Genomic DNA, 144,179 nt, shown 5'->3' with positions numbered 1-144,179 from the left:
TATCATAACTGTCATGCACATTTCTCAAACTTTTCCTCTTTGTCTTACCTCAATTAATGTGTATCTAAATGATTATTAAATGAGCATTCATTTTAAGGTACATTCATGTGAACATTCTTAGTTTTCCAAATTGGCTACTGGAATATGAATCTATCATATATTGGATCTTAAAAATCTGTTGTCATGTTTCATTGTTGCCCATGAATCAAAATTAACTTGTTTCTTGTTAGGAAATTCAACTAGCATTATACACAGATCATTGTCCTGCACCACTGTAATTGGTTTGAATAGATTATATTTGATTGAATATTTTACTAAACAGCTTTGCAGCTCTCTCTTCATGGACATCATTATATGATTGCTCACAAGTAAAGACTGTAATTCTCAACTTGAAATTAATTTATTATCTAATAAATGAGTGATATATGTGTAGTCAGACACATGAGGCTGACCTTATTCACTCCGGTGTACACTGGGCTTTGAGGCACACACAGTACTGCATCCGCCAGGATCAGCAGAATCCATACCACACCTGAGTCACACACTCCTGATTTGCTCCAGAGAAAGATAATCAATATTCTCTTGCAAAGATGCAGAATACTAGATTGCTTTGTAGGTGCTCAGATTGAGGTACTCATTTATTCCCAGTCGATGCGATAAAGCTGCAGAATGCAATGGAAATGCACCAAGAGGGAGTACTGTTTACAGAAACGGTCAAACTGGAACACACTGCCCAAACAACAGTTTGATGACACACATATCTTGTCAATGAAATCAGACTTCACAGGTTTTTACTCAATGATTTTTTGGCTGCTGCTTGATAACCTCCTCGGGAACCAGTGGGCTGAGAGAGCAGTATTGCTTGGCTCCGCTGACAAAATGACGTGTGACTGAAACAGCTAAGCCCCAGCTTTGGAGGAGATGTGTAGATTTTCGATAAAAACAAGAGTAATTGGCCAGCTGACACGGCTCATCAATTTAGCTTCTCCATCTTAGTTGGCAGCGTCTGTCAATCATCAACATCTTTTACGCACAAGCAATCTCTTCCAGCTTCACTCGCTTGCCCCCCCCCCCCCCCCCCCCCCTTAACTTTATACCATCTCCAGTAGTACCCCCTTACCTTTATACCATCTCCAGTAGTACCCCCTTACCTTTATACCATCTCCAGTAGTACATGTGCTAGACTCCTCTGGCCCAGATCTGGCAGGTTCAAGTCTAGACACAGTAATTCACTGACCTTGACTGTGGTGTCTTTTTCAGCCAGCATGTGCAGTAGTCAGGGAACTGAAAATGGCTCCTGTCAACTCAAAAGCAGCGCACCACAGACATGGACAAAGGCAAGGATGATACAGTTCCCTCACTCAAAAAAACATAGCTAAAAGATGACAGCACACATTTATACATCCATTTTTATTTCTCTGCATCATTGTCATGAAATACCATAATAGGGATTGAAGAGAGGTTTGTTTGCTGTATCGGATCCTACTTACTTGCACCACAGATTGATTGGTTGATGGATGTGGCAGGGAACCCTGAGCAGGGCAGACTCTAATAAACTAGATAACTGCCTCATCAGGCAGGAACTTAGAATAGATCCGTGCACGAAAGGCTCTCTGTGCGCTGGTTTGTTTCTGTTGGAGCCAGTTGTGTTTGAACCTGCTGCTGTTGTTAATGTAATTAGCGTCTACAGGGACTCGGTTGGGAGTTGTTGTAGATAATCAGCATGTTAAGATAAAGAAGGATTTATGCGTGTGTTAACATTTTTATTATTGGGTAAACAGGATATTCAGTTTCGGAGTGAAGATGTGAGGAGCAGAATATAACAGAAGACGCCGTTACAACACAGTTAACGCTCCACCGGAAACATGAGCATACAGGAAAAGCCTCTCGCGCACGTAGTCTATTGACTGCACATCTGACATTCACATGTAACCATCTGCCAGCCCTTCCTTAAAAAAGGTATACTTAAAGTTAATTTTATTAAGTAAACTGAAGTGTAGTTGAAGTATAATTCCCAAGTTTACTTTAGTTAGTAAGTTTATTAGTATAAATGCACTTGTAAACTTGTACATGTACTATGTTTATACTTCTTTGGACTAAATTGGCCCACTTTCAGTTTATAATAGTAAACTTGTAAGTACTGAGAACCATACTGTAAGTAAACTAGTGAAGATACTAGTTATACTATATGCTGCATTTATATCGATTATTTATATGTACTGCATTTATATTACACACATCAATTGCATCGGCTGCCATGTAGGATGCCAACTGGCACATCGGGAGCAGGAGGAGCTGGGCTTGAACCTGCAACTTTGCAGTTCCTGGACAACTCTTTACCTCCTGAGCCACTGCTGCCAACAGCTGATATGTATTTCTAGCCCAATTTGTCATGTTCATGATAGTATACTTAAAGTATATATAAGTATAAAAAATATAAGTTTACCAAAAGGGTAGTATTACAATCAGCTAAGAGAACTACATGGAACATCATTTGTATGATGCACACATTTTGGGTGTTTGGAATCCACCTGAAACTAACCCACAGTGTGTCTATGCATGTTGAAGCATTCTGGACATAGCAAACTTATCAGCAGTCAACTCATGTTGTTTATGGCAGATAAAATCTAAATGGTGGAACTGGAGGCGTTTCACAAGCCAGAAAATAAGCCTTGGGCTGGCCTCAGGCACGTGTCAGGAAAGGCTTTGAGACAGGCTCACAGTGGGGCATTTCTTCATATTGATGGTCGAGAAATGACTGAAGGTGCTGCAGTTTATGTTGAGACCAATATAAATGTATAGGTGCTAGGCACTTGGTAGATCAGATTTCACCCTTACAGTAGATTTCTCCCTTACAGTAGACTTCCCGATAAAGGCAATCATGGGGGAAACACGCCAATTAGGGACCGTTCGTTATTTATAAATGGGATCACCGGAGGAATTTAGAGTGCTTCGATCAATAGTAGCATGACCCTCCCCGGTCTACTATGTAATTTCCAACGACCCTCCAGCAGCATTTTTCAAAAATGACATAACCCTTTCTGGCTAATTGTCGATGTCTTCCGCCCACGCTCTTACGCGCATTGCAATCACATCAACTTATGCTACCGCCCTTAAATCAACCTCTGCTTTCTGATCTTACACATCACACTTCACCAAGATGGTGGCCATTTCAGTAGATTTACTCACTTTGTTGTGGAAACACAATAAGCATGGAAACTAAATGCACACTTCCTGCAACTACATTAGCCTAACGAGAAAAGTTACTCCTCTAGTAAGGTTACTCCTCTAGTAAGTATTCACATGAAATAAAACAATAAAGCATTGAGACCATTCAACAAAGCACACTGGGTAATAACAAATTCAACACATGAACTTGTTGCTATGGACTCTAGGCTTCCTCAGTCATTAATAAAGCTGCGAAGCTGAACATTATCCAAAACTCAATTTCTCAGACGAAGTCAATTTGGGAGCTTACACTCCTTCCTTCTCAAATGACTTGAAAAGGCCGTTTGCATTATTTCACAAATAATCACAGGGACCGAAAAATACCTAACATGCCAACTTTTTCCGGGTTTATCATTTTAACGTTTCCCCGTTGTCTTGCAGTTTTAATATTTTCCCGTAGAATATCCCATATTACTGTAATACTCAACATTAGTCCTGCATTCTGGCCCGTCTCTGTGTTGTCCTGTTGTTACCCTTGCCCTTCCAGTGAAACAGATGTATTCAAATCATCGTTTTGCTTGCTTGAATCTTGAACTTCGGTGTGATGTTAACCTAGGCCTATTTAAGTTAACGGCGTGGTTGTCGTGAGAACCGCGATTCATTAGCTTGCAGTGTTGGCCGTAGGCTATGCCTACGTCGCACCTGCCAGGCTACTCAGCTAGACAAAGAATCGTATATTCACTCCAAGTTGGCCTACCATAACTTACCAACTACACTGTAAACCATAAACTGGCTATTTATATGACCAAATGTATTTGTTCAACTTTATGAAGCAGAATTACGCAATGCTACTTGGAACGTAACACATTTGTGTTGGCAGGAGAGAGAATGACAGCGATTAACAAATTGCACTTGTTGCTGGTTACCAATGAATAGGCCTACTATATATTTTTTTTTGCAAACAACAAAAACAGAAAGGATGGAGACAGCAAAGCTAGAGATGGGCAGGAACGAGGTCAATTGGTATTAGAAATGCTTGTCAAAACGTTAGGAGCTGGATGTGTGGATGAATGAAGCACAAGTATGTTAAGCATGCACACTGTTTAAAGTTAGGCTACACGGTAAACTACAAGTAAACTAAAGTTAAATTTAGCTTTTTAGGGCTGGATAAAGTTGACCAAATGGATATAGGCTGTTAGGCGTGAATAAAGTAGGCTACTCCAACCCTTCCAACGTTAATGGGGACGAATGTTGACATTTTCCGTATTTTGCGTGAAAAACCCGGGAAATCTCCCTTATTTTCATTGTTCAATGTTGACGTTATATGGCGACAGAAATCAACAATCAAACAAGCCACGTGATTTTTTGTTACCTGGTTTAGGAGTAAATTCCTTTTTCTCCTTTTTGTCCACAATCCACTTGAAGAGTTTGATGACTTTGTGGATAACTGTGGATCTTTAGTATAACATAATAGGGCCAATTATCTGGCCTTATGCTGGCCTAACACCAAACAATTTTAAAGCAATTTCAGTCGGAGACTTCATTTACAAAGTTGTGGTTGTTTTACTGGATTTGCATCACACTCCAATCAACTCTATCATATAGTGTACGGTGGCATTTCGAGGAAATTACCAGTGCATGAAAATATAAACATACTGTATATTAAAGGGAAACTTGGCAACTATTTCAACTTAATAAACCCGTTTAGAAATCATTTGGATGGTTAAATGACCTGTTCCGGTGAAAATGGTGACTTTCCCGCTCAGCCTAAGCGTCCCCAGGCGGAAAACCAACCTTGCAACATTGAGACTACCGTCCCGGAAAGAGAAGTGAGAAACAAGAAACTCGTTTTAAATCGTGTTTCTTACCTTGTAACATCCACATAGTTCTGCCAAACTTATGCTAACAGTTCACTAGCTTGTAAACAAATCCATGTGCTTTATCATTACCTTTTCACACAGTTTGAAATAGCATAATGTGCAATTTCTCCAGCAGAGGGGGAAATCCTGCCAAGTTCCCTTTAACATAAAATGCCAAACAAACTTTTATTTGGAAACAGTTGGCAGGAGTCATAGTTGATAACAACTGACAGTTGAAATGGCTGAACAGTTAAATACTTGAGTTTAAATAGTTAAATTATTTAATAGTGAATTATTGTAGTGAGGACATTTATTCTGAAACAGTTGTGGGCAGAGGAAATAGTAGTCTTAAGAGAGCCAGATTGTATGCCTGAGACAGAGTATATAGTTTAAAAGTTGAATGTAGATAGTGTAATGGATGTTGATAGACAGAAAGTTGAATGGATGTTGATAGGCAGATTGTTTAATGGATGTTGATGGATAGTTTAATGGGTGGATGAGTGAATGGTTTGAAGAGGATGAATGGATAGAAAGTTGGATGAAATGTGCCTGATATCCTTGTAGAATGGAGAGACACAGAGAGAGTTGGCCTAGTTCAACAGAAAGCAGTTGATACAGGTGCAATCAGTTGAACTGATTCTTTGATGGGGCCTAGATGAGCAGCTGGAAGTTGATACAGGTGCAAATCAAGTTAATACAAGGAAGTATGCATAATTAGTCCATTGTGATGTCATCAGCCTAATGTTAAGGCTATGGGGATTTTTTAAAAGTTAATAATTAATAGTTTAAAAAGTATAAAAGTTACAAAGATGAAAAATACAAAGCAAAGCCTACATGTCCTAAATAAGACCAACACAACATAGTTTAAATGAAGTTTCTACGTTAAATGGTTGAAGCTGCATTAACTGCGTTAGAAGAAGACGAATAATAAGAACTAGAAAACGCAATTCCAGGGAATTACTAGTGCATGAAAATGCAAAACATATGGTGTGAAATATAGTGTTAAAACAGATGATGTGCTAATTGGCAACCAACATGATGAGGTTTAATATAGTTGAAATGACTGAACAGATAGGTGGATAGTTTAAAAGGTTAAATTATTTGCTAGGTAGACGAGGTTTAATATAGTTGGAATGACTGGACAGTTAAATAGGTGGATAGTTTAAATGGTTAAATTATTTGCTAGGTAGATGAGATTTAATATAGTTGGAATGACTGAACTACGTGGATGAGGTTTAATATAGTTGGAATGACTGAACAGTTAAATAGGTGGATAGTGTAAAAGGTTAAATTATTTGCTAGGTAGATGAGGTTTAATAGTTGGAATGACTGAACTATGTAGATGAGGTTTAATATAGCCTGGCCACCTGGCCTAGGATTCTAATTGCTTAACGGCAGTCTTAATATAGCCATACTGTATGCTTAAAGCCTGAGACAGAGTATATAGTTTTAAAAAATGTAGATAGTGTAATGGATGTTGATAGACAGAAAGTTGAATGGATGTTGATAGGCAGATTGTTTAATGGATGTTGATGGATAGTTTAATGGGTGGATGAATGAATGGTTTGAAGAGGATGAATAGATAGAAAGTTGGATGAAATGTGCCTTATTTCCTTGTAGAATGGAGAGACACAAAGAGAGTTGGCCTAGTTCAACAGAAAGCAGTTGATACAGGTGCAATCAGTTGAAGTGATTCTTTGATGGGGTCTAGATGAGCAGCTGGAAGTTGCTAATCAAGTTAATTAGTCCATTGTGATGTCATCAGCCTAATGTTAAAGGAGAATTCTGGTGTGATATTGAGCTAAAGTGTATTGAATGAAACATGATACCGAGTGTGAACGTATGTCTCATAGCCCATCTCGGCTTGTCCCCTGCACTCCAAAATCTGGCGCTAGTTAGCCGATGCTACCAACAGCTTTTTCAATAGTGGTGCTTCGGCATCGGGCTAGCCATGCAAATAAATCACTGTTTTACACCCATTTACGAGGCTCAATGTATCTCCACACTTCATTGGTAGACTTCTGAGGGCCCTGACATTTAAAACGAGACATTGAGAACTTTGAAAAAGCACTGGTAGTTTACTTACAAGACGTAAGTAAGTACAAGACTTATTTATACAGACAGTATCTTCACGAAGTTTAGCGTTTGCAGCCATCTTGAATTTAGTCACAATAAGTCGAGCAACGAGTAAGAATGAACAGGTATGATAAGGGATCAGATTCCAAAAATAATTCAGTGGAAATGCATGGATTCCAGTTGCTGCTACGGGAAGAAACTGGAATCCATGCATTTCCACTGAATAACAAATAACTTTGAGATAACAGTAACAAGTAATGAATAATGTATTACGCTTTTGAAGTAACTTGCCCAACACTGCTATTGAATGCTTCTCAGTAAATAGTAAATATGGCCCAATGATTCTTATTAGACAGCCAATATATCATATGATTAAATTAAACTTAAATTGTATATTTAAGTCATGTGACATTACCATCGTCCTCAAAAACCTATGAATCAGATTCAATTTCCTGAATAATATTCACTGAGAGTCTCATTTTAGTTCCATGTCTTCTTCAGGTTTCACATGTGTTACATTCTCTCTCTCTCTCTATTGTTTCAGTTTGCTTTGCAGTGTGGAAAAATCATCACATGCGCACAGTAACCAACTGTTTCATTGTGAACCTCTCCTTTGCCGACATCCTCGTCACCGTCATCTGTCTACCGGCAAGTCTTGTTGTGGACATCACCGAGACCTGGTTCTTTGGGAGCACCCTTTGTAAAGTGGTTCCGTATTTACAGGTAAAGGCTTTGCAATAGGCTATTTTTGAAACCTTTTCTTGTATTATTTCAAGTTCTTTACACTCAAACACTCAACAAATTACAATGTTCCTGGTTAAAAAATAATAGAAACTGTAGAATAAAAATTGGGTTAATCATCTCACAATAAAAGAAAACAGCAATTACATTTAATTTAAATAAATGGACATTATCGGTATACATTCACCTTCAGAATACTTTGCAGCTCGTAAAAACTTTTTGTGGCTTCTCTATCATTTGAAGCGACTGGCAACTTTCCCACAGTCTATACAGGCTAGATAGCGCTTAGGGATCAGTAATGCCATGCCTCTCTCCACGGAAATCAATGGAACATTAATTTGTGTCTGCCAGTGATGTGTTTTAAGTGCCCTGGTCTTTTGCAGTCCATGGACAAATGGTTTTATCCCTCTTCAGAATCAATTAGATTAATTGTTTTGTCGTTTTAGATTTCTCTGTTGTATCATCATCTTATCAGTGATTGATAAGAAGTTCCTGGAAATGTCAGTTCTCCCTTTTAATGCAAGTTCACAGACAGATCTATCAACAGTCAAGTCAAGTCACTATATTTATATTTAGAAAAAAACAACCATTGACCCAAAGTGCTTCACAGGTAAGGCTATCTTACAAAAAAAGCAAAGGAAGGAGATTGACAAATAAAATAAAATAAAAAAGGGGGGATATATAGTCAAGGCATTAAGATGACAATAACACAAGACACAAGACACAAGCCAGGTATAAAGGTTACAATGCTCATAAAACTAGAGATAAAACATAGAATAAATGAATAAATAAATAGACAAATAAATACACAAAGGGCTATTAAAAAATCCAAAATAAGATAATACTAAAATCAAGAAAAAAAAACAAAAAACAAATAAAATAAAATACAATAGGACCAGTAAGGATAAGAAAACCAGAGAGTTATTTAGACAGAGCTAATAGCAAGGGTAAAAAGGTGGATTTTTAAACCAGACTTAAAACTGGAGATAGTTTGGCAAGATTTGGCATGGGGAGGGAGGCTATTCTAAGGTTAAGGGGCTGTAACTGAGAAAGTCCTATCTCCTTTGGTTTTAAGACATGTGTGTGGGACTGTGAGGAGTTGCTGAGAGGATGACCTGAGTGACCTTGTGGCAGAGTAGGGAAAAGCTCTTTTTTTTATTTAAAATCAATTCTGTATTTGATAGGAAGCCAATGCAGGTGAACCAGGACAGGTGTGATGTGCTCCCTTTTCTTAGTTCCTGTTAAAAGTCTAGCTGCAGCATTTTGGACCAATTAAAGCTTTGAAATGTTGGCCTGGGTCAGACCACTGTATATGAGTTACAGTAATCAAGGCAGGATGTGATAAAAGCATGAATAATGGTGTCCAGATCATTGTGAGATAAAAACAAGGTTTAAGCTTAGCTATAGTTCTTAGATGATAAAAGCTACCCTTCACCACACTGTTCACTTGTTTATTAAAATTCAGAGAACTATCAACTATCATGCTTGACTCTCTCTGTTGACGATGTTGTTTATTGATTCACACCCACACATATTTTAGTGCATTATAGGACCTGTGTCATAATCTTCATATTTTTGTGTTTTAGATTGTGTTGTATTTGTGTAATTGTTTATGATGCAATGTGGTATTATCAGTGGGATGTAAGATAAGATAAGATAAACTTTATTGTCCCTCAAGGGGAAATTTGTCTTGGGCTGTAAAGTGCATTCACTGTGAACAACAATCACATACATGCAGGACAACAGTCACATACATGCAGGACAACAGTCACATACATGCAGGACATGACCCTGATAAAGGGAGAAAATAGCCCTTAAAATGTGTAGGAAGGCATGAATAGATAAATTGTGTAGTGGAGCCACTTGGTTTATAAAAAAAAGGGATAAATAGATTTCTAAAATTCATGTTTCCTTCCTTCCCTTGTTTTATTAGAGCCACCGATGTAAGAAGGAAGGACTGCTTAAAACGGTTGCTCTTATAGCTAATGGCCCTAAACCGCTTCCCTGATGGCAGTAGCTCGTATTCAGTATGGAGAATATGAGTTGAGTCATCAAGAATTTTATGTGCCTGATTTACCATCACCTTTTCAAAAATGGATTGAAGGGATGGGTAATCCCCTCTATTCATTACCTTCATCGCTGTTTTTACTAAAATCTCTCCACCTTAGATTTAAGCTGTACTGTGAGAGGGTCAAACCAGGCAGCCATACCATATCTGATTAAACTTTCCAATGCAACATTGTAGAATAGTATCATAATGTTGGTACAGTACTTACACCAAACAGTCTCCACCTGCGTAGGAAGTGTAGTCTCTGGCCCAGCTTGGCACAGAGACACTCTACCTGCACATTCCATTTTAGTTGATTGTCAATATGGATTCCTACTGTAGGTACTTATAGGACGCTACTTGCTCAATCTTTATGTCTCCTATAACTACAGGGTTGTTGGATTCCACTTTCTTAGGGTCAAAGACCATTTCCTTGGTTTTAGCTGTGTTTAGATGATTTCTCTCACATCAGTCCCGAAAGGAGCTGATTTCATTAAAATATGTTAGGAGACTGTCACCCGCTTTTGATAAACTAAGAATGATTGTATCATCCGAATATTTGATTATATGATTATTTTCTTCTCTGCTCCTGCAATCATTAGTATAGAGCGTGAACAGGATGGGTGAACTCACTGCCCCTTGTGGTGTCCCTATGCTGCAGGGTTTTGCATCAGAAAGCGTGCTGTTTACTGTATTCTAACTTGTTGTGATCTATTTATTAGGAATGAATGGAACCACCTTATAATGGTTGGGCTAACTTCTAGCTTTATCAGTTTCTGTAAATTGAATTATCGGTTGGGATACTCATCAACTCTAAAAACACACAAACAAACAATAGACAAATAAGCAACAGTCAGTCAGATGTATACGCAGGTCATATAGGTGTGTACACTTAAAACACATGATCATCAGTATGATGCAGTTATCTATTTGAGTGGTCATCAGTGGTGAAACAGACACACACACACACACACACACACACACACACACACACACACACACACACACACACACACACACACACACACACAGATATATCTATCGATCTACATGTATAGTACCTCTCTCTCTCTCTCTCTCTCTCTCTACATTCTTCTTCCTGTTTATGGCATCTATTTGCTTCCTTCCATCCTTTCCTCCTTCCTTCTTTCCTTTCTTGCTCCATCCATTCATTTTGGCACTTTCTTTTCTCGTTAACGCTGTGTTCCCTCTTCCTGGTAGACCATCTCTGTGTCCGTGTCCGTACTGACCCTCAGCTGCATCGCTCAGGACCGGTGGTATGCAATCTGCCACCCGCTCATGTTCAAGAGCACGGCCAAGCGGGCACGCAAGTCCATCCTCCTCATCTGGGTGGTGTCCTGCATCATAATGATCCCCCAGGTCGTCGTCATGGAGTGCAGTCAGTTCCCAGAACTCACCAACAAGACCAGCCTCTTCACCGTGTGTGATGAGCATTGGAGTGGTAAGAGACCTGGCTGAAGCCTCTGCAGCTGAGGTTGCACAGCGCACTACACCGTACCGTCTGGTTCCGTGTGGCTTCACTGAAACCACAGAGGTTTATCAGCTGTGCACTTATCTGCAGGGGAATCTGAAGTGGTTCTAAAAACACTCACCACCAATAAGCCCCTCTTTTCAAAAACACCTGAGATGGGACATTGTTTAGATGTGCACTTGAAGTGGTAAACAGTGAAAAGGCAAGATGCCAGCATAAACATCATCCAGGTGTCCACTATCGATGCTCTGCCGTTCTGTGTCGCTCAGATTAACTGTGAAGTCAGGGGCCATTGGCTCTATTGGAAGATGTCAAAATTAAGCTGGGCACACAGAGAACCTCATTAAAATAAAGTAGTCTTCGAAAGATATCATAGACACAGATGGACTCCACATTCCAAAAAATAGTCAGTCAGTAACACCTTTGAGATTACTGAGCAGATCAAAGAGAACCTCACTAACACCCCATTCCTCTTTTACAACATCTTTGCCAGTAGCAATATGTTCATTCAGGTTATCACTTGAAAGGCAAGCTTGCCTTGCTGTAGTTATTGGCTTGTATGGCATCCATCAACACATTGCTGTCCTGAAGAGACAGGCCCCATAGTTGGTAGGCATTTTCCTTCATTTCTATTGATACGAAAGATTGATTATCCAAATACAGAAGCTGCAATGTCTTGGTGACACGTTATTTCAATGTCAGCCGCTGACAGTTGGCACAAAAAGTGATTCTATTGCCTGTCATATTGGTGAGAGAATGCTGAATTGATTCAACCTGTGACAATGACATTGGCACAAAAAACACAGAAGAAGCTTTTATGATAACAGCCTTTAGACAATGTGCCGTGTCAATTGCTAGTTAGCCAATAAAAGCCACATAAAAACAATTTATTTTTCAGTTAAACCATCTCAAAAGCCTTTTCTGACAGTTATGAAATTAACTTCAAACATTGGTACCAGACAGTGATGGCTCTGCTAAATGCTAAAATGTGTCAAAAGCTTAAGTCTTTTCTGCCTTTCTCTGCCTGTTGGACACACTCTGTGAAGGCCTTTTTAAGTGTTGATGGTCTTAGCAATAAGAAATTAGCCAGCAGATTACCTATCCTCTGAAGTCAGAATATTTTAAATGTTGCTTGTTGCATGTTGCAGACTATTTTCAGAAAAAATACTATAATGATTATAATGACAAGCATCAACTAGGAAGACAATAAAAACAGGAGCCTCAGTGTTGTTATTTAGAGTGATATATTTCCTAGTTGATGTATTTATTCTCATTCTCTCTGTCACAGATGAAATCTACCCCAAGGTCTACCACACCTGTTTTTTCATCTTCACATACTTTGCTCCACTGTGCCTCATGGTCCTGGCATACATCCAAATTTGTCACAAGCTTTGGTGTCAGCAGGTATGTTTTTTGAGATCTAAAAGCTCTGGGAGTGTTCAAGTGTTCCTGTAGAAAAGAAACACAGCGCACTTCAAAGCATGCCCTCACCTCTTTCTTTTCTCAACAGATTCCAGGAACATCATCAGGAGTGCAGAGAAAGTGGCACTCACTGCAGTGTGCCACCTTGGCATCGGGCACCGGTCCATCTGTCAAGGTGAAAACCAGCGCAGTGACGGCAGAGGTCAAGCAGGTGAAAGCCCGGCGGAAGACGGCTCGCATGCTGATCGTGGTCCTCTTTGTGTTCGCACTATGCTACCTGCCGATCAGTGTCCTCAATGTGATGAAGAGGTTGGTTGATGGTTTGGTTGGTTGGTTGGCTGGTTGATGAAGTAGTATTGTGTCTGCAAGGCCAAGATGCAGGTAGATGTTGAGTAAACATAGAAGTGTTTGCTTTATTCCTTAAAGTGCTTTGTAACCTTAAAATATCATTCCTGCCTCAACTCCATGTCCCAGTCAGCAGTGAAGTCGTTTTCACAGCTTGATTAAATGTTTGCGATTCATTTGGGTAATTGACAGATTATGTTTTAAAATATATTGAGAGGGTAAAAAAAATCACTTCTTTTTCTGTTTTTTGTTTGAATAATAATTTTCAGGGTGTTTGGGACATTTCAATATATAAACAACAGAGAGACGGTGTATGCCTGGTTTACCATCTCCCACTGGCTGATATATGCGAACAGTGCAGCAAATCCCATCATTTATAATTTCCTCAGTGGTGAGTAAGCTGTGCCCTTCATTTACCCCATCTACTGGACACAACAGGTCATCACAGGCCAAACAGTTCCCTAGACTCACAACTTGTCATAATGAATGAAGTTGAGGCTTAGAAAGAAGAAAAATAAGACTTCAAAGCCTCATTAGCGCTATTCAGAACAGTTTCCTTTGTAAATTTTTTTGTATTTCCTTTACTCCATCTTAAATATCTCATAGACTTTTGAGCTCTGCCTTTGCTTTTAAAGGACCATGCTAATAATGGAAGGTCTGGGTTTAAAGCTGGACAGAATAGGACAGTCATATTAAACTCAAAGGGAGCAGCTTTTTGTGATTCAAAGAGTATCTCAGCCTTTCTTTCTCCTCATTTATTCCTGCAGGTAAGTTTCGTGAGGAGTTCAAAGCAGCATTCTCCTGCCACTGCTATGGTCGCCAGGAGACCGGCGAGAAACAGCGTGTGAGAACAAGAACCAGCACAGAGAGCCGGAAATCCCTCTCCACCCAGATGAGCAACCTCGACAGCGTCTCCCGCATTTATGACCATGTGCTGTAGGCCAGTGAGAATTCTAAAAGAGATTCAACCATACACAATCATTCTCAGATGTGAGAAGACTTTAAATGTTATCATGGCTGTGGAATGAGCAGGGAAGTCAATGAGCAAAGAGGGGTATGCATTTCCAATAACTAAATGAAACAAATATCATACAATTTTGTTCTCTGCACCCTTTAGAGGATAGACCACTGATTTGCTCATGACATCAAATACAACAGGATATTGATAAACATTGGGGTGTGGTTAAAAGCATTTGTATAGGACTGTATTGCTCTTCAAGATAAAAAATGTATTTTGTCACCCTTCTCTAGTGCATACCTCATACACAGGGAACAGTGAGAGAATGGGGAGTGAAATGTAGTTGGGGTGTGGTTAAAAAAAAGTATTTGTATAGTTTTTGGAGAAACTCTGGAAACTCTAGGGAAGTTTTAGGATAGATGCTGCACAGACAAAAATCATAACATAAAAACATTAATTTATTAATCTTCATTTGTGATTTCTGCTTTGTGTCAACGTTTATTTGCTGAGACATGATATGAATGTTGTAATTTATTTTCGCTGTATACTTGTTGGAAGTTGTCATGTGATATGATCATCATGATCATTAGTATAATCATCAGTATATTGCAACAGGACATGTACTTAGTAAGGGTATTTATTTTTGAAGGGTTATAATAATTTCATATGAGCATTATATGTTGTAGTTGGCTACACAAGACCATGTCATGGGTAAAACTGCAGTGTGTCTTTGATTGTTGGGAGTATAATGATGACAAATATCAGGTTTTGATATTTTGTTAATTTATAAAACCTGTTGAAAATTACTGTATTGCTCTTCAAGATAAAAAAAAAATATTTTGTCACCTTCCTCGAGTGCATACCTCACACACAGGGAACAGTGTTTTTTATATATAGTTTATCTCTAAAATAAAACTGCATATGGTTACTCACAAGTGCTCCTGAATGAATGGTGCTTCCTAATTAGTTCTTGTTGCTGTCATTGTAGTCACTCAAGCATTCCTATTAAGAAATATAAATCCAAAAATATATACTGGGAGGGTTCCATTAATGCCATTCGCCAAAGGGATGCTTAAATCTATGACTCAGCACACCACAGTTATCTCTGCAATTATCAGGTTGGAATATTTGCATGTTTCATATAAATATTTACATGATGCTTGATGGCCCTTGTTCACTGATGGTTGACAGTGCCTGAAATTCAATCTGAGGAAAACAAATATGTCACTCACCCAGGCAACCAGCGCTTTTATACTGGGAAGCACATCTATGTCAAAGGCTCAAAATGCTCTCCCATACGATTTTTGTTTTTTGCTACATTTTGCAACATTTTGTCTGTGAATACAGACAAATACAATCGAAGTCAACACTTTCATGTTTTCATTGGCTCTCCAGGCTGTGTGCATGTGAATTATTTTACTATGTGTAAACTAACACATTGTATTTACATGTAAACTTTCTTTACTGTATTTTGACATTTGAACTAGTCAGTGATGTGACCTGTTGCTAAAAATTTGAATCAATTTAGGACATACATACATATACATACATTTAGGACACAATACGTAAAAGACTAGAGCAGGCTATAGTCTTCCTGGCTCTCTAAGTATCCTGTTGATAAAAAACACTTTGCAACAGCTGCGTGTCTGATAAATAGCACATAGATGTAAAAAAAAAAGCCACACAATGGATTTCTTTTTGTCATAAAATACACATGCAAAACAGTAGCCTACAGCACCTGCGGAATTTCGGTGAATGTTATTTCTTTTCTTATTTTTACTGTCCATATGGTTATTGTCGCTTGACGTCATCCCGCATCATGTGCCATATGCCAAATAGACAGCCATCCCCGCGGTGCTGCGACAGAACTTTGTCAGTATGTCGCGAGCATCAGTGATACCATCAGTACTGGTCATGGGTAAGTTAACCAACGAAAGTATAATACTTTGTATTAAGAAAATAATGAGTTTAAAATATGAATAAGGCTATGTTTTACCTTAATCTTCAGCTGTTTTTACACAGTGTCATGATACATGATGCAACCTGTTGAAGTTGTCAGAGTTGCAGAGTCAAACAGGTGGTTGAATCGTCTAGTGGACTATATAGACAAGGCGTTTATCTTCCGGATTTACATTAACATGTAGGCTACTGTAACTAACCTACAGAATTGTTCCTGTGCTTTAAAAAAGAGAAAAATCTTTTCATGCAGTAGCCAAGCTTTACTGCTACGTTTTTCTCCGGTTGGAATTATTTAGGTACATGGGTAATTTATTGACTTTATCCAAACAGTAGACTAATATTATCATTGGACCAAAGTGAATGATGAACAACATTCACTATCGTCTCTGCTATAAGGATGTCCTCCTTCTTTCCAACCTTTTTATGAGGAAATGTAAACCTTTTGATTTAACAGAATTTAGATACCCTACGTTCTTTTTCCTGTTTCAGGTGCTCTGGCTGTACATATATCAGGCGTGAAGATTTTCTCTAAACCTAAAGACTGCTCTGTCAATTTAGAAGAATGCATAGCAGAACACAATTTGTGCAAAAGAGAGGGGAGCCTTCTCGAATCCATGTGTGGAATTGAAGGTATAGTATTTACCATATCTCTCACATCTACTTTGGTGCATTTTTGCCCAGATATAAACACATGGTGTAATCAGATAGCAAAGGAAGGAGCCCACATCCAGAGATTAAAGAAATGGGCCAAAGCTTCCCCGGACTGGAGTATTAAATAAAACAGTGCAGTGGCAATGGCCTAAGGGCAAACCAAAGAGCTAAACTACATTTCACTCCCCATTCTCTCTAACAAGGTCACAACACGAATGATTTGGAATGGTGGCAAATTTGGATATATCTGTTCATGTTTCTGTGCTGGGTGAGCATGTGTCACCAGAACCAACTTTTGCCCAGTGGAGGATTGCATTTCAAAGACTTTTTTAAGGCCTTTGTGATAGTGAAACAAAGCACCTGCACTGATTGTGAAACCACCCATTTGTCTGATTTGTGTACAACCCCGAAATGCCATAATCTCATTCACATTTCTCTTTGGGCACGTTTGTGTGCAGGTAGACCCTGCCAACTGGAGGACCCTGCCATCTGTAACATGACCATTCAGTTCATGTTGAGCGGCATTTCCATACGGAGAGGATGCTTCTGCCAGTGGGAGGAAGAGCCATGCACCCTCCTGAACCTGCTTACTGCATCCTGCCAACAGCACAAGGGTACAGTAGTGTGCACAGATGCTCCTATTATAGTGCTCTCTTTCAGGTTTGGTATGTCTGGTCACACACACACACACACACACACACACACGCAAACAGGATCAAGGCAGCTGGAGATCCAGCAGGGCAGGACCACACCAAACTCAACTAATTAGCCGTTTGATTAGCAGTTGATTACGGGAGTGTGTGAGTTCAGGTGTTCGGAGGTTTGGTTGAAGTAAACTGCTGTGACTCTGTTTTGTTTTACACCAGGGGTTTTGTGATGAGATCACCCATACTGTATATGTGTTTACTTAGCTGAACTGGTAATAGCAATTTTATCTTCAGTATCTCCTCTTCCTAGATGCTACGTGCTTAAAGATAAGAAAGTAGAAATTTGCATCAAGCACAGAAATTAAACTTTTTAGCCACTGCGGTCCAGAGATAAAAAGTATTTATGAATGTCTCCAATCTACAGATGATGTGAACTCCTCTGCTAAGACACGTTGGAGATCTCAAGAGCTGTTCCAAAAGTCTGGTCCAGCCCCTGTGAGCTGCACACGTGCGCTTCAGGGCTGCTTGTTCAAATTATGTTGCTGTTGTTGTTGTTTTGGTCGTTCACTTACTGTAATAAGACCAAAGTTGTTGATGAATATTTTGAATATATTTACTCAGTCGTACGTGTTCTGTGTTGATTGGTGACTTTTTTTTGTACATTCCTCTACACAAAAATGCTGCTTCCCCTCCTTATGGCAGTTGGTGTTTAATGTGTTACAGCTGAACAAAAGACGGTTCCCAAGATGAAAAGGCCAGATAGTGGTCTCTCAGGATATGGTAATGTCTCCATTTACTCGAGTTTTCCAGAAGAAAGCAATGACATTTTTTTTTGAGATGCTGGGAATTGCAGTGACTAATAATTGGCTTGAGTAGGTCTTGTTTTTCTTTTCCTTCTCTTATCTGTTCTCTCTCAATTAGTGCCTGGCATGAGCTATTCTTGTAGTGGACAAATGAATATTTGCCTTGAGGATGAAGCCTGCAATAGATGGCTGGTGCCTCTGGTGAAGGCCTGTTCAAGCCCATGCAACCAATCACAGTGTGGCCAGAGAATTCAGCAGTTTTACAAGGGCATGCCACAGACTACTGCGGAGAAGCTGGTCTTCTGCACGTGCGAACCAGAGGACCAGGAGTGTCAGGTGATGAGAGCCAATCTGCATGGTGGCACATGTGAGGACACTGAGGAAGACTGGACTTGTTTGGAGATGTTAGACAGCTGTGTGGAGAGCCTGATGTGCAGGTGAGTGACAGGTAGATTTCCTGCTCTTTAGTGGCAGTGAAGTTAGCAATCGCAGTTGACAGGCTAAACGTTTACATCTTCTTCTGTTCCCCCGTACTGTATCATATAATAAATTGGACTATTGTTCTTCAGTGTGAAGTAATTAGCATATGTAACTAATAACTAATGCATCTGCCGGCTATATGTAATTATCATTATCTACAGAGAACGATTTGGCACCCTCTTGTCAAAATGCCTGGGAATTGAGCCAGTTGGCCCTGACGCCAATTCCTACTCTGAGTGGGTTAATCTCATTGACTCACAGCAGAGTTGGAGCCAAGACAGAGAATGCAAAATGGCACTTGTGGCTTCAATGGGCACTATGCTGCAGCAACCATGCAGCTGTGATGGCCTCCCCATCTACGAGCTCCACAAATGCAACATACTCCATCAGCTTCTACACAACAAGTCCATTTTTAGTGAGTTGGAATATACAAATAATTAATTAATCATCATTGTTTATAATGAAAATGCTAATACAGCAAACCTTATATTCAATCTTCAGTTAGTCATTTGGCTATAACTGGAGCTCCTGATCAGTCATCAGAGGCAAATGAATGGATATCTGCACAATGGCGGTGGAGTGGTAAGTTCCTTAGAATGGTAAATTGAAGTCTAATTCCACCTTTATTCAACTAAATGTAAATAAAATTCAAATATAAGTAAATGCTTACATTGTCAATGACAATGACAATAACTGTAAATTTAACTGTAAAGTTTAGTCAGTAAGAAATCAGACCTACCACCACAGTCTAAATGTCTATATAATATATATATAGATGTCTATATAATATATATATAAATGTCTATATAATATATATATAATATATATATAAATGTCTATATAATATATATATATATAAATGTCTATATAATCATAACATCTGTCTTATTCTTTTTACAGATCATCTGTATATATTTGTGTACAGCCTCTTGGTTGTGGCAATATTAGGTGTCGTTATTATTGTTCTGCACAAATTGGGGTGAGTTATATTTGCATTGAGTCTTCTCCGTGGTTTTAGTTACAGCTTTGTAATGTGCTCAGCTGCAGAACTCTCAGTCATTTGTCTGTTTTTGTTCTAAACGTTTGTGTTTTTATTGATAGGAGGCAGAAAGCGGTTGCAGACCAACTCAGATATGGCACTCCTTCACAAAAGAACAGTGGCACTGATGCTAATAGATGTCAATATTAAAAACATCTCCTACAGTATATGTTTAATTACTCTGTATTTCTTGTAGTTTTAGTGAATTCATTCATTGAGCTAAGATACTGTAAATACATGTTAAATTACTGTGGTATCTACTGGTGATACAAAAAAGTCTGAGCCAATTACAGCATTAAGTAAGAAATAGAAAAACATCTGATCTATTGCAGTCAAATACATGAACTAGTGACCCCGATCTGATAACTGCCACTAATCACTACACAAGATAAAAACAACCCTACCTGTGGTTTGTAGAGAATTCTATCACCATTTTTTTTCAGAAAGTCTTTATTTAGAAAGACCAGGGAACATAAAGTATCAGCTCCGCTGTGTGAATAACTCATGAATATACAGTACCTGGGAATGGGATGTTTGCCAAGCATGCCTTGTTATTGGCAATTGATCATAATCTTTTACACGACATGTTCCGCTACTATCTATATTCATGGGTTTCATCAGGTCCCTTTCCACAAGTGTATTAATCAAGCACCATGCAGTCTGCATTGATAATTAAGGTGCTTGATTTTATACACCTGTGGAAAGGGACCTGATGAAACCCATGAATAAATATCGAAATACTAAAACTTTTTGGCAGTACTTAATGGACTATAGGTCTATATTATACTCGATGTGATGTATGCTTTGATTAGCTATACAATCTTTAAAGAGCTGTATTTGTTCATAGGTGAGTGCCCTTCCACCTATTCTCCACTCTCTCAGGCTGAAATCATCATGCCACTCTCTCCATAAAGAGACGCTTAAATAAATATTTTGACTTCCACACAGATGTCTCCTCTACTTTGCATATTATGTGTTCTGATTACAGTGGACAGCGAATGGCTGGTGTGAACAGCACCCTCTTGGTGTAGAATTAGTGCCAGGATATAGCATTTATATTTTACATGCATAATAAAACTTCAGTTTTGTTTACCCAGAGTGCCCTGGTTATTTTAAGGAAAGTCTTTAAAAATGCTTGACAGTAAGTCAGTAACTGATTATTCAGCTGGCTAGAACTACCAACTATTTTACAGTATGGAACTTTCCCCTTTCCATTTTAGATCAAAAGGTCATGGCCATTATTATAACATTGAATAAAGGTGTTGATGTTTTGCACTGTCCCGTGTTGATGAATCAGTTTTTGGTACAAAGTCTGACTTGCACTCTATAATATATTTTGACATTATTGTACGACTAGGCCTATATTTTATCTGTTTTTTTTTTTTTTTTTATCTCAAAGCTCAGGTCCCTTATTAATCCACATTTAAAGAATTAATCACCAATCACTGAAGTAAAGTATATAGACCACAGATAGACCATTACACAACATGACATTTTAAATTAGCTAGCAAATAAGCAGAGGATCTCAAGTTTCATGTGTCTCTTTACAGGTACATTTCTATCTTTTTGTCCTCCAGCTTCTTTTTCCATTTGCACTTTGTAAACAAAGAGACAATACCTTGTCTCTGTGCCTCAATGCACGCTCTGTATTTCTGTTGACTTTTTCGTCCTGTGCATCTGAAATGAAATCTGGACAGGGCTTGATCAATTGTCCCTCTGAATGGTAGCACACAAAACCAAGATGGAGCGCCTCTCTACTCATCGCAAAAGGTCAATGTGTGCACAAGAGAACCTGATATATAACAAGCATTTTGAGGCTCAATGATTTGTGTCATCAATTAAGGAAGGACAAAACCATCACTTTTTTTACATTACAATGCTTTTATTTCATGATTAAATTGGAGTGGGGTTGATTTACGGTGCAACTGACTTATCTTGGAATAAATTTTCTAAGGCCTTCGTTCTACGTGTTGATGTTACATGACAGAAGCACAGAAAAACAATAATGATTAGCCTTTGGAAATACCACACCCCATGTTTTCAGAGAAGATTTAGGAAATGAGCATATATGATGGGGAGATAATGATCAATGTCTCAGTAGTTTTAAAGCCACTCTGACTTCCAGGACCCAGTGTGCCGCTCTGTCTTAATTACAAACACATTGGGCAGGAAATGAGAAGACAGCCCGGCAAGAACAGACAGAATAACCTTTACTGTATACGTGAGGAATCGACTTCTAAGGGACAATATACAGCATGAATGTTATGGGGAATAAGATGCCAGAATGTTAATTAACATGTTTAGAAAAATAGTTAATATTTGTCAGGAGTTAAAGTGCACACATATTACACATAATTTGTCCCCTTATAATTATAAGCTTCTATCTACGTTCTGAGTAGTTCTGAGATATTGAGCTTCAAAGTCTTAGAATTCCATAGAGTTATACTGATAAGCGGAACAAACCTCTTTAGATATACAGTAATGTCCGAAAATGCATACAACTACAAGAAACACCTCACCTCTCTTTCTTAAGGTGTCACAGAATAAGAATATGTCAATAACTCAATTTTGACAAAAAAATCAAATAGAATCTTATACTAAGGGGACGAATTATCTAAAGTTTGTCAGTTAGTAAATATATTTTAATAACAGAAATATAGTGCAAAGCTATATTCACAGAAAAATAATAATTATTTTAATGGCACATCATAGTATGTATTGTTTATAACATATTATTAAATTATGGAACACAATGGCAAGATTTGGCTTGGGCAACTTTGGAGTTGGTTCTGCGATTTAAGGCTTGACAGATGAATTCACCTGCATTTATGACTTTCGAAAGATTCACCCCCTGGATTGGAAAAAAAGTAAAAAACAGCACATAATTAGTTCAACGAGTTGCACACACATTTCTCGAACAGCAGGGGGTGCAACAGAAAAAGGAACCCATGCCCCAAGATTAAAGGTAAATTGAGCTCTCAAAACTCCTCCAAGCAGTTAAAAGGTTAATGAGGCGACGCAGCTGTAATATGAGTGTACAGCAAGGCTACCGTGATCAATGTGAGGGAAAATTCAGTTTTGGCATGATCGAATGGATTTCTAAAGTGCAAGAGCAAACAGCACAATCAATTGCCTGCCTGAAGCACTTAAAAGTCCTGTTGTTACACAGACTGATGTTCCAGCAAGTCTAGACCCCATTGAAATGTACATTGTAAATGTCCTCGGAATTACGGTTGTCTAGAGGTTTTTCAGGAAACCTTGTGTATCTCTGCTGCATCAGAGGTTCTTTGTCCTTCTCTCTCATTCTATCTCTGTAAGATTCCAACCAAATTATAAGATGAGATACATATTTATCAAACAGATTAATTTATACACTTCCCCCTCTACATCAATTATAAATGCATGATGTGTTTTATCCATGAAAGTCATATGAGACAGGTGTACTCTATGTAGATAGAGTACAAGCATAGATAGATCTATGCTTTTTCTCAGATGGGCTGCACCACCTCCATGAAAAAGAAACAATAGAAGGATTGATTTCTCAGGCAATATAAAGACACGCTTACTGTCTCAATGCCCATGCCATGGAGCATATAGACAACATCTTCGGTTGAAACGTTGCCTGAGGCTCCTGGGGCATATGGGCATCCTCCCAGTCCTGCCACGGAAGAATCCACCACAGAAATCCCCATCTGCGTCAAGCCGAGCACAACAGGAAAGGCTTTCAGTGCCCACAAAAGGTGAGTTGGGTGTAAAGTCCCCCTACAATGCTATCAGTTATCCTTTATTATGATGTTCTGTTCCTGTGTGGTTTTGTTGCCTGAGAATGTGCTGCATAAATCAAGGAGGGGGTTTTCGACGTGGCTTTGTTTATTATCTGGCGTTGAGGGCTCCTTTTTGTAGGAGAATGGAGCACTACACTACCCAGGAGGCCTAATTATCCAAGACAGAACTCCTGCGAACAGCAGCACTGCTTGTATATTGGTGCAGCGTGTCGTTGCAACTATCTTCAAAATTTGGCAGGAAACAAACTGAAACAGAGCAATCTCAGTTTGACGATACCGGCACTGAAGGATCTGAAAATACACTTTCATAACATCCATTCACTGTAATGGCATGATTTGTGAATATGTAAAATTTTTCACAAATAATAAAACATACTTTTTCTTTCTCTCATTCTCAGGTTTTAAGGCCCTTTTCAAGACAACAGACAGAAGAATGACAAGACAGAATAAAACACACACTGTGGTTTTCCCTTCACGGCCATTCCAAAACCAATGTGTATAATACTTCATTGCAAAAAACTGAACACTTCCGCCCAAAGCCATAAAATAACTCAAATTTATTAACACAAAGACCCCATCTTCAATCCGGGAGCACAATACCCTCAGTCTTCTGCTCCTGAATAAATATCATGCCCCCATATGAAATAATAATCACCTGTAAGAAAAGGTCTGCCTTGTCTTTTTGAACTTCCTCAGATTCAATTTGGTTTTCACGGTGCGTATAATCAGTGTAATTGTAGGATTTCTGCACACAGTGGGGAAACTGCGTACGACTGCGCTATATGTGTCTGGTCTCCATATGAGGATTAATGATGCGTTGTAGGCCATTCTAGCACGTCTGAGCTTTCCTTGGATTGCAGAGGTCTTGACTTTTTGTTCTAATCTTACAGCGTACCCTGACAAAACCCCATTTGACATTTTTGTTTTTTTGCTTGCATCAACAATGTTTTCACACGAATGTGTGAAACAAGGTTTTTGGTGTGTTTTTCAACTTTCTAAAATAATACAAAAAATGAACAGATGTAAGATAACACATGGTAAGGTCCATTGTTTTCCAGACCAGCAATGCAGGTGTGCAACTTCACTTGATGCAACCAGGTGGAGGAAACTGTATGACATCTCTCTCCCAGGACCCTGGACTGGGCTTTAAATCCATTAAGCTATTTACAGGAGCTTCTGGACTCCTTTCCATTTGTCACAACAAATTATAAAGCCAGGCCTGCCTATTTTTCAGGACCGTTCGCAGATTAAGATATCAGAATGTTTTCCACATGTCCCTGCGACTGTCTGGAGGATCTTAAAGACGTTTTCCAGCTTCCGAGACCGAGCCAGATGTCGGGAGCATCTCACAGTGAGGTGAAATTAACACACTTATCCTCCCCCTGACCCTACACAGTCGGCGAGACATATCAATGCCGTGGTCCCTTTCACCCTTCAGGCAGTGCAGAGTAAACAAAAAAAGAACAGGAGCCTGTTTTCCCTTTTTTTAAACAATGGTTGTAATCGGTGCCTTTTCTCAGGGACAAGGCCTCATTTCATTGGAGGGCTGTGTGAGCAGGCTGTAATTGCTGTTTGTGTTGGCAGAGGGTGGGAGCGTTCCGTGTCGGTGTGCAAGCGCGATTGAGATTTCCAGACCCTTGGTTTCATTAACGTCAGCGCAGGATATTGTATTGGGCAGACGGTTTTGTTGTGTAAACACGGCACGACGATAATTTACCGTGCCAATCCTCTCGTGTCGAGACGCTAACGACGAGCAACCTGGAGGGTTCCCAGAGCAAGCTTGTTCCCCACTGACGGAGCGGTGCGGCTCGAAAACGGCGGCTAGCCCAAAGTGAAAAAAACACTACCGTTTTCTGTTGCAACGCGCGCAGCCACTTGGGGAACAGCGGTCAGGAACTCAAAATTGCAAGTGTTCAATTAACTTAACACAGTCAAGAAACCAGATGTGGAACTGCTGCTAAAGGGCTTGCATTCAATGAGCTGTAGCCACTGCGAAAAAAAATGCTGAATTCTTGGGAAGGTTATGAAACCTCATTTTCAGTTTTTCTTTCTTCAACCACAGGGTCAGGGTTACCGAGCTCTGTTTGGCAGCTCAGGCCGACTGGTACAATGCTCCACAGGTGAATGAATAAAACTTGAGGGGGAATGCCGCACCGCACTCCTAATGTTTTTGTTTGCTTAGAGTCGTTTAGCAAGTTGTGCTTGTGAACGACTGGTGTAGCCTACTGACTCAGCTTTTGACGTTCTCTGTGTGCAATTGTACTGGAGGCTCATGGCACAATGTGCTGACAACTTTCCGTCTTGGGACAGTTCCTCCCAGCAATAAATAAACACGACTACCTCTATAAAACCACAGCCGTTCATTTTTGGCCGATCAGAAGGTAGACAAAATATAATGAGTTATTTTCAAGAAAAGACGGAAATTATAAGTCAGGATCGGGGCAGGGAAGCATGAATACCCTCTATGATCTGGGAGCATGTGTGCATGCCAAGGTAAAGACCCTACTCCTTACACACAAATGACTCAGTTTAAGCACCTGGGCGGGATACTCTGCGTAAAGCCAGAGATGCACAGTGACATGTTGAGTGAGTAAGTGTGCGAGTGTTTGTGTTACTCTATGTATGTGTGTGTGCGCATGTGTGTGTGTGTGTGCGGCGCATGTGTGTGTGTGTGTGTGTGTGTGTGTGTGTGTGTGTGAGTGTGAGAGAGAGAGAGAAAGAGAGAGAAAACAAATCATAGTGTAGCTGTACTTCAATCCATCTCTTAACTGTCAGTTCAGCAGACATCACTTCATCAAGAGCAAAGCCCTTAATCCCTGTCAAGCAGTGAGATTACAGTTCTCAGTAAATCTCAGTGATAACGCAACCACACCGTACAGCCAGCTACCATTCACAGCCAGCTACTAAAACAAAAACCCCTGAAAGTTTTACACGGTCAGAACCCCTTGTTTTCCCAAGGCAAAAAGAATTTGGTGGGGCTGGCTTCCAGTTCCATAACACGTCCCAGGGCTGTGGCTATTAAACGAGCGTGCCTGAGGGAGAGCTATCCTAATCTCGCCCTCTCATTGAGAGCAATATTTTCCACTGAATGGCCCACTCGCTCATTCCCATGGCAACCAGGGGGAACACACTGCGCCAATCTCAAGAGGGCTAAATCTCCAATAAGGCTCCAATAATTCTTCAGCGGCGGTCATCGGAAGGTTAATTGAGACCTGTAGAACCTTGTTGACCATAGCACATGCTGGATAAAAGGGCTGGAAGTGTTTTTTTATTTTTTTTTATAGACAAATCTGTTAGGTACCTATCATGTTTTGTTTTTGTGAATATATCTGTCAAAAATTACATTATGTAATCATAAGGAGACTGCCATTGGCTATTAGAAATGGCTTTATGCTGTCACAGTGGCCTTCCTACCACTGACCTTTCTCAGGATCACAACATGGGAATCTGTCCCATCTGTGAAAGGGTCACAGTCCATCAGGAGCATCAGAAGAAGCATGAGAAGTCAATCATTCTCAAAGTTACAAGTTCAAGTTCAAGTAGAAACAAAGAAACAGTACTACATCTACACACATACCGGTAAGTCAAAACAACAACACATTACTCTATCATTTTGGTTACATTTTTATATTTTTTTGCAGTCCTATTCTCTCATTGGCAAATCTCTAAAGAGATGCAGGTGCCAGGGCTCCCTACGAAACCCGAGATCCTCAATCCTACAAATCCTCAATCTTATTAGCATCTTGTTCTACCAGCTGAGAGAAAAAATAGTTGTGTGCTCACTTTGGAGTGTATACTTCCGCAATTAGCTTCCACTAGTCGTCTTCTTTTTTTTTTTTTTGCACAGCACTTGCACTCCACGTCAGTTGCGATTTCAGTGTTACCGGGGGGTGTCATCATCATCTGTTGCAACAAGTCTGCTCACATAGTGTTTCATACTTCTTTAACATACTGAGAGAGTGGCTATACATCTACACAGTAGAAGAAGGCATTTTAAGTGAAGGTCCCTAATCTGGAAAAGTTGAGGGAGCCCTGGGCCTTGAGAGTTGCAGCCAACCCTGCAGTCCCCTGGAAGCAAAATCAACATTTGAAGGACTGGAACCAGAGGGGATAAGTGACATTTTGGGCCAAACTGAATGTCATACATCAAACAAACAGGCTTAATGAGATTTTTGTGCATTCAAAGGTCTTCCTCTGGGGAGTCAGATATGTGCTTTTAATGCAGACGATGGAAGTTAATAACTACAGTCAAGTAAATGGGATGGTGGTCCATTTCTTTTTTTTATGCTTCACTTGTGATTTTACCAAAAATCATTTACAATTCATTAGCTCAAACCCATAAACTGTTTAAGCAGGTTAAGAGCATATTTCGATTTTCGGGAGAGCTAAACGGAGCTTGGCTCCTCTAAAAAGGACACAAACTCCCTTGAAAGCCTCGCCTGAGGTGTTTAACTCATTGAATGCCAAGCTGTTTTCGGAAGCTTTGTCCTAGAGTGCCAGCAATCTAGACCATTGTTGAGGATTTTTGTACAGCCACAGCATATTCTGTGTTATAGCTATGAACACATACAATGGTCGTTTGAAAGGTGAGACTTTAAGGTCTCAGTGGGTGCAAACCGTGTATTTCTACACGCCTCTGTTCCTGAGAAATCCCAAGCTAAACAGTGGCTAGTTTTCATCAAAATCCCTGTTTTTTTTCTAGAAATGGAGATATTGCGTCTTTTATGAGTCACTATCCCTCTTGCAAGCGCGACTCGGCCTACCACCCACTCCGCTAGGCCCGGCTCATGGTGGAGGTGGAACTCCCTCCTCAGCACGGTGTTCAGTCACTCCTTGTAATGTTTTTGACCTGTCGTGGTCAGAGTCATCTTGTCTTAGTAGAAAGGTGGACTCATCCAGCATTGTCTGGCGAAAACGCACCTGCTGCAATATCTTTTTCTTAGACTTTTTCATTTCTCCCTTCAGCACCTGAGAAGTGTTGCCTGCAAAATTTCTGGGAAGAGATCTAACGAGACCTGCCACCTAGTGATAAACCCACGAAAATAAATGACCTGATTTTGACCTGGCGTGCATGTCACTGATAGGCTAATCAGTGACTGATTCGAAACAAAGCGGCAACCATCAAAAGCAGAGTTAAGATCAAACGTCCATATAAAATGTCCAGATCTTGCGTTTTCATGAGTTTTCGATAGTCATATATTTCATTTCCATTCATCACAGAGTTCCCAAAATCACATATAAGGTGTGTAAGAGTGTCAAAAAAAAAAAGCTAAAAACGTAATATTACGTTTTTGGCACTTAACGCATTAGCACTCAATGAGTTAAGGGAGCTCTAAGAAATGGTCCATTTATTGTGTTATGGTATATTTTCGCTAGAGTCAGTTATCTGGGACCTCACAGTAGTGCTTAAAGCTCTCACTAATGCTGTCCCTCAAAACTGCACTTTTACTGGTCTTCGATCGAGCGTGTTGGTGGCACTTGATCTGTGGATGTAACATTGACGGTTTGAAGCAGATCATTGCACTTGAACTGTGCATGCTGATGGAAACTTGTTGCGCTTGTTGCGCTCGATTCATACCTACCTCAAATAATAAAAAATGTAAAAAATATGGAGCCCAGGAGGTGTCATTGCAAGATATTTTTGTGTATCAAGGGAATTGTGCACTCATTTTACTAAATTGTGCTCTCAATTTAGTAAAACGTGCGCACAATTTACTAAATTGTGCGCACATTTTATTTTATTGTGTGCACGTTTTACTAAATTGTGCGCTCAATTTACGACAATTAAAATGAGAGCACAATTTAGTAAAATGAGCGCACTATTTAGTAAAACGATGACGATGTATCCACAAGTTTCGTGGGATGCTCACTGGAGACACAATTGTTGATTGATGAAACTTCCGGATATAGCTGGGAGCAGCAGTAAACTTGTGAGCTTAAAGTGGAAATAAAGCAGTGAGAACTGTGACCATTTTTTGGTTGCTTTTTGGTTTCATTTTTGAAGATACATGGATTTTCATTAAACCTGACATTCAAGTAGTTTCACTGGAAAATTAAGAATTTCATTTCATCAGAATGGTTAGCGTTTGTTCGTGGATGTTTTATCCATTAGCGGACGTTCACTTTATTTCAATATGCCTACGCAAATTCTGTTGATGTTTGTTTTTGTGTTTGTACAAGAACAAGGGCCGCTGTAATGTAGCCTGTAGGCCTATCAGAGACAGTACTTAATTAGATTTAACTTCAGTCGCAATAATGTGTTTGGATGTTCTCGCACAACTTGTGGATTACCGCAACCTGAAAATGCAGTTGCATCGTTGATGAATTGGTGAATAAACTTGGGGGAGCGAACTTCTCATGTGTGAGTAAGAGGTTTCTTTTTGTGATTGAGTAGTATCGATGATTGCATTTGTTTCGCTCAAGTAGTAATGGAAACTATTTGCAGAGACATGCGAACCTACTGAGAACCTGTTGTGGGTACGCTAGCCTACGTCTGACTTGTGTAGGCTACTCTGTAGTAGCCTAGCCTAGGTCTGTGATTGTGACAGGCATGGTTTTGTAGGTAGACGTTGTTTATGGACTGTAAGGCGTCTGAGTTTTTATTTGTTTATGTAAGCTAACATAAAATAACATGCTGTTCACTTTAAGTAAATAAATGCACGGATGTGCCGCTTGTAGCAACCATAGATTTTTAGGGTTCATGCTATGCTAGTTACAGTATGTGCTTGTTATGTTATGCTATGCTAGTACTGTTTCGCAGCTTCTACCATGATAATACATTGCAGAACAACTGAGTATGGGTGTAAAAATTAGTGTAGTCTCAGGTGATCAATGTAGTCCCCTAGCCTACCCCCTCTGCACAACCTATCAAGAGTGTGTTAGTTGGTTAACTGCTGTTTATTGGGCGTTCCAGTGTTTCGGCTCGGATGTCCCTCAGCGACCGCATTGCAACCTCCAACATCTCGCTTTAATGACAGCATTTGGCACGTAGGATTGGACGTGATATATCTTTTATTTTGGATGAGATGTCCCAGGTTCATTTCCTGGCAGCAGACACTCTCCATCTGTGCCATGTCAGTGAACATAGGGACACAACCCCCACCTAAGCACCACCGATTGTTTTCTGTGCGCTCAGATACACCTCTCTCTCTCTCTCGATCATCTATTTCTCCTCCATAGTCAGGCTCTGGGGGCACTAAAACTCCCACTGCTCTTACTGGCTCAAAAGCATAGGCAATTGGATGCCTGTCCTCATTGGTGGGTCTATCCCATTCGTCCATATCCATTTTGTTGAGGCATAAGCTGTGAGGCTATGGCAGCCGCTATGCAAACAGCATAGAATGTTGTACCAACCATTCTTGTGATGTCATCATTTTCTGAAAACAAAGATGGCGGCGCACAGCTGAAATTAATGCAACTTGTTTGTGCTTTATTCTGAATAACGGGTCATATTTCTGACTTTATTTGTATTTAAGGTATATTTAAATATTTAACTAGTGCTATAGACATCTGTTTTATTTGACTGCTTCATTTCCACTTTAAAGGTGCAGTCAGCGATTTTGCAGGAAGTAATTTGTGTTTATGTTTATATCTAAATTCAATATCAGACGCTTTTGTTCAAAACAACATACATTATTTGAACCAAGGACCAATCGAAACAAGCCAGAGAGGTAGCTCACCCCTACCTTCTGTAAGCCTATTCCCAGGGGCGATTCTAGGGGCGGGGCCACAGGGGCCCGGGCCCCATCTGAAATCTCATTGGCCCCTGACTGGCCCCTGTACCGTCAATCATCAATAAGTGTCAAACTTGTTGAGAACGACGATCAGAGATGCAATTCCATTCCCAAACAACTGGTGGCAGTAATGCACCTATGAAGCTTGAAAGCTAAAGCAAACAGTGAACTGTAAAAGAAACAATACATTTGGCTAACCAGAAATGTCTCTGCTAATGTGAAGAAACGATACATTTGGCTAACGAAAGTATCAGCTAGAATTCTAACGTGAAGAACCGATGGCAGCGTTTCATCCTCCACAGAAGTTTCTTGGTAAGTCACAAATCTCTGTTGGTTATCATCATTATGTGAAAGGGACGTTTATTTGTTGCTGTCACAATATGTGAAGTTTGTCAATTAAATTACGAAGCAGCAGCAAGCTTGCAGTGAACTGTTAACATTAAATTAACGTTAGGTTACTTGAGTTGAGGTTTGATTGTTTGTTAGCATGCTGATAGATTGATTTCATGTATGGAAAGGTAATGTGTGAAGTGTTTGAAATGGTGTTATATGAAATGCAGAGAAATGGACATCCTGTTTGTTTGTTTGGGGTCCGAAATGAATAATATTACATGTGCTAGTGCGCCTTACCAAATGTGAATAACGTTGGATTTTTTTTTCCTTGAGGAAAAAGTTTGGCAGCTGCTAACATGAACATGAGAATACATGCCTAATAGCTAACGCTACGTTTTTGTAGTTAATGGGAGCTATCATTGCAAAGTTATTAACCACTGAGTTTATTTGATTCATGGGCTTCGCATGAATTCTGTCTCAAAGTGTTAGGACAAGGAGAGTTTCATTGAGATAAATTGGTTAAATGTTCTACTCACTCAAGCTTTATATGATTTAAAATAATAATAACTGGTTTTACAGTTGGCAGACGACATGCTAAATACAAGCATGGATTTTGTGAAACACGCATTTGTGTTTCACCTACTGACTGGGATGGCGCAGGAGCTGGTGACTTCAACCCACAGTCTTCAGAACCACCAGTCACCAAGCATAGCTGCTCCTAATGGTATGATGCTATTTCCTATTGCCACTACAGTGAGCATATTTTGTCATTCATTTTAGAAACGCCAGGTTGACAGTGGGTTATGAAAGTTAATAACAATTAAGTTACTCAAACTTGTTTCATTTTCTTCTCTCCAGACATTTCCCATTCTAGAGCAGATGGTTCTGTGCAACCTCTCCTAAACTGGTATTCCGCAAGATGCAGCACGGAAATAGGAAGAGGCCACTCAATGACTTCTGATACAAAGACTTCAAATGGTAGGAATATTCCATCTTTAGTGTTTTGCTACCCCTTCCTTAATTTTCGCTTTTAAATGACCCATCGTCAGTCTTCAAATCAGAATCAGGCTTTTCTAACTGGAAGCAAGACGGTGGCTTCAAAGACCATTCCAAATAAGACCATTGTAAAAATAGTTGTTGAAAAAATTGTGTATATATGATGTAGTGGTTGCTCACATGCTGTGTGTGTGTGTGTGTGTTTGTTTTAATGTACTCAAACTGGCAGGGAAAGTGGTTTCTCTTATCAACAAAAGGGGAAACAGTTAAAGTAAAACTTGTTTAATTGAACGAAAAATGTGTGTATGATGATGTATGATTTCTGTTTAAAATAGCAATGTATTTCCACCGAAGTGTCTATTATATTTTAGCTTTATATTGTGTTTTCAATGCACATTATAAATAAATGGGAAAATTGTTAAGAATTGTATTGGCTTATTTGTTTTTTAGCATTTAGCATTCAAGTATTTGAACAAGGTAAGACTGGTGAAATGTATGCACCTTACTACTGTGGTGTAGTCTAGTTAGCTGTAGTGGGTATACTGTGATCAACCCCAAATATTAATACCTACTGTATCCTTGTCTGTTTTAAGTGGGTATACTGAGATGGTGATGCTTTTTAAGTGGGTATACCAGAGACTTTCTAATGAGGAGACACAGCACTCAAAAAATCCTCCATAGAAATGCATGGGGCTAGTTTGTAACGCCAATATGGCCGTTGTCTACACATATCCCACCCCTTCCTTGGCAAAACGTCAACATGTGAATACATTGAGCCAATCATGTGGTGTGATGTGAATACATTGAGCCAATCATATGGTGTGTTGTGAAGACATCGTGCCAATCATGTGTTGTGAACTCGCTGCTGGAGGAAGATTGGTGTCGTGAAGCCTTGCGCATGCACATTTCTGCCGAATAGGATGCCCGATGAGTGACCAAAAAGCGTTGCAATATGGCCGTCGAGTGGAGGGACTTGCCTAAAAGGACTTTGGGTATACCGCATATAGACCTGCATATCACGTAGACAACGTGCCTCTGCCTTACTGAACAAGGGATTTTCTGTGTATGGATGTTGACCAGTTCTTGGCCCCTCAGTGTATGATGTGGCCCCTTTATGGCCCCTGTCTCAGAAAAATCCTAGAACCACCACTGCCTATTCCTAGAGAAACTCCACGCAAAGTTTCATTGTTCGGGGAACAGGCTGCCCCTACTTTGTTTATTTCCAGTTTTTCGGAGCCTGGGTTACCTACAAAGACTTTTTTTTACAGTGGGCTCACAGAATGGGCAGCCAGTGGTCATGAGGAGATGAGTGCTGAATGTGACAAAAAATGTTGAAATTGCGTAAAATCGCCGTAAAATACCATGGCGAACAGCCAAGGTAACATTATGTGGCGTGATAACTATTAGCTTGTGAGGTTGGCGTTAGCTAGCTAATATAATCTAATACTCCCTAACTAAGGCTAGGGCTAGCAGTTCGCTTTCAAGCTAATAGTCCAGTTCACTATGTTCAAATGTGTTTGTTCAATTTTTGTGGGGGATTAGTCAAACTATATATTTTTGGAAACTTGACAAATAAAAAAAAAACATTTTTTCAGTCAGACTTTTACACTAATAAGCTAATTTTGGTGTTTCTTGCCTTAAAGTTCAAATGAAAGGAAATCTGAATTAAACAATACATTTCTCCTAGTCAGAGACCTTCTCCAAAAGGGAGTTATGGAGTTTCTTGAATAAACTAGATGTACCGTATTCTGGTACAAAATATGACCGCCGCTGATCTGCACATTCTTAAGCAAAAATAAAATTACACTTGCCAAATTTTCTCTACATTCTACTCCATCACCTACTCTTGCAACTCATGTAAGTGAGTGTGTGCATCTTCATGCCTGTGTTTGTGTGCAGTTTATGAATGGGTGTATGGGGCGGTATGTGTGTGGGAGAGGGGTGTGTGTGTGTGTGTGTGTGTGTGTGTGTGTGTGGGGTTGAGGGTTGTACCTGTTGTGTGTGTGTGTGTGTGTGTGTGTGTATGTGTGTGTGGGGGGTATTTTTGTGTGTGCTAGTGTGTCTGCCTGTTACCGCGTTAGTTGGGGGAAAAAATAAACAAACCCCAAGGGATGCCTCGGTAGATAGGCCTACATCTAACTTAGTATTTTATATTTGCTTATTACACGGCTCTTCATAATGTTGCAGAATGCTCCATTCACTTGAATGGGCCTTCCCAACGTTCGGTGGTCTGATATTTCTCGATAACAGACCGTTGCTTGGTATAACAGACCGCTTAGTATAACAGACCGAAGGAAAATGGGTTTTGTGCTTCTAATTCACGTCTTTCATATCACTCCACAATTAGTCCGGTCACTTCTTGCATTGGAACTTCATTCAAAAGTGGAAGCAGACAGTTGATCAGCTGTGTTCTAAAAAATGTTTGATTCAAATTCAGCGTTGCAAACTATTTGTTTCTCAGCAAAAGCAACGATGAAACGGTAACAAATAAATATAGAGTCATATCATGTGGAGTTTATTTTTTTGTTTTGGCAAGTAGCTGTGTAATAAGTTGGATAATGTATAGAACGCCGGTCATTATCAGAAAATAAGTCCCGACAGGACAAACAGGACCCCAACGCGTCAGCGGATGTATATTCTATACATTATCCCTTACATTTTGTTCTCTTGTGTTTGGTAATGTTACAGAGATATATGTTAACCATTCCTGCTTCAGTTTAAAGGAGCATTTTACCGCTGGGAAGATGAATGTGTATTTAAATTGGGTAATTTATGTAGTAGAATTGTGGAGTCATCATTGAAGTCAGTGCCTTCTTTACCGAGAAAAAGGCAAACCTTTATTTTTGAATTCTCTCCCTTTCACTGCTCTTCACTGCCCTACCAAGCCACTCCCTCAGGAAGTAGCCTAGGCCTAAGCTAAGAGTACACAGAGGGACTCATTAATGTAACATTTTGGCTAATAATAATTATTAAGGATTCTAAAATGAAAACGATCGTTGTGTTTATGTTGCATTCATCTACATCTTGCGGCCATATTTCAAAGGTCCTGTTCTTCACATGGAAGCTTTCAAAAAAACGCTATTTTGTGAACGTTACCATCATTAAGCTACTTGTTTGTATCACACATTTTACATATTTCCATGTCAGATGCCCTGCGAATTGACAGCATAGGCTTGAATATCTGACATTTAGCTTAAAATTAATGTTAGTTGTGCAATATTCCCGGCTCACCCGCTCCAGGGAGAAAGTGATCCCCTGAATCGGCTGATATTCTGAACACAGGCAGACAAAACAAGACAATTGCCTTTCCCCAGTCTCTTGCCTTCTGGATCCTGCTGAAATATGTATCCAGGACAGCCCTGTCCATGTGTGTTGCAAAGCTATAGTATTCTACATACTGCTGTTTCCTCAGCCGATTTCGCGAGAGGATTGACACCACCACCAGCTCGAGCTGGCCTGGGCTATTCCTACTAACTAACAGGAAGGTCTTGCTGCAGGCATCTTGTTCCTCAATCAACCTCAACTGTACCTCGCTGTATTGCGCCTCGTACAGGTAATCACAAGCATTTGATTCGCACACCAGATCTTCAAAATCCCCATTTGCCATATCAGTTTCAAAATCACCATCCGCCATTGTCGTTACTTATCAGCTTTCTCTGCAGAGCAAGAGTATAGCCTGTTAGCTTAGTTAAAAAAGATGGCGGACACTATTTCTAAATTCTGGGAGTGAGGTCACACCCCCTATAGACAATAAAAGAAAGCCCACCCCTTATGGGTGGGTTGAAAACATGCAGAACTAGAGGTGTAGTGTCCAGCCTCTGCCCAAAAAATCCTCCGATGACACAAAATTATGATTTTTGCGTCATCGGAGGATTTTTTCCAGACAAAAAAATACAGATATCTCTCGTCTCAGAGGGACATGAGGGAGGGAAGCACGGTCATAAATACTACTGGGTTTCTACTGATACAAAGCTTAATGCTAATCGGTGAAGTGTCCCTTTAAAGGAGAATTCCGGTGTGATATTGACCTAAAGTGTGTTGAAACATGATACCGAATGTGAAAGTATGTCTCATAGCTCATCTCGGCTTGTCCCCTGCACTCCGAAATCTGGCGCTAGTTAGCCGATGCTACCAACAGCTTTTTTGCCGTGCGAAATACCAGTGCTGTTTTCAGCATCTGTTTAGTGCTTCATTGTCATTTTCATTGGATTCTCCCATTTGCGCGTAAATCGCTCAATCGCTCAAACTTTTTTTTTGATCAGTCGTCCCCCTCACTTTTGATAAGGTATAAAGCCTTGTAGGTACGCCAAATAAATAATAACCTATAGGTTTACGCTAGGCTATGTAAAACTCCCCATTAACAGCATCACGTCACTAACCACAGCGACTGCACAATCTCGTATTCACTCTGTTGGATATCTGAAGCCACTTTGTCTACTTAGATACTGTAAATACTCAAATTATGGCCGGGGTCTTAAGACAAAGTACAGGCCTTTAGGGGCAGGATTGTATTCGAGACAGCCCTTTATTTCTTATGCGAGTTTTATTTTGAGACATGCGTTTCTTGGAGCGGCATACTGGTAGGCCTTCAAAAACTAAACCATTTTCGGTTTAGTTTGATATTTAATTTACTTTTGGACTGTTTGATTATATTGTTAAATGTTGGGACTGATGGGCACTGAAATCTGGGGAGGTATTTGATGATCACTATTACGTATGTAGTTGAAAGAGTGTTGAGATTTCAAACAAACCATCCGCTTTCATGCGTTCGTTGAACGTCCGCGGTGCTGTAATGGAAACCTTATTGCGTAGCCAAGTAGCCTATTGAGTTATTTTTAAATTATGCATGATTTACTTTTTATTAATTTTGTAGGCTGGCTTTATTTTGTTATATAGAAGTATCTAAATAACCTGTTAAAATGTACCAGAATTCAGGAAATTGCATCTAGTCCAAAAAAAAATTTCTGGGGGAGGACCCCCATACCCCCCACTGAAATCTCCCACCCACTTTCAGAATGCCTCCGATGCCCATGGTCCTACTAATAGGCTAGATCCCTTTGATACCAATGTTAATTAAGTGTGCTTGCTGAAAGCCTGAACACACAGTGAGGTGAAGCACACACTAATCCCGGCGCAGTGAGCTGCCTGCTTCAACGGCAGCACTCGGGGAGCAGTGAGGGGTTAGGTGCCTTGCTCAAGGGCACTTCAGCCGTGGCCCACTGGTCGGGGCTCGAACCGGCAACCCTCCGGTTACAAGTCCAGAGTGCTAACCAGTGGGCCACGGCTGCCAAAAAAAAAAAAATTGTGTAGTCAAGATTCCCACATTTGAGGAATTCGCAGGGGTCAGCATGACCGGATGTGCAATGGCCGAGCCAAAAGTTTCCAGCATTTGGCAAACCACCCACAGGTATTTGGTAACTGCCAACTTTCACCTTTGCAGTTACACCTCTATCACAATGCCTTCCAAGTATGCACAATGTCTCTGGCCAGCCACAATGTCTCTGGGCAGCCCTGCCCAATCATGAAATCCTTGTTCAGCCATGGGATAGTATGGACTTACGAACTGAAATGGCAAGGAGAACATTAGCTATTTATTGCTGATGTATTGTAGTACAGTTATTTTCACATTGACGGTATTCAAATAAAATGTTTCATTTTTGTTAAATATCATGATGGGAGAGTATTATTAAAAATGTTACAAGTATGCAAATTCATATGTTTACGGGCAATTAGGTTTTACTGTGTTGTTTTGTTGTAAAGACATGCAAGGCATTCTGGGCCATGTAATGAGTGGTGGTTGGCAGCACTCCATAAGTATGAATATGAATAGGTGTTTCTGTAAACCTAGGGACAATAAACAGCTATCTCTGTTACAAAAACGAGCTGGTAATCGCTCATTGAAGAGGGAACTATGATAAAAAGATTGTTTTCCTAAAAGCATGGAGTTGACGAAAGAATACATACAGTCGGCAACTAGTCATAATCGTGGTTACCGCCCCCAGTTGCCGTGGTTACCGTGGCTGAAAAGCCCCTGAGGGGGAAAACATTCGTTTCGATTGCATGTAATCTAATGGAGGTGTACCGGCTTGAGTACAGAAAGCACCTATAAAAATATTAAATCTTTTAGCAAACATCACTAAATGGCACAAACACGTTTCAACTGAGAGTTATCTGTGTGTCAAGGAGGCTAAGGGTAACATTAAGTTCCCTCATTTTGCTAATTCCAGTTAAACGGCCAGAACTGTCTCGAGTGTACTCATTGTAGAACTGCTTTTAATGGCCGGACTGTGTAGCTCGGTTTAGCAAGCTAACTCTTTTGTCTTAACATCACATACTCGTAAGTTGCATCTGAATTTATTCTCACATGAATGCACATTCCCTACAATGGCCGTGGGAATAGTTTTAACAAGTAATGTGTACCAGTATGTTACACTGACGATATAAAGTTAGCCAGTTAGCAACCTAATGATGCTACCATTGAGTAGCTTCCAGAGAAATTTATCGTCAACATTGGGCAATCGAGGGTGAATTAAGTTGTTAGCATACACTGGGCAGTTAAGTAAACACAATTCCTTCAAATTATTGTGTTCAGAAACAAGCAGAACTCCACCTGAATGTAAAACGAATGTATAAAGTCTAACTGTTAGCGAGTTCGCCCATTGACTTCCATTGTGTAATGTTAGCATGCTTTCCCCCTCGTGGGGGGCGGTCACCTTTCCGAACGTCTTAACCGACTGTATGTATAAGCAGGAAATGTCACGTTAATGTTAAATACATCTGAACGCTAGGTGGCATCGCTGTATTACATTTCACTAAATAGGCCTACGGTGTGAGCTTCACAAGTAAGGAAGGTGCCAATATTATGTAATTTATCATGGGAAATTATTGGAAATGTTATTTCTTGTTTATTCTAATTGCAAACCACACACATCCATTCGTAACCACACGTACATTTTTACCCTTAAAGGTGTAGGTTTTTGAACATTCTAAGTTCCGCAACAATTGAAAATTCTATGTTGAATTCAATGAACCCAGATATTCTTTAGAACGTTAATTTCCCAACATTCCCGTCACACCGGTGTGATGGTACTCCTTTAAGGGTTAATAGCCTACCTTGAAAAGACTCTCATTTTGTTTATTTGATGTTGCCTAGCAACGCAGCTTTCAGAGCAAAGATTCTAGAACAGAGCTTCAGAGAGACACGTTTTGAGTTCGTGGCCAAGTAGCCTACCTAAAATATCGGTTTCCATGTGTATGTGCTGGATGGTGTGCGTCCTTTATGAAAGTAAGTGTTTTATAGAGGTACAGACATAATGAGTCATGTTGTAGTGGTCAACATAAATGTGCCCCTTCTGTTCTTAGAATGCTAAGCGGAGAAGCATGCTAAGCAGAGATTTAGTATCATTAATTTCTTGTGTGGCTAATTGGGATTTATGTTGTTTAGCGTAATGGCATGGTCATTACAGTGCATGAAAATGCACTGTACTGTTCTTCCTAGGCTTCTTCTTATTACAGTGCATGAAAATGCACTGTACTGTTCTTCCAACAACATCAACAACTTCTTATTATTATTCCGCTTACCACTTTTTCCGTACGCAATTTCTCTTGAACAGTTTAACTTAGAAACTTTGTTCAAACTTTGTAACGTAGGTCTTCAAACGGACCAAGCTGCTATGTCTTTTCAACTTTTCAACTTTTATACTTTTTAAACTATTAAAGAAAAACTTTTTAAAAATCCCCATAGACTTAACATTGCCGACATCATAATACGGCCGTTAAGCAATTAGAATCCTATGGCAGGTGTTCAGGCCACCTGGATCAACTGCCAGGCTTTAAGCATACAAACTGGCCTTATTAAGACTACACATCCTGTTCAACTGCTTTTAAACTTTTAAACTATCTACATTCAGCTTTTAAACAGTCTACTTTTAAACTATCAACTTTTATTAAGCTATGCAACCACCATGTCTATCCTAGCATCACCGTAGTAACCATCTCTGTATTATCTGTTTTAACTATACATGTTCACAACTTAAGCATTTTCATGCACTGGTAATTCCTTGGTATTGCATTTCTAGTTCTTCTTCTTCTTCTAACGCATTTAATGCAGCTTCAACCGTTTAACGTAGAAACTTCATTCAAACTATGTTACGTAGGTCTTACTTAGGACAAGAGTGCTATGTATTTTTCAGCTTTGTAACTTTTTTACTTTTTAAACTATTAATTAATTATCAACTGCCAGTCTCAGGCTTTAAGCATACAAACTGGCCCTATTAAGACTACACATCCTGTTCAACTGCTTCCTCTGCCAAAAACTGTTTCAAAATAAAAGTCCTCACTACAATATTTCACTGTTAAAAAATGTAACCCTTTAAACTACTGAACTTTTTAACTGTTCAGCTGTTGTAACTGTTACTTGTCATCAACTATGACTCCTACCCACTGTAGCTAGTTAGCATGTTAGCATTGCTAACATTGTTAGCGTTTTTAGCAAAACTGTTAAAAATTATTAGCTAAGTTAGCTAAGTAACATGGTTAGCATAGTTAGCATGGTGGCATAGTTAGCATGCTAGTTAGCATAACTAACTAAAAATGATTAGCTAGGTTAGCTAAGTCACATGGTTAGCATAGTTAACATGTTAGTTAGCATAGTTACTAAAAATGATTACCTAGGTTAGCATGCTGGTTAGCATAGTTAGCATGCTAGTTAGCATAACTACTAAAAATGATAAGCTAAGTTAGCTAAGTCGCGTGGCATAGCATAGTTAGCATGTTAGTTAACATTGTTAACATAGTTATCATTTTTGACAAAACTATTAGTAAACATTAGCTAAGTTAACTAAGTGACATAGTTAGCATGTTAGTTAGCATAGTTAACAATACTGCTAAAAATGATTAGCTAGGTTAGCTAAGTCACATGGTTAGCATAGTTAGCATGTTAACATTGTTAGCATGCTAGTTAGCATAGTAACATGGTTAACATTATTATCTTTGTTAACATAGTTAGCATAACTGCTAGCAAACATTAGAGCAATTCTTATCGTCAACTATCTACCTAAATAATTTAACCATTTAAAGTATCCACCTATTTAACTGTTCAGTCATTCCAACTATATTAAACCTCATCTACTTAGCAACCAATATAGTTTGTTTTTACACTGTATGATATTTTACATCATATTTTTGCATTTTCATGCACTGTATTTCCTTCAGGAAATGCTTTTCTAGTTTGATATGAGATGCTTGCACTCGTAACTTCGTCACTTGTAACTTTAGGACTGCTATTTTTTTTACTAACAGTAATTCACGAAGCACTTTAGCCTTAAAAGTAGCACCTAAGTCTGTGACAGGTTAAAAGAAGTGGCGAGGACTCCTAATGCGATGTTTTGAAATGCGCCTACTATTGTCTACAGGAGCTTCCAATCGTGAGGGAACTTGCATTGTAGGCATAACTAAGGGATGCAATAACACCACCAAAGACCAAAACTAGCCTACTCATTGTCAACATGTACATTAAATGTAACGTTTCATGTGAATCAAATTAAAATGTTTTCTTTGCAAACGTAGGCATAGGCATATGGTGACAGATTCATTTAATAATGCTGTTGTGTGAATCACGGTAAGCGCAAATGAAGTGGCCACTTCTTAATGGGACCCACTGTATGGAAGTGGGCTAAGTACAATAGAGATGTTTCAAATAAGATAAGGTTAATCAGAATTCTACGATATGCCCGCTTGACAACGGCAAAGATAGAACTGGCTTTTGGCCATAGCAACCATCCATTTAGAACGACTGGCCTTCACAGCAACCAAAGATCTGAGCTGTGTTGCAATGTGAGGCAAAGTATAGAAAGGTGATGAAATATACAGAGACAGGTCAAGAAATATAGTGCAATGTAGACAGTTCTGCCCTACAAAGGCTAAGAGCAGTATCTGCACTTTTTCAAAAAAACAAATAAGAAGTACATGATCTGCTCTTCAATCTGTTAAAATTTCATATGGCTACCTAATACATTTCTTAGCTAAATTTACATTTTTAGTTTGCAGTTTGTATAGAAAAGTAGAGTGAAACCAAGGCAAAGTGCAGTATCTGCCCTTACTGCCTTGATTTCACTTGCCATTACTGCATTCTGCCTTTGTTTCACTTGCCCTTACTCTAATAGGGTTTGTGTGTGTGTGTGTGTGTGTGTGTGTGTGTGTGTGTGTGTGTGTGTGTGTGTGTGTGCAGGGACAGACTGGGACTAAAAAAAGGCCCTGGACTTTCTTCTAAAAAGGCACACTACCATTCACACTCACACACACATTAGGTGTCTATCATGATACAGTCTCACAATATTAAATGCCAGTGAAAGTATCATATTCAAAATAGTCGGTCAGATTTTACAAAAAGTAATTAACATGTACTTTGACAAATATAAGCAGCAGTGTGCAAAGGTGTCAAAGGTTAGGTTTTGGTGTGCAGCAATGCAATATTGCTTGACATGAAAGTCTACAAGAATACCCGATTGATTTTGTTCCATTTTTACATAAATGTTTATAAATGACAGAGTTGCCATTGTTAAGGCATCAAGCAGCATATCTTCACTAAAATTGTAGTAAGTACCTCCTCAATTAATTTTAAAACTGAGAGATTATGATCACTTGCTACACTTACTGCAAAATGTTATTGTATGGCCATGTAAGTATAAGCAGTAATGCAAAGGCAAAGCGCAGTATAGCCTATAAAACTACCATATTTTGCCTAAATGTCAAAAAACAAAATGTTTAATATTCACCTCACTTTGATCTATCTAATGATACCCCTTGTTGTTGAATATAATTTGATGCTTATACTTGGTGTAAGAAAAACACAAAAAGTGTAATATGAAGTATTCCTTTATTCTGAGATACATCTGAGATAGGCTAGATCAATAGGCTCTCAAAACAACCCCAGGCTCACAAAACAATCCGAAACAGACATAAGGTCTTTATACAGCAAATCCATATAGATTATTTGTCAAATAAACCAGTAAAACATAATTTGTCGGATGGAATATATAACATTCACACTCATAGCTCATATTTTTTTAAATAAATCAGTGAAAAAGTATCCTGACAAACAAGCAGCTTTTTAATGCCTTGGTCATATTTCATAATTTCAATTCCTCTGTAGGTTACCTGATAGCCCAGTTTGAGAGACGCAAGACGTGTGACATTATTTATTTTTGCAGCCAATTACTGCTGTCATTTTATTTTATTGATTTGATCTCAGTTAGAGAAGCTAAATTCGAAGGCAGGCCAAAGGTAAAATCCAACAAACCGCATTCAACCCGCAAGCCAATAGTTGAATAGCCCTCTCCTAGAGCTTTTGAGATATTGCCACTGCTCCAACACTGAAAGGCACTGTTACAATGTCTGGATCAAGCCAGGTTCAGCATAGCGTATGCCACTGTCTGCTCACGTTGGTGACCGGACCAGGGCATTGCATGGAATCATTGCCTCAATATCAACACATCAGGATGTAGGCTATGAATCTGATTGAATTTAGTATTGGCCATCCCCAAAATGCACCAGAATACAGGAAATCACATCAAACAAATTAAAAAAATTCTGGGGGAGGACCCCCAAACCCCCCTTCCACATATGCGACAATTAGTGGGGAGCCCTTAATACATGTGGGCCCAGGGGCCCAAAAGTTCATAATCCGTCCATGCCTGGTCCCTACACCTGAGAACGACTGATGTATGTTTTTTTTACTGTACGGTATAATGCTGAATGAGCCAAACAAAAATTTCCGCAGCAAAATTTTGGTTGGCCCCACCAAATCTCACTCCAAGGTTTTTTGAAAAGTTGGCAGCTCTGCTGAACATGGGCCGCCTCAATCTTCAGCTTAAAATGATGCATAGTGTTATCGGGGAGTCTCGGTGCACCATGGTGAAAGGTGGGATGGATATTAAGTAAGCTCCATCCACAAACAAGAGCTCTTTTCAGCGAGGTAGATGAACTTATTCATCTGTGTCTTTGCGTGCCTGTTTCAGTGGCCTCCCCTATAGGGATCACGTTTTAATGCAGTTTAGGAAAACAGTGCTTTCATTCCACGCCTAACTGTAACAAGTTCAACTGATGTTACTCTGCCGGATTTTTGTGTTGGCATGTAAATATCCAGTGCAAAACTAACATGGGCAGAATGATTGATGCTGGGCTTGAACCAAAGATCCTTAGATCAAAGCTCGCTCCTCTTACCACTGTGCTACAGCACATCTTGTAGGCCTACTGAAACTGTTCCACAGTTACAAAACGGTTCTACACTTATACAAATCATATTCTCGAAGACAAAACTCTATTACACATGTGAATATCTTTTCACGGGCACACAATCTTTATGGCATTGTTCTGATTCTATACAATTGTTTTTGCTGTAATGTACTTTTATGTATACATGTGACATGCATGTGACTTGGGAAGTCGTGGTGCCCTTTCCGAAAGCCATGGTGTAATTCAAACCCTGGTTAAGAGCATTGAACTAGTTCTAAGCTTTTTTATGCCATTGCATGTAACCTGGTTAACATCTGCACTGGAGTTCAGTATAAAAGGCCAAATAGATACTACACTGATTCATGTTAAAGGTGTCAGGAGGGAATAACAAGGTAGCAGAGGTTTTCCACCGCAAAAACACTGGGGAGAACATCTAGGCTTTACTGTGAGACAAGCAAGAGCATATTGCATCCAGAACTATACTTAATTGTGAACCGGTTTGCAGGCTGTTATACGGTGAATGAACATCAAATGTTGCCTTCATCGACTTTGGCAATAATTTGTCTTTGTTGTAGTCAATCCAGCGGTTTTCAAATTCCAAATGTCTCATTCAATAAAAAATGTCCAGATGCACATTTTGGCATTGGTTTGCTTAATATGATCCACCGCATAGTGCAATTATTGATATGAGTGTTTTACTAGCTCGCAGTGCTGAGTGGATGCGTTTGGGTTATTGAGCCGGAGCACTGGCCCTGTCGGGGGCCAGGGAAGTAGGAATGCTTGCAGACCAGCAAGCCCAGCGAGACCTGTCTGGCCATCCCACTGCCTTTCAGTATGGTCAAAAAAGCCTGCCTCCGCTCACAATGAAAGGCTCCATGAGATTAAACCTTCCCAGGCCAGGCCTGAGAAAGAACACAACATACTTTCCTATTGCTCACACACACACACGCACACACACACACACATGCACACACAAACACACGCACCATAGGAAATAATTGCTTGAAAAGAAAGGTACAAAGAACATGGCATGTCTTTATCATGAACAAAAGCAAGGGTGACTGTGATCTGACAGGGTTAGCTGAATTCATTTCTTGCTCAGTTGGTGGTGAGAGACTCCTGGCATCCAGTAATGAAAAGCCATGATAACATCTTTCATTTCCACTATTTTTTTTTTTTTTTGGGGTGCAAATGGCCAGCTGAACTTCCTTGGCTGTTATTATTTTCTGTGGTTTGTGAGAGGCAGCTGTGCTGAATCAGTCTTAATGCTGATTCACACTCAGGAATTTCACCTTGTCCCTGCTTCTCTTCAACGTTGTCAAAGGTACCCAACATCATAATGTCTGGAACAGAGTTATTTTACACTGCCGCCCCAGCAGCTGAGACAGCTGAAAAAGGCTCTATCGTGCACACAGACGCTTGCTTAGAATAACCCAATCACGTTCAGGAGATATTTCTGTCCTTACAACAACACAGGCCTTCCTGGCGATCGTCAGCTTTTCTTATGAGCTAAAGCTGCTTTCGGGAATCTGTAATTCAGATCATTCACATCCTAATATGTGGGGAAACATGATACAAGGTGGGGGGAGGGGGGGGTATAACACAATTGCTTGTTTGAATTCAAATTAGCTGCTCTCTGTCTCTTTGTAATCTTTTTTTTTTTTTTTTTTGAAATCGGATCCTCAACCATGACACCCAATTCACAACAAAGTGAGGGAAATTCATGGGTAACCTTTGTGAAGTGCCGACACCAGTTAGGGTTACACAGTTACAGCTGGAGAGGCAAGGAAGCAGAGGGATTGGAGGAGCGAGCGTATTACCAGAGCCTGGGGCCCCCTATCCAAACCCCTGCCCGTCCACCATGTGTTTAGTAGTGGGCGATGAAAGGATAATTCCCCCCTTGCCCTTTAAGCAAAGCATTGTCACAGGGTTCAACGGGCTAGCGACAGACGAGCTGAGAGCGCTGCAGGGCCCCGGCGCTCCTCTCCTCCCCTCTCCTCCCTACTCACTCACTCACTCCTCTCCCCTCCTTTCTCTCCTCTCTCCTCTCTTCTGTCCTCTCCTCTCCGGCTCAGGGGCTTTGTCAAGGCCAGAGCCCCTGTCATATGAAACAGACACCTAATAGGTAAGCCTTTGTGTCGACCTCCTGACAGCCGTTGACCCGCCCAGCCCCCGAAGCGCATCCCTGCGCGGCCCGGGGAAGACAAACTGTGAAAGGGAAGCCACAAAGGGCCCCAGAGAACTGATAGTGCCGCACCGCCAAGGGCTCTGGTCTGTGTCTGAAACGCCCCTGGACTGAAGGCTTCTCCCAAACAAAAGCTGGAGAATCATATCAAAGCAGAGTCAGAAAGAGAAAGAAAGAAAGCGAGAGAGAGAGATAGAGAGAGAGAGAGAGAGAGAGGAGAGAGAGAGAAGAGAGAGAGAGAGAGGAAGAGAGAGACTACTCTGATTCCTTGATTATTACTATTCTTTCCTTCCTCCCTTTCCCTTCTTTCATATACAAAGAACTCCCTCAACACGTATGCTTTGGGAGTACAGCATAATTTTATGGTCACGCCAATAAAGCATCTTTTGAATTTGAATTAGAATTTAAGTGTCTGCAAGGTCAAACTTAATGATTTGCTCTGTGGTGTGCATAGGGCACACGTGAATATGCGATTCATGAACAAAAGGTAATAAGCACACCCGCCAGCCGTGTTTTATGTTATTCAGGGGGATTTTGAGGAGACGATTTCTCTTTTGAGGAGTTTTTGTTGCGCTTTTTTTTTTTGCTCCTGTCAGGCATCAGAAGTCCCTGTATCAGGTTCCTTTTTAACCCTCCTCCAAATTGATGTTTTCCTTTTCAATTCTACGCAAGGTCACAGACAAGGTTTGGACACCAAATCCCAGATGAAGTCTGTCTCCCCTCTGCAAATGCAATAACTACTAAAAATAACTTTATGAATGGGTCGTATGCTATTACAATTTGCTCACCTACGCACTGCTACCACGACATAAAACAGAGCCCATTTCAAAGGGAACTTAAGCAATAACCAGGCCCTCACCTGCAAAGCAATGAGGATGTTGGCTAGAGCTTGCCCGTAAGTATCATGGCAGTGCACTGCCAAGGCACTGGAGGGTACCTCCTTCATGACGCTCTGTAGCACCTTGGCCATTGATTTGGGGGTGCCCACGCCAATAGTGTCACCCAGAGAGACCTCATAACAGCCGAGATCGTACAACATCTTTGCTACCTGAGTCAACATAGAAAAGAAAAATAAACATTTGTGGACAGTTTTGTTATATTGACATAATGCCAAACTTGTTAATTTCGACACTGATTGACACTGACAATGTGTGTGTGGATGGGACTAAAGAAGCCTGTTCGTCAACATTATGAATTTTAGAGAAACAGAAGAATGCGGATGGAAGCGGCTCACCTCAGTTACTTTAGCTGGTTCAACATCTCCCTCATAGGGACAACCAAGAGCACATGAGACATACCTGAAGAGAGAGAGAGGAGAGAAATATTTTGGCTCTGCGATGAACACTTATGTGGTTAGTATGATGACAGAAGTGTTAATGGTAACAAAAGACCTTTAAAGGTAGCTAAAATGGTGCCTTTATACCCACTTAGGATGAGCCAACCCTCTTTTGTAAAAGGAAAAAATAAATAGTTCTAGCAGGGCAGAGAGGACACTGTAAAACATTTGCAGTTGGGGAACATAACATTTGGTCGGTGTTGTTCATGTTGCTAAGTAGAGGCCACAATGTTGACCGTGGGAATGAGAAATGAGTCCAGGAAAAAAGAGAAGAAGTAAAACTATATGTGCTTTCCATATGTGTAGGAAACGTTTACTGCTTGACCAGCAGACAAACAAGTGAAAAGCTGAAAATGTTTCTCCTGGGCTCCTGGTTGTTAGACGATACATCAGCTAGCTACCGGAATTTCCATGGAGTCTTGCTACACTCTGGAAGTGGGAGGGGGGTGGTTTGGTGGGGGGGGGGGGGTTACTGCTTCTCAGGCATCTTGAGCAGTGGGCACTCGTTCCCGTTTGCCAAAAGGAGAATATCAAAACTGAAGTGTGGCCTTGGGAAAACAACAAAAAAAGCTCTTTCTTTTTTAAGATTAAAGACTGCTGCCACACAGGTTGACAAGCCATATTTGCTTGGACACATCTGGACTTGTAGTTGTAACTGATACAAAGCTCTAGATTCTGAGACTGCAGGCATCTGGAACTTGACTTATTTCTCCATTAACAAATTAAATAATTTCACACAGTTTGGGTGCCGGATACACCCCCGTCCCTCTTAAAAAAGCCTAAATGAAGTTCTGCTTCATGTATACATGATACATTATGAGAATTAGATTTGATGACATCTCCTGAGGTGAACATTTACAGAAGACTAAAACAGAGACTGAAACATGGTTAAATACTCTAAGGGTACTACCAAGTGTATACATGGGGAGCTACATAAATACATACACAATTAAACATAGCCAACTCCCCACAAACAGTAGCCCAGTGCACAGAATCTGTCAAGCCAAAATGACTCAGTTGGGGGTCAAACTCACCCCCGCACTGGTATGTCTGCCTGCTTGGCGGACGAGATGACCTCTTTAAATCTCAGCATGCTTTCTTCGATGGAGCAGTTGATGTTCTTCTTACTGAACGTCTCCGAGGCCGACCCGAAAACAGCTACTTCAGAAGCCCCCGCCTCAACCTTTCAGATGTGGAGGCCGTTGGAACATGGATATAAATCAGTCAAACTAAACATTTACTGATCGGGGCAAGGCCCTTCTTGGGATGTAAACACCGCCATTCAGCCAAAGGTTAATGGAGGAAGACTCATCTCAAGTCAGGTCATATGCTGTACATGGTGATAAACATTTAAACAAGTCATCAACAATTGTTAATAACTCCAAAAAAAGAATGTTGTGGCATAAATAATAAACATTTTTGCTCACAGCAGCCTGGTAGCCATGTAGGTTAGGTGTTAAAACTGGATATTTGACATGAGGTGACTTGGTTATTCCTTTAAGCACATCAACATGGTCAGCCATCTACAACACAGACAAAGTACTGTATATGGGTTAATGTATTCAGCAGAACACAACTAATTTAATTAGTATGGCACAAAAGACATTATATATGTCTACTCAGTTATAACTTGAACATTTAGGATTAACAGCAAGTTGCTGAAAACTGCAGATTCAAAATATGTCGCAGAGCTATAGTGAAAACATCTGCGCGTTTGATGCATAACTCCAATGCCCATGGTGCAGGTTGTGTTCGGCAGTCTCGCGGAGAACAATGAATGAGCGCATCGTAAATCACTCTGCGCACTCACTGCCCGCACACAAAGACGAGCTATTACCTGTGGTACCCACTTTGAGGACACAAAGCTGGTGGCTTCAATCACGGGCAGGCCCGTCTCAGAGAGCATGTTTATCAGCTGGATTTTGACCCCTGTCGAAACCATTTCCTGTAAAGACAATGACACTGAGCTGGCTTTGAGGATCCAGTTTAGCCGGAGGATCAGAGGTGCCCCGCATCTGTGCAATTCAGCCGCTTTGCGTTTGCAATTGGAATAATTTACAGCATTCAGCTGCTGCATTTATACCTCAAAAGAAGGATTTCTCCAAGTCGCAGCGTGCTGTTATTCAAAAACCTTAACACTGTCATCATGTCCATCTTGAGAGTTACAGCATTACATGGTTGTGGGAATGATAAAGATATAACTTACTCCTAGGCTACTAAACTTATAACATATGAGCCATCTGGTGGGACCATGTCGTGTTTCCTATATATTTCAAGGTCGGTTTGTGTTCATTTCGTAGATATAGTATTTGAAGGAAAAATATGAACCATATGTTTTCAGTAATCATTGAGAAAGATCCATTTTGTCCTATTTCCATGAACCAGCCTACACGAATTGCTCTACAAACCATTCTCTGTCTTTTCCTTAGGGAATAAAGACTCCTTTCTTCAAACCTTGTGTGGTATCCGTAACATGGCTGGTACAGTGGATTTTTCAGATAGTATTAATTATTTTTTCAATTATATTTTTTTTAAAAGCGCACAATCTGAAACACTATTTATAATTAAAATAAGTTTGAGGATATTAGATACCTTTTCATTTTGCAGTCCATCTCTTGGTCCAACCTCAACAATTTTGACCGTTTTGGGAAACTCACAAATGGCACCAAACTGCAAACAACAGAGATTGCACACAATGAACAAAATAACAGGGTAACGAATGTGTTAACTTTGAATTGAAACATTTCATTTCATGGAGAATCTAACAGTCTGTGAAGGATGCATAGCCTACTGTATGCAAAGTTTCCTGTCAAATGATGCATTTTACCGTGTGTGAGTTGTAAGTCAGGAGACTTTCGACATTAGATCGGTTGCCAGGTCATTCATAATTTGCCATGTGTCTGGAACACATATTTCTCCCTTTCAACAGTAACACTTTGTTCAGCTTTGAGCTTTGGAGGTTAGGGTTAGGCAGGAAGCTTCACATGCCTGTTAGTACACTTGGACAGAAAAAACAGGACCTTAAGAGAGAATGAAGTGCCCTGGTGAGATGCTATCTAACGTTAATGTTGCATCTGTTCTAATTCTACTAAATCAAACCGGGGGAAAGAAAGGGAGTTAACGGGGCGTTCACTTCATCCCAGTCGAATGACAGCGGAAAGAGCTTATAGCTTGTGCGGGTGGAAGAGGGGGCCTTACTCTAACTCCAGTATATCAACAGGGTGCATCGTCTGAAAGCCATGTCTGATTCATCAGCGATAACTCATCCATAATTTACGTCCTGGTAATGTCATGCTCGCCTTATTTTAAGTAGCTGCATCACACCGAAAAAGCCTGCCGTTTCCTTCTCCTTACCACGGCATCGAAGCTTTTCCATCCGCAAATAACTGACAGTGTAAACAGCAGGCAACAGACCCAGTCTCATGCGTAATGATGTATTCCGCCCCCACCCCTCTTTCCTCTGAGTCACATGTGTGGTGCATGTGCGGTAGCATGCAAGAGTTCCCCAACCTTCTCCTCTTGTAGCCAGCGGACCAGCCAAGGGTAATCCTGCGCGAGTGTTTCATAGCTCAGACAGTGCTTCACCGCGGAGGGGATGTTACCCATCGGAGAGACTCCCGACAGGTTCTTCTTGATGCGCTGGAGAGAGACCCCTCAATGCCACGGGGACACCTGTGGTGGTGGTGTTTTCTCGGCGCCTTCACATGCGGTATTGAACGTCCCCGCTGTGAGCTCGGTTACGGTTTGAAGAAGCGACGAGAGTCGCAGTCAGGCCTCGCTGGCAAAGGAAATCACATCAGCGAAAAGAGTGACTCAGCGGTTACCATAGCAGCAGCATCAGAGAGAGAAGGGGAGAGGGGGGTTTGTGGGGGAGGGAAGTGTCAGCAGCATGTCATTGGGGAGCTGTGTGCACTTCTGGATAAGATTGACACTGTTATAAACGACTTTCCGATCTATGAGATCCTAGCGGGGATGTTTGAGCTCTATGGGGACTCGGCACCAGGGCGAAACAAAAAAAGACTACCCTGCCCAGCTCACCTAGCTCTCTCTCTTTCGCAGCGGAAATAGAAGGGGTTGAGGGAAACATGCCTTGATTGATCTCCTGTGACTGAAACAGCTGAAGGTTTTCCATTGCCAGGCTTGCCACTGTTGCCAATGTCAACTGTGCAGTGTAATAGAATCCCTCTGTGAGGCTGGGGCACAATTTACTGGTGAAAGAGCCATTCTTCCTTGCCCAGATGTTAACAATAGAGGGGCTTAATGAAGTCCTAGTGCTGAGTCCTCCTATGACAATAACCTGGTGTGCAGGGAGAGATATTTGCATCCCATTCAGGCAAGGGCAAGACTCTGGTATGACCAGGTTTCTTTGTGGAAAAGGCCCAGGTATCTCCCATTCATGGGATGTCACCATTTTACAGTTTAATATCCCCCCTATTGGGAGCACATTCCAGACAATTTCTATGTAAAAGGCCAACGGGGGATAAATGGCAGTAAGGCCAATTTGAAGGCCGTTTGATGTCCCTTGATGTGCCCTGGAAGAAAGAATGAATGAAAGAAAAGCCACTGGTGCTAACAATGACTTAATTCACCAACAATTCTTATTGCATGACATCTGTTTTTTGTTTGTTTGTTTCACTAGGATTTGCAATATATTTACGTTTGGTTTCAATCTACAAATGGAACTGTCCTGGTGCACCAGTCTACACATGGAATTGTCCTGGTGCAAATAGCCAGAGTGAATTATAATTCAGTTAGATAGCTGGTTCTCATTTTTCTGTGATTGATAGAATGGCAAGCAGGCCTGTAGGATTTCTATTGAAGTGTTTATGATGTAGTGCATACTCTCACTATAGCCTCAGATCTCCATACGCTGCTCTTAGTGAATGGTTTTATAGTTTGGTGAAGGAAAATGGCTATATAGTTTTTTCATTCAGGTGTGTTAGCCTTTGGATTTCACATTTCATTTGCCTGAGACAGCTTTGAATGTTTGCATATTAATTCTAAATTCACATATACAGTTGGAAGAAGATCTCATTTAAGCTGTACAACAGATGGTTTGCTTGTATTTACCATGTATAATACAGTATGTACATGCAAGACTGTTTCTGAGAAAAGATGTTATGTTATGGAACATAACAGTGAAGTCAGACTGAATTATTGCACTACCTCTGAAGTGCAATACATAATAACTCAATTAATCATGTGGACTCTAGTCTGGTCATTCTTATTTCTCCCATAAGATGCTAATAAATGTTTGCCTTACCCTTGCTAAAAAGGGAAAGCACGTAGGTATTTTAAATTCCCATGAACTGATACCAATTACAATTGCGCTCAGAAAATGGTAGAACGGGCTTAACTGTTGCTGCCAGATAATAAATTCAATGCTTAAAACTAAAACCGGCCAAATTCAGGGTAAATGACATTAAAATCATAAATCACAGACCTGCCCTTGCCTCCCCCAACCTTCAAGTGCTGATCTAATCAAGACCATTGTGCCAATAAAAGAGTGAGACTCTGCGCTTTTTATCTTTAGGATGAAACAGATGTGAAAAATGCACTTTATATGGAGCAGGTTTCGGCATGGCATCAAAGACGTTTTAAGCCATCAGATAAATACTGAAAACAAAAAGAAACCAGGAAAATGGACTCCAGATTAAATCCATTTTCTGGCCCCATGCGTCTCCAATTCTCAACCTTGTATTGTACATCCTGGGATACTTATCCACATTGCACATCCTTTAACTGAGCTTCTTTTAAATGAACTACAGCAGATAAATTCTAAGGCCTTTCTGAGATTACATGTTGTTTCTGTTTTTTGGTGTCCTGCTATCCAATGACACACTATGCACAATGATCCGTTGATCCAAACCACCATTCCATTTTGTGGGATGGTTAGTGTTCCTGATAAGTAGCTAATGACAGACCAATGCATATCCAAATTGAATATACTGTAGCACACAAGTGCCCACTGATAGAAGTCAGGAATTTCAGAACTGCAACTCTTATGCCTCACTCTCAAATTTAATGGTGTGGTGGAGAGAGAGAAAGAGAGAGTAAAGAGAGAGAGAGAGAGAGAAAGCCCTTGGGGACATGTAATTTTTTTGCAAATGCAAGAACCTTTATAAAAACAGTGGGTCACCTTATATAGTTGTTTCAGGAAGACAGGCAGCTCTGAGCCAATTTTCCACTCTTCTCCTCTGAGACGGCATGTGTATTAAAGATTACTTTTGCGCTAGTTGCCTCGCAGAGCAATCATGGCCCAGCCTTGTAAAAGACGACTGTCCCGTGTGCCAAAGCTACCACGAGGAGCAGGTAGGAAGCCATGAAGACTGAGAATTGTTTACCGTGCATATTGGTTTCCCAGTTCACGCTCATAGTAATCAGAGGGTGTGAGTCGGTATGATTGTGGTTGTGGGATACTATTTGTCATACAGAATTCTGAAGCCCCTATGCATTTCCATTCATGTTACAGCTTTCCATACATATGACTAGGAAGTGCTTATTTAAAGGTATGAATAATAACATGTTCAAAGTGGCATCACATAGTAGTATATGTGGAAATATTCAGAGAACAGCCTGGTTGATAGATTGCATACAAAACACAGTCCTATTAGAATTTGAAATATGTGTGTGGATATTTTAACAAGGGCAAAGATGTATTGTGAAGATGTTTTAATTACACTTAGGGGCATTCCAGATGACACTTTACTTGCTCCACAAGGATTGTAAATTCACAGACCAAAGAGTGTTCCTCTTTTTCTGTTAAAATGAGAATTTCAGCCCAGTATTTCCTAAAGCACCAAACATAAATTAAATAAATTGAATAGCAGAGGCAGATGGCCTTTAAGCATCTGGCACAGCAGGACATTTGCCTCTTCATTAGGAATAATTTATTTAGAATATATTTGAAGTAATTTTCACCGATCTGAGGAAACAGCAACTAATTACTAATTCATACAGCGAGGGGGTAAACATTGAATTAAATCAGCCCTAGGGAATATGAATGGCTGATTGACAGGCAGCAGCAGAGCCAACATTGGTTTCTTAGAGTGTTAGACCGAGATTCTTTGGAAATCTTGGTCTGGCTTTTCCTAAATGATTATAGCTTTGGCCTGTTCTGTTGATACAATGTAATACCTCCAGTCTATACAGAACAAAACACCAAACTGAGCTTGATACACAGTCTCCAACTCATGCAGACACCCTCAGAAATCACTATCAAAAGGCCTAATATTCTGAGGTGGATGTTCTTTTCGTGAATACTTTTCAAGGCATCAACCACCTCACAGAGGGACGCAAGCTATTTGGCAGAGCAAAGCAACGTTGAGAGCTAATCTTAAATTAAGCCTGACAGATCCCAGTTAGCACAGCACCCAGGGAGCCTGCTGGAAAGTCTCCTGTCAACCTCAGGATGGTACATATCATGCGTATGAATAACGGGGGGATACTATTCAGCATTCATTTCACTTTTCTGCCTGTCTGCTAGAAGTTTTGTCTGAGCCGGGAGAAAGAAAAATGCAATTGAATGAATCCAAGAACTGGAGGAATTCAGAATGAATTTCGCTCTGCGTTTTGCGTGGTATTCGCCCGGTGATGTGGGAGAACATCTTCCAGGTCAGCCTTGGGGCTTCGTCCTCGTGTTCCATAACCAGGCAAAACAAATGCACGCGTATGAATGGACGTGTACCTCAACAAGTCATATTTCATTGAGGACACATTCCTTTAATGTTGTGCTGTGGCCTTGTGTTACCAAATAGCATGTAAAACCGAGACCCAGATGGTCCGTTCATGAGGCCGTGATTGAGTTGTAATAGAAGACCTGAGCCCACCCACAGTACCCAAATAGAGAGAACCATATGTGAAAAGATGAAGAAAGTAAACTGCAAAACATTTTTATTAGATACAATTTCACTGGCCTTGTGGACGAACTGCAAGCTGACACTCTGAAAATAAACTGTGAGCTGGGCAAAAAAGAGAGAAAAGAATAGCTGTAGAAAAAAAGATGTAAAAAAATGGAGTTTACCGAGGGATAATGAGGGTGACTTCCACAGAAACGACTGAACCACTAACACAGATGTTATGATGTGAGTGTGTGCATTGGGTGAATGATTCCTTTCAAACAAAGCAGTCATTCATTTGATTATAATCTAATGCACGGCCGATGACTGTTTTTCCCGCACTTGAGAGTATATGGGACCTGGATGCTTAATATATGTTGGTCAATACATTCAGATAGCCGCATTGCAGTAAACGAAGTGATAATATTTACATTGCAGATTTAAGGCTGATATGGTGCATCAGACTATGTCCAAGTCACTTTTATCTGCAGGAATAACTTGTGTTATTTCCATGTTAATTTACCTTCAGTTAAGGTTTGATTAAAATATAATTACTTTAAAAAGCATATCATTTTACCAAGGTTGAATATTTCGGACCTGTGTGAAATTGAATATCATTTTTACCACTTCAGCACTGTCTTCTACACATGTCTGTGTGCATTTTACCGGATCTGGGGAAGCCATGGTCCCACAGTTGGTCCCAAACAGTTTATGCATCTGTTTTCCCTATTAGCAGAGCATAGCTTGGTGTGAGAGCTGGAACTCAAAACTGAAATGTCAGCAGCACTTTAAGAACGGTCCAAAACGGTGAACCGCTTGCTCTACAGTTTAAACCCTCCATGGTCATTGCGTGACCAAGAGTCACTCTCTTGCGTGAGCAAGAGAGTGAGAAAAAAGTAGTCTGTAAAAAAGGGAGTTGGGTTGTGGGGGTGTATATCTCGGTATGTATCCTGTGTTTGGAAGGGGTCAACCAAGCTGTGTAAATAAATATTAATCTTTAAACTAATGCCCATCTGCCAATAATGCTCGGTGCATGTATGAGATAACTCTGTTCGTGAAGTGCAGGAGGCAGTGACACACATAGAGAGAGGCCTTGTTTCCAGGTAAACCATTATTTATGATGGAAGGCCTTAACACTATTTAATTTAGTGGGCAACGTCCTCCCCCTCAGCAGCACTAAAAAGTACTCACGAAAACACAAAATACAAACACTCTCAGAGGACTCTCGGGAGATGGTTTACAGCTGTTTTGAAAACTGCCATTTTGCAGCAGGCGCCAGGGTGGGGATAAGGATGGGGAGGGGGTGGAGGGGACGGATGGGGGTGAGGTGGAGATTGGAGGGGGGGTGTTTCGGGGCTGTTGGCGAGATGAGTGTCAGGGTAGCTCTGACTCATGCCAAGTACGGGGGGCACTCCCAAGGGGCACAGGCTTGCTGTATTAATCCACTCCTCAGTATGGCAAGTGTTAGCCACCACTTTCATGTGGTTGTCAGGTTTACGCTGGAGCAGGCCGGTGTGACTCCCAGAGAATTCCTTAAAATAGGAGCCCATTCATGGCGGCCCCCGGTGTTATAGAAAGGAAGAAATTGAGCAGAATTGGAAAGAGCCCACGATATTAAACAGTGGATGGGCTTGTGAGGTGCCAGCAGTCACCATGCGGAGCAACAGGCCACAGGAATGCAAATCAGGCTCCGTCGCCAGGACTTAAGTTAGCAGGTGGCCTGTGCTATTCATCGGACGTCAACGCTCTTTTTTTGTAGATCAAGCCCGCATAACATCTGGGCAGACCGGTCACTGGTTTTAATTAAGTGAAATACAGTCACTCAATGTTCTGACATGCCAAGGGAGAGAGCAAGAGAGTGAGAAAAAAGTAGTCTGTAAAAAAGGGAGTTGGGTTGTGGGGGTGTATATCTCGGTATGTATCCTGTGTTTGGAAGGGGTCAACCAAGCTGTGTAAATAAATATTAATCTTTAAACTAATGCCCATGTTCACAATGATATCCAAGGCAATTTACAGGTCATGAAAGCAAACGACTTTACATATGTATACTTTCACATTAAGACATAAAGAAGTGATTTGCTATTCAATAGTTATGTTATTCATCGGATGTCCAATTCCAGTTCTGTTTCAACATTATAATTTTATTTTATTAGTAAGTTAAGTAGGTTTGATTTCTAAAACATGAATTTGACCCCCCTTTTAGTAGAACACAATGATTTGAAGAAGCCTTTTTTGTTCAAAAGAGTTCCTATATTAACAAATGTTCTTCATTTCTCCTGTAATTACTTGAAATCTTTGGTTTCTTTAAAGCCAGGTTATCTCTGGAGAGCATTGTCTGTCTGGTGAAAGGTTAATCATGGGCATTGCTTGGCTGAGTCAAGAGCTGGAATGACAACTATGTCAAATGTCAGTCTGTAGACAAAAGACAGGTTCTTACTTTATCTAACTAAGATAGGCAGTAGCAGAGAAAATGAACAGAACCCTACATTTGATTGCAGGTTTTCAGAGTTGTTGTATTGCTATTTCAGTTAGAGAAATTGTGCTGCAGCGGTTATGTCTAGTCCCATTTAGTCTCTGAATTAGAACAAAGTGCACATACCAAAGAGGTGCCTGAGGCTAACATCTATCCGTCTTCTCCAAAAGCTTTAAGGTTATTTAACGAATAAGGTTATTTAATGAATTATAACCAGTACATGCTATGTTTGTACACTTTCATTTGTTCATCTAATTTATTTCCTAATTAACCAAACACAGTTTATTTTGAACGCTATTTAGTAACGCAGACAACCCAATCTCCAATGTAACACACATAAATAAAATACCAGAGAAGCTTTTTTCTTTCAGTCTCAATGAGTCTCTCCCCTTGAGTGTGCTCTCATTTCTCAAAGTCAACAAGCAGTGGCAGAAGGTTTATACACTGGAGAGAGAAACATAGATTTGCTGAGATAATGGAGGGATAAATAGGGAACAGATCACCAGAATCTGCTTGAGAGCTGGCCCTGATCCGGCAGTCTATTGGCTCACATCCCATTGCTACCTGGGTTGCTATCTGGGGCCTTCTCACAGAATTACAACATTGGCACTGGCAAGCCACCATTGGGGGCTTTGAACTACAAAGGTTCTTAGGGTGCACTTATGTTCATGTCATATTCAACCTTTACAAGTCTTACATCATAGTACTTCAGCTGTCAGTAACACCCAGTGCGTAATTTCCCTAAACTTTCTTAATATAACGTCATTCGCAAGTTATGCCTAAGGCTTTACCTTAAGGTTAGGACTTTCCCCAAAATGTCCTTAATTAAGTATGCCTTCTGTAAGTGTGACGTTCGTTAGGTTAGTATGACCTTTACATCGTAACACATATTAACACCCCAAAGCTAGAAGATCTGGAAGCTCTCAGATCGATAGGACTGAACAATGCAACATTGTAAAAAATCACAAGAGACACACAGCAACAGGGCATGTCACAAAGATCATTCATGAAAATACATTTAATTCCACAGACAGTAATAGAGTAGATACAGTCATTTCTTTCAAATATATTACTAAAATCTGTACTTTTATGTGTATGCTTTCAGTCATAGTCTGATAAAGCTTTCTGGGCTGTTCTCAAAAATGATGAGATTGCATGATGATATAACCTTTAAAATGAAAAGTGACTTAAATCAGATAGATTTAAATATTTAGACATGATTCTATTGTAGCCACTTGCCAATGTATGGTTTAACTGAACACCTCCAATAACATAGAAAATGTGACTTTGATTACTGCAATTACTGTAATTGCCTCAGCAGATGGAAAACAGTTAAGTTTCATAAAATCAGCAAAAACACATCATATAATTACATTTTATGTTATTCCTTTAAATTATACCATATATTTCAAAATGACAAGCAATGACAGCCCTTTTCTGTGTAACACAAAGAAAACTTAACTGTGACAAGACAGTTATTTTAAGTGGGGTCACAATCTAGGCATATTGGTAGTGGCACCTGTTTTCTTAAATGTCTTATCATTTAATTATATTTACCATGTCTCCTCAACAATCTGACAGATCCCTCATCAAAGGTTTATGTGTCCTTTAGAAAACAAACTTAAGGCGTTTAGATAAAGATACCTACTCTTAGTAGTAACCCAGCCCAATGATCAAATTGCCTCACAAATATTTCCCCCACAACAGCATTTAGTGACTATAGGGATGGCACCTGATTGCAGACTTACTGGAGAATTTAAAGGATGAGTGCATTTCATATCTAACCTCATGAAGGCTTAATTCACTGCAGCACTTAACATTTCTTGGTTTGTGAAGAATCGAACATGGCCATTGTGAATTCTAGAGATGTTTAGAGCTATCGTGATGGTATTGAACATTGCTCTTGGCCGTGTGAGCCATGCCATCTCATACAAGAGGGTACAAGACTGTAAAACACACTCTTGTAAAAAGCAGGCTCTCCAAAAGGTCTCCTGTACTAAATAAAATATTCTCTTATTTTTTTCCAATATCATAAAAGCCAAAATGGGTTTGACTCTGGCTGAAGAAAAGTGAACAAAATGCATACAGATCATTCCACTCAACATTTAAGCTGCTAGTAGTCGATCTCTAACCCAATAATTTCCCTCCAACAAACTGAAAAATTAATTTCCAGTGGCATAGAAGATAACAACTTCCGACCGGATTGGGCAAAATCTGAAGATTACCTATCTGACTTTATCTACTGCAGCATCATTATAGAGCCAAAGTGCTTTACAGATTACCATATTTCCAAAGAGAATTCACTGTGGGTTGTCATTATTATTTAACTCCCATTGGATATTATCTTTAATGATGTTTCTGAAATAGTGGGGAAATCATCTTGGGAAGTAACATTTATTTTGTATCTTGAACATCTGAGAAAATGGGCAAAACAAATTAAACATGAACCAGACATGATTTCGTAAAAGTACCACTGGAGACACTTATTCATTGTACTCCGCTCTGGGTTAATTAGTGTACAAGGCTACTCTTCAGCAAATAAATGAATAAATCAGCAGGAATTGTCTTTTGACCCTTCGCTTACAGTTTAGAACACAAGGATTGGGGATGGGGTGGGAATAGGAGATGGTACAAATGACATAGAGTCACAAAGACTAAAAACGTACTGGAATACCTAAAACTATCCTTAAAACTGGCCTTGTTAAATAAAATAATGAAAATAGAAAATACATCTTAAATGACCTATACAACTGGGACATACACAACCTTATGAACCATGCTGATCTTCTCTCCTTGCACAAGTACCAGACATACTTTAAAGGTGCATTCTGTATCCATCTCCCACTATAAACAATTACACAAACAACTCTGCTCTGGTGATGCATCCATGTGAGGGTGGTGCATCAAATCACTCTGGTTGTTTGGCCCCAAAAGTAGAGTTCTGCCAGTTTTATGTACTGCCGGTGTGTATTCCACACTCAGTACCTCAGTCCCAGCAGGTAGACAAGGCCTTCCTGTTTAACACAATCTCTCCAAATAAAATCAAAGTTGAATGGGCTCAATGCTGTGGTTTTGGGGAGGGGATCTTGAGGACAAACATTACCAGCTGACATTCCACAGAGGGGCCCATGACGAGGGTCGGTGGAAACAGTATCAGAGATCTATGGACACTGAGATAACGCTGCTCAGTGAGCATTTTAATATTTGCGCTCAATTCACATGTACAGCTTTGGGATCTATCAAGGAAAATATGCATAGGATATGCAGTCCTGCCTGCCACGGCGGCTATGCTGCATCTTCAGCTACATTTTAACTATAGCCTTGAGTCTTTTTTCCTCTCACCCAGAGATGAATAGAGTATTCCAACACACCACTTAACTTCAGTCCGCCTAAAATTATAGCGTACAGTGAGTCTCAGTATCCGTAAATCGTCTAAAATACCATTTTTGTTGTTGTTGTTGTAGTTGTGGATAATATACCAACAGATTAACAAGAGCTTTTATTTGAATCTCTAAAATATATTTTACAGTAAAACCATTATCACAAAATAATTGATAATAAATAAGCACAATTAAGTACATAATATACATAATACTGTACACCATACCACAAATCTAGTTTGATATGTTTCTCCACTTGTAATGGACTGGAAATAAACATCATCAAGAACATTAATATCTTCAGTGGCATCCACACGACCTGACCACCATGTTCCTGTACTTCTTCAAAATGACGTTTGAGTTGTCGTCAAAGTACAGCACTGATATGGCATTGAGCTTAGTAGGTGCACAGCATGGTTTTGGCACATTATCAGGAAACATCAGGTGGACCTTTGAATGGAAAACAGGGAGTTGAGCCCTATGATTTGCCTGTATAATATTTACAATATCCTCTGAAATGACATCCATGAAACTACATACACCTGTGGACTTGACTGCAGCACTGGCGGACAAGGTTGACATTATACTACAGGACATAGCAATTTCTTTTACCCAGTCTGTGAATCTGAGCCCTGTTATTACCTTTTGTAATATTTATAATATCGTCTAAAATCATGGTGCTGCTATGTACTTACCAGGGTTTGTACAATGGCGTGGTTGGTGGCATTCATGTGCGCGTTCAGTGGAAACGAGCACTCGCCGTCACAGTAAAAAGCGGCATATCCCTCTGGCGCGATTATCCAGTCCTATAAAAAACCAACCATAAGGAGGGACAGAGATGTCTCCATGTGTCATCCAGGACATGTCGTTTTATCATCTCAGATATCTGCTGGGCTTATGATAGAGAGGCTCAAAGCTTAGCCGGAGTGTTAGTATCTTACCTGCCATCCTAGGTCTCTGAAGCTGACATAAAGCTCATGTTTCTTGCAGGCTTGCTTCTGTTCGCTGGTGTTTTGATCTTTCAGGACAGGAAAACAAAGTTGATTAAAACCTTAATTTCATTCACATCTTACAAGCGTTCATTTGGCAAATGCTTTTATCCTCCCTCTGAGCCCGTGAGCGTCTCTGGGGGCCCATTCGACTGCAGTGTTAGACCACGGTATGCATGGATATACTGTATGGTAACCTCATTAAATCTGCTGGCTCAATCTCTCTGACTCCCGTGGCCTTGCACACGTACTGTATCACTTCCACAGTAGCTGTGAAAGTCAAACCACATCCGAAAGGAACAATAAGAAACACTATAAATATTGTATGAAAAAAAAATACATTTACAATATACTAATGGCGAAAAACTACTTTTTGTTTTCAGATGTCAGCTCCTATAACATTGGTTAAGTAGTATAAGTACATACTCTTTTGATCCCGTGAGGGAAATTTGGTCTCTGCATTTATCCAAATCCGTGAATTAGTGAAACACACTCAGCACACACTAATCCCGGCGCAGTGAGCTGCCTGCAACAACAGCGGCGCTCGGGGAGCAGTGAGGGGTTAGGTGCCTTTCTCAAGGGCACTTCAGCCGTGCCTACTGGTCGGGGTTTCGAACCGGCAACCCTCTGGTTACAAGTCGAAAGCGCTAACCAGTAGGCCACGGCCGGATGGGCTGATAGGCCGGGTGGGCTGATAATATCAAAAAGTTGTCAATTACCAGTTGCCATGAAACATTTTTTTTTTCAGCCTATAGCTCTCAATACAAATTTCAAGTTTTTGCCTGAAATTGCACTGTGCCTATTTACAAGGGCATTGTTCCCACCTCTTCTGGGGCCTACCATCAAATGTTGGACCTCTATAGAAAGCTGAGAACCTCTAGTTTTCGTAGGAAACAGTCAACACAACTGTGTGATGTACTCACACAGAGTTACAGAGGCTAGAATATAGTTTTTTCTTTCTGCCGGATTACAAGCATCTCTGAACCGACCACATTTCAGCCCTCTGGGTCACTTGATATCCCTTAGAAACACAACTGAGCCCTAGCACCAGGTCTTGTGAGGCTGTGTGCAAAAGTAGATCAATATAGAATGAAAATATGAGTGCTTTAGACCATTATTTGCCAAGGTATGCTCATGCGTTTTGTAAAATGCCTATGGAAACTCCCCATAGGACTTTTTGTTATCCAAAATGCATACTGACACTCAAATGCTTACTGCACATGAACCCCTTTGTGTAGAAGCATAATCCTGGTCTCAAATGAAAGGTAACACTTTGAGGTTTCTTGTGGACTATTTAGATTGTATGTCAGGTGTTCTGATATAGACTACACAAAATATGGAATAATTACAAAAAAGTATCTATTATTGCATTTACTTTGTTGGTTCAATGAGTGTGTATAAGATAAACTATACATCTGTACAACTAATATTGGATAATACAACATGAAGATTCAATTTCTATGGATTCTTGTGAATATTTCAGTACCCAATATGTTGCATCTACTTATGGTGCTGCACCTACACTCCAGCCAGAAGTCAGGGTGGCACCAAAAGCGGAGGAGGGGGAGGGGGGCATTTTGGATCAAATTTAATTGAGACATCATAAAATTAATCTGAAAATGTAAAGCACTATACACATTGTACATGAAAAAAGTTGCCATTTTTGGATTCCCAAGAGCCAAAGCTTTGAAATGGTGTATAACATTACTATGCTACATAGCAATATGGTGCATACAATTGATTTAGAATGTTGGGGGGAGGTGGAGGAAGTGGGTAACCGTCCCGCCGGCGGGTCATGAGGGTTAAACTGCGGAAAAAGCATAAGAAAGCCTAAATAATGATATTTCAAGAAGGTTCCATTTTTAGGCCCTGTGAAACAAACCGCTTACCCTGATTGTGAAACTACCCAGTGGTTCCCAAGACTCTTATGTGGTGAGTTACAAAAGGGGGTGCGTGCAGGTCATAATGGCAGGCTAGCCATATTGATGCAACAGACATACTTGAACCAATCCAAAGAATGGGACAATACAGAGACAATCACGGCACAAACGCTGTTCAGATGCAGAAACCATGGTTAAGAAAGGCTAAACAACAGCTGAGGGGCTAGGTTTTTCTTCCATTAAAGTATGAGCATCTCAATCTTTGCACCATGCACTATACTGGGGGGTGGGTATGGGGCGTTCTTCTTAAGGGGGGGTCTGTCATGAAATGCTTTTACCCACTACTACCAGTTGTACTCCTTGTCCAGGAGCACTCAAATCATGCCTGTGGCAAGTGGACTCAAAGTAGGTATCCCACAGCTCACTGCTCTAAATAGGGTTCCCAATTCTCACAGTGCTAGTACAGAAGACAGGAAACAACACTTTGCAGTCCAGAATAAAAGCCTGACAGGAAGTCTTATAGGGCCAAGAGGCGAAGGAAGTCGATGAAAAATACAAGCGCTGCAGTGGCCATCATCATTTTGATGTTCCAGGAGGCACGGATGACAAACGACCGTCGGACGTCAGCAAGTGGCTCCCCACAGAGCCGCGGCCAGGCACTCAGTCCCTCTGATGTGCTCCAACATCTTGGCGAACCACTCAGATACATCATCCCGAGTGCCAAAAGGGCTTTACGGGTTTTTACTGCATTGACTCTGTTCACTTTGAGTGGAGCAAAGTACACAAAGGATTTAAGGAGGATCCTCACGGACCACCACATGGCACTGCGTGACCCCACGACAAAAAACGTAGAAAGTAACAACAGCTCGGGGCAGAGACATGTCTGCTTTCGCTTGGTGGTTCGAACTGATTCGATTCAGTTCCCTGGGCCTCTCTGAGACTATTAAAAAAGTAAGAAATTAGTAAATGACTAATTAAATGTCATTCACCAAATGCCCGCAGCCCCGCACTGATGTAACACAGTTCGCAATCTCTCATGTCAAGTGATAACTGTACGGTACTCTATTCAACAAGGATTTTGTTAAGGTAAGATATTCTGGTTTGTTTCCAGGACTTGACAGCTCTACAGTCTCCACATGCCGCCTGTGATGGAGAGTCTTGGTAGCCACCACGTTCCTCAGTAGACATAACATCCTGAGCTACTATGTGTAATGGGTAGCTGCACTTAAAGAACACATATAGAGTGTCAGATGTGTTCTAAACTTCAATGTTTTTCATTACATAATTATCACTGAGAGTTGTAGTTTGTAGTCTCCTTCCAATAATTGCATGGTCTAGGATCATGAAACGACAAGGCGAGAATGTTTCCTAACCCTTAAAGGTGTAGGTTTTTGAACATTCTAACATAAGATTCTGTTCCGCAACAATTGAAGGTTCTAAAATTTTATGTTGAATTCAATGAACCCAGATATTCTTTAGAACGTTCATTTCCCAACATTCCGTACTCCTTTAAGGGCTAATAACTTACCACCATTTTTGGGTGTTTGTGAGGATTTCTGTTGTGATCGTGTTTTATTCCGATTATTATTCTTCCTCTTGCCTCCGGTGGCTCTTACAGAGCGAAGCAACACCTCACTGGCTTTGAAAAATGCCACAAGAAAAGGCTGTTTGGATTGCGGACCGCTTCTTCCAATGATGCCAGCTGACTTCATGTTGATGCTTCTTCCTTCACCAGAAAACAAAAAAATTGTTTTCAATTGTTTATACAGTGACTTAGCCATTAGTGAGCCTTTGGCATGAGCTAGAGAGCTTAACCCATCCACTGGGTATATTCAGTAATGATATTCATATTATCGACTTCATTTGACATGACCTCATGCGCATGTTTCCCAAGGAAAGCAAAAATGGACTCTTGAGAGACATTAAATGCAATTATGTTCTATACAAACTTTCCCACAGAAAGACAGATACATAGACAGACAGACAGGCAGACAAACAAATAGACAGATAGATAGATTGATTGATTGATTGATTGATTGATTCGCTGGTTGATGATTCATTATCAACTGGGATAAGTAGTCTATGTAGTAGAGCCCTGGCTGCCTGTAACTTCAAGTATAACCACATCATTTCCTTGTTAACATAAAAGACATCAACAAAGCAGGGGCAATCCAGGGGGAACACTTTTCAACGATATCGCACTCTAACGATCTACAAATATTGAGATTAGATTTTAAGCCTCAATTCCTGTAAATCTCATTATGTTTCATTTGCAGAGAAATCATAAGGGACTCATTAACCTTAAGCAAATATGCTATTATATTTCAGGCAGAGGTGACAGGGTTTATTGAATGGGAAATGTTGGCTGACATGTGGACTTACAATACATTAACTTTTGTCATGACGGAAACATTTTTACCTTTTTATAAAAGTAAAGGTGTTATCCAGTTTTTATGCAAACAGCAGCTTTTTCACATCAAATATACCACTAGGTAATAAGTTGTGGCGAACTCTCTAGGATCTCCTTGCATAAAACATATTTATCCTCTGATTATGGTCAGTGTATTGTTTCGTTATAGTAGACTGTCTGAAAGTGGATTCTATCACTGATTTAAACAAGGTATGAATGCAGATCTTAGTCATAATACACTGAAGGGTAAAGCATTCTAATTGGGTGGAGCGAAAATAAATTGTGAAGGTAAACTGATTATCTTAATGTCATATGGTGGACTACAAAGCCAAATAATAGCCGATCAGAATTACTAATTACAATAATTACAAATAATTCTTCCCTTTAGAGATATCCTGTTTGGCTCACCTACACAATCATGGTAAATAAGCCTTTGACAGCGACAGATATACTGCCTTATTTTTAGGAATCCATATGTGTAGGAGGTTTTCCATATCACCTTGCCTTACAGTGGTTTCAGCTGTTGAACCATGAAGTAGAATTATTTTCTGCACCATTTCACTCTACATGTCTATGGGTTGTGAAAAAAGAGACATCTGTGCTGGTGAAAATTGTCTTGTCTTGTTCACGTCAACTGAGACATGGAGCACTCAGACTGATGGTTGTAGTTGTGCTGCTTCTTTGGAGAATCTTATCTCACCACAGAATTCTGTTTCTTTCGCCTTATTGCCCCTGAAAGGGTGTAATTGTCCACTTCTCTCTGCATCTACTGTAAACAATATGTGTGCTTAAATGGACTTAGAGGGATACAGAGTGAAAGAGTACAATCACTTTAAGATGGGAGTAGCTACTGACAGCCGTTCTCTTTACACAAGCACTCTCTTCATTTATCACCACAATACGGTGTTTTGGCTCTTGTTTTATAGATGGAGGGAAATATTTTTCATCATGTTCTTTACTTTTGTAGCCTTTTGTGTTTACAACTCATAACTTCAACATAAATGTAGAATGTCTCAATCTGCAAATGAAATTGCATTACTGTAACAGTGCTAAGGTCAAACCTTGCTCAGCATACAACACTTGTTCTTCAATGATGCATAAATGTTCAGACAAAACTAAAATTAGTTCTCCAAAACTTCATGCTGCTCCACCTCCGTGGGAGGTCATTAGCTTTGTTTGAAATGCTTACAGCATCACAACTGAAGCAAACATGCTTTTCTCCCTCTCTCAGCACTGATTATATCTGCTCACACACTTCCTTTCTTACTATTGTCCTGCGTTGCCCAATAATTACAGGGGCTAGTCTTAAAATGGATTGCAACCACAACTCCCTTAAAATGGTTCGCGAAAAACCCTGACTTGTGTGAGGCACACGAATAAAAGAAAACACACATGAGGGGCATACTGTTTGAGTTGTCCTCATGACTCACCAGAAAATAACTGCTCTTTAGTCATCATTACATGCTGTGGTTTTAAAACAAAGGCATGGGCCTCATCAAGACCCAAGAAGGAAATGACCAAATGTACAAACGATAAAAGCATTTCATGGATAATACCAAAGTTTCTTTCCTGTGAACTCATGCAAGGAATAAACACAAAAAAGGACAACTGCACGATCAAAAGGTAGTCAATATACATTTCCTCCCAAAGAAGATTACTGTGGCTATGACCAAACCTTTCATGAACCAGTCTTCTGGTTGAGTTAGGGTGAGGGTATACTATACACGCATGCTACAGTATTTTAGTTCAAGCTTCAAGGCTGAGTTAAACTTGTTCATAGTTTGACTTTGCTTAAATCAGTCAAGTTGTAACATTGCAAGCTACCACATCTTTTAAGGAGCTATCATCCCTCCCTTTGAATAGGCCACGATCAGGCATATTTCTGCAGCAAAATAAAGCTCATACATTCAACGAGACCAAATGATAAAATTCCTACTTACCATCCAACGTCTCCACACAGAGCTGAAGCCCCATGTTTTGTTGGGGATTGAGCACCCAGTGGTTGCTTGTGGCTGTGATATCAAAGACCAGCCACCCGCCATCTGAGGCTTTGACTTTCTTAAAATCAAGCAAGAAGGTCTCTGCATCCCTGGTAACAACAAATAAAAAAAAAAAACATGTTTTCTGTAAGCCATAATCCAAACAGCCATTAGACAAACATGGGCGATGGGTTGGGGTATCAAGAAACAATTATAGCTATGTCACTGTGTTATACCAATGGCTATTATGTCAAGCCAACAAACAGCAGGACTTGGCTAAGAAATACCAAGCTCTGAAGCAGACAAAAATGGTGGATATCCAAACAGTACAAATGAGGGATTTATCCTGTAAATCCATTAAACAACATATGAATTGATGAATACAGTACAAATGAGGGATTTATCTTGTAAATCCATGAAACAACATATGAATTGATGAATTGAATGAAATGATGACACAGATAAAGGCATCAAGACATGTACTACTGTGGCATCAACTGAAAACAAACACACCTCTTTCATACACACAATTTGTTAATACACTAACACAGGCACCAACATGACCACTAGCCTACTCACAATAAACTGACAAAGAAATCCCAAACAGACATTTTTTTTCCCAAAATGTCTTATTCTTTGAAAAAGTTCAGCTGTGTCTACTCTATATATCACACCCGTGTAAAGCGGCGGACTGTACCCTGCTGTGATACGGGCCACTTTAACACCTTTCTTTACGAGAGGACCAGTGGGGAGGACCTGAGAATTGGGTGCTGAAGTGTGAAACGCTAAATAACATTTATCAAAAGATGAGGAGAGAGGGGGAGAAAAAACAACATCATCGTGTTACAGGAGCATTTGGGAGTGGATGTGTGAAGGCTGGAGACCTCGGTCGCCTCTTTTAAGAAAAAAAAAAAAAAAAAAAAATCCAGACCTAACAACTGACCCTACACCCCGTCCTCCCCTCCCAGGGGGCCCTAGACCGGAGTTCATCGAGAGTGACCTCGCACGGGTCTCCGGAGGACCATATCTCCGCTGAAATCTCCCGAGCACATATTTGCCCCTGTGAGAGCAGGCCTGGGTTTAAGTGCGCCCCTGTGTGTTCAGCTATGTCCTCCTCCTCCACCCCCACCCACCCTACCCTGTCCAGAGCTCTGTTAAGAGGAGCAGGTGGGCTGGAGGGAGAGTGGCCCTTAGAAGGCCGAGGACCTCGTCGGCCCCCGGGGCACCTCGATTGGGGCCAGATGGCCTGCTCCGAGATGCAAGCGCTTTGACAGCGCCGCGGAGATACAGGGGGGTGGTGATAGCCGACGGACTTCCGCGGGGTTGGCGGGAGCGCTTTGTAAGTGGGCGACCGGCAACCATAACCGCTAATGGAAACGCTTTATCTGTTGGCGCTATCAGAACTGGGGGAACTGGTGAGAGTGAGGCAGAGCAGAGAGAGAGAGATAGTTGTAGAGAGAGAGAAAGAAGAAAAGAAGAAAGAAAGAAAGAAAGAGAGAAAGAAAGAAAGAGGGGTAATGAATGTGGCTCTTGAGGCTAATGCACTTTGAGGACCACAGGAAGTGCAGCTGTGCAGAGCATGCTGATGTTTTAGTCATGTAAAGTCTTAAAACAGCTTCATCAAAGACACAGTAAAGCCTGGGTCATTTATGGTGCTACACTATCCTTTGACCTGCTCTAGCATTCAGTGCCATCCCAATGGGATCACTTTTAGCTTGCTGTGTCTCTTTATTAATTTTTGTTTGGTTCTAAAAGGAACTACTGCAATGTGTGGTATCGATCTAGCCCTCCCATAGTGCTGTGGGCTTGTTAGATTCCAGACAAGATCTCCCATTAAATTGTATTTTGAAAACATGCCCAGTAGTAACTACAATAATGTCCTTTTTCTTTTTTTTTTCTTCTGTTCTCTTTTTTCCTTTGTTGGGAGATTCCAATCAGGGCCAGAATAAACCAGCACATACCCCTCTCCCCCAGCAACCCAACACCTCCCCCACCACCACCCCCCAATCCTCAACGACAAAACTTCCCATCTGTGTTTTAATAACAACGTCTGTGCTTGTGACTGTTTTATGGCTGCTCTCTTTGTCAATAAAGCCAAGGAGAGGGATCCGTTTACATCAACAGGAGATTATTTGGGGTCTGTGGGAGCTGCTCTAGAACGACGTGTCTGGGCCCCTCGCGTTTCCAATCACTGAGGTGACTTATGCTTATTTATGCACTCTTTGTCATTTATACGCTTCTATATTCAGAGGTGTCTCTCACTATGTCAAATAATGCCCTGTGTAAACGAGCAGCGGGTCATATGTCTCTCTCTGGCAAAGGTAAATTTCCTTTGTTTGTGCTGTATGTGTGGGCCGATAGCATTACACCCACCTGCCTGACTGCAAGCTGGAAGCCTTCCAGAAGCCATGACAGAGGCAGCCCTGGAGGTCAGAATATTTCACTGAAGGCTGATGTCTGTGTTAAAGAATGGCTGCTCAAATGAAACCTTTTCAGAGCAATACAGGCACATTTTGTGATGATTGGGTTCAAGAAAGCATTGTGATATTCCACTAAACTGTGTGCGTGTGTGTGTGTGTGTGTGTGTGTGTGTGTGTGTGTGTGTGTGTGTGTGTGTGTGTGTGTGTGTGTGTGTGTTTGTGTGGATTGAAAGGCACCTTCTGTTGAAGTCATCTTTAAACTCTGTCAGCTATGCTGCTTTTTTGAGCTCACAAGTAACCTAAATTGTTGAAGAGTTGTGGAAAAACACATGTGAGGGCCATTGTCACCGTTTAAATGGTGACAAATTACACCCTTAAAACTTCCTGAAACGAGGCATCTAATCGCCACGAGGGGGAAGATTCCGGACAGATCCTAGACACACTCTAGTGTAAACAGGATGTCCTTTTATTTTCTGCATGATTGCTTGCCTAAAGTGTTTTACAGAACTGGTCGCGGTTTTAAAGGGCTGCATCAAAGGATCCAGCCCGGAGCGAGAGGAGGAGGGACAGAAAAAAAACCCCCAAACACACAAACGTCACCGTCGGGAGGACAGGATGCTCCTCAGGTAGACCAGCAGCCCAGCTCATCTCCGACCTGCAAACCTCAAAAGAGGACACCTGGGCTGGGTGGGATAAGGTCCTCTGAAAGTGTACGGCCCCATGTGACCAGCGAGGGCCATCTTACATAAAGGAGGCGACTCTGAACGCCAGCAAACAATAACTAAAGAGGTTATTCGAGACTGGTCTGGCCACGCAGTAGGGAGAGAACGTGGCCGGCGTCTTCTTTCTCATTCTTTTCTCTCAGAACAATTCGGCTGTAAACCGTAGACCATTCCGTAGAGATTTTGTCACCGTGGCCATCAGAAAAGCCTGATTTTTAATTACAAAGATAAGTGGGCAAAACTGAACAAAAGGGGTCATGATGAAACCCCTAATATGATCAAGTATATCACTGCAAGACAGGGCCAAAAAATACAAATAGCACCAACATTCTTTACAGTACAATACAACATTTGTAGCTATTTTGCTTTATTTTTGTAACAGAGATAAAAGTATTTGCTTGTGCTTACTTGTTTGGGTATTCCTTGATGACTTGATATATAGAGACCTTAAGGGTGATGTTCTCATAACGGACATGGCTGTGATCTTTGTAGATGCGGAATTCGGCGGCCGTTACCGCTTCCCCGTCAGGAATCTGAGTGAGGTCAAAGCGGAACTCCTTATAGTGTCTCCTCTGGTGAGAGAAGTCCTTGTCCCTCTCCACTGAAGGGGGGGAGAATAACACACATTGAATTACAGCTACTAACAGTACAGCAGTAGCTCCCAGTCTAAGCCCAGCCTAAAACCCAGGGGTAACATCAGGGAATTCTCTACTACAGAGGCAGTTATCAATCTACATCTTAAGCCTTCAAAGAGACATTTATAAAAATGGCTTTTAACATTCCTCGGATTATGTCAACATTTTGACTACCAACAAAAGCAGTCTTCAGTCCATGAAATGTCCCTGTTCAACACAGGTAGCCACCACTGGACAAGACCTCCACTGTGAGCGTTTCATAGTCTTTCCCAACCCATGATGAATGAGCTGTCAAAGTTTAAAAACAGGCCCTTCCCGATTTATGACAACAGCATTTGCTCCTCATGTCAAGAAAAAAAAGGTTCAGACAAGCCTCTCTGAAATTATTTCTTCAACAATATTGACTCCCTGTCCAGGGAAATTTGGAAGGAAACTTTTGTGGCTATTTTGAACTGCATCTAAACGTACATGAATGACATCCCTGTCCCACAGGAGGTATTAATCTATAAAGCCTTTAATTCAGGCCTCCAGAGTCAGACCAAAAAATAATTAATACACATGAGAGAGAGGCGTGATTAGAGTCCGCCCATATATTTGTTAGGGTTTTAAAGAATATCAAGAGACAATTCCATGTGAAACTCAGTCTGAATTCCAAGCTCTTAAAACACTTACACACCTTCTTCAGGAGGGGTAAAAGTGAGTGTGGAGAGTGGTTTAAAAGCCCTACTAGATGACGGAGGGCATTTGTGCCCCAGCCGGCACCAGCACTGCTAAAAGATAAAACAGGACAAACACGGGTCCATTTCAGTCATAGTTTATCTACAGTGAAAGTCTGTGGTTACTTAACACGAACAGGTCAGGGGTCGAGGCATCGCTCTGCCGGATGGACGCACACTCTGCTTCCAGCCACTGGCTCCCATTAGAGGCAGAGGTGGCGAGTTACATGGGGGTGGCAGGTGAGAGATAAGGGGAGATTAATTGGGGATTGCATCATGCATCAGAAAAAGGGGTCAGCACCCTCGGAACACTCCACCGTTGGGGGGTGGTGTGCGTGTCTGTATCTGTGTCTCTGTGTGCGTGTGTGTGTGTGTGTGTTTGGTTGAGGGGGGGTAGGTGGTTGGTGGTGGTAGTTGTTGGGCGTCTGCCCTGGCTCCTGGACAAAAGGACGTCTGATGAAGCTCGAGTTTGGTCCAAAATGTCTGATGGCATCTTAAGTAAATGTTTATGTCAGCTTACATTAGAGCATTGTATTTGAATAACATTGTCTGAGCGTGTTGTCGAGCATATTCGGATCACTTCTTTATTGTAAACACGGACAAACACATGTCACAAAGCATCATTTTACATGTTTGAATTTGCACACAGAGCCCAGATTGTGATGGAAAAAGAGGACGATGTTTTGAATTTAATAATTTTTCATAAGTCTTTGTTTAATATTATCACAAAAATGTTTGATCGAGAAAAGTGTGTAGTGTATGGGGCAGTTGCCTGCCATTGTCTCCATTAAAAGTGCTATGCTTTCAAAGAAAACAGTGTACATGCCCTGCTGTTCTTAACTAAAAACAGATGGCAAATTATCAAGGTGAAGGCTTTTACCTTCTGCGCTACCGTAACAATTGACGTTTTCATCCTCCAGTACTGTTCATTAAGTTTAAATATTGCTAAAATCTCTCTTTGATCATCCATTATTTAAAGTGTCTTCGTTCAGGGCTCCTACAAATCCACAAAATGGTTAACAGCCATTGCAACAGAGCAACAATTTGGGGGGCCCGTGGCTATTTCAACAGGTCTAATGTATATGGACAACCAGCACAACCTGTCTTAATGGATGGAGAACAAACAGCAACATCCAGCTATAAATGAGCCATTTACAGGTATACAAAGTTACTCCTTTTTACGGCTTACCGCCATGTGGGCCCAAGTGGGAGGAAAAAACGGGCTTCACTCAACTTCTTTCCTTTCTTTAACAACAGGAAGTAATTAAGCCAAATTATCCCCAGGTCAGACAGTCATTCGATAAGTTTGTATGAACTGTGGGGTGAAAGGTCACGGCTACTGATCCTGTAGAGTGTTAATCACGCTTATCACCATGCTGTTCGTTTAAAGCATGCAAAGCGTTTCATCAATGTTGAAGTAATGCTGGTATCACTCAGGCTGTAATTGTTTTTTAAAAGCAAATATAGCTGGCCTCACAGTGAAGGAGAACAGTAAAGTCACAAAGTAGCAGGCAACTAGTGATTATGCTGAAAAAGTAAATTGGAGGGTTGAGTTTTAAAAGTAAGTTTGCTATATCAAAAACGGTCTTGTGTGCTATAACTACATTTTTAGACCATTTTTTTTTCCACAGTACCTTTTTTAGGGAAGACTATACTGAGAACTTGACAACATTTTTATGTTGCTATGAAAAAGGATCCAAGTACTGCAGTAAAGCAGAAAAACGGTAATAATCATAAACAAAATAAGATATACATGTAGATGTCTGCAGGTAACTTAATGAGACTGGCTTTTTCCCCCTCTATATTGTTGGTATACATAAGAAATATACTATGAGGCAGGCTTTGTGTTTTACAATTCAATTCATGTAGAAATATAAAAGCATTGATTTCATTATACACATTTAGATTTACAGTGTGTTTCACAGACCCGTACTATTGGTAGACTATACCGGCATAAGATGCTGATTGTGATTACATGACAAACAATACATTTGCCCTGTTTACATCACAAACAAAATGTACACCAACAAGTTTGAGTAACCTAAAAAAAAAATCCTGGTGGGGAAACCGCTAAGGATTGTGGTAGCCTGTGGTCAATTAAAACTTTACACAAAAGGGAAAAGACAATGCCAAGTGCAATTATCCTTCCTCCTTAACCACAGACAATAGCTTTGGACTGACACAATAATCATACTTAATATTACTCTATTATTACTATTACTCTATATAATTTATATTTATGTTTTTGTATAAATAAGGGCAAAAGTAATTATTACATATAAATATATGAGATATGGTTTATGTGATAATTGCGCTTATGTTCGCTGTTCACTGCAATAATTCTTCAGGGCATGCCGAATAGGTGGTAGTGAAACTGAATAGAAAAAATACCTATTCATCAACATGAAACATGACAGTAACATGTTTAAAATGTGTCCTTAGGACTTTTCAAAAAGCCATGTTTTGGGATGGTGGCAACATCTTCACTAGGAGCTACATCATACAGTACATTTCCTTTCTTCAAATAGAATAGTAAAACACAAGGGCCAAAAGTCAGATATGTACACCTTGATGTGAGCAATGTTTTTTTTCCAATAGGATTATTCATTAAAAGTATATTTTAAATAATTATTTAATTTACTACACAGGGCAAGCTTGGGAAAGCTGGCTAATTTGATGAATGCCATGACCTTGATGTAACCTGTGTATAGAAATGATAAAACAAAAATACCTGTCGCTGATGAAGCTTATATTAACGTAACCTACAAATTACTTAGTCTTTCTTTGATTTATTTTACAACGCATCGGACATGGAACCTTTAGCGTCAGTGCGTAAAGACGCACAAACGTATTTCGGGGGACATACCAGCTTGAAGCATGTTTGTCACGAAATACTCACCTAAATTAACGAAACTCATGACCATATCGGCGTCGTTCAGAAAACTAGTGTCGTGAGAAGTTGCTAGAGGCGGACTTGGGCTCGTGAGGGGGCCCGCGCGGTATGACTGTGCTGCGCGAGTATATCCATGTGGAGAGCTGTAGTATCCTTTGCGCGAGTTTCCATGAATTTTCCCACTAAAACCTTTGCCTGTGCCCTCAAGTATTCCGTCTTCCTCCTCAGTAGCCATGGCATTATACAAGTCAAGCATGAACAGGGGAGCTGATGATGCCTGTTTTCCTGGAGAAAAGGGCCTTGGACGATGTGGCAAACCCAAAATCGAGAGAATTTCTCTTTGAATCTCTCTTCTTTCATGGTTACGCAATCTTCTGTAAATGAAACTGGAATGCACATGGTTGTCTCCCAAACCACAGTACACGCACTGAAGAAAACCAAGGAAACTCCACAGTAGTCCAAATGTGGCCTGGTCAAATTGTGCCAACGATTTCATCTTTATTCGTGCTAAAAATAAATCTATAATATCTTGCCGACTTCCATGACAGCACAAGAACCATAAGTTACAACTTTGAGAATCCCCCTTCAAATAAAAATAGGTCAGGTCCTCACATTCCAAATGAAACAGGTTTCTCCAAGATTATGCCGTTTTTCGTCTGTTTCCAGTAACGCCTCAGATCACCTGTAGAATGTCGAAGTCTAGTACAGAGCTGCTGTCCCCTGACTCCAGGATCCCATCTTTTCCTGCAACAAGTTTGTCTAAGTTACAGCACATCACTTAGTGGTTCGTATTTAAAGTGTTTTAAGCCTTTAGTATGGAAAAAATCCTCTTCTTGTGCTATGGCCTACACTTCAATGTGTAAGTGCGATAATAAGGGCTATTCAACAGAGCATCAACACAGGTAGCTTGAGCCTGATGAGGAGTAAGAGAACCCAGCACACACAACAGCTTAAGTTTTTGAGCCAGCGAACTTCATCCCTGGGAAATGTGTCGACACCAGTAGTCCATCCCACACAGGGGTTTTTGGTATCTACCTCTGGCGGCCGCAATAAAACTTCGGTGACATGAGGATGAATACGGCATCTCTGCTGTGAAAGGGGAGACACTTGAAATCTGAAACCGCTGCTAATTAGTCAAAGAAAACTACTGCAGCGCTCGCTTGAAAGGTACGCTCAAACACGTTCTCGACGTAAAATGTCTGTGAGTAGCCTATCTTATGCCTGGAAGATTTTCAACAACAAAGGGGATTTATCGCATTCAAACTTAACTGACAGAATTTTTAGTTTCAATAATGTCGTTTCCATTTTTAGTTAGCCTACTAACACTGACCAATGCAAAATCTTTAATCTTTATATATAGCTATTAGCAGCCTATAGGCTACTGGGGAAACTTAATGTGAAAAATAAATGTACCTTTATATTCATTTAACTTTAAAGAAAAGAGAGAGGCAGCCCGATTGCTGTATGTCGACGTCCCACCCAGTCAGAGAAACGTTAACAACACCTGTCCTTCCTCGGGCATGTTCAAGGTTGATTGTATTCATATAGCTCACAGTGCAGTATGTGTCCTATTTTATACAACAGTGCACAAGTAGCCACAAGTAGGCTTTTCACCGCGTTCGCATTTGTATCAACTTTGCATGTTTAACAATGAGCTTATTGCTAGGAATTTATAACGTTGTGTTGGTCAAAAGCGTGTGCTGTTTGAGGGAAAGATGGAAAAAAGTAAAGTACCTTGGCTAATGACCTGACATATCCTTCCCTTCCCGTTCGTGGACTTGTAACAGTGATATAACTTTGAGAGGTCCCATTACATCTAGAACAGCGTTGCTGAAAATCAGCAGGGTTAATTCATGTCTGTGAGGTGTTTCATTTCAGGTGTGATAGGGAGCCCCAGTCTTGCAAATAGGTCAACAGTGACACCTAGTGTCTACAAACGTCGTTACAGACTAGGTTATATCAATGCTGTTCTGCACAGCATGGTAGTTCCTGCTCTCAGCATAGTAGTCAGTCTAAATTAGCTCTAAACTACATACAATTTTTACGTTGTGAAGTAAGCCAGAATCCACATTAAATTAATTTTTGATACATCCTGATAGATTTTTTGTACCTCCCTTTTGAAGAATTAAAGTTGTACAGGCCACTAAAGACACTAAAGAGCTACTAGCCTTATATTTTTTTTTATTTATTTATTTATATACTTTTTTACATTTTTATTTATTTTTTTATTCTGGCCATCATTTTCAAAAACACTTCATGCTACAATATGTTCAGGTATATGCATAACAAATGCCTGAGGCAAATTCATCATTATCATTCTAAATGTTTGCAATTCATTATGGCAGACAATCATAGGATACACATTATGTTGCATATTTCTGAAGAGATATTTTAGGGGAAAGTCTTGTATGAATTATTCAGTTCATATCCTGTTTATATTCAATTAAGTGAATTTAATTATTCTTATCTCTTATTGTACACATGACTGACAGAAAATACTGAAAATGTTCAACTTAATTAAAAAAGGTTTTAATAATATAAAAAAGGCAATACAAAACTCATTCAAACACATTAAAAGCCTGAATAAAATTAGAAAATGAAAATGGTAAAAAGCAGTAATTGAATTCAGGTGTTTTATAAATAACATCAAACAGTAATGGGAATGTCCTGTAAAGCAAAGACAATGTTTCAGATAGATGCACATTGATTGCATGCACTTGCAAGGTGATGGTTTACAGATACAAAGACAGTATGCCGACCATTGTAGTTCACAATCATGGTCTCTTGAAAAAGAGAAGCCTATTTATGAAAAGAAGTATTACTCATACATAGATAATAAATATTTGACATCGCATTTAGGCATTAAGTATGGCAACATGATGAAAATTTGGCTCATTTCACAATTTAGTATTTAGTTATTATCGTTATATTTTAATAAGACAGGTCTTGGCAAAATGGCAGCTTTAATGCAAAGCTATATGGCAAGCTTGATTTAAATGGCAAACCATGTGTAATGTTTGTTTTCACTGTATGTGACATTACACAGTGTAAAGGTGGTGTTATCCAAATGGGAAAACAAGGACATGAGTAAATTTAAAAAGCAAAATCCATTTGCTGAGATGCTTCGCAGTAGAGAGCACAATTGCGAAAGCAATTTCATAATAGTAACTTTTGGCAAAGGCTTCGAATGATGTGATTCTGGAATTTATTGGTGGCAAAATGCAATGGGAACTCAATGTTGCAAGCCAAGACAGATGTGAGAGCACGGTCCAACAGGGGGAGCTAGAGAGCAGGAGAAAATGCCTCGCCGACTGAGTTGAGATATCTCCTCACTAGCAAGTGCATTCCATTTCACCACTAGATCATGATCACGAAACAACACCATGAAATCATGAAACAACATAGCTCACCATCACTCAGCAAAGCAAATGGAAAAAAGCAATGATTTAAAAAGAGGTGAGTGCTATACGGTTGTCGGTGTTGCTTTAAATATGATAGAAATACACTCACACATGGAACTGTTTTTATTTATACAGTTAGAGGTACTCTCTGGTTCCCATGGAGAAGAAACCGTGACAATAAATGAGATCTTCCTGAGATTGGAAAGATTTGCTGTATTAGTGTTTTTTTTTCCTTTTTCGATTTTTCATCTGTAGCGTACAAAAAGCACCTCGGCCCAAGTATGGTCTGTTTGGCAACATCAGCAACTGTGAGTGTGACTCAATAATTCGGTCCTTTGCTGAAAGAATCTCTCCGCATGATAGCACCGTAGCACATGGAAGGGTGGCAGACCCCCGGCTGTCCGGGAGCTCCAGGGTAGCCCCTCTTACCCTCCTCCCCGTTCAGGCCAGGGGGCCCTGGCTTACCTGGTTGGCCTGCTTTGCTGACCCCTGGGGGTCCCATTGGACCTGTAAAAGAAAGAGAGAAATGCCAGTGACTTGTATAAACTTTAATACAGGCCCGTCTGGGGTGAGCCCAGGGACTCCCCAAAGCCGAGTCAGAAAACTGGAAAGAAAAAAAAAAACATGGAACAGAGTTACTCAGCAAGACACTGCAGCCCTGAATGTTTGTGGCTTTACCAGTTGTTTAAAAACAGGGTTTACTGAAAGCAGTTCCTGAATGCAGTTAAAATCCAGACCACTGGCTAACAGATACTCAGAAAATAAGATGAGTATAAATTACACATTAGCTAGAGTCCTGTGAGAATATTCAGATTGCGCCAAGTGTTTTTGGGGCCAGGTTGGTGCTCCTAAATGAAAGCATTTGGTGTTTGGAGTGCAACAGTGTGAATACATAGAAGGGAAGGCCCTACTTTACCTGGAAGTCCCGGTATGCCTGGCTGTCCAACCTCTGATCTACCAGGATTCCCTCTTTCGCCTTTTTCTCCGAGCTCTCCTGGAAACCCCCAAAACAAATGACTGAGTCAGAGACCACTGTTGTAAAATTGCCTCTCTTCAATGGTATTTGCAGCCTGACTTTTATTGCACAGATCTTTTTTAAAAAACGTCCGGAACACCATTTGTTCTCAAGGACCTAAACAGAGCCCTTGTGATGGCCCTCGGCATAAACAACAGATTGCCATGTCATTGGTGTTGTTTATGTGAACTCTAAACAGCCTGGTAATCATAAGAGACAGGAACAATATGTGAACTCTAAACAGCCAGGTAATCATAAGAGACAGGAACAATAATTCTGAATGATCTGGAATCTTGCTGCATAGGCCAATCCACACTGTTAAACCACGCTTACAATGACAGGAGCTACTTATTTTGTCCTTGGCCTTAGACTGGACGGTAGATTCCCCGAGACATGCTATAAAAAAAAGGGCTCGCAGATGGTCACAGCCCTGCGTGTGTCATCGTCCATCACCTTTTAGGCCAGGGATGCCAGGCCGGCCGGGAAGGCCACGGTGGCCCTGCATGCCGTTAGATCCGGGCATCCCAGGGAAGCCTCGCACGCCCTGGGGTCCGACAGGGCCGGGGACACCAGGGCTCCCCGTCCGGGTGTAGCAGTGGTCACAGCTCCTCTGTTGGCTGCTCCGCATCAAGGATGGAATCTCATCTGAAATGAAACGCAGGGGCAGGAGTCTTTTTTTATTTGTGCTAGGGCTACCTCTTTAAAGCAAGTTCACATTAAACAACTTTTGGGTTGAAATCACCCCTCACTATGCTGTCCAGGTTAACGCATTATGCAATATTTCACAATATTCCCATTACATTTAGGTGGCTATAGAGGTAGTACAGGCTGTCAAAAACACCACTCAGGCACCCTGTGTCTGTGTGATGATGAGGAAAAAAACAAATGAGATGACTGTCTTGGAAAATCATCCAGTCAGCACATGGTCTTCCTGCCTATAATGGGTTTTCGGAGATTGTTTCAAAATGGCTCAATTTCTCCAGTATCACTGACTAAACTAAGTAAGTAAGTATTAAATTGGATTCCATTATTATTCCAGAGTAGATTATGTAGATGACTACTTACTTCGGAGGACTTCTCTACATATTTGTTGAATATATTCTTCAGACATATGTCTTCCCTGAAATAAAAAAAAATATATACATTGAAATCTTGAAATTGAAATTTGACATGAATATTTACATGACATGATTATGCACACCAAGGGCTCAAATTTAAATGATGGACAAAGAGCCAAGTCACTCAATGAGAATCTTGTGCATAAACTAAACCTATCATGTGGCATATGGGAGCTGACTCACCAATATTTGTGCTTAGGATCTTGCTCATGGTATTAAATTAGTGAATAGATTTTGCCTTGTTATTAAATTAGTGTGAGTTAGACTTAAAGCGTAACCCTCGCCAAAATGCAACCTAGGGTCTTTTTGTGAATGTACCTGAGTCAAACTTTCGTTTAAAAGCATAATTACGTCGAAAGCGCCACTTTTAAACTTGACCATATTGTCGTTTTTGGGTCAAATGGCCTTTTGAATGGGAGTGCTAGGGGCACTACTATTTTGATGCATGATCATATCAAAATTGCTATTTTTAAAATACTAAAAGGGCTCGACACAACATCATCACGGTCTCTACACATGAACTCGAGCATTGAGAGCATTGTTTGTGTACACAGTTTACTTAAAAGGAAAGGTTTTGGACAACTCACTTCTTGACTAGCAAGATGGCGGCGAACAGAAAAACCAAGTGAGTTGTTCAAAACCTTTCTTTGAGCTGACACACCAATGTTTGTGCTCAGGATCTTGCTCAGTGAATAGGTTTTGCCTTGTTATTAAATTAGCATGAGTTAGACTTAAGACTTTGTACTTCGTCTCAATAATGAATACACATGAATATACATGAATATTTATGTGACATGGCCTAGGATTGCAAATTGAATAGGGCACAAGTATTGCATATGTCCACCCATAGACAGGTAAAGAGTAAACACACACAGGTCGTCCCTCTGGTCCAGGAGGTCCTGGTAAGCCAGAGTCTCCGTTCTGTCCCCTCGGCCCAGATGAACCCATCAGGCCTGGCTGCCCTGGCATTCCCTGGTGGCCCGTTTGTCCTCTCTCGCCAGGTTCTCCTCTTGTCCCTTTCTGACATGCACATAAGCACAGCATCAGGACCGCACAAGCACTGGCCTGGAAGATCTACTCCACTTCTACATAGTGGAGAGTAAATGTTTCTTTGTGGCAAACCAGAACCATATAAAGGTAGAGTTGCAACAATGGGTGTTCAAAATTCGTTAAGGTCACGTGGTTCATGTAAACTTCAAAAAGTTCCCGGAAGTGATTAACAATGGATTAGAATGCATTGAATACTGTTCAGTATTGAAAAATGGAACATTAGCGTCAATGGAGTCACAACTCTACCTTTATACGGCTCTGTGGCAAACGTTTTAACATTTCATTAACTTTTACCAGTTGTTACAACATTCACAATTTTAGGGTTATACTGTAAGCTCTATGAGCACCGTACCATCGAAAACAATTGGGGGGTTGGGATTACTGTGCTAGCCAGTTCTGGGGCATTGGCATGGTGAGTGACAGACTAACCTCTCCTTTTTGTCCTGATGGGCCGGCACCACCCTGTAAATGAATACGAGAGCACTCATGAACAAATAGAAATCTTAAAATATTACAAACATACCTGTAGCTACTTTTGTAGGCTACTTTGAGTTTCTTGCAAAACTAAATCTGAAGATATGAACACTAACTTAAAATGTCCACGCAAGAGACACTGCATAATGGAACTTACTTGGATTCCAGGAACACCTTCATCTCCCTTTTCACCTCTCAAACCCTATTGTATTTCAAGGGAATACATAGAAACATCAGGCATTATGCAGTATTTTAAAGATTGAGATAGAAATACAACAAATTAGTCACCAAAAAGCGCAATAAATAAATAAAATAAGCATTGCATATCAGTATCTTCAAAGATACGTCACGACTGCATTGCAGGCTGCACATGTCTCCCCTCACAGTTCAGACATCTCAACCACTGCAATAAAACTGTGTGGCATTTGGTGGAAATCATTCAGCCACTGTATTTAGGTGGTTTGATTGTTTGAACCATATCATGTCTCCAAGAAATACTTTGGTGATATTGTAATTTAATTTCTCATTCCTCTTTTCCCTGTGGAAATCCTGTGTGCGGCCACCCTTTTTCCATGTGGCATGATGAAAGGATTACAGTGACCACTTGGAGTTGCAGTAAACCTTGAATCTGATTATGCTTGGACGAGACTGCACATGGAAATAAAGAATGAAACGGTTCACGTTTTCCAAAGCAGATCGCAGTGTGGGCTTTTTAATACAATATTTTCAATCATCGTAAACCTGACTCCATCCTGTTGGTCGTATTGGACTCGACATGGCAAAGCACAAGGTTAAATGTTTTCAATATCTAGCATTCCACTGGACTGTGTAAGGGGAAAACAGAGCACTGTATCAAGTGAAAGTTAGTATCAAAATCATAGTGGTTGATTTATGGGCTCACTGAATCTGGCAGGTGTTCAGACACAAACATATAATGTGCATTCGAAGAGGAGAATGTAAAGGGAGACTGGGATGGTTAATTACGTTTGGAGCGTAGGGATGCCAGCCATTCCTGTGATGTCTTTTGGCTCGTGCAAACGCCTGTGAGCAGACCTAATGCTTTTAGCTGTTTCAGCCAAATGAAAAATGACTTGTTTGGGTGAAATTCTGCAAGGCCCAAGTTTAAAGTTTAGTTCTGCTTGACGTTCGAATAGATCACTGGAATCAGTCCGTGGAATGGGAGAGTTGTTGGAGTCTGGAGAACAACCGGACGAGATCTCACACTTAGATGAACAACTTTATACAAAACAGCTGAAATACCTCTTGGCCTCGTTCCCCAAAATCACCTCGTTGTCCCTGACCAAAGAGAGAGAGAGAGAGAGAGAAGTCAGTTGAATTCTAAGCTTCTATATGGGGGTAGTAATCCTTTACCTAAACTCCATGCGTCCATACCCATGCACACATAATAGTGAAATGTATACTGTTATTCTGGATGGCAATATTATGATTGATGGATAAACATGTTATTTAATTCAAATAAATGTAATCACATCCATTACATTACATTACATTTGGCTGACGCATTTTTAACCAAAGTGACTAACAACATGGTAAACAGTTTAAGTTTTTTTTTTTTTTTTAAAGGAATTCTCTCAGCAATTTAGGACAATTTAAAAACGGTAGAGTACAGTAAGAATAAGTGCATCAGATCACATTCATATCAACAGTGAAACTGTGTGAACCCTGGCCACTTGAGAGAGACATCTTCATCTTCATAGTTTATCTCTGGTATTTAACCAGTGTTTATACTCCCTACTTAGAACTGACCTGAAGGTAAATGAACTTGGTGGCTTGGAACTAACTGATGGAGAGTGTAGAGAGTTGAGAGGGTGCATGACAAAGCAAAAGGCAAGTAAGGCAATAAAACCAGTGCATTTTCTGATCTGGATGGAATAAAAGTCATAAAATGCGATACATATTTGTGATTTTGGCTGTAAGGAAGGGAGAAGTTAGACTGCATGGTTTCAATCAACCCAAACTTGTGGAGACCTATTATGACGATCAAACATTACTGATACCTAAGAAACATAAATTAGTATTGCACAGTACTGCATGTTCTTTGTGTTATTGTTCTGCCATATAGCCCTGTGATAATACTGTAGGCCATAGATCTGACAAAATCACACCGTGTTTGTTATTCCTGGAAGACACAGTTGAACTGTCACAAAGCTAATACAGGAAAACTCATCAGGTTACACAACTCAGCATAATCATGTACCAAACATCTGACTCTGAATTCAAAACTCTCATTCTCGTAGAACCCCTCAAGGCACGATGACAGATTTCCTGCCAACTGTTCCCGGTTACTAATCAGATGCCATCCGCTGAAGTCACACCACGCAGCACAGGGGTTGTTTATCCAAACGAACAGAGGTGAAAATGATGCAGTAAATAATCGTAAGTGAATTATTTATACACCAGGCCATGCAGTAAAGAGGCACATGAACAACATTACACCCAATTTCCACTATAAATCAGAGGCCGTTTAGGGAAGGAGAGGGTCGCGTTGTGTGTGCCAGGCCATCAAGTCATGTGGACAAACTGCCAAAAGGGTCTTAAAGTCAGTCTGATGTTTTTACAGCATCAACACTGATATGATGTTGGCTCTACATGGTTTGCTTAAGATGACCAAACATGCTGTCTTTGGTTGGTGTGGTGCAGCTTTAAAAAAAATTAAAATAAAAAAAATCTGTGAGCTGGCAACCAGGGAGGCAAACGCGGGCAGTCTAGATTTCATAGACAGGCAACTGCTTACAAACGGTAAGATTTGCTGCGGTGTGCAGAACGCGGCGTAGCCAGATGGAAGAATATCTTCATAGGATAGTCATTTGTGCCGTTTACAAGCCGAAGTATCAGGTTTGTTTTACAGCTCTGTTTTCTGCAACAGCTGGAGTCTCACGTGTAAGCCCTGCTGTCCATGGCTATTCTTACGGCACTTTGCTGCACAGCTTTCGTTGAGGCAGATTGGCCAAATTGCTCTTCAGCAAAGCCAGGCTATGCTAGAAAACCGTAACTGTCATGTGATAGACAAAACTAAAATACAATTTTTTTTTTTAACAGTCTTGATTATGGTGAGACAAGTTCAGTTAGTTAGTTGCTATATTTGTGTGCCAATATTACTCAATAACATGTCAGGTTGTTTGAGCTCACCTTACCCCTAGCAATCAAATTGACATCAATTAGTTATTTTATTGCCTCTAGTTAATGTGTGTATTATAGGCTGCTGGTGAATTGCTTATTCCATTTCGTGAATGGCTTGCTTGTTTGCCACTATATAAATTATATATATATTTTTTTAAGTCAATTATTAGAGGTACGTTTGGAAACTGTGACCGTAAATTTGATGTTGGCACTGATTACTATTTGAAAAAGTTGTCAGTGATTTTCCACGCTCATTAAACACGGAAACAAAAAGAAAACAAAAATTACATTGGTAATGGGATTACCTTATACAATTTAACAGTTTTCCCCCTACAGGCATTATAAAGACAGCCTGTGCATTTCTATGAATCAACTTTGCATGTACTTTAGCCAAAATGACGGGTATATCTTTCAAGCAGTATAGGAAATAACATGACCTTGTCATTGTCATCACCTTGTTTAACTACAGTAGTACTTCTTGATGTAAGAATACTTTCTGTGTAAGTGTTTATCGGGGTGCTATGCCTGAATACCTTTTGTCCTGTCAGTCCTGGCATCCCAGGGTGTCCTGGCTGGCCTGTGATTCCAGGGTTTCCTGGTTTACCCTTAGACACAGTCCATACCAGTTAGCCACTGCTACATACAGTATAGACGTCAATTTAAAGTACAAAGGCAAAGTGCAAAGTCTGAATTCTGATATTCAAATAACCTGGCAAAATATATAAAAGAAATCTGTCATTGTGTGTGCGTGTGTGTGTGTGTGTGTGCGTGCGTGCGTGTGTGTGTATGTGTGTGTGTGTGTGTGTGTGTGTGTGTGTGTGTGACATCCAAAACACAAACATCGGTGGGTCAGCTCAATGTTCCCACACCACACAATAGTTTTAGTTCATGCTCTAGGCACTTTGCCTGTTGCGTGACTTTGCACTTTGTCCATGATTATGGCCCTGTGAGTTTAATTACCAGAGGTACAACCAAAAACAGAGTGTAAACATACATTATTGTAAGTATAGTAAAATTAAACATGTAAGATTGAACAAAGTAGTAAAATTGAACATGAAGTTACCTCCTGCCCTGGAAATCCTGGTAGACCTGTCTCTCCAGACTCCCCTTTGCTTCCCTTCATTACAGCAATAGAAGCAAAGAACAATAACAGTAAATAACTTAATAATATCCTATTATTCATGGGAAAACTCTTCACACATCACTTAGTGTCATTTTCTTTTATATCAAGTCCCGATAGGCATGACTCATTGATAGTTCTCAAGACATACAACACAATAAGATCTAGCAACACTTAATGAATAAACAATGAATAAGATACATTTAATGTATAATATTTAAAGCAGCATTTACATCCTACATAGGGGAGATCTGGAGCTAATTTATAGTTTCCAATTGAACTCTTCTCTTTTTCCTTTTAAATGAGTAGGATCCTTAAAATACAGCTTGACTCTCAGCCAATGAAAAGTAGTATGTACATACAAAAGTACATGTATGTGTTCTACTGATTCACTTCTACACCATTAACCAATGCACACTGGCACTCGTTAGGATTTGCTAATGAAAGTCAATGGGGGGAGTCAGAGAGTCGAGACCGAAGCAGACTCTTGATTTCCTCCCAAATTCCACTGACGAATGCAATAGGCTTAGATGTCCAATTCTTTTCACTTTAGCTGGGCTTGATGCCGCTAAAAACAATATATTTGACTGGAGTGCCAAATCCATAATCACAGCACATGCTGACTAATGACTAAAATACAAGTAGAGCACTGTAGGGCTGTTGTAAAAGCTAAGACTTAGAGCAGAAAAAAAAAATCAAAACTCCTTACTTAAACATTTTACTTGTTTTAAAGAGAAAAAACTTGCTTTGTAACCTTAGGTCCAGGTTGTCCGACTTCGCCAGGTATCCCAGGTAACCCCAATTCTCCCTGAAACACAACAAAACTCTCTGACAGATTGTTGTAACGTTGACTACATGAATCAACTGCTGTTTGACAAATTACTCAAAGTACATAGTCAAAAAGTAAAATGACAGAAACTGCAATATGTGTTTATGGGCATTAGATGGATATCATCATACCATATGAATGGTAATGTATACATGATCTCTTCCCTAATTAACATTTTGCAGTGTTATGTCATTAGATTAGAATGGAATATCTTATTGGATTTTGAGTCCATAACAGCAAGACAAAAATATTCTTCAACTGAGCAAACTGATTAAAAAGGGTTTTAATGGGTCTGTAACTCACAGCACTTCCATGTGACCCTTTGTTTCCTTTTGGTCCTGGTAGTCCAGCTTCACCCTTAAGAGAAAATAAAAATATAAGGAATCATAGAAGTGTACAGTGTGCAAACAAACATCCTTGCATTACATTACACTACATTTAGACACTTCTTAACCAAAGTGACTTACATATATCAGCTATGTGAGCCAACAAGGGATCACATTGTCCCCGGAGCAACTTGGGGTTAAGTGCCTTGCTCAAGGGCACAACAGTGGAAGTCGGGAATTGAACCGACAACTTTCAGGCTACTGCACGCTAGCCCAGCTCCTTAACCACTACACTACCACCGGCATTAAATGCCAATATTACAATATTCAGATACAACACAGACACCAAAACACTAATCAGATCACCTCATACAGTCTAAACTGTTCCTGAAAAAACAAAAACATAATTCTGTCTTCAATTCAGTGTTCTGCCTCCGATTTTCAGCAACACAATCAATCAATCATAAAGGCAGCTCACCTTCTCCCCCCTGAGTCCTTCACGACCAGGTAAACCAGGCCTGCCCTACAAACAGTAACATCAAATCAGAGTAGTTAAACACATTTTCTGGTGATGGGATACAGGAGTTGTAGTTAATGTGTTGCCATTTTAAGATCTCTTCAATGTCTACTGAAGGACCCCCATCTCATGTTAAGGAGATCTCTTCGACTTTGATACATACCAAGAGGTCAATATTTAAGCAATAAGCCCTATAATAGGGTCCCTTTAACATCAAAACTGAACTTAAGTAGAAAATACATGAATATTTATTGAGAACACATGTATGCATGTTTAGACATGTCTGACAGAGTATTTAAAGGAACCATATGTAAGATTGTGGGCAAAACTGGTACTGCTGTCACTTTCAAATTACTGTAGACTGGTTTAAACATGATTTCTTAATGTCTAGTGACATTTCAGGGCCATTTTATGATTAATTGAAATACATTTCTTACATATGGTTCCTTTAAGTGTCTGATGATTAATACTGACATCATAATTCAATGATTAGTTTGGTGTAACCACAACATTGAGTCTATTTATGGATGATAATGAGTTCAAACTTTCATTCGGGAGCAAAATGACGTTATTCGGAGGAGTTGTGTTTGCATTAGCAGTGAGAATGGAGCCACATCAAAATAAGTCGCTATTTTCAAACCACTGACAAGCCTCAAAATAGCCTTCAGTGGTAGTGTGGAGAGGCCCCCTACAGACAAACTGAAATATTGAAAACTTTGAAAGTGTAGAGGGGATATAATTAGGACGGTTTTTGAAGTCAGTGTATGCAGTAATCTTCCTTCGTATTCCGGTAGCTTCAAATCAGTGGGTGCGTTCGACTTCCTGCATCGTTGCGCAGATCTGGCTGACTGAAATGCATGTTTGTATTGTAATGTTCAGCCAGATATTCGCAGCGCCGCAAGAACTTTTGCAACTCCCTTCCTTTCCTCTGAACTTTCCTGTCTCCTGGTTTACTTAGCCCTGTTGTGTGCAAAGATTTCATCATCATCAGCCAGAAACAGACAAAGGGGGTTGGGGGAGAGAGAAAGTCAGGGACATGCTCTCTGCTCCCTAATGAAGCTAACATGCTTAGGTCTGGTCTGGGATGGCTGCTTTTGTTTTCCTCTGGAAGTCAGATTAATCACATATGAAACGTCTCCCTTCTGCCCAGAGCTCCACCAGACTTTATCAGCCAGCCCCTTTAATAGCTTTAGCAGCATGCCGTAAAAAAGACACCAACGGCAAATGTCGCCTTAATATATAGAACAGCACTACTAGAGACAGCAGTGAGGCAACAGATCATGGACACAGAGTGTCAGAGGATGTGGCTGTTTGAGATTTCATAAGGAAGGAAAGGAAGTTGTAACTATTAAGGATAAAAAAAAACATTAAAATAAGTTGTGAAACGTCCCAATAATATATCATATAACATCACGCATGTTTATACAACTAAATTCAGAAGAACCGTTTCGAAAGATGCATTACTGTATGTGGCCCCTTTTGGGCAGCAAAGCATTAGCCACAGTCACATTAAAGACTGTGTTGGATTTACGACACAGAGATACAGCTCTTCCTTTGAAAGTTGAGTCTAACTGCAGATTATTGCACACTTGCCAGGGTCAGTCATTTCAATATATTTAAGGGGTCCCATGACAATGTATGTTTCCTCTTTGTGATAAGATGAATGAGCATGTGCATAATCTGCTGAAAGCATTGCCTTCACTTCAAAACCTATATACGGTGTATATATATATATATATATGGAAGTCTTGCTTCTATTTGTGGTTCTTGAAACAATGCAATTATTTGCAAGCAACAATCCAGTAGTGCATAGGCTATAAGAACTCACATGCTCTCTATTGGAGGCATAATAAACTGGTGGTTTATTTCATGATGTACTGTATGGATCTCATTTTCAACTCATAACACTAAATATGACATTTATTTCTACAACTGTTTTTGTAATGTTACCCTTGTCAGTGGTCCAGTTAGATCAGTTAGATAAAGGCAATAAATTGATCATTCACAATACAAAATGTATACATTTATGAGTTCAACTGAAGAATAGAGAAGTAACGTCAAAAACTGTTCAGGGATCAGGGATTGTAGACTTTTTTTTGACTGTAGAATCCACAAGGGTTTTAGAGGTTGTAAAATTTTAACAGTTGTCTTGCTCGTTCCTTTTTGTATTATGGTTCAGCCAGGGTAAAAGGGGCTCCAATAGCGTGCTGCTTGAGTTAAACTGCCACTTTAGTCTTCTTCAGAGGTGGTTAAGCAACTCTCTCTTAGTCTGAAATACTATCTTCCCTCTTCGAGCCTGGCTTAATTTACGTAATATGAATACCTTAATATGGCGAGCATGCAGCATGTAATTTTCTCTGGTGTTTATATAACTGATGATTAATGGTAATCTCTTATAAATTTTAATGCTCTAATTATGTTGTCATCTGACTTGGGCTGTTATGACATTCTATCAATATGTGAGCTGTCAAAACAATCATCAGTAATGTCAGTAATGGTAACATTAGAACTGTTATCTCATTAGACTTGTGTGGTAGCTAATGACAGCGTACGGCCTCTGCTAGAACATACTCCAGCCATGATCATGTCAAGTCAAAACCAATTAGTTCAGCTAAAGAGTTACAGCTACGGTACTACCACCATCTGGTTCAATAGCCACTGCCAACCATTGTAGCATCATTAGTGTGGACATTGGACAATATGGACGACTAGTGATAAAACTTTATCTCTCAGCGTTGTTGGCCCAACAGACTGCTTCACGACACCATATTCATAACCCGACACACTCCCATCTGGCAAGTGGCATTTTGCAGTGCCTCATTTCGCATGGACAGCTGAATTGGATTTGTGCTGAGTGCTGATGACATGGCATTCCCCACCTGTTTACACAAAGCCATAATCTCGCATGGGCAGTTCATGTGAGTTTGCGATCTTGCTGGATAAATACAATGAATTGAATGTGGGCCTATGTGTATGTGTGGGGCACCATAAAATTGAATGGTGGGAAAAGTGAACATCTGAAACAACAAAGCCAGAAATCTCTCAAAGACCTGGGAGCATGTGCATGTATTTTGTATTTGGAACAGATAGTCCTCTATGAGTACAGTCTGTGGTTGTGTGTACCAAAGCATAGACCAGCAAACAAACTACCAGGGCTTTCAAAACTACCTCAAGACATGAGGCACACAAAGTACAATGCAGTAAGGGGAAATTGGTAATGTGCGATAAACTTACATTTTGCTTGGAAGGAAAATGAATGTCCACCTTGCTGTGAGAGTACAGTGATGATTTTTTCAGGTAGTCATGATTTACAGTTACACTGCTCCTCATTTAAGCCTTCATTTATATATCTGAGACACGGTGGGTGGAAGAGTCTGCTTGAGCGACCACCTTCAATCACGGACTGTATCCATTCCGTTACATCACCTGTTCCTCTGCTCTCGCGCCAATAACATTTACATCATCTCGATAGCCTCAGCACTGGCAAGAGCCTTGTTTTAAAACGTGAAGCCAATCTCCAAATACCAACCCCAAACTTCATTGTTTCCTCTTGTAGTAGTAGTCGCCTGACAAGGTCTTGGAGCAGGGAACCCCTGGACCAAAATTTCCTCTCAGGGTTTTTGCCAGGCTGTCTGTTTTTGCCACTTACCTACTTCAGACTGGGGTCCCTTCAGTTCTCCTGGCAAAGGCCCTCCATGAGGTTTATTTCCTTGATGAGAGAGCAGTTGCGCTATAGACCCCCAAAGGACCCCCTCCTCCTTCCCATTCTGGCCTCCTGTGCCTTGCAGTCACGTCCACAAACATTAACTACTCTGATGCCTCTTTCAAAGAAAACACACACCTCATCCCCCCAGACAGACAGGATTAAAAGCTCATATAAATGTGCAAACTGACAGTGCTAAAATTTCTCTCAGGAGAAAACGAGTCTTCATTTTTTTTATGTCTCAGTTTCAGAACCCTGTTTATGGGAGTAAGAAACACTCTGGACAAGTGAACAGTGAAGCAGGTTTTCTGGTGTGTGCCTTTGCTTGGGTAAGTGTCTAATTTCATTTTAGGTAACGTTAATGTGATTATTTCTTATTTCTAGATAAATACAAACATTGGGTGGACTATTACCTAAAACATCCCTCAGGACTTTCTATGAAGCTAAATGGTAAATCCTTTTATTTTTCAAGTAAATAAACACTCAACAATTTGAACATATCCAAGCTACCTTAAAATAGCCCATCACGTTTTCCATGACAAGCGGAGGCAGATGTTTGGTTGAGATTTCCTCTTTTGGGATTCATAAAGGAAGATGGAAACATGCTGCAAAATAATTGCTGTGAACATTTGGAGGACATTCAGTATTCCTCTCCATTTTTTTTCTGAATGAGAAAATTAAAAGTGATGGAGATAAACTTGATTATGAGCCAGTTCAAATGTACACAGACTCACAGAGAGACCAGGAGCTAGACTTGTATCTCTAAGGAGAACACCACAAAAGAGCTTAATAATAGACCAACAGACAATAACAACAAATGGACATTTTTGAATAACCATAACCTCAACCATCATTATACTAAGACATCCCAGACTGAAGCCAGCAACAAACCATAATGCACTTTCGCCTGAAGCATTTGTAAGCAATAACTGTTTATCAAACTTCTGTGTCCTAACCAAAACCCCAAAGCCGTTTCCAAGTCCTATTAGCTGATGCCACAGTACAAGTTGCTTTTGACACTGCAAGAGCTAGCCTCAAAATGACCTTGGTCAACATCCTGTATGTTCACCATAACTCAAACGGGAACCTTTGAAAATGGAACCTGAAACTCATCCAGACCTGCGAATGATGATAGATAGATAGATAGATAGATAGATAGATAGATACTTTATTGATCCTCAAGAGGAAATTCAAGGAATGTAAATCCAATTTAAAACATGTGAGGGATATGCAACTAGTGCTCTTTCATCGATGGTGCAAAGCAACACCACAACTCCCTCTGATTTATGTGGCATGCTCTTCTGCACGACACAGAGCAGATGAAACACTCACAAGAGATTTACTTCCCTGCGTCCAGTCTCTAATCTCTGAGCCTTGCTGATGGTACCTGATGTATGGGTATGCTCGGGTATCAAGGCATTGATAGTTCACATGGTGAGTTTCACTGAATTAGCATCACACACATACATACACACACACACACACACACCAGACTGTGGCTAGACCGCCTATCCTCTAACCGCTTAGCTTGTAATTTTGCTTGACTTAGTCAATCAGCAAAATGTTTTAATACAGACACAGAGAGCCGTTTCTTATTTTGTTTTAATTCCTGCCAGTTGCTCCAAAATCATGATGTTGAGACATTACGTATCCTGGTCCACTGCCCTCTAATATAACTGCAAGTAAAGTTCTGGAGCCAAACGATCGTATGAGAGTAAATGTTTTGGACAGAGATTAGTGCAGCTAAGCAACACATAGCTAAGTTGATTAAACTAATGCAGAAGGTAAACATTACCTCAGAGGCTAGCCTCTCACTATTTGATTAAAGTATACTATACAATATAGTATATGTTACACTTGTTTCAGTGCAATAAGGACAATTGTGACTGGTTTAAAAAAGTAAGTATGCAAAGCTGCACTTACTGAATGTCCTTCTCTTCCATCGCTACCAGGAATACCAGGTGCACCTGCCTCTCCCTGTGTGAAATAAATGAACGGCAGGACAAAGGCTTTCAATAGGTCACATTTAAGAGACATTTAAATGTGCGGTAATGGACAGTCTGTTAAAGTTATGGAAAAGCAAGTACCATAAAGTTGCTATGCAAAACACACAATTCTTTTAAGCCTAGCACTAACTGAGGATTGTGGCCATGAATGTACCATAAAGGTGAAATATAAGGCAAGATGTGACCTGCAGTACACACTAGTGTAATTATATTGGCAGTCATCAGAATTTGGATGAAATATTCAAAAATATCTAGAACAGCCAAACACAGCTATAAAGGGAATTGTGTGAATCAACTTGTAGCATACAGTACAATGTAGACATATTTCCAGGAGTGCAACTAAGTCATATAGAATCACACCAGGGCTTTCAATTTCTAATGTGATATGCACGGAAACCTCCAGACCTCCAATTCCAGTAATGGAATTCTGGCAAGCTATTAAAGATGTTGACAGCTAGCTTCACTCCAAGAGCACTGCATCTCTGGAGAGCTTGAGAATAGTGAGCTTTACACCAAACTGTGCTTTATCTGGTCTGTATTACTGTATTACTACACTTTAGTTTAAATCAGACCTAGTTCTTACAAACCTTTAGTCCAGGTCTCCCATGGAATCCATCTTTACCATTTCTGCCTGGCTGTCCCTGTAAGATATGCAATGGAAACATTAGGGCAGACCAGGCCAAGGGATAAAGGAGTAGGAATTAGACAGTGTGTCTGATTGTGTGGTTAGGGTTGGTCGTAGTTGACATAGACATATCGCTAGACCACACAGTAGTAATGTAATCTAAAAAATATGTTGACCTCTGAAAATAATCTTAGAGCAAAATCTATACCCACAAGGACGGACACAGTATCAGACTTGGACAAGATAAGGTAGCTTACTGTTTTCTGTGTTTATGTTTGTCTCAGTGAGTGCCAAATTTATTGTAGCCTAGTAACAGCATTACTGAACTAGCAGGAACTGTAGAACTTCAGCTAGCATACATACTGGGTCTCCAGAAACTCCTGCAGGCCCAACTTCTCCTTTGCTTCCCTTTGCACCCTGAAAAAAGGTTTGAAGCATGAAGAATACCATTGAGCGCATCCAATATTCCATAATAAATGGATGCTTTGGACGTGCTGGCAGTATGAAAATGTCTACTTAGAAGGACTGTATAAGAATCATACCAACAGGCCATCTTTTCCAGGTAGTCCATGCAGACCTGGAGCACCAACAGAACCCTAATACAGAAGAAACACAAAGGATTGGATGAGTGTGATCAGAAACAAACGATCTAAACAGTTACAAACTAAAATGTATCATTTAAAGGGACACCAGGCAAGTCTGATGCTTTTTCTCTACGAAACTCCCCCTCGCTCAGTCTGAAGCTCTTTTCCTTTTCTTTGCGTCTTCCGTCAAGGGTTTTCAATGCTTCTTCGCCGGCTCTGCCATTATACACACGTTTGCAACAATCTCTAGCGTTTCGTTAGCCTCCCTCTGTGCTGTAAACTGATCCTGCTTCGGTCGGCGGGTAGGATACACCGAACTTGCAAGTGGGATATTCTTCCTACAGGCAGTAGGGGCGGGCGAGAGAGCCTTCATTCGCCCCGTAATGAGTCATTTAACCATATACCGACTTACGAAGATGATTAATTAACACGAAAACGTTGCCTGGTGTCCCTTTAAAGGAACCGTAAGAAATGTATTTCGATTAATCATAAAATGGCCCTGATATGTCACTAGACATTAAGAAATCATGTTTATTTCAAATACTTATATCACTGACAACAGTAGTCCGGCCAGGATATTGTCATTTAAAAAGTGAAGTTGCAGCCCACAACTGATGTTGATGTTGTCATGTTGTTTTTTGGCCTGATGTGCCACCCTCCACCTATCTACTAATCACAAAGTCAGTAGTGTTTTGGCATCCGGGTTGCCAGCTCTGCCAGTCAGGGGGGAGGGGGAGGGGATACACCGCTCTACAGTAATTTAAAAGTGATTGCAGTACCAGTTTTGGCCACAATCTTACATACGGTTCCTTTAAGCTTGTAAATCTTGGCATACTACATTGAGAGGTTTTAACCAACATTGCAATATTCTCAGAGTTATCTGTGTGCAAGCAACAGGATAGCTTAGCTACAGCTATAAACTGCAGCTAAACTGTCACTTAGCTACAGCTTATCTTACCTACAGGACAGGTACACAGAAGGTTGAGCACATGTTCACTGGTTTAGATTATTGCTTTTAGCTAGCTCAATATATGCAAAAAGATGCAACCGCTTAGCCCTCTGGAAGTTGCCAAGCTTGAAGGACAGAATCTGTTTAGTTTACTTAAAGGATCAGGAGCAATAATAGCAGACAGTGAAGGGTAGAGGAGGGCTGGAATATTTCTTAAAGTCCAACTTACAATATTTTGAGATGACATGGAGTTTCAGCAAGGTGCTTAATTGCTTTGTTTAAGGTGAAAGTCAAAGGCAGTATTTTGTGATTGGTAGGCCTACTTAGCAGAGCTGTTATGTGCTTTGTATCAGCATTTCAGAAACTAAGAGCACAGCATGTAATTTCAAGGACAGGATCGGCTGGATTAGCTCCTGCACGCGCTGCCCTTAACTATGCATCTATCCATTTCAAGACTGAAAGGTTAGCCAAGAGGAACAAAGTTGTTACATTGAACATTTAAACTGCCATCAATATCCTGGATATGTTGCACCTTGTTGCTTAGGCTAAATTAAGAAATAATAGGGCTTTCATGATTGGGTCGGTTTACCTCAAATGGCCTCAACCATCTGGACTTTAACATCAGTGAGACATGCCTTTGAAATAAATTATGTTCTTCATTAACAATAAATGCTGTTTCTAAGACTTCAGTTCTAAAGTTTTGGCGTCATCCTGATCATTTTCATTATGAAATCTAAAGAAGTGCAGGTGTGAACTGAAATAGGTTATTTTATATCAGAAAGTATTCATTTCTTACATAAATTGAGTAGCCTATCTGCCAAGGTCTTAACTATGATCTATTTTTGCTTTGATTAAACATCATTATTCATGTATTTCCATTGACCGATCCTTTGCCTGGGTTCAATATACTGTATAATTTAAGGTTTTATGTTTTCAGCACTCTTTCTACTTTTGACTTCACTTCCATAAACATAACTTCAGTGTTGCATTTTTCACAAGGGATTACCTCCGTTTTTTCCCCCGTCTTAATTTGACCACAAGAACGTACCATAATGATGGGGGTAACCTGCCAAGGAGTTGTGGCCACCAGAGAAACATCAATTTTATCACGCTACTAAAACATCATTTGTTCTCGCTGAGCATGTAGGGAATGTTTCAGCTATAGATTAGACAGAAACACATCCTGTCTTGTTTCTCCCGTGCTTATGTAGTTAGGGAGGTAGGTGCATGAACATCTCCATTATCACGTCTTTGTTTATCTTAGCAGCACATACTGACAGAAACATTCTTCCAGACTAGGTCTTAGCCTCAGTACAACAGTGCAGTTCTCCTTCCTTAAAACTCAAGCTAGAAAATATAAATGAAAGCTGTTTGTGTGTGTGTGTGTGTGTGTGTGTGTGTGTGTGTGTGTTTTTAAGGGTTTTAGACCTTTGGGTTAGGCTTTATAATAAAATGCATACCTTTTCACCTGGTTGGCCAGGTGGTCCAGGCAATCCTGGAACTCCCCTCTCTCCCTACACAGAGAACAAGAACAAACTACTAATTTCTAAGGCATTAAAGGTGCAAATATAGTTTATGCTGTCAGAAAAACTATTTTCCACATCAAGAATGACAACATATAATGATGTTATTCTGAGAAAACAATGGAAATCGGCCAGATAATGTAAACAAATGCAATAAAAGGTCTGTGAGATGGATGTAACACACAGCACTACAGTATATCTCAATCATGCCTTTACAATTACATCATGGCTGTAAGCCTCAAAGCACTTTTTAACAAAAAAAGCTTTTAACAGTAAGTTTGCAAATATGCATACAAAATAAGACAAAAAACAACAACATTGTACCGTATCCCCAGATTCTCCTTTATCACCCTTGTACCCATCAACTCCACGAGGCCCCTGAGCAGAAAAAATAAACGAGCCATTACTGAGCCATAACAGCAGACCAAGTAAAAATCACACTGCATTACGTAGCATCCAGTACAATACAATTACAACAGCGCTCAGAATCTATTCTGTGTTTGATCATGTTTACAGGAGCTTTTACCTGTAAGCCTGGAGGGCCTTGTACACCAGGACTTCCTCTAGAGCCAGGGACACCCTTAGGTAATGACAAGAGTGAGTAATGAGTCACTTTATAGGGGTTAGTCATAGGTTAACACATGACAAGAGTTCATTGTTACATCTGTACATTGAGACAGGGCGGTGACAAATGCTGATCATTGTAAATCATTGTAAGAGTCTTGCAGCAATCAATGTGTAGAGATGTGTCTTTGGAATGTGGAGCGCTTCTATCAAGCATCTTGTTTTCCCAACACTTCTTGGAACAACAGGGAAATGAATAACGATGAGGTAGTGTTTTCCATTGCTTTCAAAATTATTTTTTATATATCTTACTTTGATTTTCATGAGCTGTGACTTCAGGGCCAAACGCTGTATAGTTCATAATTTAGGTTGTCAAGAGAACATATGAAACAAATTAATCTATTAGTCTTTATATTTCTGCCTCACAGCTGCAAAGGATGGAAAACCTATGCCTGGGCCCTTGATAAGGTTATTAGAGTACTGTACACACTTAGTTCATTGTAGTCTTTAGTCTGTCCATTGATTGAAAAAGATTGCAGTAATTTTGGGGGGACAGATGGGGATGGTGAATTTTAAGCAGCATGTTAACTGTCATCTTTTGGTGATATTGTTTGTGATGCCATGCTGTGAAGGCTTTTCTTACATTTTCATGTGTTTCGTCTGTTCTGTCTGTCATAACCTGGGTGGTTAGTGAGAATGACGTCTGTCCTTCGCATGACCATATATCATTAAAGATGCATTTGAAAAATCAAGCTACCGAGTTACTTTTAAAATCAAATTTCAATTTCAAATTGTGGCATAGTATTGCTTTAAATAACCATGCACACAAAGGATAAAGGAGAAAGGATATTTTGAATGGCCACTATTAAAACATGCACATGTGTATGCATCTGTATGTGCTCTGAGCTATTCATAAGTGTCTTGGATTTGATCCAAATGTAACATCTGTTCTCTCTGGATGACTTTATTGCCATTGTTGATGAGGAATAAAATTGAAGTAGTGAATTCCCCCCATTCAAGAACATTCTTGCCTACGGTTTTGAAAGAAATTTTGTCAACGTGAAATTTACGAGAGTTTGATGAAAGACTACTCTTTATATGGCAGAGAGGGCAAAAAGGCCACAAGAAAGTGGAAAAGAATTATCCTTTGTATTCAAACAGACATCCATAGAGTGACTTGACCTTCTCCATCACAATCAAAGGCAAAACAAGAAGGCCATCTTCCAATACAGCACATAATGAACCCTATTTCAAATGGTTAGAAGTGGAAAAAACAATGAAAACAGGCTGGCGCCAAATGTCATGTGGCCAAGCAGTTGAACAGTGGCTCCCACTGTCGAACAGCAATTAAACCCTCATGTACAAGAAACACTAACAAACAAACCACAGCTCTCTTTTCATGTGTAGTTGTTTATGGCAGAGGGAAATTCTGGATGACCTCAAGTGAAAGTAGCTCACGAAGAAACAAACAGGCAGACCAAAAATATGGCGTCCAGGTGTTTTCTCATTTCACCTATACAATTCCAGTCGCCCTACTACTTTTTCACATGCGCACACACACACACACATACACAAGAACACCCACATACCCCCTGACCCCTGTGTAGTTGTGGTCAACCTTGACTCGTGCTAAAGAAAACTTGACAAAAAGCCAAAAGGCAAACCTACAAATGCCTACAAAATCCATTTACAACCCCTCATTGATTTATCTAGTTTCATTCCCTAGAGTGAAAGGCAAAGACCATGCAATCCGCCATCACTCTCCCAGAGATTTATCTGGTACAGCTGCTACATTCAATTGCAGCCTATGGGCATATTCAACTCAAAAGGCAAACGCACACACACACACACATAACACATAAACAGCACACCATGGGAGTCAAGTCTGGATATAAGCAGGATACAGATTTAAAGCAAACCATTTGTTTTTGTTTCTTTCTTCATCATATATAATAATTTACACCATTTATTTTATCTATGATTCAGTGACTGATGTAGTGTGTGTATTCAAGTGTGCACTGCACTGGCTTTTAATGTTATATTTGCTCTGTTTATTGTTTTGTGTGGGTGCACTGTCCCTTGCAGGAAAGGAGATGATGTTTTAGAAGTATTTAAATAACCATCAAATTATCATCAGTGTAATGCATTTCCCCTGTGTATTTGATGTTGAGATCTAGGAAAATGACTTGCATCATCAAGTACTGATTCACTTAGTGTTGACTGGCCATTAAACATTAAGCAGACCTTGATTAAGTCCCATCACTATACACACTCTGGCCTAAGTAATGGAGGGTGGATTTCCCATTAACAAACTAAGTTACGAGGGAAGCCGTTTGTTACGTAACACTTTCATTTGTAGAGATGTGTGGACAAGGAGAATTGTAGTTGTTTTTTTCAGGACATTCTTCATTCAAGTTATTCAGTGCATCAAAATAATACATAAACAATGAATACCCAACTTCTTAGACCTAATTCTGCTGTGTCAACTCATTCACTTTTGCATTTTCGGAAGTAAACAAATGTGACCTGATCTGACAAAATGAGTCCCAAGTCGCACATTCTAATTTTGAGATACAGGCCAATTACTTCAAAACACATTGAAAATATCGATTTTTTTTTTTAGTGATATAGAAGAAAGATACGGTGGCGCATTGCATTCACATCACACAAAAAAAATCAGGTTCTCTCATAATTATGAGATAATTATCTCATAATTACGAGATAGTATCTCATAATTATGACATATTATCTCATAATTATGAGATAATTATCTGTCTAAGCCTGTCAAATCGCCACCAACCCCAAAGCAAAGAGTATAGAAGCTTCTATAGGCTACTCTTTTCCCAAAGGCAATACAATGTTGCACGTTGACAGTCCTAACCAGTAGGTGAAGGTACTACTATATAGGGCATAGGGCTACCTCCATCCACATTGTGACATGCTGTAACACGTTGTAAACAAAGAACTCTTCTTATGTAACCCATTCGTAAATGGACTGAAGTTGGCTCTAAAAATATCTACTTTTATTGATTATGCTAACCGTTAGCATCTCTATGGGATTTCTCATATATATTAGCCATAAGCTAACACATTAGTTTCTATTCTGTAACTTGAAATGCTAGTCTACATGATTGCTCTTAAACAAAACATCGAAGGAAATAACTGAGATCTGTTGGTCTGCTTAGTTTTACAGTGAATCCTAAGTAAAGGTTTGAAAGGAACTTCAGACTTTCTCTTGGGAAGCTGTTAGGTCTTAACCTGACCCTAGCCAGATGAATTTCGCTCCGCCTAGCTCCACTCATCCATCTGGAACCGATCCATTGAAGTGTTGCTTCAGAAGGCTGGGCCTAATCAAAAAATGCTTGCATATGATTGAATAAGCCACTTGTCCGTCATCTATTGACGTGCTACTTCAACCACTCACATCGAAGCCAACCCGTGGCGCTAATAACAGTGTCACAGTGGCTTCTACGCTATGTCACATCTATGAAACTCCCGGCCTCGTCCCTGATTGGCTGAACCATAAAGTCGGTTGCAGAAATCACTCTCAATGGAAGAGGTCCCAGATGGATGTGAGTGAAGCTAGGCGGAGCTATAGCGGAACGTAAATTCATCTGGCGAGGGTCAGGTTAGTTAGGTCTATCTTCTCCAATGTAGCTAGCTAGACCATGTCATTGCCACACACAAGTGGGGGCAGAATTGGAAATGTGTCATAAATCACTTTAGGCTCAAATTAGGCTCTCGTAACACATGTGTGCTTCATTCAATTTTATTACATACTATCTCGTAATTATGAGATAATTATCTCATAATTATGAGATAATCTGATTTTTTTTTTTTTTTTTTTTTTTTGTGATGTGAATGCAATGTGCCACCGTAGAAAGAAGAGGCATTCAAAATTAATTGTCCTCAAGACAAGAATGTAAAGTTAAAAAATGTATTATTGAAGTGGGCAAATCCTACCTGTACCTGCCTGTAACCTGTAACTTCAAACACAATTTTGTGGCCATAATTCAAAAGGCTGTATTTTTTTCAAGATATGACTTTGACCAGGATATCGTTGCAAAGCTCATGGTGTCCTCTGCCCATTGATCTCAATTTTGAATTTTGGGTCACTGTGACTCATTTTGCCAGATCAGGTCACAAATGAACAAAAAGCACACTACATCTTAAACACATCAGATAATACTACTAATGCTAGGAGGTGCATGCTAATATGATGATGGCGAATATGCTGCTGAGACTGCTGAGTATGTTTTACAGATTACACTAAACATGTTTGCTGAGCTGTTTGAGGTTTGTATATTAAACTACTCAGTACTCACAGGCTTACCATCAGCACCAGGAAGACCAGGTCTGCCAGGGTCGCCATGTCTTCCCCCTTCCCCCTATGCAAAGATGAAAAGGAAGTGTTCAGCTTGTATTGCTGTTGTGATTGTTGTTGTAGCAACATGCCAAACGGACATTTACATCGCCATGAGGGTTATATGGCAATTATATACACAGAAATATAATGTGTTTTTCTACATAGTAATGTTCTCAATACCCCCCACCTCACAGCACTGGCTACCACATGAAGTCCTTATGGGATACAAATCATACGATTTACATTTTATGACGTGTGTTTCATTCAATTTTATTAGACAGCTATTTGTGTTAAATGCCTCTTACAATCATCACCTGCTGAAAACCAGCATACGTTTCCATGCGTGGATCTTGACCTTATAAACATGTATTTATCTCGGAATGGGCTTAATGTGGGCTTAAGTGTGCAGCCGTGGAGATTGGTTACAGGGCACTCTCTCTCTCTTTTATGTAGATCACGCCAACAGGGAGGAACCTGTTCCAACTGTGACCCCACTCCTTACCAGGGCATGCATGCTCGTGTGAGGAAACCATAGAGTAGAGTCTAACCTTTATGCCAGGGACACCCGGGGGACCAGGAGGGCAGGCGCATGGCTCCGGGGTTGGGTCGAGGTCAACGTCACCAGGTCCATTGGCACACTAACAAGCCAGAGAAACGGCAGTGAGAAAAGCAACACACTCCAAGGCGTGTCATCATTTCTTGTTTTCTATATACTCAACAAAGCATCCCACGATGCAACCACTAAGCAGCTAGCCTTAAAAAAAAAAACATGGAAGCCAAAAAAAAACAAAAATGCATTCTTCACTTGCCTGTCATCAGCCTTATTCATAACAGTCATCCGTCACTCATTCACTTGGCAGAATACACATACAGCCCAGCATTATGGCAGCAAACACGCTTTCAAGAAAAAAACTTCTCAGTCTACTAGGTGAACTGACAATGTAGGGGACGGGGGGCTTTGATATGGAGTTTGAACTTTAATGTATATGTGTTTATTAGAGTTTGAATTTGAATGTACAAGTTTACTGGTGTTTGAACTTAAATGTGTATGTTTATTTTAAGTCAATCTTTAATTGATTCCACTGTACAGTATGTTGTAAAGCTCTATTAAACAAAACAATGACACTGAACACCCAGGATCAGTGGACATTTTCATGTTTCCAAAAAACAAATCATGCACTCACATTTCATTTTAAGTTGAAATCTAAGGTGCAATTGGAATAATTTAAATTATAGTCTATTTAAAGTCATTAGGCTTTAAACATAGTCCAGGCTAAGCTGAAGACAAAAGATTGCATTGTGAAGTTGTGTGATCAGGCCAAATCGTAGAGTGGACAAACATTTCTGGCCTCCCTTTACTATAAGACTCTTAAGTGAAACCCAGCCTTACCTGTGCAGGTGAAAATGCAAAACATGAAAGCGAGCAAAGCCATCTGCCAAAATACATACCTCTCCATCCTGGAAATAAAAAAGGAGTGAAACTGTCACAAAAGCAGCATAGCCGAAGCTCATTACCACAGAACAACCAGGTTCAGACAAACGGGTAGCTTCAGACAGACATGGTACAGCTCTGATAGCAACGATTCAGAGCCAAGCCCAGGCCACAACAGAGCCAGATCTGGTCACAAGTCTCCTGCCATGGGTCATGAAGCACTTTCAGACAGACAGAGTTAGTGAGGAGGAGGGGGAGGAAGTGATGTCTTCTCAGACTTTTGTGTCTGAGAAATGTCCTCCATATCCTCTCCAAACAGATAATCCACAACTGCAGATTAAAAGCTATTTTAAAAATCTGGCAATGTTTTGTTAGTAGTGAGATGGCCAAACCAATGAAGCATTTGGCGGCAGCCTCACATTGCGCTTTGTGTAATAAATAGCATGCTGGAGAAACGTCTGGACAGCAAAGGTGGATTTGCGCTTTTTGTCCTAAATTGATGATCATTAGCAGAGGGGGGAAGAATGGTTAGGTCACAATCACAGATTCCAAGTTTTTGGACTACATTTTCACTCATCAAAATTCTATATTATGGACAATGCCTTATGTCTGCATGTGAAGGCACTGTATTTTTCTGTATTCATTTCTGAATGATATTCAGCACAGTCTTGATAACAGACACATTTAACAATTATGAACTTCACATTTTCGTGAGAAAAGTGTCCAGGCAGGAATGATGAGGTACTCACAATTCCAGGTATCTCACAGGCAGTCTCGCGATTATTCTGTTCAGGGTCGCAGTAGATTCTGAGTTTCTGAACTTCAAACTATTGATAAAAAAAATCAGATAGGGTCCAAATAAACACATTATACTCAGTCCTATGTGAAGATGCTTGCAATAAGAACTGCATGTCTGTCAACAGTCCAGTTTGGAGTCTTGATAAAAAAAAACATCTTTACTTTCTGAAAACACTGTAAACCGGCCTCGGCAATAATGTATTACAAATGGAATCAAAAATATTTCATAATTATTTCACATGCAATGACAAAACCTTAAAAAACAAGATGGAGGAGAGAAATATGAACTTACAGGTACAGTAGTCTCTTTACTGACATACTTTCCAATTTGAGTCTTTCCATTTATGAAAATGCCAATTGGTGGCTCCAAAGCAAGTGTTTCAATTTCCAGGTCGTCAACATAGAGTGTGACATCCTCTTCAGTGACTAGAAGACGTAGTTGATGCCATCTCTCATCAAATAGTTTCTATGGTGCAGTAAAAACAAAATAGAGATTTATTTTAGCATTTCACTCTTTTACCAATCGTGTTTATGATGACAACTCACCAATGGTGGACATTATGTTGATGATGGCAACAACGACAACAACAGCAACAACAACAACAGGATAACAGACACTGGGTATTTCTATATACTCTATTCCCACAAAAAAAAATTTCAATTTCTCTTTCAAAACAGCAGCATGAGTTTTATCTTACAGAATCGTCTCAGAAGAGCTTTTGAAAGAACAACTCAGACAGAGCAGGATAATTGTCTATAAAGACAAGTTTCCATTTTTTTTTTCATTCAGCGCTTGTTTTCTATAAGGTATGTAAGGAATAGAACGCTCGGCCTTGGCATTCCAGGAACTGTTGTAAAGCGAGCTCCAGGTAGTACAAGAGCAAAAACAACAGGAAAGGAGTTTATATTCAGTTTAAGAACTTTTTAGGCTAAATTAATTGTTGCCTATAGTAATTAGGTGTTTTGAGGCAATTTGTGTTGGATATAATAAATCTTGTAAAATCAGTATACTTGGATCAGCTGTTCTTTTCATGTAGAGGTTGCACAGTATTGTAGCTGCAAGGCAGGTGTTGAGGATCATAGATAATAAAATCCACAGTGCAATCTTGGAAAACAGTAGGCCAAAACAAAGTTATATCTTTTCATAAATTAAGATATCGAATTCCATAAAGTATCTGTACAATTAAACATTTTTTACAACCCAGTGGCCAGATATTTGAAGATGACAGTTGATTGTTGGAGGTAGTGAGGTGCTTCAACAGAGTTCTGGCTGAGCAGGAGCATGCTGTACCTTTGCTGGACCCTTTTTGAAGGTCACCATTTGAACGCCACTAGATGAGTTGCTGGTGGTGGTGAACATGACCGTGCGATCATAGCCGTTGAGACTGACAGCCATCTGAGGTCTCTCATCCTGCGTCTGGATCCTCCATAAGTCCCATTCCTCCAATATCACCGAGCCCTTGTACCTCACCGTGGCCACAAACACATAGGACGGCGGAAGCCCATCAGGGAACAACGACCTTAGGATAAAATAAGTAACATGGTCATTGGACATTCACAAAAACGATGGTTATGGTAGAATTTTTAGTCACAGTGGTGCTCCACTCAGAGAGGATCTGAGTCTAGGCCTGACCTGGTCCTGATCCCGTACAGCAGAAACAGATTGTTAACTGAGAATTAGCTCAGTTGACAATAAAGGAGAAATCCGGCTTTTTTTTATATCTCTGTTTCTCGAGGTCACCAAGTACTGTCGTCAGTATGAAAAAAAAATGCCCTAGCTCGAGTTGCTAGTTCCAACAGCTAAAGCAACAAGGCAGCTACAGCGCTACACTCTAAGGCGGGGGGATCACACTGGCCAGTGGCAAGCGTAACACAACGCTCAGACCATAATAATTTCTATCTCGTTCTTAAATTGAATATGCTTGTTCAACACTAGCATTAACCTAGTGCTGCCACCATTCCGCTGTCGAATCATAGAGAATAATAGGAAACCTGCCGCTTGCCGCTGGTCAGTGTGATCCCCGCTTAAAGGGCTCAACATGCTTCTACGTCCACTCCACGGCGTAGCTACACCGGCACTCCTACGGCGTCGTGACCATTTTATGGTTCTGCGTAGGGTTGCTTTGCATCGCGGTACATTTCACCGCCATAACGCTCGGTGTCGCCTGTGTCTGCGTCGCTCACCACCGAAAAGACTGTATGACCGAAACGGTAGGCCTACTCAGAATGGCAAACCCCATAGACTGTCGAGCCAAAATATTAATCTCATTTGTTTGGCCTTTTCTTGCTTAGATTTTGTAAAGTATCGAGAAAGACACAGTAAAATACATTGACCTAGTTACTGTAACCAGCAAATAAGTCTGAGGTTATTTGCGAGGTGTCTGCCAGCCAGTTTAAGTTATGGTAGCAAGCAAACTTTAGCTAGGGTGACCAGATTTATATATAGGGGGTTCGGGGGTGTCACCCCCGAGAAAATGTATTAAATATTGTTATGTTAACGCACAAGTTTTGCGCACTTTCAGTCAGAGAAAAAGGTCCTGTATGCCTAAACACGAGTGCAAAGCCATTTGTTTGTCTGCTAAACATTGCTCACCTGTTATCTAGACATGCATGAAAACATTTAACTCAGTCATTTTGAGAATGATGACTTTCTCTTCAACATTGTCGTAGCGTATTGCCTAACCGTTAAAACAAGGCAGATATGAAGAGGCATTGCAACGTTGGTTCCAAAGATTATGCAGACTGCTATGATTGACTGACACACGCACGCAAACACACATTACCGAAATCATACGCCGGGCGCTTTAGGCTAGTCTTTCTACATGGGTTTAGTTAATGATCGGGCTATAATAACACCATGTCGGCTATGTAATCTCTGACAACCGGGACACTTTAATAGTGGTTGGTGTAAACCGGGACATTTTAGCGTACCGACAGGCTTTTGTCGGGACTCGGATCTCAAAATCGGGACTGTCCCGGTTAAACCGGGAAGTCTGGTCACCCTAACTTAAGCACAACTGCCCACAAAGTACTGCTTGCTGGCGAAGTGCTAATTTCAAAACTTTACTGATGTATAGACACTTGGTTACAAACGGATAACCCCGTCATTGTAACCAAAATATGTCTGAGTTTATTTGCAAATCTTATGTCAGTGAACTAGCATGTTGCTAACTTCCCACAGTAGTTACAATTTTTTGGAGGTGCACGTCGAGCTACGGCGGAGGGGTCGGAGAGGGGTTTGCGGCGACGCAGAGGGGTCTGCGAGGGTACGCCGTCGATTTGACGCAGAAGCATAAAACAGGCTTAACCCCCCAGTCACATTAAAGACACAGCGACAAAGCGGCAGGCTGCCACGAGCAAGGCGGGGCCAAAATAGACAAGTTTATTTTATGCAAATGCTGAGCGCAAGGGCGTAGGTTTGGTCTGAGCTTTGGTGAGGACACTACCCACTAACACCACCATAGATATATAAAATGATTAAAATGTGCTATTGTCCAACTTGATCTACTGTAACTATACTGTGTAGCCTACATAATCTGATTTTATGTACAGATGTGTAGGCTATATTTAACATTTAACATTTATTTTCTATTTGGTCTGTTATGAAATCATGCATTGACCCATTTAAGCACAGCTCAGTTTTAAGAAACTTAAATACATGCATGCTTAGCATTTTGTGAAAAGAAAACATTAAGGCTACATTGACAAACTCTTAACCGTGAGCTGCCTGTATATTCTCTGATTCTAATAATTACAGATATCTAGGCGATGTAAGCACAGCTCAGTTTTAAGAAATGCTTAAAGCCGAAAGACCATGTTGAATTTTGCTACAATTTATTTCAAAACTGGATTACTCTGGAACAGCTAACTATACACGGGAATGCATTACACCTTTGTGTTTGGTAAGGTCTGCTGTTTATTCTGATATAGGCCTATGGTTTGTCATGTGTTGCGTGAAGAGTGTGTAGGCTTACAATATTCCACCGAGACAAATGGATGTGGAGATGGCGCAGAGAATAATTATTAAATCTCTTGAAGTTATTTTTCTCGCGAACTGTTTATCACAGCAAATAGTGGCTAGCTAGCACCGTTTAAAAGCTGAGAAAAGGCTCTTTCATGTGACACATGATGAGTAGCCTACTTCTCGAGAAGTTCAACAGAGAAGAATGGGTGAATTTGGACGCACTTCATATGCCTTGTAGTGCGCCATGCTGCGCAGGAGACTGCGGCTCACTGATAGTTATTATAGGTAACTTTAAATCAGCGCGATTTACCCTCATAGGCTGCACATTACAAGATCTGTACGAGATGATCCGCAGCACGAAGTGAGAAATGATTTAACTCTTTGTGTCGCGCTTTTTTCCACATTTCAACTTAAATATTGGTGGGGACATTTCAGTCGTAATTTGACATTGGTGTGGACACGTCCTTCGTTCCCCACGCAAATCTACGCCCCTGGCTGAGCGATGCAACAAAGCGACTGCCAATCGGAATGAAGGAGACATGACGTTCGTTGCTTGAAAAGTTAACTCGAAAACTTTATCCAAGATGGTGGAGCTAACTCATCGAAGGCAGTATTTCTGTACTAACTAAGATTAGGGTTTGTGGCCTTATATTTTGCAATATGTAATGAGAAATATGAACTTTTAAATCTAAAAAGTTAGGTTTTGTAACAAAAAAATACATCTGAAGTAATGTATGAGAAACTGTCAGCCACCTTGCACATAGAAATCGGTAACCATCAATCACCCGCGAAGCACAGCCTTGGTTGCAGCCCACTCAACGGCAAGTTGGTGCCGCTTGTCACTGTCTTTTGTAGCTAATGTGACTGAGGGATGAGAGCATGTCTGTGAGTCCCCATGTTCATGCCTCCAGAGTGTAGCGCAGTAGCTGTTGGAACTAGCAACTCAAACTAGGTAAAACGCATTGGGGTTGTTTTTATACCGACAGTACTTGGTGATCTCAAGAAACAGATCTATGTGAAAAATAATGCGGATTTCTCCTTTAATTGACTTGGTCCAAGGTTGCTTTTAAACATAACCATAATTGAAAGTCCAGTCAAGTAAACAATTTTTTGAAATTCACTTTCATAGAAGTTTATTTGATATTATTATTATTATTATTATTATTATTATAGTATTCAAATCATATTATTGTATATTATATGGTGTAAGGGATTTATATGTCAGATAGACCTTATTAATTCTCAGTTGACAAGATATGTGGGTGTTAACTAGGCTTACTTGGTGCTGTCGCTTAAGTCGACTCTGGGTGTTACTTCATAGGCTTTTTTGCCGTAGTAAGATCCTTGTGTCTTTTTCAGCTTTTTGGCCACGGACAGGTGCAGCAGAATGTCAAATCCCTTCTCGTCCCGGGAGTCTACTTGGATTTTATTTGGGCAGACAGTCTCTGAAAGGGAGGAAGGCAAAGGCTCGGAGGTTAAATATCTATTCACTTGCCTATCTATTCATCTAGACATAGAACATTACTGTATATCTGTAGTATTTCAGCTCAGCAATGCACTCCTTTCAAATGAACCTGAATGCATTTTCAGATTCATCCATTCATCCAACTCATTTGAACTCTTTTTGGGGGATTGAGGTCTTGGCAGCTACTATTTCTGCTACCTGAATAGGTTATTCTTTTGTGTCTACCTTATGAATTAAAATGACTAAACTGAACTCCGTTTTACTAAATGGGGTTTGAGACTCATATGAGGCATATTGTGGCCGTAGCCAAGGCTGTGTGGTCAGCACATAAAGTGATGAAAGGGTTAAGCATGTATGGAATGCAACTGTTGATTTCATTTGGCCTCGGACTGAACTGAAGAATTTGTAGTAAAAAGCCTTGGCATGGTTAACTGGACATTGTGCAAATATGCAGTCGGTCTAAAGAACATCTCTCTCTTTTAAGAAAGAGACAAAAAGGGACCATCACTAGCAAAATATATCTTAATCGTGGGCTTTCCTGGATCCTGCAAAGTATTTTGGGTTAACACGTTTCTCTGGAGTCCAAATAAAATGTTATGCTAGTCACATTTTCCAACCTAATGGCAATATTGTTTCTCAGTTTTTATATTGTTTCTTTACAAGCCCTCAAAGACTTTCCTGGCTAATATGGCAGCCTACACCAAATCAAAATGACTTAGGATAAGATGTTTTTCCTGACAGTGTTTGTAAACCGCCAAATGGTTGGTCAGTTTCCTTATTTGGTTGACAAAAAACATCTACTGTTTTGCAGAGAACTGTTTTATGTTCTGCAGCATTTTCAGTCTATTGTATTGTATGTTAAAGGTGCAAGAACGGCCTGGTCAAAGAGATTGAGATGATTGTTTCCTGTACTCGCATGAAGAATCACTATACTCTATCCAGTACAGTACAGTACAACTCTGACAGGATGTTTACAATGTCGGCACAACTGTAAGCTTGGTCAACGTGGAGGTACTAATGTGTGGAATTACTGTGCTTTGTTGACAACCCAATTTCTGGAAGAGACCAAGCTATATGGAAGATCATGGTCATTTCACGCTCCAGGGTTATTTACAGCCTGTGATATGGGCACAGAGTACTTGAATGTTCTGCTGCGTAAATCAGCCCCTGATCTTTCCTGTGAAGTGGGAGGCACCAAACGATCCATGCAGCTCGCACTCTCTTGGCCACAATGCAAATCTGTCCTCTAGTGAGGCCTCCAGGTAAACATGCGGAGGGGCAACAACAGCACTTCCTCTCTGGTGAGAGCCAGGCCTGTAAACCTGGCTATTTTTAAAAAACACATATTATTTATGGACTACATTTACTTACAATTTACAACGATTTGACAGGTTTAGGTCCAAAACGGACATAGTTCAACCCAGGGAACTTCAAAATGTATTAATCACAAACATACGTACCTTCACACAGCTTCTGCCTTATGGTTTCACGGATCTTGGAGATGGCTTTGTAGTCTTCGACAGAAAAAACATAAGTGCGCGACGGCTTGTTGGCGATGGCCCTTAGCTCTGCTTCCTCTATTGCTGACCCCACACCGATCGCAAAGATAATTATCCCCTTTTTCCTTGCGGCCTCGGCGGCAGCCAATACCTCGTCTTGTGATTTCCCGTCCGTCAGAACCACAGCGATTTTTGCAATGCCATGTGGACCACGTTCAGAGAGGGCGAACAATTTGTCAGTGGCAAATTTAATAGCCTTTCCCGTTCTGGTGTTTCCGCCCAAGTAATTGATGTCGTCCATTGCTTTCAGGAGGGCTTTGCTGGAGTAATGCTTGCCTAGAGGTATCTCCAAGAGTGGGTCATCGCTGTACTGGACCACTCCGACCTGGGTGAACTTCTGGCCAATGTTGAAGCTGGAAGTGATGTTCATCAGCCATTTCTTAACAATCTCAAAGTTTACATCATCCACGCTCCATGATCCGTCTACTATAAAAACCAGATCGCTCTGGGAAGTTCTACAACCTGCAGAAGAGAAGTGGGAATATTGCTACTTAACAACCAGATGGTTCACAATATGGAGGTATAATGTGAAGTAGACATACAATGAATATTTGCCTCAAAGTGCAAGCCTCCGGAGAAACTAATCAATTCTAAATTAGCCCAAACTTGCCAGCTATTTGGAGTAAGAAGTAAGTTAGTTTTACTATTCCTATAGTTTGCATAAACAAAATCAATGGAATGTTGGACTTAGCAAATGATATTGGTATGGAAAGCCACAGTGAAGTTTCAGTAAACCTCAATGTTATAAGACAATGGTCACCATGCAAATGGAGATATGCAACATACTGTGATGAAGATGTGAGAAGCACGCTTACTCAATCTCATGTCCTCATCCTGTGCTGAACAAAACAAGTGAAGGAGCAAGAAGTAAAGACACCACAAGACATAATGCATGGACCTTGTTTTGTAACCCATGATCCGCAAGAACCAAGCTCCAGTTTTGCACCTGAAGAAAAAAATGAAAATAAGACGTGCATTGCTCAGATGCCTTCACATGAACATCTTCAGTTGGATGCTAAGGTACAGATCAGATGTCATGAACTGTTATTACTTCTCCAGCATGCATGCATTTCGTGTTTGTGTACAATAGACTATTTTTAGACAAAAAGAGATAGGCTGTTAATTGCATGTTTGGCAAACAAATTATGTGACAGTGTTAAGTCCATGCCAACAAAACTGCAGGCTGACAAACATTTCAGGCTTAACATGGTAGCAGAGCGTTAGCAGCCAAGAGCCATAAATGGTATGCCGTGTACTTTTGTCAAATTATTTGGAAGCGTGGCCAGATGACTTAGATGACTGTCCTCAGGATTCATTCTCTGTTAGTGTTTAGCTTTGCCTCCCCAAGGTTCTGTGTTTAGACATTATGTCGCGCGTCTGCTAACTATCGGACAACTAATTCTTGTTAATGTCCTCGTGCTGCGCGGAATCTCTCGAATCTCTCCTCTTCAAATGCGGACTGCGTTTCAACTCTGTCTGCTTCGGGGAATTGTGTATTTTATGGAACTTTCCAGCAAGAGGGAGTGAAAAGAACGTAGACATTATAAAAAGACTCTGAAATAAATGAGTAACAGATATGCTCCACAGACAATGTTTTTTTGTGTGTGTGGAGGTGGGATTGGGGGGGGGTGGAGAGAAGGGATGTCGACTGGTTAATCGATCTGTCGAGGCTAACACCTGCCAGCCAGGCAGTTCCTTCGGCGACGGCCTGGGAATGGCCAGCTGGACCGGAACACGGGTCTTACCCCTTGCGCACGTCATTCCGCCGTGCCGCATGTGTGTGTGTTGTCTAGCCTGTAACGTGATCGCGCTTTTCCACTCTTGGACATGGGCTCGAGGCATGCAGCGTCAAACGGCCATGGCGGAGAAGCTGGAACAGGCCACCCACTCCCAGCGCTTACCCAATCAAAACGCTAGGGGAAAAATATCTGGAAGGCGCAGCCATCAGCAGGAGCCAGTCGGTAAGGTCCCCCTATACACCCCCACACACACACACACACACACACACACACACCAACCATCCCAACCCCCAACTCCAAAACTCGCCTCCAACAATCCCCCAGTTTTTTTGGTTGAATTTCCCCAGAACTGCATATTTCTACATCCCAGCCAGTCCCACATGGAACCCATTTGCAGCGTCAGACAGTGAAGTTCCAGTTCTGGACATTGACCAAACACATGTACTCATGACAAAAAAAGAAGGCAACTCCGGACCAGAAAAAAAGAGCCTGATTCCGATTTCATGATGTGGCCATGCAACACTACACTCTCCGGAGTAGACAGCATGAAAACGCCATACTGGAGATATACATCCTGTTGCTCTTCTCTCTGATGATGATAAAGATGATGAAGAGGACGATGGATGGTTATGATCACATGCATGTTTCTGTGCTTCATTTGGTGTCTTTGTTAACTTTTGTGTACGTGAGTGAGTTTGTTTGTATGTGTTACCATATGTATGTTTGTGCGTGTGTGTGACTGAGTGTGTGTATGGTGTGCATGTGTGTGTGTGTGCGTGTCCACTGGTCAGTTCCTTAGTTTGCCATATGGCACTTCTGTGGACCATGACCCTTTCACTGACCTTTAAAGTTATTGGCGTTCTCCAGACACTTTACGGCTCTACACCTAGGTCAAGATGAAGGAAAACAAGGTATAGTAATGTTGCTGGAATGCAATGTGTTAAAACATCCTGCGCTACAATAAAAGCACGGGGGAAAAAACACTCAAAAAAAATCACCACAATGCCGCTTCCCTGGGAATCTTTCCCCCCTTGCACTGAAACATGACATCAAGAATCCCTTTGGAATCCAGTGATGAGTTACTGGTCTTGTTTGTAGTGATACTTATTAAAGATTTATCTAAGTCTGGAGGGTCTTGTCCAGCTGGCTGGGGGGGACAGGAAGTCCTAGCTGAACAGCTGATTCTCCTCACTTCTCCAGATGAGGTGTTGCCGAGAGCATTAACCTTTTTGCCCTGAGCATTAACCATTAAGTATCCCCCACCAAAAAACCATCAGTGCAATTCAATATCGCAATTTATGGTTACGTAATCCTCTGTCAAACTTCAATATTTTTTACTTGAAATTTGACAAGAAAGGATACGAAGGGAGGAGCAATTAGGCGCAATGCGCATATGCCTAACGTCATTTTTGACCACTTTTAGCCTTTTCCATGTTTTTGTGGTGAATGATTCTGTTTTGGAAGCCTTCTGTTCCCCCAGATCTGCCTCTTTATTTTTTTGTTTCATGCAGTTTGTACTGAGGCGGTAATTTGATCTCTAAATCAACAACTGCTGTTTTGCATGTTCAATTGGTTTGCCAAGATGAGGGGGAAAGTGAAGTACGGCCAAGATCCTGGGGCACCAAAACAAAGCCAAAACATTATATCACAGAAACCATTGCATTGATTTCAAATAATCCAAACCGTGAACCCAACATTCTACTGTGGACCAAACCATTCCCTTCCCAGAGGGGATTCTACTTGGTGTGTTGCCTTGCAGCTCGCTAATGATCCAATTGCCAAGATCCAATTGCCACGCCAAGTGAAGATTGCTCAACAACATGGACTAGTTGGATCCAAAATAAATTCCTTTTTTTTTTGCCTTCAAACTCTGTCTCACCTGCGCAAAAAATCGTGCACACAAAAAATTGCATCTCTTGTAGAGGAGGTGCCTTACTGTACCTAATCCTCTTGAATTAAAGACATATTCATCTAAGGGAGACGAGCAGATACTCTGTCAGAGTTAAACCATTCCATTCATTCTTTGAATGTGACAGTGGCACAAACAAGGGACTGATAACTACCCCTAATATCTTCAGTATGCCTCCACCACGTCTGCAGCTTTTCACTCTGGCAAGCTCCGCTCAATGACCTCTGGAGACTAGCTGATATGAAATGCATGAGGCATAGAATCTGCAGGCTTCCCTCCCCTCTCTCTCTCTCTCTTTCTCTCTCTCCCTATCTGTCTGAAATATGCTGTTTTAACTCAATTAAAGGCTCAAACTTCATACTGCTCTCTGACCACTTGCAAAACCAAGATGAACATGAACACTTGCAGAATTTGTTAGCTACATTCACAAAACACATGTACAGACCAAGTTCTTCTGAATGCATTTGCATGGGATGACCTGACAGCAGCAGTTAAATGGATGGATTAGGGGTACATGTTATTTCTTTGTTAGCATCTGCTGATTAATGGTTTGATTAATATATTAAGAAGAGGAAGAGAAAGAAGAGGCTGAAAGGCTGACAGAAGGCAAGGACACGTGCCCATTGAGCCTAAACACATCCACGCACGCCTGCGGGTTACGGCACGTGCCCTGTGTGTGGCAAAGGGAAAACAGAAAACAGAGGTTACCTGATGCCGAGGTTGGCTGAGGCACGACCCTTTCCTGTAGCAGCTCCCCTGCTCTCTCTCCTCATCTCCTCATTGGAGTTCCATAGCGACGACAGGCAGGCTGTGCAGAGTGCAAAGAGAAGGCTGCAGCCGTGCAGATGTTGCTCCAGTGTGAAAGCCTGCCCTCTCCAGTCCCTTTCCAACTCCCAACTCTCCCTCTCTCAAAACCTCTCTCTCTTTCTTTCTCTCTCTCTTTCTCTCTCTTGCTTGTCCTCTTCACCCTCTCTCAAACCTCTCTCTCTCCCACTCCCTCTCTCAAACCTCTCTCTCTCTTGCTTGTCCTCACCCTCTCTCAAACCTCTCTCTCTCTCTCAAACCTCCCTCTTTCTTTCTCTTGCTTGTCCTCACCCTCTCCACTTTTCTGTCTCACTGTCTCTCCTTCTCTCAACCCTCTCTCCCTTGCTCTCTTAATCTCCCTCTCTTCCTCTTTCACTCTTTATCCCTTTCTTTTCTGAACACTCTTTCTTTTTCTTCTTCTCTCTCTCTCTCTCTGTCTGTCTGTCTCTCTCAGTTCCACCAGCATAGATCTTTTGGACTGCAGCCACCCTCAATTACAGTGGGTGGAAAGACACACAGATAAGGAAAGCTTAGAAAAAATAATGAAAGAAAGACAACCCCCTTTTTGTCGGAGCTAGAGGAAAATAGTAGTAACGCCGGCAACATCCTTCCAAGCATTAGGGATTTGGATTGTGTACGATGGTCGGGGCGATTAAACACTATGTGAAGGTTTCTGAAAAGGAGTTGCGGATTAGACAGGACAGAATGTTTTTTGAAACGGCCTATTAGACATACTTTAAGTTTAATCTGTTTGTTTTTAACTGGACACTCACCTTTACCCTCCAGCTGTTTAAACTGGACAGTTTGTTGTGTTTAGGGTTTGTTAGGCTGTGTGTGGTCCTCTTGAAGAACTCAATAAGCAGCAATCTGTTACTTGAACAGCATCATTGACTTTGAATGTCAGTTGTGTAATTAAGTAATTTAGATGGCTATCAGTGATGACCAACAAAATTAAAATCAATGAATCATTCCTCTACTCTGGGCTGTCCAAATAATCTCTGTTGGGTAGCATAACATTAACTGATGTAATCTTAAGGAAGGTTGTGAATTATTTTAACCCAGTACACTGTTGATATACTGCTGTTATGCATACTGGAGTTGACTTTTTACAGCTATTCCCAGTCCCTGGGTTTAATCATACATGGCTGTACTGCCTATAGGCCTCCTCTCAGTACAACATTTAAGAGAGCATAGACAGTGACTTGTAGAATTCTGCCAGACACTGAAATAACGTAAGGTACACTAAATAGAACAAACCCAGTTTATTTGTCACACCAGTCCAAACGGACAAAGGCATATTGCTCATAGCAGTGGCTCTGGTTTGTAAGAGGCTTGATGAGACTGACATGTGTGGCCTGCTTTAGGAAGTAGAGACTAGCAGCAATATTCTCTACCACCCACATAACCCTTCATCAACTCAGATTCTGCCGAATCAGCATGGACAAGTCCGAACCCACGACTACACACAACAAAGGCTCTGACAGAGAATAGAGCTTTAAAGTGACATGACCTCCTACATTAACACACACTGACTACATGGTGTAGTACAGTGTCGTGGAAGTAGTGAAGCTGTGGCTAGAGCCCAATATAGTATCATAAACAGGACAATAAAGTATACCTTACCTTACCTTACCTTACCTTTGCAATACAGTCCTGATTTGGATGTGTCAACATTACTTGTGGTATGTTATAGTAATGTATGATCAGTTTATATTCATGTTATTGTCTGATGCTGTAAACAGTTCCTTTAATGCATGGTCTTTGTTGTTGGTTACACCAAGGATTGTTGATATTTATTAAATATGGAAGGCATTGAGCCAATAGGGCTCTTACAATGAATTGCTGCTTCTAGACTTGTTCAAAAAAGGAAATGTGCCAGATGTGTGGATGATTGTTGCCAGAGTCATTCTACACATTTGATGCCTGATAAACTCCTGGGAGCATAAAAAGTATCAACAGATTCTTGCATGAAATATGAAAGGACATTTGCTGTGAGAGTGTAATAGGCAGACCGGAGCTAAGGGATCACTGCAGCTCGAAGTATGTGAGTGACCAAAGCTTTTAATAGCATTGGCATTGCAGACTTTTTTTTTTTTCACCTGAAATGACACAACCCTTTTGCTTTTTTTTTCTGTGTCATTTGTAAGCTAGGGCATTTCTTAAAAACACGTAGAAGCTATTAAAAGTTACTAGAACTATTCTAAAAGACTTTTGTGGTGTTCTGCTTGAGTAAGTGAAAAAAAAAAGTCCTCAGGCTAATGCCTTGGACATAAACTGGAGTCTAAAGCTCCGGCTGGCTCCCTCCATCAGCCCGGGGAGGCTGGAGGACTCCGAGCGCTGTCGCGTAGAGGCCCTCGGTCTGCTGACGTGACTCTGGCAGCTCCGCTTCGTTCTTGACGAATGTCTAATCAGAGAGTTGCAGGGCGCTGCGTGATGTGCGCACACAGAGGAGCACCTGGAAAACTGGAAAACCCCCTTGCAGATTTGTGGGGAGTCCTCACGGCGGTAATTGAAATGTACAGTAGGGACTCCAAAAAAAAAAAAAGACGGGGCATTCCGTTCGGACTTGGGAGACAAATGGCGAGGCCACGGTCCAGGGTTGTTTCCATGTTTCATAATGCTCAAAACAGAAGATGTGTGATTTGCATTACAAGTCCTGTTATTGTATGGCCGGATAGCTGAATGCATCCAGCTTGACCATAGACATATAGACACGGATATGCAAAACCAATCTCAAAACCACAATATTCTGAGGTTATATAAAATATCCTCCATTGGCTTCTGTTATCTCTCGCTAACACTCTCACTTTCAGAGTTTCAAGTGCTAATTTGGTCCCAAATAAGAGTTCATCATGGTTAACCAGAAGCACAATAAAGCTACTTTCTCTTTTTAAGACCGTCTTTTATTGGCCTTACTGTGAACCTCAGCAAAAGCAACAGTCAGTCTTTGTTTTGGCGAAGGATAGTAGTTGAGCTGTAATGGTTTATAATTCCATGCAATAAACGACTATTAGCATGATCACTTGTGTGGTTTGCATCGGGGAGATCTGCTCGAAGTGGTGCTGAGGCAAGCGATTGGGCTGAGGCATCGGGGAAAGAGAGATGGAGCAAAATATTAAGAGTTTCCATGGAAGGAACTGGCTGTAACACACTAGAGACAGAACACCACGGAAAAGGAAGAGAGAGCGCGCGCGTGCGAGAGAGAGAGACATCCACTGCTATTGGGGGAAGGTGTCATCTGAATTCAAGAGAAAAATTATGACCTCTCAGAAGAGGAACCTGGAGAGAGAGAGAAAGAGAGAGAGAGGAGGAAGAGAGATGGAGGAAGAGAGGGAGGCCAGGAAACAGGACTGAGAAAAAGAAAGAAAAGAAAAACACATCCAAACACCCCAAACATTCAGTGTGGCCTTTCTCTCTCTCTCTCTCACCCCTCAGGACTGTGAGTGGGAATGGAATGAGGGGCCTCATGGAGGAGGCCTAATTACACCGGAAGCTCTGGACACAACGGTCAGGTGCAGTAGGCGTCCATGAGCGCGAGTCAGCGAAAGAAACACGAAAATAGCACTCCACTCCAGTGCCATATCCTCAGAGTACCTAACCGTACGCATGTATACTTATGTGTCTTCTCAGGGTAGGTGGGGAGAAGGGAATATACTCTATACAACAGAATGGCAAGAGAAAGAGATTGTGACACTGTGTATAAAATAATAGATGAAAAATGCACAAAAGAAAATAATTTAATGTTAGCAACACAAGGAATGGGCACCAAAATGTAATGTGTGTTTTCCACAAATGAAAGACGCTGCATGAAAGATGACATTATTTGGGATGTCACAGGACAGCATACTGTAATTGAGAATTGTGCACCAAAGTGTGAGTTTTGTTTGATGAACATTTGGATGATTTAAATTTAAACATGCACAAATGCTAGATTTGTTTGTTTTTTTGTCCAGAGCCCCTTTATGCTTTTCAGAGAAATAGCCCACAGTGATATCCAATCTCTACAATAAATGGAGTGAAGTGTACAGAGACACAAAAGTACAGTAGACCCTAACACAAACATATTGTGATGGTAAATGCTGCAACTGCAATTATTATTCAGTGTAAGGCTATCTCACTTCCACCTAGAGTTCATGTGCAGAGTTCATATGCACGCGCCAAAGCAGATTCTGACACCCAACAGCAACAAACATCTTGACTCACATCTGAAATGGTTTCTTTTCTCAAATTCAATGTAGCCTTGCCACATTGCAAATTAATTTAATCCTCCTTAAGTTTTTTGGTTAAAACAATAGCAGAGTGTCATATACGAACGTGGTAACATGAAACAGAAAGAAGAATATATTCTTAAAAGCCCCAGGCATACGAAGAAAATGCTGAAATACTGAAATAAGTGACTGTTGAAAGTGGGCAAAGAAAAACCTGTTACCCACACACCCATGCTGGTTCGCAAATTATAGCCTACGTGCCACACTGTGGCTAATATAATACCCTACACCATGTTGTGTGCATAATCTGACACATTTATTGATTGCGTGCTGGGGCAAGCCTTGGAAGGCTATCTGTTTGTGTATCTTGTAACTATGTGTTATAATTAAGTAATTACAACTCATTTATTCCTATCACAATAGATCTGAAATCACATAATTGGAGAGTATTATTACCCTGTAATTATGCTCATGATCCAGCGCTGCTTGAATACAGAACACAGTACAACTCATTCATCATAAGAGACAGTGGAAAAGGTGGCATGGCGAAGCTAGTCATTATTTTCCACATTTTATTACAAAGAACAGCAGTATTCCACGTCAGAAAGAGATGACCAAGTATCACTCAAAATCAAGTTAAATAATTATCCACCTGTCTTCGTCAAAGCTCCTCTGTTGTTTTCCCTTCCTGATGTTAAAGACTGATTGGTGAACAAGACAAAAGGCTAGTGGGTCTGTTTCAGTCTTTCTCAATACAATTTTGGCTCATATATTTACATATTTAATCATTTTAAATCATGGGCAAATCTCTGTATGAACAGCAAGGTTTTTTTCTCCTCTCTTCCAACCCCACCCTTAAAAGTGACTAAAAGTGACTTTGTTTTGTTTTTGTTTGTTTGTTTCAGTCTTGTTGTTGACAGTTTTAACCGCGCCCTCGGAAGCGACGGGGTGACTGTGGCTGGGGTCGGGGTGCTGGTCGGGCGGGCACGAGTGCAGGCACTTGGGGCTGGGGGACGCCAATTCCACTTGCGCCTCCACTTGCGCCTCCGCTTGCGCCTCCACTTGCGCCTGTGCCGAGGTCCGCACAACCAGTGGTCAAGCACACCCCAGGAACGCCGCGCAGGCCAGGATGGCCCCTGAGGCCAGGCCGGCCACCGTGGCCTCTCTCGCCCGTCTCTCCCGGACGTCCGTTGAAGGCCCGTCCAAGCCTGCCCCTCTTACCTGGTGGTGTGGATGAAGTATAAACTCTTCATGTACTGAAAGACGTGCGTTGGACACAAATCATACTGTGCTTCCATTGAGCACTAGTCAGTGCTGGCTGTGATGTAGGTTATTACCATCAATGGTGTGGCATTGAATAGTGTGACACAGAATGATTATGATGAAATGTCTGTATTACACTGATATTATATGTACCTTATGTACTTATGTACTTAATGTTGATGTCACTGCTCCACACAAAAGCAACATACAATGAAAGGTGAGTGTCACAAATTGTGGTATGAAAAACATAATGTTGAATAAATAGCGAGATGAAGTTACCCATTGCTCCCTGGTCTCCCTGGTAACCCGGCAAGCCGTAGCCTTTGGCTCCTTTGTCGCCCTGATCTCCTGGCTCACCTGGGACACAGAGAGGCTTTTACTGTGATGCTTAACGACCCCCACGCTGGACTGGCATGCCCTGGGGACGAGGCTGGTACACGGGAACGTGCTGTTCGACGTGATTAACGACCATGTGTGTTACTGAGATCATCGGCGAATAAATGTATAAAACGCCTTGTAAACACTCTTCAATTTCACTGGCTTGGCGGAGGGACTGTACCATACATGTGACATCATGGCGGATCAAATAGCAATACATTGAGATGGTCTGCCTATAGAGAGAACCCTGTAGTGGTAAATTATCCATATACCACTGAGATTATACCAATGCAAACAAACCCTTGGGTTTCCAGTACCTACTTAAGGGTATTTATGACACATTTTAGGGTTTAGTAAAGTAAATCCCTAATCGTAAACATTTGTGGGTACTCTACCACCTGCTTAGCTCTAGTGTCTTCATTCATATTTAACTTTAATTGCAGAGTAAGTAGTCCTTAAGCACGCTTAATACAATCTACTTAAGAATAAATGACACTATTTATATATCAAGTAAGCACATACTATAACTCACTACTTAGTCTAAACACAACTCTCATCATAACTTGAAGCCTAAGTACATCTTGCAATATGTGTGAGAAGTACATGGTTCACGTCAATTAGTTCTGTTCTGTACATGGATATTCATTTATTGTTAAATCTACACCTTCACCTGCTCTTGGATATCATGTTTGTTATCACAAGTCCTCGACTATGCAGTTATGTCAGCTCATCTGAGAATATTTGAATGTAGAGACAGTTGCATTTATGAAATAATTACTATTTATGAGTAAACCTCAGTTCCACCCATCCAGTGTTAATGACTAACATTACTGATTGCAGATGGGTATTCAGTGACTATGAGGCCATATAGAGTATGATCTATATGATGACCCTTACCTCGCAATCCGGGTTTGCCAGGGTCACCTGCCTCTCCATAGAATCCTTCTTGTCCCACTTCGCCATCAACACCATCAGTACCAGGGTCACCCTGCAGTCATATTCAGACCTTTATGTGTGTGCTTTCTACTGCTACATCATGTTAATATACACACTTTTTGCATCTAGCATAAAAAGAAAAAAGTTAACTTTTGTTGAATACTATAATGAGAATGCAAGGTTGGTGGAATTAATTGTAAACAAAGTGTCAATAAACAATGAAATGTACTGTTAAAGTACTGTTAAAGAAATTATAATCTCCTAACATTTCAAGTGTAAAGAATTTGACATGGTTGTGTATACATGGACACTGGTGCAATACATGTGGCATTTAAACTAAGCATGACAGTTTTCTCTGAATATTTATTTTTCCTCGACTACATGTCATTATCACTCGAAGGCTTTGGCAGTAAATTTGAATGTCATGTGGTGTCAAGCCAGAGGAACCTGTGGCTGATGGCTATTCCTATCATGTGTTTGCACTTGAGGCCCCATGTACTTTTATCCCCATTAGGGCCACTGGAAAGAGGATGTCTGTGGGGCTTCAAACGAGCCCTTCAAGACAAATGGGGGAACAGGCATTCCACTTCCAACTCAGACGGCTGTCTTCTCCAAGAGTTCTCAACGCAGCGGCAAGTGCCCCGTCTCGTCTGTGACTTCTTATTTGTCTTCACAGGGACTCGGAAATTCTGAACGCCTTAATTCCAGGCCGCTCTGCCAAACAGTCCGGTGTTTTTCGCTCGCTCGCAGCCTGTCACAATATCGGCAAAGGATGTAAGTTGGCCCCGCGAGAGGCGAAGATAAATAATGTATAGAGCGTAATCCGGTCCTGTGTTTTATGGCTGCAGGTCCACAAAAGCAATGAAGCCTGAAACACTGCATTTGTGGGCTGCAGAGTGCTCCGCCTGTCAACAGAGACTTAACAGCGTGTGCTGCTTTTGACAGACGCTAACGCCCAGCGGCGCACAGCTATACTGTGCATGTTTTTGCCACAGACAAATAGGATGGGTGGGTGGGGGGCGGGGGACTTACGGGTGGTCCGGGGGGTCCCTTCTGTCCGGGGGGTCCGGGGGCACCCATGGGCACGTCTCCGTAGAGAGGACAGACGGCAGCGCATGTCCGCTTCACGGAGTTGGCGAAGGTGGACATCTGCTCGAGGACCACGCGCTTGCAGACCTCGATGACGTGTTGCGCGGGGAGGGTCGGGCCCTGAGAAAGAGAGACAGAGAGAGAGACAGACAGAGAGAGAAAGGGAGGGGGAGAGAGAAAATCATTACCACATACGTAACTGGCTGTGACCCAAGTCTGGGACATGGAACAGAAAACAGTGCACTTAACCCCCAGAGGTAGGCAGGAAAATGGGTGGCAGAGTAATGAACGAGAAACAAACAGCGCCAACAATATTTCGTTAGGCTCATTACGGGGTTTACTGCCGTACAAAATGAAAAGCTTTCCTGCGCGTTGCAGAGAGACCAACACTAATGAGAAACCATTTATTAGCATTCTTGACACCAAAATGGTTACCACATATTTAATGTGCCAAGTGCCAGAACGACTGGGTCTCACACGAGCTTTGATGACATATGGGTGTGGGGCTTTAACTATCTGGTAAAATCCGACAGAAAACAAAGAGTGAACATAAGTTCAGGAAGACAAGTCAAAGCACCTTTAGAAGTTCTTTTTGCCACAAATTCTAAGATGAGGATATGCCCTTGTAGACGTTGGTGCACTTAAGAAGAGCTTGAAATGATTTTTATTTAGAACGGCAGTATGTAGCATTTCAATCTGTTTTACCACATGACTCATAGCTTAGTTAAGGTAACACTGGCGAAGATTCCTTTCCATTTCGAATCCCAGTGGTCAATAAAATCTTTATTCCAAACACTTGCGTGGAGTTCTCCCAAAACATGTTACTCAATGGCTTAAACATTGCACAACCAAACCCACCCCCGCCAGCTTTGCACTTACAGGTGGTCCTGGCGGGCCCTGGAACCCAACGGGGCCTCCCTCACCCCGGACACCCTTGTTTCCCACGGGCCCTTTGCGACCGGGCTCCCCGCCGGGACCCCGAACCCCCTGCACTCCCTGGAACCCTGGAGGACCTTGGTCACCAACCTTGAGATAAGAAGTCAAACACACACACACACACACACACACACACACACACACACACACACACACACACACACACATATACAAACACACACACACATAGTCAGTGTCATTTCGGGAGCCTGATCAAGCTCTTGGTAATAAGATTGTGTTCTGCGATGCATGGTGTTGACCTGCTAAATCTATTCATATCGGAATGCTTTGAAACTAGCAGGTTCACATTGTCTAAATGAAATTAAGGCTTCAATAGAAATATTATGGAATTGCTCACCCATCCTTTGGGACCTTTGCTGCCTTTTTCTCCCTGGGAAAATATAAGTGTATGTTAGGTAATGGTGAAACAATGCACAGAGAAATGATTGAATATAAAATAATATCTTGTCATCACCCAGGAATATTTTCATACCTCTGCACCCTTTACACCTTGGATTCCTCGTATACCTGTATCCCCCTGAAAGAACCATCAATTTATTATTCTAATGCATTTATTTTAATGAAAAATTGATTGAAACACCATTTTACCAAATTACATTTTCTACATGGAATGAATAGTCAGTTTCATCCATGTAGGAGTTCAAGACGACATAGCTGTCAGTTTGTGTCGAGAAGATACCCACCCTAAGGCCTGTCCGGTGGCATGTCCATCAAAGCTCTTTGTCACATTAATTATTTTTCTCTCAGGCCATGGGAGCGTTCAATCAACATAATCATGCAGTGGCCCTGTCTGTGGACCTGTCTGTGGCCCTGTCTGTGGCCCTGTCTGTGGACCTGACTGACAGGGAGTGATTCAACAGAAGAGGAAAAGGAAATGGAGCCCATCGTCTTTGCCCTGACGTTTCAGCTCCTACCAACTCCGCTCCCGCGACTCTGTCCAAACCTCTGGGCGGGAAATCGCTAGCCAACTTATGCTCTCCAACCACACTGCTGCCATCGCCCTGCACACTGAGACTTCAGACAGACCAGCAGAGAGAAAGCACACAGGCTCACTGATCTGGCACCATCCAGCGAACAAATGGACTAAGCTCCTTCATTCTACCCGAGAAGCCTATACTGCATAGCTACAACGATGGCAGGGATGTATGGTTCATTCCCTAGCAGGATGTCTAGATCCAATATATACCTACACCATGCTGTGATTTCAATCTAAATGCAAGCACATGTCTATTACAGAGACTCGCCAGAGAAGCTCAACAGCCTGACTCCAAAAATACTCCCCAGGACAATTTTTCAGGCCTTGAGAAGCTGATTCAGATTAGCTAAAAGGTTTTGTATGGAAATCCTTTCCTTCTCTCTCTGTCCTGTGTGCGGTCAGAGCGTCCTTTTTCTGGTTCAGTCGGCTGATCAAGAGTGTCAGTGATGAGTCTCAGGCAGGGGTGTAGAGCAGGGGACAGATGAAGATAAGATCCTCTAGTCAAAATCCATCCTCCTCCTCCTCCTCTGAGCTGCAGTATGCTTTATCATGGGGTCTGTGATGTACAGTACTGGACCACAGTGCATCAGTACAGCACACAACAGCTGTGGTCACACCACCCTCTTTACAATTTGTCTGTCACTGTTATAAATGTTAATACAAACAGAGATGTGGATACTATGATCTCAAAGTTATGTTTGGTCTTTGAGTGTACACTAAATCATTGCTTCAGGTTCTCTACTGAAATCTCTTCATTTTAATGATCTAAATGTATTGCACTGCTTGTATCTGAGTAACCAATGATGCATTATCCACCTTAAAACAATTGTTCAGAGTCACCAGAGGCATTTCAGATGATTGGCTTTGGCTCAAATGCCTTTGCTGCAACTCTTCAGTGAAATCTATGTGTGTACAAGACCAGATTTACTTCAAGGCTGAACTCGCTACTTTAGGGTTCCTTCGTTTGTGGCAGAACACTTTGCAATGGCATTTATATGTTCTTGTATGCAAGCCATGTATGTTTCAACAGAGTTTAGACGTATTTAAAAGCTCTGACATGGTGCAAGAGGCTGCTTTTAACTGGCGTCAGAGAACGTATTGAAAAGGATTTCCTACTAATGGAGAACCGTCACTGGACATAGAACAGAGAGGCCTGTGCTTTCAGTCACATACACTCTGTAGTGTATGACCTGCGTCGGAGCCAGCTGGCTGTCTGAAACGCCGCCTGTGCACTCGGCAGTCCAGGAGGCTGAGATCAGACACGATCGCATTTCAAAAAACACGTCAGGCCTCGAAATCTGGTATCTGTGGCCATGTTCCCACATTCCGTGCCGTATGGACAGATATATGGCATTTCTTTTGGTTCAGCGGCACAACAGCACATCTTCGTTCGATGTGACTTTGAATCCTGTGACTCACTAGATGACACAAGCCTTTCACAAGTGTTTAGATCATTTTGAAGAAAGCAGCCCTGTCGGCTGTCATTGAGGAGCATCTTGAAAACATGAAATGCAGGTGCTTAAGTGGCCTCCAGCGCAAGCAGGAACCAAAGGTCCAGATGTTGAGGCTGGGACTTACCAGGAAATCTAAAAATACCCCCCCCCCCCACACACACACACACACACACAACCCCTTTCATTGTAAATAAATCTCTGAGCCCGTCTGGACAGCTCAAAGAATTATTCAATTGTCTGCCTGCTTTGACTCATAGGAGGCTTACTGTATGTGTGGTTCCCATCTGACAACCGAGAACCGAGGAGGACTATGGAAACCATATGCTGTTACATGATACAGTGCTGTGCTATGCTGACCTTGACATGTGCACCTCCATGGTCATGTATAGACAAAGATAAATGTGAGTCGTGTCTTGGCTTTAAATCCTGTGACAAGAATGTTGTGAATACTAGAACAGAGCCACAGGACTCCATGTTTGCAGCCCTCCAACATTACAGTAGAGATTACAGAGGTAGCTACAGCCACTGCTGAGGTTTATCCTCTGTGAACCACACAGCATTCATTCAGGTGATCAGGTGAGGGATAGACAGACTGCTAAATTGCCAGCTGAAAAGCCACCCGCGTAGCATAAATAATCAGGCAATAAAGATTCCATTGGCGGTGCAGTGAAATGTATAAAGTTCATTACCTTAGGGCCTGGGCGTCCAGGTAATCCTATGTGTCCCTGTGGAGGCATGGCATGTTTTAGTGGTTTGGAGAGAATGAACTTGTATTTCAAAGGCCTGTGGAATATTTATCCGGAATGCTCACCGTGGGTCCTGGGGGTCCGATAAATCCGGGCCTTCCTGGCTTCGCCGCCGAGCCCTTATAACCTCTTGGGCCCTGGAGTGAGTAACATTTTATAAATCTACCTGAAGGCAAAAGTTTATCTTTCTCTACACTCTGCTGCCTCTAGGGACAAAGCAGAACTATCCAGCTGATATCTGTGCAAGAGAGGAAATCCTGGGAAACCTGGGAATACTCCTGAAGCCCCATTTTTTACACTGAAACTGATTCAGATAGAAAGACCAATGGAAATGGCCCTTAAGGGGCCAAGAAAGAGTACTCACGGTCTGGCCTTGGGGCCCCATGTTCCCAGGAGGTCCCACAGCTCCCTTCTCGCCCTGTTAGAAGTGCCAGTGTATTAGCCAACAAGTGTACGGACTGACACTCTATTAAAAAAAAAAAGTAACAAATAACAATAAAAATCACAATGAGCATTTCTTGTGTGTACTTACCCGAGTTCCAAGCTGTCCACCCCTGCCATCTTTGCCCTGTGGTCCTTGGTATGCCTAAAGAGTGAGAATAAGAAAAAGCTCTTAGAGTAGAGATTTAGACGTGAGGAGAGAATGTCAGGATAAGACAAAAGAGGAAACTGAAACGTACCTCCACACCAGGACCTCCATCTCTCCCTGGCAAACCAGGATCTCCCACAATTCCCTGCAAACACGAAATGACAACTGATCAAATATATTGGTTACATAAGATCACAATCCCAAGAATGAAGCCTGAGACATCACTAAAGCCACCACTGTTCATATTCTTTGGCACATGGAGGATGCAATGTACGTGATAATAATTCATAATGAGGGACTGGAAAGGGTTTTTGGCATGATTTATTGCTGCTGTTGTACTAATTGAGTTTAATGGTCTTATTTATGTTGGATTAACTTCCAGTGAAATTGAAAACGTTTTTTGATGTGCAGAATTACTTTGAACTAAATTGATGTTGTATAGATTGGCACATTTGTTAGAAAATGTTTCTTTTCAGTCGCACTGACCTTTTCCCCTTGGCTGCCAGGTTTCCCCTTTCTTCCTTGGACACCCTTTAAAAAGATCATTCACATTAGTCAGATTGTGTACAAATACTAAAAACAAAGTTGTAAAAAAATATTCATTTGAATGAATTAATAAACAATTAAATAAAAATCCATTCCAGAAAAATAATGAATAGGAGGGACACATACAGGTTTTCCCTTCTCGCCTGCAGCTCCACGCTCGCCAGGATCACCCACAATTCCCTTTTGGAGGAGAGACGAAGAAAACCATAAATAATAGGATCTGATTGGGTGCATAACTGCACAAGCAGTGTGTCAAAACCTCTCTCTTGGAGTCTTCTTGGGGACCGTTCGTTATTTATAATCGGGGTCACCGGAGGGATTTTGAGTGCTTCAATCAAAAATCGCATGACCCTCCAATGGCTGCAAAAAAAATTTCAACAACCCTCCAGCAGTGTTTTCAAAAAAGACATGACCCTCCCCAGCCAATTGTCGATACCTTCCGATCACGTTATAAAGCGCTATAACACATCGACGTATGCTATCGTTCTAAACCCACCCTCTACTTTCTGATCACATCACATCACACATCACACTTCACCAAGATGGTGGCCATTTCAGTAGATTTATTCACTAACATTGTTGTGGAAACACAATAAGCATGGAAACTAAATGCACACTTCCTGCAACTGCATTAGCCTAGGCTACTTGAAATAAGTTACTCCTCTAGTAAGTATTCACATGAAATAAAACAATAAAACATTGAGACCATTTAACAAAGCACATTGGGTAATAACAAATTCAACACATGAACTTGTTGCTATGGACTCGTCTCTAGGCTTCCTCAGTCATTGTAAAGCTGCCGAAGCTGAACATAATCCAAAACTCTCAGACGAAGTCAATTTGGGGAGCATGCTACACTCCTTACTTCTCAAATGACTTGAAAAGGCCGTTTGCACAATTTCATTTTGCCTATTTGACTATCATTTTAACTTTTCCCCGCTGTCTTGCCGTTTTAATATTTTCCCGTAGAATATCCCATATTACTGTAATACTCTCATAACATTAGTCCTGCATTCTGGCCTGTCTCTGTGTTGTCCTGTTGTTACCCCTTGCCCTTCCAGAGAAACAGATGTATTCAAATCATCGTTTTGCTTGCTTGAATGCGAACTCAGAGTGATGTTAACCTACAGTAGGCCTATTTAAGTTAACGACGTGGTTGTTGTGAAAGCATGATTCATTCGATTCATAGCTGGAACGAAAGAGAACGTTATATGGCAACAGAAATCAACAATCAAAAAAGCCACTTTGATTTTTTGCTGTTTTCATTAATACAAAGGTGGGTGACCCCCCCTCCTAGACAAAAAAAAGTTAGGTGACCCTCCCCTCAACAAAGAATAAAAAGACATGACCCTCCCCTATTTTCCTCCGGTGGCCCCGTTTATAAATAACGAACGGTCCCTTATAGGGTTATTTTAGTCATCAAAGAAAGTACAGTGACTAACTGTGTAATAACAATACAAAAGGTATGGTAGAAAACTAGAGCGAGAGGTTGTCTGTCTGTGTGGGACCAGCTAACATTCCAATATTCTTGTGCTGGTCAGGGAAGCGTGTCCCAGAGGCTTGGGCCAGTCCTTGGGGAATCTACATCCCAGACCCTCTGCAGGGGAACCTTCTCCCTAATGTCCCTGCTGGTGGCCAATCAGTTTGCCTCAGTCAAAGGGGGATAATTGAGAGTTGTTGAGAGGGGGGAACACTAACTCACCATGACCCTCACCCAACACACACACACACACAGACACACACACACACAAACACACACACACACACACACACAAACACACACACACACACACACACACACACACACACACACACACACACACAACACACACCACCCCTCAGGATCTCTCTCACTCTGCTCCAGGTGCCACTACTGTTTGTGGAGTGAAGCGGAGTTTTATGCGCCAAAAAATTGCGAATTACAAGGACCCCTCCACGGGGCTCCGCTCCCCCGCCTGAGCAGAATGAATCATGCCTTGAGTAAGTAAGCCTGTCTGACTGCCTGCCTGGGCAATCCCCTAGGTGGCAGGCTTCTAGGTTTAGGGGTGGCGCATGGGTCTTAAATGTCCTAATGATGACTAACGGTGGAGGAGAGGGCCCATGGTGGGGCTAGTTAACATACCTGTGGCCCTTGGGGTCCAAGGGGTCCATCTCGACCAGTCCGGCCTTCTTGTCCCTACAAAACAGACTCGCAATAAAGTAACACTTGCATTTCGAAGCATTTTGGGACAGTAAAAGTGATGCAACAGTATTGAGAGGAGGGAAAGGAATGTAAGAGAGAGTGGTAGAGGAGTTGTTTTCACCTTCACTCCTTGGTATCCTGAAATACCCTCAAATCCTGTTTCACCCGAGGCACCCTGGGAAATGTAAATAAATAAATAAATAAATCAGGAGATGATTTGTGTTTTTCCTCATTACTGTAAATCACAAAATCATTAAAATGTCTTAGGGAACACTTTTTCGGACTGGGATCAGGAAAAGGGATCATCCCTTCAGATCCAGCGGATTCATTTCCAGAGAACATACCACTTCTCCCTGCGCTCCTTTAGGCCCCATCTCTCCCGGGGACCCGTGCACGCCCTGCATGAACACAGCAAAGAGGCTCTGTCATTGCCTGTGCCACAGCCATCACTCACACACATGCATCCCGCCACGGAGGAGCGCCGCTACGTCTTCATCTGCCAACAACCGCTGCCAAGTTAGCATGTATATAAACAATAAACAAGGAATAGCATCTTACCTTAAACCCTGCGGCACCTGTTAATCCTTTTAGGCCTTTAGGACCCCTATCACCCTGTTTAGGAGAAATAAGTCATATGGTTTAGCACGATCAAGCACAGCTAAACAGCTGGAGGAGGACGAGGAGCTGAGCGGGATATGGGGATGATATATTACCTCTTGGCCATGGAGTCCTCTCACTCCCTTGTTGCCTTTGATGCCCATGTCACCCTGGGGGAACATGTGTTGGACACACAAGGTTAGCATACAGAAGCTAACAAGATTCACAGCGGCCAATCACAGAGGAGCTCGCTCTCACCTTGGGGCCGGTTTCTCCGACGTTTCCATAGTCCCCGGTTGCTCCGCGAATCCCCTGTAGGTTTGAAAATAGGGGGATTTATAAGCACACAAACATCATAGAGATGACCCTCACTAGCTTTTGGCTTTGGACCAGATAGGTGAGTAAGCAATGACAGTGCTCTTTATTTCATTACAGAGATGGCTGGAGGCTACAGCTCCACCACAAAAGCACACTCCTGGGAGCTTCATATTTGGACTTTCAAATTACGGTAGATTGTTTAGTGCAGATGACAAATGTGTTTCATTATCCATACGTTAATGCTAAAATACTGAGGCAATAGAGAAAAAATATATGATACCCTGGACAGAAGAGGATGTCAGAGTGTTACTTACAACTCTTGCCGTTTTTTTGGCAGCCATTTTGAAAAGCCCAATCCCTTTAACACTAGTGCTCCAGCTGGATAAAATATAATACATTTCTGTGCAATCGATCCAATACTCTTTATCCTTTCTTGTGGGCTATAGCATGTTTTTCATTAAGAACTAAAACCAAGCGAGAGCATCTCAATGAAGCTAGAGTAAATACGAGTCGCTTTTACATGATGTGTTGATTTCACAATCAGTTTGGGATGTCTTTGATTTGTGTATTTCTCCTATTCATTTTCCTTAAGTGAATCTGTTGTGTTAATCCTTCTACCTCTGACAACATCCTTCCCTTACGCATCTGACTACTCCCAGTGCAAAGGGAACAATCCACTCAGCTACCTGCTGACACACACACACACACACAAACACACACACACAGACAAACACACACACACTCACACACACACACACACACATACATACACTTACACCCACACCCACACACACACACAATTCTATTTTAAACGTGTCCAACGACAGCACGAACTGTGTGTGAGCCAAGGGGAAGACTCTGTTTAGAGAGGTGCAGCGTGAGCATGAAGGGGCGCTGGGTATTTCTTTTTTCCTGGATAGCACAGCAGGGACCACACACAGGAGCAGAGGAGCGCTACACAACTTCCAGTCAGGAAATGCACCTCTCTGGCTCCGGAGGAGGAGGGGGAGGAGGGGGGGGGAGGAGGAGGAGGAGGAGGCTGTAAACACGGCCCAGCTCTGTGATTCACACAGCAGCGGGGGGTGAGGGCTCGGCTGAATCAGAGAGGACAGATGTTACCCCCCCCTCCCCGTTAGCACATGTGTGTGTGTGTGTGTGTCTGTTGTGTGTATCGTGTGTGTGTGTGTGTGTGTGTGTGTGTGTGTGTGTGTGTGTGTGCATCTGTATGCCTGTGTGTGTGTGTGCTTGTGTACAGTGTGAAAGTTCCTATATCTCTCTTTTTATTTTTTATTTGTCCCTCATGCTTTTATTTAATATTATCTGCTATTCCATGTTTTGACTTGCCTTGCCTCTTTGCTTCTGTATGTAAGTATGTTGTGTGATATCATTGTTACTCTGTGTGTGTGTGTGTGTGTGTGTGTGTGTGTGTGTGTGTGTGTGTGGGGGTCTGTGTCTGTTAGTTTCTTTTCTTTCTGTCTCTCTCTCTCTCACTTTCCCTCTGTGTGAGTCTGCCTGTGGCTCTGGGTGCACATGTGTCCGTGTTGTCCTTGGGTGGACACTTGGGTGTCCTTTCCGACACGCAATCTTACTTTCGCCGGTAAAACATTATACAGTGCGTCGTGGAACACTAAACCTGTTGCACGTAATGCAGTAAAGCGTGCTGGCAGATCCCTTCCCTTGTGCCGCTCTACAAGCCCGCACTTCCTGTCCCACTCCCACCCCCTCCTGTAAGCAGAGACTGCGCTGGGAAATCTGCACATGTTCTCGGGGTCATGTTTAAAAAAGATACCGTTTCTGTCTGTTCCAGGTTCCAGTTCACCGCTGGGAACTGGACTCAGATCAAAGCGGATAAATTAGTCATAACTCTGGAGTGGAAAGACTCATGTCTGCTGCCCAGGGGTGGCATACAAACATGGCCGTGCTCGCTCGAGTCATATGTACACAAGTAATTGCATCCTGATGTTGCGTGCCCCGTCTTTTAATGAGGATGATCGGTCGGGACATACTGACTGTACCTAATGCCACTTTTTAACCTCCTGGGGACCTTCTAGTGTTTTATTGGGTTTCAATCCATCCTATTTATTTGGTACACACACCAGTATGTTCTTTCCTTCCCCTCCTTTGTTCAAAACCCTAACAACACCCAGGCTACTGGAGAGGCCCAATGTGAGGTTACAGGACTGTGAAATAAGAAATCCCTTCCCTTGGCTGTCCATTAGAATTACACACTAAAAATGAAAAATGCTGTTTTCATTAGTGCTTCACTGAGAATGCTAACTCTTCCCAACAATGTTCAAGGGTTGCCATTCAAAATTCATTCCTGAGTGCTTCAAGCATAATTGAGTGGTTGCCCCAGTATGTGTGTGTGTGTGTGTGTGTGTGTGGTGTGTGTGTGTGTGTGTGTGTGTGTGTGTGTGTGTGTGTGTGTGTGTGTGTGTGTGTGTGTGTGTGTGTGTGTGTGTGTGTGTGTGTGTGTGTGTGTGTGTTTGTGTGTGTGTGTGTGTGTGTGTGTGTGTGTGTCTGTTGGGACACTGAGCAAATGGGAGTGAGAGACAGAGAGAATGTTTTGGAGAGAAAACAGTGCAACCACTGAATCTCTTGGTGATGTGAATATTCATTTCACGTTCCTGGAAGTCAACTTCTAAGTATTTTATATAATACCCACCAGTAAAGGTGCGCGCTTCATAAAGCAGTTGGAAATGTCTGTAATATGGGAAAAGCCCGTTTATGGGTTTCACAATCGGTGACTTTCATTTCAATTGAGTCAATTAAGGTTCTCTATCCTGACAGAGGGACTCCAGACAGCGGAGGGAGAGAAAGAAGAGTAGAGAGAAAGAGTCCAGAGTGTTTACCATCTCAAGACGGCCCTGCCTGCAGCCCTGTTTCCATCATGCCGTCTCATAGCTATGCGTCCACTGCCATTTTCCACAACTTCACTTCTCTCTCTAAAAAGGGGGCTTTTCCAGTTTCAACCCCCACACACACACACACACACACACACACACACACACACACACACACACACACTCATTTGAAACAGGCCATGGAAGGGGACTCTTTCTCACAAACCAGCCACAGCCCTGTTCTCTGCCCATTTCTGACATTCCCATAATCACTTTAAATTAGCGCACCAATTACTCCTAATAACTGTGTACAAGTTTGCCTGTGACAAACACCGTTCCAGCCAACACAGAATGCTTTGGTGTATGTGATTGTGTGTGTGTGTCTGTGTGTGTGTGTGTGTGTGTGTGTGTGTGTGTGTGTGTGTGTGTGTGTGTGTGTGTGTGTGTGTGTGTGTGTGTGTGTGTGTGTGTGTGTGTGTGTGTGTGTGTGTGTGTGTGCGTTTGTGTATGCATGTGTGTGTGTATGTGTGTGTGTGTGTGTGTGTGTGTGTGTGTGTGTGTGTGTGTGTGTGTGTGTGTGTGTGTGTGTGTGTGTGTGTGTGTGTGTGTGTGAGAGAATGTGTGTGTGTGTGTGTATGTGTGTGTGTGTTTTGGCTTTACCCAGTTTCCCACTCTTCCTGGATCTCCTGTGTTTCCTTGGAAACCTCTGTGTCCCTATGGGTGGACAGATGAGATAAACAGCGTGACCACCAAAGCATACGCATGTGAGCTGTTACTGTAAAATACTGTGTGCTTTTGAGGGTGTGACTCTGAATGCTGTCTGCTTGTTTTTCTCTTCTGTGTGTGTGTGATTGTGCATACAGTATGCATGTCAAGCTTCTTTTTGGAGTTTTAGTGTACTCGTCTACTAAATAACATTGGCTTTTGAGTGAGCATGCATGTGAGTGTGTGTAAGAGAGAGAGAGAGAGAGAGAGAGAGAGAGAGAGAGAGAGAGAGAGAGAGAGAGGGAGATTGAGAGAGAATGTGTGTAAGACGTAAGAGAACGTGAGTGTGTGTAATGATCAGAATGCCCCACTCAGGCATGACGAGGATGTTACCTTTGGACCTGGTTTTCCCTGGACACCTGGTTGTCCGTGAGCACACCTGCATGTGGCCCTGCCTGCAGTCAGGCCAATCTCTGCGTACCCACCACACTGGGAGAAAAGGTGACGGTCTAGAGTCAGTCTATCTAACACACACATGCTGTACCAAATCATAATATGCACTAATGCACGTTTAATATTATTTACATTATTTGCATTATTCCACTGATTTCTGTGTCTGGCAGATAACAGGTAACCTGACTCTCGCCACATAGATTTTGCTCCGCCTAGCTCCACTGGAGCTCTGGAACCAATCCATTGGAATGGTGTTTCAGAAGGCTGGGCCTAATCAAAAAATGCTTGCATATGATTGAATAAGCCACTTGTCCGTCATCTATCTCTACTTCAACCACTCACATCGAAGCCAACCCGTGACAGTCTCACAGTCGCTTCTACGCTATGTCACATCTATGAAACTCCTGCCCTGCGTCCTGATTGGCTCAACCATACAATCTCATGCTGAAATCACTCTCAATGGAAGAGGTCCCAGATGGATGTGAGTGAAGCTAGGCGGAGCTAGGCGGAGCTAAGCGGAACGAAATTCATCTGGCGAGAGTCAGGTTAGATAACAGGCAGAGAGTTGGACAAACAGATCCAACTGGACTATTACAGTCATCATGGCGGTCATTCAGACCACATTGGCTACATGTTCTGGCACTAAACGGTTACTATGGCAGACTAAGCCCAGCAGGGCTGTCCACTGCTCACCACGCTGGAGAGCTCACAGCAGCCCTCAGAGTAGGCCTCATCCGCGTCACACGACACCTGCATCTTCTGAACGTCCACCTGTGGTCAGATGGAACACTGTGAGCTGGAGCACAGTCATGCTACCTCGTAGGGTTTAAACACCTTCATTAATGAATGTAGCAGCGTATTCAAATGTATAGACAATGACAATACGTAGAGGGTTTGCCTTTTATCCACATGCACAATCTCACTTTCCCATACTTACTTGGACAGAGCGGTCTCTGGTGCGGTCCCTGGCTGCTCTCTTCACGATGGACGTGTACCCTTGACGGATGACGGGCCTCGACTCGGCAATGGTCTCGACGCTCACCTCCTCGCAGTCCACCAGCAGCTTGACTTTGCCGCCCTTCACACTCATGGCCAACTTATGCCACTCGCCATCGAACAGCTTGTCCACTTTATCGAAGGTGCGCAGCATCTGCGTTCCGCCATGTGGCCCCGCGTAGAAGAAGTCCAGTGTGCGTGAGTCGCCGTGGAAACGCAGGCCCACCTGCTCGCGGTCCTGCGGGTCGCTGACCTGCCACAGGTTCCAGGAGGAGCGGGCGGCGTCTTTGGTCATCTTGAACGTGGCGATGATGGCGTAGTCGGTGGGTAGGCCATCGGGGTAGACGTCACTGGGATTATGGGAGGTGACGAGGTGTCGCATGTCGAGAACATAAAAGACAGAATGGAGTCAGGCCCCCCTGATTAACTATCACAAGCGTATGTTGAGCAGATCTCAGCACGGCCTTGAGTTGCATAACAAATCTTCAATGAGTCCGCACACTAAGTGAAACCAAACTGCTGGCTGTTTACTGTTATGTTTTTTCTGTTTTCAACAGATCCTATTTGTGGATCAGAGGCCTTGTGTTCCTCTGTATAGTTCCCTGCCCGTTTTTATGTGGAAATAAAAGCCCTCCAGTTCAAACGAAAAAGGCGTTCGAAAGAACAATGTGCAACGTTGCTCAATCTAACCCCTTCTTTGTTTCCCATGTGTTGTTGCCGATCACAATTCTCCCCACAATTTGTCGTTGATTTATGACGGTGTGGTTCCCCCTACTCCGTACACAAACACTGCCTCGTTGTCAGGCAGTGAGAGTTCAATGAGGACAGTGTGTTTGGCCAAGGCACAAAAAGGAAAGACCCAACACATGGATTAACCACTCACAAGCCTCCCAAACAGAGACACACTGCTACGTGCTCAGGCCACTCTCCAGCAGGAATCCATGCTGAAATGATACAAACCCATATGCCAGCCACTCTCTACAAAAACATGAAGATGCTAAAGTGTTCATGATAACTGTATCTTATCACTGTCTTGTTGGTAAAACATTTTGACAGTATGCTTTGATTTCTGTGGTGTGGTTCAGCATAGCGCTTTGTTTTATATGAAGGTACACAGAGCTTCTATTAACCAGACCCATTCCCAACCTTTATATTAAAACTTGAAACAGCCAAAGGAAAAGAATATGCCCTGTCCAGAAAACAAGATGAAAGCTGCTGTTTAGAGGTGGGCATGATTGTTCTCAGATGAACAGCAGAGGTGGTGGAAAGCCTGTATCCTCTTAACAACACATTAATATGATGAGGGTTTGAGTGGTGAGTAAATTACTCTTCAAATAAGCACATTTGACCCTGAAGAGTCTGTCATCTTTAGTGTGGTCTGTGTAGTCTGTACCCTCACATGCTGATCTGTGTGAAGTTCTATCAGTGCCATCAGTCTGCATGAGTCTGTACAGCAGTCTGAAGAAGAGTGATGCGCTTATGCATGTTACATTACTAACGGGAGCTATTTACTAGTTTTCTATCTGTGTCATCAAGCTGCTAGAGGATGTGGATGCACTTAAGCATGATGCTGCCAAGCTATCTCGCAACTCTGTTTCTCCTGGGAGTACAGTCTGGAAAGGCTCAACAAGAATGAGTGTATTCCACGGAATTCTTGAACAGCTGACTTGGGCGATGACAAAAAGGAAATATTTTGTTTTGTGAAAGCAGTCCAGCACTGATTAGATTACAAAAAGATCATGGAAAACTGAACAGAGGATTATATCGGCCTTAATTGAGGGAGTTAATATTATATAGCTCATCTCCCTGCTGAGCTGTGCCTCTAGTTAACCTGATGCTGCCTTGAGCTGTTCTTAATGTGGGATACAGGTTGATCCCATAACATTCCATATAGGAAAGACTTTGTCTCGTTAGCTTCGCCCTTACCCAATTAGATTCTAATGGAATGTTACCAGACCACAGTGAAATGGAGTGAGTGTAAACAGGCTGCGCTAGGCTAAATGCGCTCCGCACTGGGTTTGGAGTGGCAGCTCCGTGCTGTACCTAATGGTCTTCCTGAGGTGAAGGGAGGGGTTGATCCTGTAGGCCACTGCATCTGGTTCGGATCCGTCCACCACCCTCACCCCTGTCGACTCAGACAAGCGGAACTCCTCCACGAGGTCAAAGCCTAAAAATAAACGGCCCAGGTGTTAGTGATCTGGGTGATGATGGCGTTGGCCTGTCTTGCTATCAAACAGTGCTCACACCTAAAAGGGGTGTGTAAGTGTACACGGATTTTGATAGTGATGTTGTGAACATAGAGATTTTTTAAGACTGTGCATCACAAAAGATCATTAAAGTACAAGTCTAGGTCAAGGTCATTTATTTACAGTATAGCACATTTTAAACATCAAATATTGAGCCAAAGTGCTTTGACTATACTAAAGTAAGACAGAAGGGTACTAAATTATGTGTTGACGACACCTTAGAAGATAATGCCCAGATCTACTTTTCTGAAGTACTGCACAAGTATAGCACCTTACCAAACCTTAGATTTTCAGTGAATGTATTTTATGAACATCTCATGTGATTCCACATGGCAGTTTGGTTAGGAACATATGTAGACTACACTCTTTAATCTTTATGATAGAACACACTTTGGTATCTCAATATGAAAAATATGGATGGATAGGGGATCAATGAAATTATATTTGCCCAATTTATGACGTGTCAGTATACATCCCACAGGGAACATTGCTTGCCATAAGATGTCAGTAGTTAGTTCCATACTGCCACCTAGCGGCTATACATATAACTACATGTTAAACCCATTCATGATCTCCTTTGGCTCCTCAAATTACCTCAGCGTGAGTGCCTGTTCATCACAAGCCTACCTGCTCTAGTGATTCAGATGTGTGTGCTTTGTTAGAGATGGTAATAGGCTACACAGGGATTGTGATCCACTCACTTGGCGAATCCTGGCACGTGATGTATCCAATGAGGACGAGAAGGACCTGAACCACCAGCATTTTGTCAAAAGCTGGCATTTTCAAAATTTTGACAGTCAGGAATTAAATGTGCCTAGAAGAAACACCATAATGAGGAAAATTGAGACTGAGAAAAGATTTCAAAAGATTTCAAAAATAACTCGTTTTGAAAGTGTTTGTTAGTGTATTGCTGTTTGGGGGTTATTGCTTAGTGAAACTATTATGCATCTAGTCTGGAAATTGTGACTGGAGTGAAGGCCTTAAAAAGTAGCTATCCTTCAAAAAGGTCATCCACCGCATTGACTATGGCCACGACCCTGTCTTTCTGTGAATAAATCTGGCGAACACAGCGAATAACGTGTTCATGGAAAAAATAAAACACCAACGAGCTTCAGTCAAATGGCAAAGTTATCCAGCAAAAGAGCAAATGTGCATGACATAGCTAACTGAATAGAAGCTAAATCGATTCCACATGAAGTTCATAGAATGTGTTCGCCTGGGACACAGCGTAAGAAGTCCTTACCAGACAGTAGAGTCAAAACAAAATTACCCATAATGAAATAGCATAACTATAGCTTTCATAAGAAAATAAATGTTAATGTTAATGAAGTATATTGGATTCACTCATTCATAATGTTAATGAAGTATATTGGATTGACTCACTTATTTTAATTCCACCTAGGCCTATTATTTCATTCTCACTTGAGTATAAAATGAGCTTTACTAAATATAGGCCTACTACACTGAAAGGATTTAATCATGTAACATATATCCCCCGTTCTCATATATTTCTTTTGTTTTAACTTCACTGGATGCATCCTTAAACGGTGCAATATAGAAATAGCATTAGGCAATTCGTTAGTGTACAGCTTTCAGAGTAGGCTACTGCATCACAGTTGGAAATCAATCTAAAAAAAAAATGGTAATGGAACTGTAAATTAGGCTATTTAAATTATTGCTTAAGATAATGTGAGTCGGTTTAAGATGCAATCAAAGGTGGCACCCACTAAACTTTCCATGCCTGGCATCTATCCATATCCTGATATTCATATCAATATTTGATACAAGCATGTGCAAAATGTTGTAAATATTGCAAAACAACAAATTATCACTTACATATTCTTGAGAAGGAGGAATCCGGTGCTGACTGCAGACAGTCCCTTAACAGTTCCCACAGTGAGGATAGGATATTGCCAATTTTTAAAGTGCCATCCTTAGGCCGAGCATTCAACACCAAGCCTACTGTTTGAAGTGAAGGTAAGTCCCATGGGAACCTGACCCTTGCGCTCCACTCCACCTTCGGGCCCAAGGGAACTGCCCGCTCCCAAAGGTCTTCTTCACCAAAGAAATATGAGAGCTACCAACTTCAACTGAATACACACAACCCACGAAATGGAGTGACGTTCAACTGCACCTGCTCAAGTAGACCAATTCAGTATTTGGGCAGCAAAGTTTGGCTATATTGTGTCATTGGGAATTATTAGCCTATTAACATCGTTGTTTTATTTTTGAAGCCACTGTACAATCAGGACTGTAAATGCATTGAGAATCATAAACTACTTTAGAATATTACTGAGGTAGGCCATGTCGCATGTCATCCATGCACCATTTCAATGAGGAGCTGTGCACAGAAAGACTTCATATCAAGAGGAAGTTACATTTTCATAGTCATGGTGAAAGTTGAAGCTTAAAGTTTTAAAGCCATACATTTTCATATGGAAGATATAGGCCAATGCATATTACTTAAATTTCCTATTAATCGTTTTGTAACACGTTGCTTTCAGGTTCGCTGCTAGTGTTAGCCTACTATTTCTCCCAAGACAGTCGCTTTCTGTTCAGGTATTCTGGGAGATAGATGCAGTATGTCACGGATAAGCTTGAGCTGGGTTATGTAAACATTCCTCCACCCAGAGAGCGTCTCTTCAAAGATAATTGCCACATAAATGCATACGGTTTCTCTGTGTTGTTCTGGAGTCGTCGTTTGTTTATGCTTCTGTATCTAGACCACAAAGACGATTTTATAATTATTTTTGAAATGCTTAAGACCCCTTAGCTGAGCATACGGCTTTCCTCCAAACATAAACATTTGTATGATGAAAAGCTGAAAGTGTCTGACAAACGCTTATAGTTTTAGATAATATGTTAAGCTTTTAAATATTGTGTTAGCAAAATGAAATGTCATGTTAACATTTTTTTTTATGAAACAGCCCTTATAGAGTTATTATTTATTAGTGGTGCTGCGAGCTCCTTCGTTGCGCATGCGGTATTGTTTGGAGAGGACGGTATGATCTTTGATTTGGATCTTTATGTGACCATCTCTCTTGGGGATTAAAGTCTCTGACCTCTCTCATCTCTGCTGATTACTTTCCCCC

General features: G+C 41.1%; 6 protein-coding genes across 21 annotated transcripts in view; 2 read left to right on the top strand and 4 right to left on the bottom strand.

Moving 5' to 3' along the window:
- The window catches only part of hcrtr2 (hypocretin (orexin) receptor 2), a 15,927-nt gene extending 969 nt beyond the window's left edge, over window positions 1-14,958 (top strand). Inside the window, exons 1-9 of one of the 4 annotated variants that reach the window (XM_048270592.1) lie at window positions 1,501-1,673; window positions 1,782-1,959; window positions 2,264-2,371; window positions 7,648-7,826; window positions 11,113-11,353; window positions 12,672-12,787; window positions 12,894-13,114; window positions 13,420-13,541; window positions 13,918-14,958. In XM_048270592.1, coding sequence (XP_048126549.1) covers window positions 7,677-7,826; window positions 11,113-11,353; window positions 12,672-12,787; window positions 12,894-13,114; window positions 13,420-13,541; window positions 13,918-14,090 — 1,023 coding nt within the window. In that variant the 5' untranslated portion in view covers window positions 1,501-1,673; window positions 1,782-1,959; window positions 2,264-2,371; window positions 7,648-7,676 and the 3' untranslated portion in view covers window positions 14,091-14,958. Of the gene's footprint in view, window positions 1-1,500; window positions 1,674-1,781; window positions 1,960-2,263; window positions 2,372-7,647; window positions 7,827-11,112; window positions 11,354-12,671; window positions 12,788-12,893; window positions 13,115-13,419; window positions 13,542-13,917 lie in introns of those variants that run through there. The other 3 variants (XM_048270591.1, XM_048270593.1, XM_048270590.1) reach the window with 3 other exon arrangements.
- A 1,003-nt stretch (window positions 14,959-15,961) lies between these two features.
- gfral (GDNF family receptor alpha like) lies at window positions 15,962-20,858 on the top strand. The gene is made up of 9 exons (XM_048270047.1): window positions 15,962-16,026; window positions 16,557-16,697; window positions 17,177-17,332; window positions 18,089-18,145; window positions 18,287-18,605; window positions 18,810-19,063; window positions 19,150-19,230; window positions 19,549-19,627; window positions 19,750-20,858. The coding sequence occupies exons 1-9, from the start codon at window positions 15,987-15,989 to the stop codon at window positions 19,835-19,837; spliced, it is 1,215 nt and encodes a 404-aa protein (XP_048126004.1). The 5' UTR covers window positions 15,962-15,986; the 3' UTR covers window positions 19,838-20,858.
- Window positions 20,859-21,554: 696 nt separating this feature from the next.
- Window positions 21,555-52,103, bottom strand: hmgcll1 (3-hydroxymethyl-3-methylglutaryl-CoA lyase-like 1). 7 transcript variants are annotated; one of them, XM_048270622.1, is made up of 10 exons: window positions 51,800-51,915; window positions 51,117-51,288; window positions 50,882-50,959; window positions 50,127-50,234; window positions 49,717-49,812; window positions 49,324-49,472; window positions 48,188-48,251; window positions 47,813-48,001; window positions 23,254-23,379; window positions 21,555-22,538 (listed from the first exon to the last, which is right to left on the bottom strand). In XM_048270622.1, exons 4-10 carry the CDS (start codon window positions 50,229-50,231, stop codon window positions 22,428-22,430), a joined length of 840 nt encoding a protein of 279 aa, XP_048126579.1. In that variant the 5' UTR covers window positions 50,232-50,234; window positions 50,882-50,959; window positions 51,117-51,288; window positions 51,800-51,915; the 3' UTR covers window positions 21,555-22,427. The 7 variants fall into 7 exon arrangements, with proteins under 7 accessions (XP_048126579.1, XP_048126573.1, XP_048126578.1 ...); XM_048270616.1 differs by lacking the exon at window positions 51,117-51,288 and having other exon boundaries at window positions 51,800-52,103; XM_048270621.1 differs by lacking the exons at window positions 51,117-51,288; window positions 51,800-51,915 and adding an exon at window positions 51,488-51,788.
- A 7,500-nt stretch (window positions 52,104-59,603) lies between these two features.
- Window positions 59,604-77,552, bottom strand: bmp5 (bone morphogenetic protein 5). Of its 2 annotated transcripts, XM_048270542.1 has the most exons (7): window positions 76,631-77,552; window positions 72,789-72,981; window positions 69,200-69,348; window positions 66,378-66,575; window positions 62,922-62,998; window positions 62,676-62,786; window positions 59,604-62,430 (listed from the first exon to the last, which is right to left on the bottom strand). In XM_048270542.1, exons 1-7 carry the CDS (start codon window positions 77,118-77,120, stop codon window positions 62,281-62,283), a joined length of 1,368 nt encoding a protein of 455 aa, XP_048126499.1. In that variant the 5' UTR covers window positions 77,121-77,552; the 3' UTR covers window positions 59,604-62,280. The 2 variants fall into 2 exon arrangements, with proteins under 2 accessions (XP_048126499.1, XP_048126501.1); XM_048270544.1 differs by lacking the exon at window positions 66,378-66,575.
- A 1,623-nt stretch (window positions 77,553-79,175) lies between these two features.
- col21a1 (collagen, type XXI, alpha 1) lies at window positions 79,176-117,707 on the bottom strand. 6 transcript variants are annotated; one of them, XM_048270087.1, is made up of 31 exons: window positions 117,510-117,557; window positions 115,735-115,778; window positions 113,969-114,099; window positions 113,055-113,615; window positions 111,409-111,574; window positions 107,457-107,685; window positions 106,458-106,631; window positions 106,117-106,194; window positions 105,385-105,393; window positions 104,484-104,573; window positions 103,895-103,957; window positions 99,532-99,585; window positions 99,330-99,383; window positions 98,943-98,996; window positions 96,492-96,545; window positions 96,313-96,366; window positions 95,912-95,965; window positions 95,242-95,295; window positions 89,577-89,621; window positions 89,076-89,129; window positions 88,698-88,751; window positions 87,887-87,940; window positions 87,357-87,428; window positions 84,943-84,978; window positions 83,840-83,884; window positions 83,638-83,670; window positions 83,032-83,178; window positions 82,106-82,160; window positions 81,494-81,685; window positions 80,942-81,019; window positions 79,176-80,532 (listed from the first exon to the last, which is right to left on the bottom strand). In XM_048270087.1, exons 3-31 carry the CDS (start codon window positions 114,066-114,068, stop codon window positions 80,345-80,347), a joined length of 2,901 nt encoding a protein of 966 aa, XP_048126044.1. In that variant the 5' UTR covers window positions 114,069-114,099; window positions 115,735-115,778; window positions 117,510-117,557; the 3' UTR covers window positions 79,176-80,344. The 6 variants fall into 6 exon arrangements, with proteins under 6 accessions (XP_048126044.1, XP_048126043.1, XP_048126041.1 ...); XM_048270086.1 differs by lacking the exon at window positions 113,969-114,099 and having other exon boundaries at window positions 117,510-117,707; XM_048270084.1 differs by lacking the exon at window positions 115,735-115,778 and having other exon boundaries at window positions 117,510-117,707.
- A 4,400-nt stretch (window positions 117,708-122,107) lies between these two features.
- On the bottom strand, window positions 122,108-143,185 carry zmp:0000000760 (collagen alpha-1(IX) chain). The gene is made up of 27 exons (XM_048270548.1): window positions 142,924-143,185; window positions 141,789-141,901; window positions 140,885-141,008; window positions 138,783-139,191; window positions 138,539-138,616; window positions 137,786-137,881; window positions 137,348-137,401; window positions 133,785-133,838; window positions 133,643-133,696; window positions 133,488-133,541; window positions 133,274-133,327; window positions 133,051-133,104; window positions 132,870-132,923; window positions 130,874-130,927; window positions 130,688-130,732; window positions 130,293-130,346; window positions 130,145-130,198; window positions 129,977-130,030; window positions 129,678-129,749; window positions 129,556-129,591; window positions 126,909-126,953; window positions 126,774-126,806; window positions 126,359-126,505; window positions 125,423-125,599; window positions 124,352-124,442; window positions 123,356-123,433; window positions 122,108-123,034 (listed from the first exon to the last, which is right to left on the bottom strand). The coding sequence occupies exons 2-27, from the start codon at window positions 141,865-141,867 to the stop codon at window positions 122,736-122,738; spliced, it is 2,403 nt and encodes an 800-aa protein (XP_048126505.1). The 5' UTR covers window positions 141,868-141,901; window positions 142,924-143,185; the 3' UTR covers window positions 122,108-122,735.
- Window positions 143,186-144,179: the final 994 nt, after the last annotated feature.

This window comes from Alosa alosa, chromosome 18 (genome assembly GCF_017589495.1).
Source record: "Alosa alosa isolate M-15738 ecotype Scorff River chromosome 18, AALO_Geno_1.1, whole genome shotgun sequence".
NCBI lineage: Eukaryota > Metazoa > Chordata > Actinopteri > Clupeiformes > Clupeidae > Alosa > Alosa alosa.
The sequence above is the reverse complement of the archived record's forward strand: the minus strand, read 5'-3'. Positions and strand labels throughout refer to the sequence as shown.

What these genes read in the sequence shown, in the direction of transcription:
- hmgcll1 (XM_048270616.1), bottom strand. Translation starts at nt 51,895, where the DNA reads ATGGGTAACATCCCCTCCGCGGTGAAGCACTGTCTGAGCTATGAAACA. An exon ending in ATGGACTGCAAAATGAAAAG is followed by an intron (nt 50,235 to 50,881) that starts GTATCTAATATC and finishes TTGTCTTTACAG; the next exon opens with GAAATGGTTTCGACAGGGGT. An exon ending in CCTCAAAGTGGGTACCACAG is followed by an intron (nt 49,813 to 50,126) that starts GTAATAGCTCGT and finishes TCTGTGTTGTAG; the next exon opens with ATGGCTGACCATGTTGATGT.
- bmp5 (XM_048270542.1), bottom strand. Translation starts at nt 77,120, where the DNA reads ATGAAATCGTTGGCACAATTTGACCAGGCCACATTTGGACTACTGTGG. An exon ending in ATCAAGGAATACCCAAACAA is followed by an intron (nt 69,349 to 72,788) that starts GTAAGCACAAGC and finishes TGTTGTTACCAG; the next exon opens with GGATGCAGAGACCTTCTTGC. An exon ending in TCAGAGACCTAGGATGGCAG is followed by an intron (nt 62,787 to 62,921) that starts GTAAGATACTAA and finishes GGTTTTTTATAG; the next exon opens with GACTGGATAATCGCGCCAGA.
- gfral (XM_048270047.1), top strand. Translation starts at nt 15,987, where the DNA reads ATGTCGCGAGCATCAGTGATACCATCAGTACTGGTCATGG. An exon ending in ACCATCAGTACTGGTCATGG is followed by an intron (nt 16,027 to 16,556) that starts GTAAGTTAACCA and finishes TTCCTGTTTCAG; the next exon opens with GTGCTCTGGCTGTACATATA. An exon ending in ATCCATGTGTGGAATTGAAG is followed by an intron (nt 16,698 to 17,176) that starts GTATAGTATTTA and finishes GTTTGTGTGCAG; the next exon opens with GTAGACCCTGCCAACTGGAG.
- zmp:0000000760 (XM_048270548.1), bottom strand. Translation starts at nt 141,867, where the DNA reads ATGCCAGCTTTTGACAAAATGCTGGTGGTTCAGGTCCTTCTCGTCCTC. An exon ending in AGGGAAAACCAGGTCCAAAG is followed by an intron (nt 137,402 to 137,785) that starts GTAACATCCTCG and finishes GTCCACCCATAG; the next exon opens with GGACACAGAGGTTTCCAAGG. An exon ending in CTGGCAGCCAAGGGGAAAAG is followed by an intron (nt 130,347 to 130,687) that starts GTCAGTGCGACT and finishes TCGTGTTTGCAG; the next exon opens with GGAATTGTGGGAGATCCTGG.
- col21a1 (XM_048270084.1), bottom strand. Translation starts at nt 117,574, where the DNA reads ATGAGGAGAGAGAGCAGGGGAGCTGCTACAGGAAAGGGTCGTGCCTCA. An exon ending in CAGGACTGACAGGACAAAAG is followed by an intron (nt 84,979 to 87,356) that starts GTATTCAGGCAT and finishes CTCTTTGGTCAG; the next exon opens with GGACAACGAGGTGATTTTGG. An exon ending in CATCAGGACAAAAAGGAGAG is followed by an intron (nt 83,179 to 83,637) that starts GTTAGTCTGTCA and finishes TGTGCATGTCAG; the next exon opens with AAAGGGACAAGAGGAGAACC.